Source organism: Dendrobates tinctorius, unplaced genomic scaffold, assembly GCF_039654945.1.
Source record: "Dendrobates tinctorius isolate UK_male_01 unplaced genomic scaffold, ASM3965494v1 ptg000035l, whole genome shotgun sequence".
Classification (NCBI taxonomy): Eukaryota; Metazoa; Chordata; class Amphibia; order Anura; family Dendrobatidae; genus Dendrobates; species Dendrobates tinctorius.
In genome coordinates this window covers 7,895,435-8,039,613 of record NW_027361703.1, presented here as the reverse complement: position 1 = coordinate 8,039,613, position 144,179 = coordinate 7,895,435, and the positions used below count along the sequence as shown (strand labels likewise).

General features: G+C 43.5%; 1 protein-coding gene across 2 annotated transcripts; it reads right to left on the bottom strand.

Annotated features, from left to right (window-relative positions):
* Positions 1 to 67,590: 67,590 nt before the first annotated feature.
* GXYLT1 (glucoside xylosyltransferase 1) lies at positions 67,591 to 129,090 on the bottom strand. 2 transcript variants are annotated; one of them, XM_073573257.1, is made up of 8 exons: positions 128,787 to 129,090; positions 110,912 to 111,004; positions 105,116 to 105,296; positions 100,744 to 100,869; positions 89,820 to 90,071; positions 86,511 to 86,634; positions 82,627 to 82,796; positions 67,591 to 69,562 (listed from the first exon to the last, which is right to left on the bottom strand). In XM_073573257.1, exons 1-8 carry the CDS (start codon positions 128,945 to 128,947, stop codon positions 69,401 to 69,403), a joined length of 1,269 nt encoding a protein of 422 aa, XP_073429358.1. In that variant the 5' UTR covers positions 128,948 to 129,090; the 3' UTR covers positions 67,591 to 69,400. The 2 variants fall into 2 exon arrangements, with proteins under 2 accessions (XP_073429358.1, XP_073429359.1); XM_073573258.1 differs by lacking the exon at positions 110,912 to 111,004 and having other exon boundaries at positions 128,787 to 129,083.
* Positions 129,091 to 144,179: the final 15,089 nt, after the last annotated feature.

Sequence of the window (144,179 nt, the reverse complement as noted above, 5' to 3'; positions counted from 1 at the left end):
AACTCATTGTCATGTTCAAGAAACCAATCTGAGATGATTCGAGCTTTATGACATGGCGCATTATCCTGCTGAAAGTAGTCATCAGATGTTGGGTACATTGTGGTCATAAAGGGATGGACATGGTCAGCAACAATACTCAGGTAGGCTGTGGCGTTGCAACGATGCTCAATTGGTACCAAGGGGCCCAAAGAGTGCCCAGAAAAAATTCCCAACACCATGACACCACCACCACCAGCCTGAACCGTTGATACAAGGCAGGATGGATCCATGCTTTCATGTTGTTTACGCCAAATTCTGACCCTACCATCCGAATGTCGCAGCAGAAATCGAGACTCATCAGACCAGGCAACGTTTTTCCAATCTTCTACTGTCCAATTTCGATGAGCTTGTGCAAATTGTAGCCTCAGTTTCCTGTTCTTAGCTGAGAGGAGTGGTACCCAGTGTGGTCTTCTGCTGCTGTAGCCCATCTGCCTCAAAGTTCGACGCACTGTGCGTTCAGAGATGCTCTTCTGCCTACCTTGGTTGTAACGGGTGGCAATTTGAGTCACTGTTGCCTTTCTATCAGCTCGAACCAGTCTGCCCATTCTCCTCTGACCTCTGGCATCAACATGGCATTTCCGGCCACAGAACTGCCGCTCACTGGATTTTTTTTCTTTTTCGGACCATTCTCTGTAAACCCTAGAGATGGTTGTGCGTGAAAATCCCAGTAGATCAGCAGTTTCTGAAATTCTCAGACCAGCCCTTCTGGCACCAACAATCATGCCACGTTCAAAGGCACTCAAATCACCTTTCTTCCCCATACTGATGCTCGGTTTGAACTGCAGGAGATTGTCTTGACCATGTCTACATGCCTAAATGCACTGAGTTGCCGCCATGTGATTGGCTGATTAGAAATTAAGTCTTAACACACAGTTGGACAGGTGTACCTAATAAAGTGGCCAGTGAGTGTATATATCAAGTCCCGAATACAATCAAATGTGCAAGTCACAATAACATTACTTACTTAGTGTACCCAAAGTAAGGTGTAAGGCTGTGGCAGTGACTGACGCTCGTTTCGCCCGCTAGCTTCTTCGCCATTGTTCCCCACACTGAATTGTGAAATCCCTGATTGATGATTTAAATGATTTTTTCCTAACCTAAAAACCAAAATTTATATGTCCAGCTATATATATATATATATATATATATATATATATATATATATATATATATTTTTTTTTTTTTTTTTTTGTGTCCCCATTTATTGATTAATATTATTGATTAACATTTTAAACATTGTATCAGTGGCTGGTGTCCCCTTTTTGGGGTATAATTTCTGTGATTATACTGATGTAGCATTTTATGGATTTTTTTTAAATGAAATAAATAAAAAATAAGTTTTACAGAATATGGTTCTCTTCTTCTGGTAATGGCATTTACGGCCATGCTATGTATTATATCATATGTACATAGCATAAGTATATAACATACCGAGCAGTTACACTTACACTATACATTAAACTCCTAGGCTACACAAAACACGGAAGCTGAAGGAAAAGCAAGTTAAACAATAAAGTGCGACAAACTGCGATAGGAGAAGGGTAAAGGGAAGGGGTATATAGGGAAGGGGGAAATCATAGGCCCAAAGCTTTATGGAAACATAACACACATTGAGTCGTGAAGGGGAGGAAAAGAAGGTTCCATCCTTATCATCGTCATCCAGACCGCCCAAGAGGGAATCGAGTGAAGAAAAAAAGATCTAGCTCCAGGAATTCCATAAAACGAATGTTTACTGAATATTCTTAAAATCCATTATAATAACAGCATAGTAGCCACTAACCCTATAGAGGGGAGCTCACACTGGCAGACACGTTTCAGACCCCAAGGTCTTTAGTCATTGCATCAAGAGGGCATAGTCACTGAGTAGGCTGTATGAACGTGCTGTCCCTGATCAAGATGAGCTGGTTTCTGGCAATCTAAATAGTGTTCTTCAAACAATTCATAAGCCTTCTGGATGGGTATGACAGTATGAACCCCAGAGAGGAGTAAGTAAAGTTCCGAATGGTTTGATAGGCTCGTTCTAGGGACAGAGTTCCACAGGTTGTCCTCCAGGGAAATCAACAGGTATTATACAAAATGGCAATCTAAAAAGACGTGCAGAGATGTATGTATATTTAACAAAGGGGCACCTTGGGCAGTACCGGGTCTTGCACATGTTCCAGGCATGCATGAATGACAGGACAGGCAGCCCACTTTGTATCGTCATTCACAAATCCTTGGTCAACCTGTTGGACGACACATTAGTCCAAAGTTTTCAACTTGTCAGCGTGCAGTTCTGGATTGTTCTCCTATTCGTACTTGGCTTGTGGATAGTATCTGGCTTCTACAAATTGGGCTTTAGTCCTTGCAGTTGGTGTTCCACCCACAAACCAAACAATATTTTTGTAGAACCAGAGCTTCATCCAGTTGTAGATGTAGAAGCTCTCCTACTTGTTCCAGTTGAGCGTCCTCCACAGAGGAAGCAGGAAGTAGCAAGCCATGGACCAGTACGTAGAGCCTCTCTTTACTCGTAGAGTCTGGTAAACTTAATCACAGAAGGAGGTGGTCCGCAGGATGATGGAGATATCTGGGATGCTCTTCCAGCCCTTGTGTAACTCCTTGTACATGATGGTCCACTTAACGCTGCTCATCTTGGAACCCCCAGACAAAGCAAAGCACTGTCCTGGTAATAGCCCTGCACATGGTGACATGAAGGGCCAGGCCTGAACTGTGTATTGCAGCATGGGCAGTACCTTGTTATGCAGGAACAGTGCTTTGCACTTACATCTGAAGCTTCACAGTCCAATTTGTTGGCTGATCTTGGTCAAGCATTCATTCCAAAACTTGAGGACCACTCCTTTCTTTTCGAACCAGACTCCAAGGACCTTGCTGAAATCCAGCTGGATGTTGCAGGGGGAGAGAAGGGAGGAGGCCAGATACCAGCTACTATGAAGAGTATCGTTTCCGAATTCTCGCAGTTGAATTTAGCCCCTGAAGCTTGTCTGAAGGTTTCACTTGTCTGGACGAGGGCGTTGGTTAAGCTGCGGTTCACACAAAAATAGGTGATGTCCATGTAGTGTAAAGGTACTGTCACACTTAGCGATGTACCAGCGATCCCGACCAGCGATATGACGCGGTCAGGATCGCTGGTACATCGCTAAGTGGTCGCTAGTGAGCTGCCACACAGGCAGATCTCACCAGCGACATCACTGGGGACGGGTGTCGCTACTTACCTGTCACACTAGGCGATCCCACGTCCTCCCGCCCGGCTCCATGCTCGTCGCTCGTCTCTCCACAGGAAGCGCCGCAGGAAGCTGACGACGAGAAACAATCCTGGACGTTCTCGCGCAATCAGCGATAACCAGCGGGGGAGCGGGTGGTAGGTAAGTATCAGACACAGCGATATCGCTAGCAATATCGCTATAACGTCACAAGTTATAGCGATATTTCTAGCGATATCGCTTAGTGTGACAGTACCTTAAGAGTGTGAAAGAAGCTGTTATGCACATCTCCCCCTAGTGTTCATGTGCACACAATTAACGTATGGTAATGTAAATGATGCTTACTTTTACCTTATGTATAATAATGTGGTTGTTATATTGTGTATGGATTTTATTTCTATTTTGTGTGCTTTGCTATTGTGACAACATTAGGGAAAGATGTAAAGGATAAAAGGGTAGCTATAAATTAGTATAGGATTGGGTTTAGTATAGTGGGGCACAATAGAGTCGGGAAAACTATAATGCAAGTATAGGAATAGTTAAGGAAATAAGGGGATTTCCAAGTTGGAAGGGGTAAGAGTGAGTGAGTGAGTGAGTTTGTCAGTGGAATACTTCCTGATTCTCATTCAGTGGGATAGTGTACAGTAGTGTATGATAGTTGCAGCGTTTAGAAAGTGCCGGAGAGTGATTCAGGAGAAGGCAGAACAGGCCAGAGGGCCACGCAGTACGGAAAGGCACAGAATGCTTGGGAAAAGCAGAATGCGGTCGGCCTCCACTTGATACGATGGAATCCCTTAGAGAATCCGGGGTTTATGGCTGAATCAGGACAGAGAAATCTTTTTCATCTTCCAGTGAAGGGGAGCCAGAGTGGGAACCAGTGCAGGAAAGTGGGCACAGGAATATGGGGACCCCAGACCCAGGACGAGCATCTCAGAAGATAGAGGAGCCAGCATTGAGAAGGAAAGCTCAGGCTGAAAATGGGACCAGAAAGCATGGAAGAGCATCTCAGAGACTAGAGGAGCCAGCATTGAGAGGGACAGCTCAGGCTGAATATGGGAACGCAGAGCCAGGATGAGCATCTCAGAGGTCAGAGGAGCCAGCATTGAGAGGGAAGCAAAGCCCCAGGTAAAAACATGAACTTGTGCTGTACTGAAACTGCCTTGGATTCTTTGTTATCAAGTAAAGCTACACTGTTATAGCAGAATACGGTGTCTGTTCCTGAGTGTGTGATATCGTCCGGAGATGGGACTATGGTATCAGCAGGATCTGGAAAGCAAACGGGAGTTTTGTGCTATATTTCCACATCACACAACAGACGGAACATTATATTTTCTTTGCGAGGTGCTAGGGTGTGCCAGAACAGCAACCCCTCACCATGACTACCACCCTGGGCACCTCAACAGTAGTGTGAGCACTTGACCTCAAAGCATTATGGTCCTGGTACAGAGATCCTTCTGTTCTCGCCATTCTGCCGGATAGCCTCTGCAAAGAGTTCTTGAAAGCAAACAAAAAGAAGAGGTGAAAGAAGGCTGCCTTGTCTGATCCCAGAGAGGACCAGGAAGGCGTCAGCCTTCCAGCCATTCACAAGCAACATACTGTGGATGTCAAAGTACATAAGTCAGACATAATAACAAAACATGTTACCCAAACCTAACTTATGCCATGCCTTAATCAGAGACATATCTGATACTTAACCCCTTGTATGTCACTACTAATGCAGATAGCGATAGGTGGTTACAGAGGGAGGGGGGTCACCATCTTTGCACATCTATTAGGCCTAGCCAAAGCCATGGCCTATTGAGAGGCTTGTCATTTCTATGTTGACAGGCACAATACACTGCAATACAGAAGTATTGATGGATACTCATGAATAGAAGTGACCAATCGATCACGTGTTCAAGGACCATAGTGGGACTAAAAATGCAATGACAAAATTTATTATAATAAAAAACCTAACTAATGCAAACCTCCACCTTCCCGCTAACGTATATGAAAAATAATTATGAAAAGAAAGCATATATTGATTATTACCATGTCCTTAACAACTCGTGCTCTAGTTAATATGCTAAGCCACACAGTGAATGGCGTAAGAAAACGAATTATAAAAAAACAATGACACAATTGCTCTTTTTGCTTATCCCATCCCCCCTAAAAAAAAAAGAACAGATTTAAAAAACATATGCAATCCAAAATAGAACTTGTAGAAAATTTACTTTGACCTTCAAAAACAAACTCTCGTACAGCTACATCAACATGAGATTAAAGGGGGACCTGTCACCTCGGAAATCGCTATTTACCTGCAGATTTAGGGTTTTTCTTCAGGTAAATAGTGTTACAATGCTACACAGTCGCCTTACTGAAAGTGTGGCTACCGGGAGAAAATTAACTCATTCTCTCCCAGGACTCACCGGCTTTCAGTCATACTTACGATGCACATAGCAGCTAGAGTCACCGATCAGAACACTGCTCCCTACAGTGTTAGCACACTCCAGCTCTTTGATTGACAACAAGATTGATTGATTTGATTGCGCAGAGTGAGCTGTCAATCATATTAGCCCTCTAGTTTGCAAAAACATAACTAGCAGACAGTTAAAAAAGCATTTGGCCATGATCCCACATGCAGAAATGCTGCTTTTTTCAATTGTGTTATTCCTGCAGGTGCACGCACCCAAAACTGGCAATAGCAATCTGCTCCGATTATTGCATTTTTAATGCATTTTCGATGCATTTCCTTTTTTTAGACTCATTTTGGTGCAAATTTGAATCCGTGCTTTTTAACTGCAATTGCATTTAATTATCTCCCCATAGACACTTGCAACGTAACAAAAAACACACCAAAAAGCGCACAATTGAACAGTGTCTTTAAATGCAGAGTGGGCATAGGTTTTCATGAAATCACATCCACTTTGTTTGAATTGTTAAATACAGCAAATTTTCTGAAAAAAAAAAAACAGCAGAAAAAAAGAATGCAGCATTTATGCCAAGTGGGAACAAAGCTCAAAGCACTTCAAACAGCAGGCAATTTTTGTCTGTGCCTGATCAATAAAGTAGAAGGTATTTGGGAATCCTGGATAATCGTCTCACATAATATCACCAGTCAGTTAGAATTTGTTGTGGTCGTTTAGTTTTACATATGTACAATATAAAATAATCACAAATATGTTATGTGTTCTTAAGATTTTTGGGACTATTAGGTTGTTTTTCCTTTTTCACTTCTTAGCACATACTTTTGGGATAAAAATAAAAGTTGCCTAAAATGTAAGTGAACTAATTCCCTTGCATTTGTGTATTGTAAGAACAGACATTGTAAAAAATAGAATAACAGCGCCACCTGCAGTTGATTTACTGTCAGCTCTATTTTGCGAGACTACAATATGATTGTTCATTCTGCATATTAAACACGTACAGCAAAACCTGAGAAACTCGCAAATATGGAATAAGACAGGAAACAGTCATGTGTCAGATACGCAGACAGCTCGAAGCTAAAACACCATCATTTAGGTTCAGGAGTTCAGCTTCTATGTGCTGTCAAATCTGATGAATTTTATTACAGGGTACATGGGTACATTTGCTGAGGGTTTAGTACATCTCATAATGGAAAAAATGATAAAACAGATGGAAAATATACCATATATATGTCCAGTTCAAATGGGTGAACTAAAGTTTCAGGCTTTGTACTGTAGAAGACAAAATACTTACATATATATATATATATACTGCTAAAAAAAAATAAAGGGAACACTTAAACAACAAAATTTAACTTCAAGTCAGTCACACTTTTGTGAAATCAACACTGATTGTGATTAAATTTCTCCTGCTGTTGTGCCAATGGAACAAACAACAGGTAGAAATGATATGGGCAGCATGGTGGCTCAGTGGATAGCACTGCAGCCTTGCAGCGCTGGAGTCCTGGGTTCGAATCCCACCAAGGACAACATCTGCAAGGAGTTTGTATGTTCTCCCCGTGTTTGCGTGGGTTTCCTCCGGGTACTCCGGTTTCCTGATAGGGAATTCAGATTGTGAGCCCCATCAGGGACAGTGATGATAATGTGTGCAAACTGTAAAGCGCTGCGGAATATGTTAGCGCTATATAAAAATAAAGATTATAAAAAATAAAGATTATAGGAAGGTCAATAACATCCATGTGTCTGCTCAGTAAGAGTGTCTAGTGTACATGTCTATACATCTCTGGCAAAAATTAAAACACTGCGCAGTTTTATAAAAATCCACTTCTCTACATATCTGCCAGCCACTTCATTCCAGTGTCAGTTAAATTCCAACCAGATTACACCTCATTCTACTTAATGTGCTTCTGATTAGGTGATCACCTGAACCAAATCTTATTTAACAAAGGAAAGTGTAAAAACCCTGTTGTGGTGTTCACAATCCTCTTGCAATAGGACAAGCTAGATGGCAAAACAAGTGCTAGTAATATCCCAAAAGTAATAGGAATGAAAAAATAACTTTTAACCATGCCAAAGGAGTTGAAAAGAAAAGTCTTGAGTGAGGAAAAGAAGGGCTCAATTCTGGCTTTACTAGTAGAGGGATACAGTGAGCATCATGTTGCCTAAATGTTGCTTAAAATTTCTAAGACGGCAGTCCATTACAACAAGGTAAAGCAGCAGACCAGACATTGGGACAACAAAGCTACAGGCCAGCAGAGGGTGAAAATGACTCTCCGCTGACCGGGATGACCATCATCTTATTCGAATGTCACTCAGCAACCGTAGGATGACATTAAGTGATCTACAAAAGTAATGGCAAATGGCTGCTGGGGTGAAGGGCACGGCAAGAAGAGTTCATAACAGGCTCCTAGAGGCAGGGCTCAAGTCATGTAAAGCTAGAAAAAAGCCTTTCATCAATGAGAAGCAAAGGAGAGTCAGGCTGAAGTTTGCTAAAGACCATAAGGATTGGGCCATAGAGGGCTGGAGTAAGGTAGTCTTTACTGATGAGTCTAAATTTCAGCTTTGCCCAACACCTGGTCGTCTAATGGTTAGACAGAGACCAGGAGAGGAGTACAAGCACCCACTGTGAAATTTGGCAGAGGATCGGTGATGATCTGGGGATGCTTCAGCAAGGCTGGAATTGAGCAGGTAAAATCCCTGTCATGGCCAGCCCAATCTCCAGACCTGAACCCCATTGTAATCCTCTGGAATGTAATCAAGAGGAAGATTGATAGTCACAAGCCATCAAACAAAGAAAAACTGCTTACATTTTTGTACCAGGAGTGGCATAAGGTTAACCAAAAGCAGTGTGAAAGACTGGTGGAATAGTCCAGTCAAAATACGGTTTGACCCGGAACAAATTCCAAGAAAGCGTTTTATGATTTTTTTTCATTACTATTATAGGTGGGGAACAACATATTAATTTAAAAGTTTTCCAAAAATTGATCACCACAAAGGTCCTAACTATGACGTCATAAGACGATGACAGCCATCGCACTAAAAATAACGAATATTTCCCTATTTCAAAGCTGTAGCTTTAGGTTACAGAAGAGTTTGCATTTTGTATACTATATATTTTCATATAACAATTTTTATACAAAGTTTTATACTAATTACATGGACAGGCGAGGTCATGACGTCATCAATGACGTCATGACATATATGTACATTTCTAGAAATTATAGAATTAATACACAGTGAATTTTAAGACTTACTTCATAACTGAATAAGCGTGTCAGGCCAATAGTCACTATTTTCATCATCAGACACTGCTTCCTCACTCATATTGTCACAATGCCCTTCTTGACATGGTTCACATACCCGTGAACAGGTAAGTCCGTGTCTTTTGCAAGTGCACCGAAGTGTACTACAACCACGAGAACAATTGCAGTTAATTATTTTCAGAAGTGTTTCTGGCGCGGGTGAAGTATCCATCATCACTGGAACTAGACTGTTGTTCTGCAATTCCCATCCCCATTCAGTAGTGTCCATGGCCTCACCATTGTCCATCCAAAGCATCACTTGGAGGTAACTCCGAAGGGCATGATACTTCGTTGCAGAGGAGGTCGGTGGCAGTCGTTCAGGTGTAACAAAGATTTTGGCTGAACCAACTTTTTGCAGAGAGTAGAATACCTCATTGCAGACAGATTGTCTCCAGGTTTGCCCCCGAACAATGCCACCATCGCTTTACACCCAGCGTCTTCAATCTCACCTCTCTTTTTGTTAGGTGTGGAAAAGATTTTAGCACAGCTATTTGAGACCTAGTCTCCCTTCAAAACCTTGTGTAGACCGAGTTTTTTTCCGATTCCAAAAACGGCGGAAGTGGTATAGCAACCCGTTAATGCATAAAGGAACAGAAGACTGCTGCAGACATGGTTTCCCAGGAACTTCTTCATAACCTTAATGTCGTATACTGTTGCAGGACTCCCTTTATCCGAGTAGAAATAAAGCTTGTTGCCATCGCTGGTTGACGCATGATGAAGTAACAGCACCAAAACATCTGTATCTTCGCCAATGAGACTAGTACTTTTGCTGGATGACATTGACACTGCTGCTTTAACAATCTCCACATCTGCATCCCCCTCTGATTGTATTACGTGGCAACCTCTATCATTCATGGGCTGTGAAACGAGATTGATAAGAGACTGTTTGTTCTCCACATTCGAAAGGAAGTCCTCCTTTTTCCCGACAAATTTCGTTCCTTCAGCAATGTTCACTTTGTTACTTGTTCGTTTTTTGCACCGTCGCTGATGGGTAATGTCCTTAGTGTTTGGTCCTCCAATGTAACCATCAAATACTATCGTAGCCTTACCATATTGCTTTAGTGTGAAAGATGCATAGTCTTCAGCGATTGAACAATATGTCTTTCCTTCTGACCACTTCAGTTGATGGAGAAGAAAAACTCCGTCAAGAACATAATTTTCCACTTCTGGTACATCCTTGAGTACTGCATCGTCTGAACTCTGTTCTTTTATAGCAGCCATCAGTTGTGCTTTGTTTGGTTTGCGTAAGAGATGTTTTGCCTCAAAGAGGGATGGTGGGTATGGTGAAAGTTCATAGGCCATCACCTCATCAAGGGAAAGATCAGCAGTTTGAGACACCACAAGAAACCTTTGGAACAAAAGAGCAGGGTCTATTGTTTTGTCCTTAGCAACGTCAATAGCCTCACTGGATGCCAGGGTCTTGGCTTTCATTGACCGCTTGTACGTAATTGAATACAATGATTGACCCTCCATTGTTGCCACTATTTCTCTGCCAATGGTGAACAGGTTATGGACATTCACATCCTTATTTGCATTGACACCGGTGATAACGTTGCGAAGAGACACTTCATCAGAGAAAGGTGAAAAGGTCTCGAGTTTATCTACAATTTTCTCCAGGTCTTCACAATCTCTTCTCGTCCTTGACGTTCTTGCCTCCTTGTGTTGTTCACTGGTGACAAAGCTCTGGCAAGTGAAACCCTGCATTGCATCACTGTAGGAAGAGGACACTGGCACAGACAGAGCCCACAAGGCCCTCTGATGTTCAGACATTCCACTTCCTCTGGTGAGTCCTCCTGCAGTTTTTAGGAAGCGCATCAGAGCTTGCTTGATGACTAGGTCGCAACCCAGGCCTGGCCAGTACTGATCAATCCGCCTTACAACATGCAAGCCATTCATAAATCTATGGAAGACTGATGGCATATCATCTTCCAGAGTGGTCATAAACTGGAGGTAAAGGTAGGCGGCCTTCACATAGTTCCCATGCCCAGCAGCTGCAAGAATGGGCAAACATTCGGCTACAGCATGAAGGTGCATCAGCCAGGATCCTGTACGATCGGCCTCGATAAGCTCCCTTGCAATTCCAACCATCTGTTGGTAATTCGGCCATAGTTTACTGGTGCGAGAGTGAGCGGATAGTCCGTTTCTTTTGGTGGACAAGAGGTGGACAATTTCACTAAGGCAGGTAGAAGTGATGACCGAATTCAAGTCACTCTCCCCTGTCAGTGTCCGAGCATACAACTGCTCAAGTTCTTGCAACAGGCCTGCAAAACCGGGATGGTCGCAAAGTACTTTGTCTGCAACTTGCTGAGTAAGACACTGATCAAGGAGGAGATGGCCATGAACTGCACGCTGAACTGCCTTTCCAGTCATGATGTGTTGCACAACATTGTCACCGTAAATTGTTCCCAAGATCTCTTTGATTCCACTCTCAGCCATCAACGTTTATATGGCACCCATAAGATTCATCAATATGTGGAAGCTCCCGAGCATCAGGACAACATCTCGAACCGGGCTGTCTTCAGGCACCTCGTGTTTGATTTCTGACGCTTTCCAGTAGAGTGGCTGATCGAATGTAACAATTGCAGCGGATTGGTGTTTATCAGCAAGGTTGCACAGATACTCAACAGTAGAGAAGATGCATGACTTGTCTCCGGAATACATGTCAATGATGGGCAGGAAGATAACCGAAGACGACCCCGGATGATCACAGTCTTTATCTAGCATGTGCATCATTCCATTCCAGCTCGGTGCAGGCTGTTTGAAGCGTAAAGACATCTCCCACAATACATCAACACGATAGTCAATGGTGTCGAGAAATGGCAAGGGCTTGAATTTTATGTTTCGGAGAGTGTGTTTTGCGAAACGGTACTCCCTTACATCAACTCAGCTTTGTTCAACTATCTCCAAGTCCGCAGTCTTCCGTCTGAGAACAGTGCGACTGACCTTCCTTCCTGGAGTCACAGTAGCTACCATCCCCATGCCGTGGAAAGTCCCCTTCCCATCTAATGTGATGATATTATGATCGACGTTGTCCGCAGCGAACAGCAGTGCTGTATCCAGTCTGTCTATGGTACCACCGAGTACATCCTGGCCAACAGAAGCGGCAGCATTTTCCTCGAATCGCTGAACTTCCGAATATGATGAACAATATCCCATGGCTGAGAGACTGTCTACAAGAAATCGAGACCTGAAATGATGATGGAGCTGGACTGCTAACCCAAGCTGCAATGGAGCTACTACAGTCCTGGGACATACAGCCTGAACATCAGATTGTCCAATGCTTGCGACCTTCCTGTGAATGTCCTTTTCAATGAAGAGGGTTTCAAGCAAGCAAAGCAAACTCACGGGGAGATAATCTAAGGCAGACTGACATTCAAGCGAAGAAGTCTTCGGATATTCATCGGTTGAAGATGGGATCTTAGACTTGATATCGCTCTTGATTAGTTGGGCCGCAGTCTCTATGATGGCTCTCTTCCGGGCTTCTTCATCCGTTTCCTGACTACGGAAATAGTCCCTCAGGATTATTCTGGTCTTTTCACTGAATGTTACAATGTTAGGCAACCCTTCACACTCTGCTATGAATAGCGAATCGCCATACCTCTCCTCCAGCCTATACCTCAGCCATTTATTACTATAGGCAGCACTGTCTCCTTCTACAAGATACTCCGTCATTTTCTTTGCAAGATCTGTGACAGTCAGTTGCTCTTCATCGTTGTCCTCGAGAAATGCACACATTCTCAAGAACGCTTGCTCTTGGTCCATGTTCATCGGCCTCCCTACCTTCCGCGGTTTCTTTGTAGTAGATCCACCACCATGACGCATAGGAATTCCGTAATTTGTCCGAAAGTTAATGTCACATGAACAATGATACAGACAGTCTGCAGCATGTAAGTCCTTCCCAAAGTACGCGATTCTCCCTTGAATGGTGATTGCCCAGTCATCATTGCGCTGTTTGCAATGTGACAAGATGGACTTTACAAAGCCATCCGTTTTAACAAAGCTATAGTCATCAAAATCACTGCTAGATCTTGTCTTCACCACTTCATGTCCACAGAACAAACACTGCGTCGTGCTATCATAGGATCCAGTAGACACCCATGTACCCAGGCCCGGATTGGCAATATAACCAACTGGGCATTTTCCCGCTGGGCCGCTGTCATGTGGGCCGCGGGCGGCAGCTCCCGATCATCGGGCGGCAGCTCCCGATCATCTGGCCGCTTGCCAGCTGCTGCGGCCACTGTTGCTCCTGCCGCCGGCCCTCTGCGGGCACGGCGGTGATAGTTTCCAAGTTCCTCCCGCACTGCAGGGAGATAAGCCACCATGCCTCCCCCACGCACCCCATCCTCGCCGCAGCATGAGACCCCCCGCCCCCGCAGCCACTCACAGTGTTGCTTGCCTTCTCCGTTCGCAGGACCTATGATGAGGTCACAGGAGGGGAGGAGTCAGGGGGTCACATGATCAGGAGCCTTTGTCCAGACCCCTGACTCCGCCCCTCCTGTGACCTCATCACAGGTCCTGTGTGCTCAGCCTTGCCTCTTGGTGTCTGCAAGACTGCTGTGCTGTTGTCATTTTGCTGGATGAGATAAGTATGTGTGGGGTCAGGAGGGGTTTACAGGGTAGATGTAGCAGAGCTGTATGTGTACGGGGTGTACTGAGCGGAGCCGTGTGTGTATGAGGTGTACGGAGAGGAGCCGTGTGTGTACGAGGTGTACGGAGAGGAGCCGTGAGTGTACGAGGTGTACGGAGAGGAGCCGTGTGTGTACGAGGTGTACGGAGCGGAGCCGTGTGTGTACGAGGTGTACGGAGCGGAGCCGTGTGTGTACGGAGAGGAGCCGTGTGTGTGCGAGGTGTACGGAGAGGAGCCATGTGTGCGCGAGGTGTACGGAGAGGAGCCGTGTGTGCGCGAGGTGTACGGAGAGGAGCCGTGTGTGCGCGAGGTGTACGGAGAGGAGCCGTGTGTGCGCGAGGTGTACGGAGAGGAGCCGTGTGTGCGCGAGGTGTACGGAGAGGAGCCGTGTGTGTGCGAGGTGTACGGAGAGGAGCCGTGTGTGTGCGAGGTGTACGGAGAGGAGCCGTGTGTGTACGGAGTGGAGCCATATGTGTACGGGATGTACGGAGCGGAGCCAAGTGTGTACAAAGCATACAAAGCGTGCTTTTCCCACGGACACAGGAATACACAGCGGAGCCCCGAGGAGCATTTTAAAACACACACATGATGTTCTACCTGAAGTGATGTGCTTGAAGCTGACCGGAAATGAGATAATTTCTTGAGGAGATTGTAACAGAACCAGGAATGCTTTAGATCCATCACCGTGTCCTCCTCCGACAGCGCAGACAGCAGGATCGCCTTGGAATCGGGGATGCCGGCCATGTGAGCGGATCATGATATGTCCTGCATCGGGAGGCTCAGGTGGGCATTACAATGGGAGCCGGGCTGCTATAGTATCTTTATAGAATCTTTCTTTATTTCTTTCTCTCTTTTTCTTTCTTTCTCTGTTCTTTCTTTCTCATTCTCTGTTCTGTCTTTCACTCATTTTCTTTCTCTCTCTCTGTTCTTTCTTTCTCTCTCTAATCTTTCTTTATTCTTTCTCTCTCTCTGTTCTTTCTTTCCCCTCTTTCTTTTTCTTTCCTCTCTTTCTCTCTGTTCTTTCTTTCTTTTCTTTACTTCTTTCTTTCTCTCTCTATTCTTTCTCTGTCTCTCTCTGTTCTTTCTTTCTTTCCCCTCTTTCTTTCTCTCTCTCTGTTCTTTCTTTCTTTCCCCTCTTTCTTTCTTTCTCTCTTTTTTCTTTTTTCTCTCTCTCTCTCTGTTTTCTCTCTTCCTTAGTGCCAGTCAGTGTGCCCATAATGCCAGCCACAGTGCCCTCAGTACAAGTCAGTGTGATCAGCAGTGCTAAATGGGTGCGATTAGGCGTGGACATGGGTGTGACTAGTTGCGGAATGGGTGTGGCCGGGCGTGGCCTAAAATTTGCAGCAGCGCGCTGAGCGCGCCGCAGTCTTTGTCCCTCTTTCCCTCCCTCAAAAGTTGGGAGGTATGATAGAGGCAGCTATGACCAGGAGGTCTGTTTGCCCAATGGATAGCAGTTCTGCCAGGAATTCTGTCACCGTGCGTACAAAAGGGGACAGAGCTTTGGGAGGAGTACTGTACCTAAAAGCAATACATAGGACTGAGCTGAAATACTGGGCACAGCTGTGACTACATGTTATATAGTCGTGTTAATCTCCTCTCACTGCTTGTAACCTACAACTGTACAAAAATATTATATAGTCACCATGTGACTAGTGGGCCTGTGTAACTTCAAATGCCAGGGCTGAATTTTAGTCCCAGTCCGGCCCTGCGTGTACCTCTCTTGGCAGGTGAACGATGAACGGAAGTAGCTTTCTTATGCAAGTATGCAAGTCTATTTGCTTCTTGTTTATGTAGTTCATACGACATCTCTTGTGCACCACTGCTCCAGCAGCTACCACAGTGCTAACGCCCCTCTCAATACTGGCTTTATTGATCCCTTCAGCTCCTTTCGCACCAATCACCACTCTTTCTCCGTCATCTTCTACTTCATGGCTGCATAAGGGGCAAGTTTCTTGATTTTCCATCATTCTCAGCTCTGCAAAAGAAGATAAATAAATCATTAAATAATAAATATAAATATAGTAGTAATTGTAAAAGAAATATGATAGACACTGAAAGGCGAGTCGCATTTAACATTTTACAGCTTTGGCAGCCATATTCTTTGACGTCACATTTGGACCCTTTGTGGTAACCCTATCTTGGTAAACTTTTAGTATGTTTTTCCCTACATGTAATACTACCAAAAAAATAATAAAACGCTTTCTTGGAATTTGTTCAGGGTAAAGGATTTTTTTTTCGTATTTTGACTGGGCGTGTGTCATTTTCAAATGGATTTTTTTAATACTATCGGGATAACCTGAGGCGCATTTATTATTAACACAGTAATCATGCGATTAGGCACCTGCCTGCAGAAGGGTTTATTTTCAGTATGTACAGATATTCATTATGTAAACTAGGGGGCAGGTCAGTGAGGGATCAGTGACCTGTCAGCAGGCTGCATTATGATTAGCTAATCAGAGCACCACATGAATAACCCTCTCCAGGTCCGCCTCGGAGCATGGGCATATAATTAACTCAAAAAAGAAAATAAAGATTAAACAACAACCACAAGACAGATTCCATCACTCCAGGTATCATTTAAATCAGTATAACGGCGCCGACCTGACAATGTCTGTAGATTACTGTACACAGTCCTGCTGACAGGTTCCCTTTATGTTCAATCTTTAAAATAATGGCATTAGATTGTGCTGAACATCTCAAAAGCGGATTTGATACAAGCTCCGTATATTATTATACAGATCTCTTAGACTTGTTGAGGCTAGAGTGCTTTCTATTAAGATGCATGTCTGATTGGCTGTACAATCCTTTATAAAAGTTTTACCGCCTGATATTATTGTTAGAATTTTAAAGTCAAGAAGATTATTCAGCCAGTCTAATCTGTTTTTTCAAAGTAAATTCACCAGTTGCATCAGGGTTAAGGCTGGTTTCACATTTGCGTTTTTTAGCGCTGGAAAAAAACGCTAACCTGCGCATGCGTTTTTTCCCCTATCTTTAACATGGGTGCGCATACTTGCGCGCTTGTAAGCGCATGTATGCGATTTTCATGCGCTGCGTTTTTTTGGGGTGTGCGATTGGATTTTCCAGACGCATCATGTTGCATTTTTTGGCCCTGCAAAAAAGCGCATGCGCACATATGCGCACGTTTTGCGCTAAAAAGGGCCATTATAGCCTATGGATGCGCATATGTGCGCACTGGCATGCTCATGTAAGCGTTTTTTTGCATATGCGTTTTTTTTTTTATCCATGGAATTTAGGGGTTTGAGTTAGAGTTAGGGTTAGTTAAGGGGGTTTAGGGTTAGGGTTAGGGTCAGGGTCAGGGTTAGGGTTGGGTTTTGGGTCAGGGTTAGGGTTTAGTATGGTTTGGTTAAGGGTTAGGGTCAGGGTTAGGGTCAGGATTAGGGTTAAGTATGGTTTTGTTAAGGGTTAGGGTCAGGGTTAGGGTTAGGGTTAGGGTTAGGGTCAGGGTTAGGGTTAGGGTTAGGGTCAGGGTTAGGGTTAGGGTCAGGGTTAGGGTTAAGTATGGTTTTGTTAAGGATTAGGGTCAGGGTTAGGGTCAGGATTAGGGTTAAGTATGGTTTTGTTAAGGGTTAGGGTCAGGGTTAGGGTTAGGGTTAGGGTTAGGGTCAGGGTTAGGGTTAGGGTTAGGGTCAGGGTTAGGGTCAGGGTTAGGGTTAAGTATGGTTTTGTTAAGGATTAGGGTCAGGGTTAGGGTCAGGATTAGGGTTAAGTATGGTTTTGTTAAGGGTTAGGGTCAGGGTTAGGGTTAGGGTTAGGGTTAGGGTCAGGGTTAGGGTTAGGGTTAGGGTCAGGGTTAGGGTTAGGGTTAGGGTCAGGGTTAGGGTTAGGGTTAGGGTCAGGGTTAGGGTTAGTAAAGTCATGGTTTGGGTAGTGTGAGGGGCCACCTAAAAATGTTGGAAAAAAACGCAAACGCGGTAAAAACGCGCTAAAAACGCATACAAACGCATAAAAACGCTGCGTTTTTTTCATGCATGCTCATAAAAATGCTTGAAAAAAACGCAGCAGTTGTATGCTTATGTATGCGTTTTTTCAATGCGTTTTTTTGCGGGAAAAACGCGCTGCAAAAAAAAGCAAGTGTGAAACTAGCCTTAGATCTGTTTAATAACGTATGCAGATTGCGTTATGAAATTTAGGGACAGATCTATTTTATTCCCTTTTCCCCATAACTACAGAGAAAAACATAAGTTCTTTTTACCTTTGAAGAATTGTACTGTATTGCATGCAAACATTGTTTTAACAGTTTGGGGACTTTGGAATAAATTAACACATTTCCATGACATTACGGGCTCAATTTACAATTATTTCCCTTTGCAACGGTGGCTCTGGGACAAATTAATATCCTACAGTGATTAAAACTGCAGCTCATATAAATGACTTCAAAATATCCAAGCCTTTGATAGTCGCAGCAGCCCAAATCACAGGTCCTTCAGAGACATCTGGTCTAGCCAAGTGAATGTCAATGTGCACTAAACAGCTAAATTCTATGTACGCTGATGCAACTAGTACCGCAAAAGGCAAATGTATTCTAAGGATGACGTCATCATTAATTGAGGAGCTGCTACATATTTACTGATGGCGTCCCCTTAGAATACATGCAATTTACCAATATGTAATACTGTACACATTTTCTTTTTATCGGTACTAGTTGTATCAGCGTACGTAAAATTTATGATTGATGTTGTGATCACGGTGTCAGGAGTAGGGCAGTAAATCCGCCCTGCGATCTGATCTTCTCCTATGTGACCGGTGCAGGTGAGCAAGGTCTTTCCAGCCGTTAAAGGGATGGCACGTTTCTTTCATTTTTTTTTTTCTTCGCATCAGAGAAATGTTTTTCCAATATATCAATGAAGACAGTTAGCTACAAGCAAAGCAATATTTTCAAGTCGGCGCTGATGTATTGTATTGATTTTTGCGGAATGTGCTGGTAACCGTAACTCTACTGTCATGATGAATGCAGAGCCTCTAGCAGAAGAGGACCTCTATTGTACACATTTTCCTGTGTTTCTCTGTTTTGGGACACTCATTTTATCAGCCTCTATCTGTTAATAGTTTATTCCTTTTATTTAGCGGATACCGGTGGTCTTGAGTTCCAAAAATACATTAACGTTGCCTGGAAACTTAGTGTTTAAAAGCGGGAGCTCTTCATATTCCCTGGTGAATCCTGAGTCTTGTTTGAAGTGCACTTTTGATAAAAATCAAAAAGCTCTCAAATTATTTCTGTATAACCTGCAGATATAGAAGTGTTTTCTCTCAATAGCCTTTAAAGTTTTTTTTTTTCCTACTCTAGTCACATTGGAAATGCAGTTTCATCCTTAGCTGTATGTATGCAGTCAAAACAACCAAAGCCTATTTTCTGTTTTTTTACCAATTTTATATTTATTGTATACATAATTCAATTATTTTTAAAACTATTCTACACTGGGTGCAGTAGATATATACAGTGAAATATCTCCAAAGGAAACGCTCTGTGAAAAGTTCAACCTTCATTCAGACCAGATATTCAGTTCCACCATGTAGAATGGACGCTGCCCATCTTTGAGAACATTAGTCATCTAGGAGACCTCTTTTTGAGTAGTCATCTTTTTTAGTTTTGCATTGTTATACCACATATCAATCTTTTGAAACAATCAAGTAGAAAGTCTTTATCTTTTTTAATGGTTAAGGATGCACATATTTTGGGTATCCTGATTTATATTTCAAGGGACTGTGGACTTATGGGTCTAATGAAATATGGTAAAAAAGTGTTCGTCTTTTTTCTAAACCATTCAATAGCTATAAAATTTAGAGACCTGCCAGGAGTATACTGAACTGATAAGACCATATAGAAACACAATTAGGTGTCAAAGTTTATGGATACCTTCAGATACATTTTTAATCAAAAGGAATCTGTAATCAGGTTTTTTCCACTTAATCTAAAAGCAATATAATGTAGAGACAGAGACCCTGTTTCCAGTGATGTGTCTCTTACTGGGCTGCTTGATGTGTGTTTGATAAAATCACTATTTTATCAGTAGGAGATTATCACTAGAGGACTATTAAACCTGCTGCCATGTAATCCTCCATATGCATGAGCTCTGTAACACCACATCACCACCACTGATTGCCAGCTTGACACTAGGCACCCTCGTGCTTTAAACTGTTTGAAATACTTACCGCTCCCTGTTCCTCCGCAGCTCTGTCTCTTCAAGGTCTTGTGACTCTCTGACATTTCATGATGCAATGATGTCAGTATACCGCATCCTCTGCGCTGAGCAGTGCAGCAAGTCAGAAGATGCTGATGAGACCATAGCAGGGTGGGAAGAAGGAGAAGTAAGTATTGGATCTTTTTTTTATGTATGGAGCATTAGTTGGAGCCCATTCTGCATGTAGCACTATATAGTGCCCTTTCTGTATGGAGCATTATATGGGGCCCATTATACTGTGTATAGCATATTATATGAAGCATTGGGACACATTATACTGTATAGAGTAATATATGGGGCCCATTATTCTGTATAGAGATTATATGGAAAACATTCTGTATGAAGCATTACATGTAGCATATTCTGTACGAAGTAATATATTAGGCACTGGGGTCCATTATTCTGTATGAATCTTTATATTGGGTCCATTATTATGCATGGGGCATTATATGGAGCATTATGTTGGGCAAAGCGTACTGGTGACTGCAACGTGCTGGTCATTACAATGTCAGTTAACAATTTTCAATGAGCAACATTCTTTGCTGCTTGCTTCTGGAAAATACCCATTGAGTCAAAATCGGCACTACACCTGTAGATTAATTCCCAAGGAAGTATAATTACCAAAATGGGGTCACTTGAGGGGGAATCTGTTCTTCTATCAATTAGGAGCTCTGTATATGGAGTTCAAAAACTGTTATAGGAAAATCTGTGCTCCGGGAGGCAAATAGCGGTCCGTTCCTCCCGCCCGAGTCTCTCCGTATGGCTAAGTAGCACTGTATAGCCACATAAGGGGTATTGCCACGTTCAGTAGAAATTGTGGGACAAATTATGATGCCATTTTTACCCATTTCCTGTGTGAAAATGTAAAATCTGGAGCTAAAACAAAATTTTGGTGCTAAAAATTTAGTTGTTTTTTTTTCACTGCCCAATGGTATAAAATTCTGTGACACACCCGTGGTGTCACTCCACCCCTAGATGAATTCATTGAGAGGTGTAGTTTGTAAAATGGCATCACTTATGGGGGGCTTCTGCTGTTCTGGAACCTCATGGGCTCTCCCAGTGGATCATGGCACCTGCAAACCATAAAAGCAAAATCTGGCACTCCTTGCCTTCTGAGCTTTGCACTGTGCCTGAAAAATATTTCCTGATCACATGTAGGGTATTGGCACACTTAGAAAAAATGGACCTCAGTTTGTTGTAAAAAAAATTCTATTATCCCTTAGAAAAATTAAAAAATTGGGGTTTAAACAGCATTTTAGTGGTAAAAATGTAATTTATTCTTCACCGTTCAATGGTATAAAATTCATATGTGGTATCAATATGGTAATTGCACCCCTAGATGAATTCATTGGGAAGTGTAGTTTATAAAATGAGTTCATATATAGGGGGTTTCTGTTGTTCTGCAACCTCAGGGGCTCTGCCAATGTGACATGGCACCCTCAAACCATTCCAGCAAAATCTGAACTACAATATGGCACCTCTTGCCTTCTGAGCTTTGTACTGTGCCTCAAAAGTAGTATTTCCCCACATATGGGGTCTCCGTATACTCAAGAGAAATTGTACAACAAATTGTATGGTGCAATTTCTCCTGTTACCCTTATGAAAATGCAGAAGGGTAACATTTTTGTGGGGAAAAGGTAATTTTTTTATTTTCACAGCGCAATGTTATAAAGTTCGGTGAAGCACCTGGGGGTTCAAGGTGCTCACCACAAATCTAAATACATTCCTTGAGGGGTCTAGTTTACAAAATGGGGTCACTTGTGGGAGGTTTCCACTGCTTAGTCACATCAGGGACTCTCCAAATGGGACATGACGTCCGCTAATGATTCCAGGAAATTATACATTCAAAAAGTCAAATGACGCTCCTTCCCTTCCAAGCCCTGCTGTGCTCCCAAATGGTAGTTTTCTCCCTCATATGGGGTATCCGAGTACTCAGGATAAAATGTACTACAAATTGTATGATGCAATTTCTCCTGTTACCCTAATGAAAATGCAACATTTTTGGCTAAAAACATATTTGGGGGAAAATGTGATTTCTTTTTTATTTGCACGGCTGAACATTATAAACTTCATTGAAGAACCTGAGCGTTCAATGTGCTCAACACACATCTAAATCAATTCCAGAAGAGGTCTAGTTTCCAAAATTGTGTCACTTGTGGGGTATTTTCACTGTTTAAGCACATCAGGGTCTCTCCAAACATGAATTGTTCCAGCAAATTTTGCATTCAAAAAGTCAAATGGTGCTTCTTCCCTTCCCTTCTTCCCTCTGCTATGCACCCAAACAGAGGTTTTAGCCCTCATATGAAATATCAGCATGCTCAGGAGAAATGACAACAAATTTTGGGGTCCCTTTTTTTCCTGTTACCGATGTCAAAGAAAAAAATGTGGATCTGAAGTACCGTACATTCTTTGTGAACAAAAGTTAAATGTTCATTTTTTTTCCACATTCCAAAAATTCCTGTGAAGCACCTGAAGGGTTAATAAACTTCTTTAATGTGGTTTTGCGCACCTTGAGGGGTGCAGTTTTTAGAATGGTGTCACTTTTGGGCATTTTCTATCATATAGAGTCCTCAAAGTGACTTCAAATGTGAGGTGGTCCCTAAAAAAATGGTTTAGGAAATTTTGTTGGAAAAATGAAAAGTCACACTGCAGTGCGCAGGCGCCAGACCTCTCCTGACACCTGCGCACTGGAGGACTCTGCTCTGCCCTCAACAGGGCAGAGCAGAGCACCTGCGTTGGAGCCACTACAGGAAGGGAAGACGAGGACGGCATCGTATGAAGATGGGAGGTGTCTGACCGGACCGCGACACCCATCGGACTGGACCACCCCCTCCGGTGAGTATAATCTAACGTGTTTTTCTTATCTTTCAGGTTACATCGGGGGCTTATCTACAGCATTACAGAATGCTGTAGATAAGCTCCTGATGTCAATGCCGGCAGCTGATAGTCCAAAAAAAGGGTGACAGATTCCCTTTAAAGGTAGTTTTCAAAGGAAATATAGATATAAATATGTGAGATATAAAATCAGTGCTCTGCATGTGTAGGTACCTTACCGTACATGTATTTTATAGCTAAATAAATTAATTTCCATAAAAAATTGTGTTGGGTCCCCCGATGTTTTATTAATCCCCAGGTGGTTTGCATGTTAATGACAAGGGCAATTTTTACAATTCTGACCACTGTCCCTTTATGAGGTAATAACTCTGGAACGCTCTTATGGATCCCGGTTATTCTGACAATCTTTTCTCGTGACATATTGTACTTCATGATAGTGGTAACATTTCTTTGATATGACTTGCATTTATTTGTGGAAAAAACAGAAATATGTCAAAAATTTTGAAAATTTTGCAATTTTCCAACTTTTAATGTTCATGCCCTTAAAACAGAGAAATTTTTTTCACAAAAATGATCTTTTCGCCCCCAATATTTTTTTTCCCAAGGGTAACAGGAGAAATTGGACCCCAAAAGTTGTTGTGTAATTTGTCCTGAGTATGCTGATACCCCATATGTAAGGGTAAACCACTGTTTGGGCGCATGGCAGAGCTCGGAAGGGAAGGAGCACATTTGACTTTTTCAACGCAGAATTGGCTGGAATTGAGATCACAGGCATGTTTGCGTTTGGAGAGCCCCTGATGTGCCTAAACAGTGGAAACCCCCCAATTCTAACTCCAGCCCTAACCCCAACACACCCCTAACCCTAATCCCAACTCTAACCATAACCATAACACACCCATAGCCCTAATCCCAACCCTAACCCTAACTTTAGCCCCCAACCCTAACTTTAGCCCCAACCCTAACCCTAATGGGAAAATGGAAATAAAAACATTTTTTTTTATTTTATTATTTTTCCTTAACTAAGGGGGTGATAAAGGGGGGTTTGATTTACTATTTATAGCGGGATTTTATGTTTGGCGGCTGTAACACACTAAAAGATGCTTTTTATTGCAAAAAATAGTTTTTGCATCACCACATTTTGAGAGCTATAATTTTTCCATATTTTGACCCACAGTGTCATGTGAGGTCTTGTTTTTTGCGGGATGAGTTGACGCTTTTATTGGTACCATTTTCAGGCACGTGACATTTTTTGATCGCTTTTATTCTGATTTTTGGTAGACAAAATTGGCAAAAATCAGCAATTCATGAATTTCTTTTTGAAGGGGAGTTTATACCGTTCCGCATGTGGTAAAATTGATAAAGCAGCTTTATTATTCATGTCCGTACAATTAGGGGGATACCTCATTTACTGTATATACTCGAGTATAAGCCGACCCGAGTATAAGCCGAGGCCACTAATTTGGCCACAAAAAACTGGGAAAACTTATTGATTCAAGTATAAGCCTAGGGTGGGAAATGCAGCAGCTACTGGTAAATTTCAAAAATAAAAATAGATGCCAATATAAGTAAAATTAATTGAGACATCAGTAGTTTAAATGTTTTTGAACATTCATATTGAATCAGGAGCCCCATACAATGCTCCATACAGTTCATGATGGGCCCTCTAAGATGCTCCATACAAAAAATATGCCCCATGTAATGCTGCACAAAGGTTAATAATGGCCCCATAAGATGCTCCATATTAAAATATGCCCCATATAATACTGAATAAAAGGTTAATGATGGACCCATAAGATGCTCCATAGAATAATATGCCCCATATGCCGCTCCATAAAGGTTGATGGCCCCATAAGATGCTCCATAGATATATATGCCCCATATGCTGCTCCATAAAGGTTGATAGCCCCATAAGATGCTTCATAGATATACAGTTGTGGCCAAAAGTATTGACACCCCTGCAATTCTGTCAGATAATACTCAGTTTCTTCCTGAAAATGATTGCAAACACATTCTTTGGTATTATTATCTTCATTTAATTTGTCTTAAATGAAAAAACACAAATGAGAATGAAGCAAAAAGCAAAACACTGATCATTTCACACAAAACTCCAAAAATGGGCCAGACAAAAGTATTGGCACCCTCAGCCTAATACTTGGTTGCACAACCTTTAGCCAAAATAACTGCGACCAACCGCTTCCGGTAACCATCAATGAGTTTCTTACAATGCTCTGCTGAAATTTTAGACCATTCTTCTTTGGCAAACTGCTCTAGGTCCCTGATATTTGAAGGGTGCCTTCTCCAAACTGCCATTTTTAGATCTCTCCACAGGTGTTCTATGGGATTCAGGTCTGGACTCAATGTTGGCCACCTTAGAAGTCTCCAGTGCTTTCTCTCAAACCATTTTCTAGTGCTTTTTAAAGTGTGTTTTGGGTCATTGTCCTGCTGGAAGACCCATGACCTCTGAGGGAGACCCAGCTTTCTCGCACTGGGCCCTACATTATGCTGCAAAATTTGTTGGTAGTCTTCTGAATTCACAATGCCATGCACACGGTCAAGCAGTCCAGTGCCAGAGGCAGCAAAGCAACCCCAAAACATCAGGGAACTTTCGCCATGTTTGACTGTAGGGACCGTGTTCTTTTCTTTGAATGCCTCTTTTTTCTCCTGTAAACTCTATGTTGATGCCTTTGCCCAAAAAGCTCTACTTTTGTCTCATCTGACCAGAGAACATTCATCCAAAACGTTTTAGGCTTTTTCAGGTAAGTTTTGGCAAACTCCAGCCTGGCTTTTTTATGTCTCGGGGTAAGAAGTGGGGTCTTCCTGGGTCTCCTACCATACAGTCCCTTTTCATTCAGACGCCGACGGATAGTACGGGTTGACACTGTTGTACCCTCGGACTGCAGGGCAGCTTGAACTTGTTTGGATGTTAGTTGAGGTTCTTTATCCTACATCCACACAATCTTGCGTTGAAATCTCTTGTCAATTTTTCTTTTCCGTCCACATCTAGGGAGGTTAGCCACAGTGCCATGGGCTTTAAACTTCTTGATGACACTGCGCACGGTAGACACAGGAACATTCTGGTCTTTGGAGATGGACTTGTAGCCTTGAGATTGCTCATGCTTCCTCACAATTTGGTTTCTCAAGTCCTCAGACAGTTCTTTGGTCTTCTTTCTTTTCTCCATGCTCAATGTGGTACACACAAGGATGCAGGACAGAGGTTGAGTCAACTTTAATCCATGTCAAGTGGCTACAAGTGTGATTTAGTTATTGCCAACACCTGTTAGGTGCCACAGGTAAGTTAAAGGTGCTGTTAATTACACAAATTAGAGAAGCATCACATGATTTTTCGAACAGTGCCAATACTTTTGTCCATCCTCTTTTTTATGTTTGGTGTGGAATTATCTCCAATTTGGCTTTAGGACAATTCTTTTTGTGTTTTTTCATTTAAGACAAATTAAATGAAGATAATAATACCAAAGAATTTGTTTTTACAATCGATTTCAGGAAGAAACTGAGTATTATCTGACAGAATTGCAGGGGTGTCAATACTTTTGGCCACAACTGTATATGCCCCATATGCTGCTCCATAAAGGTTGATGGCCCCATAAGATGCTCCATAGATATACAGGGGTTGGACAAAATAATGGAAACACCTGGAAGCATCAACAAAAGTTAGTTTAATATGGTGTAGGTCCACCTTTTGTGGTGATTACAGCCTCAATTCTCCGAGGTATGGATTCATACAAGGTGTGAATTGTTTCCAAAGGAATTGTGGCCCATTCTTCAGTTAAAACACCCTCCAGTTCTTTGAGCGACGATGGCAGTGGAAATCGTCATCTAACTTGAATCTCTAAAATCAACCATAAATGCTCAATAATGTTGAGGTCTGGGGATTGTGGGGGCCAGATGAGATGCTCAACTTCATTAGAATGTTCCTCATGCCATGCTTGAAGGATTCTAGCTGTATGAATTGGTACATTATCATCCTGAAAGATGGCGTTCCCCTCCGGGAACAGTGCTTAAACCATAGGATGCACTTGGTCACCCAAATTGCCTAAATAATCTCGGCTGTTAATTCTTCCATGAAGGGATATCATTGGCCCAGCAGATCTCCACGAGATAGCACCCCAGATCATCACAGAACCTCCACCATGTTTTACGGTTGGGAGAAGGCATTCTGGATGGAATTCTTCTTTCGGCTGTCTCAACCGTACACTCGGCCGGAGCTCGGAAATAGGGTAAACGATGATTCGTCTGAGAATATCACATGTTTCCACTGCTCGAGGGACCAATTCTGGAGGTTTCTACACCACTCTAAACGCTTGGAAACATTTCTCATTGAGAGCAGCGGTTTTCTAATTGCAGCTCTTCTGTGGAATCCAGATTTGTACAGCTCCCAATGAACAGTTTTCATGGAAACTGGGTTCTGTAGGTGTTCATTGAGCTCAGCAGTGATTTTCGGAGCCGTGGTCTTGCGATCCTCTCTCACAATTCGCTTTAGAGTCCGACGGTCTCTCAGTCAACTTTGAATTTTGGCCGGACCTGTGCTTTGCTGCGGACATTTTTCCTTCTCTTTCAAAGCAGTCACTGCTTTGGAGACAGTACCTTTTGACACGCCAAGCATTCGGGCACTTTCTGTTACACTAGCGCCTGCCATACGAGCACCAACAATTTGGCCTCTTTGAAAATCCGAGAGGTCTGCCATTGGTATTAGGATCTCATCAATGTTCTTACAATTCTGCAAAACAAACAGTTAATTTACATACACATTTCACATAGCACAAATAATCAACTACAAAGCATTACCATATGTCACGGTTTGCATGTTTATAACATGTTCAAAGATTATGATGCCAAAATGTTAGGTGTTTCCATTATTTTGTCCAACCCCTGTATATGCCCCGTATGCTGCTGCTGCTGCGATTTTAAAAAAATGACACTCACCTCTCGTCGCTGGGGACCAGGTGCCAGTGTCCTGAGTGGTGTCCTGAGGTGTTGCAGCGGGCTCAGGCCCCCAGCACTTGCAATAGTCACCTGTCCCCATTCCACCGCCGTGCGCTGTTGTGTCTTCGGGGTCTCTGCAGTGACTGTTCAGGCAGAGGGCGTGCACTAAACACATCATCACACCCTCTGACCTGAGCGTCACAGCCAGAGGATGCGGAAGACAGAGCGGCATGCGGTGGTGGAACGGGACAGGTGAATATCGCATGGCTCCCCCATCCTCCCCGTCATACTCACCCCCTCCTGGTGCGGTCTCTGCACTTCTTGCTTCTCTGATGGTCTCTGGCCCCGTCAGCTCCTTCCAGTGTTCAGCGGTCTCGTGGTACCGCTCGTTAAAGTAATGAATATGCCCTCCACGCCTATGGGAGTGGAATGGCGTGCATATTCATTACTTTAATGAGCGGTACCATGTGACCGCTGAACACAGGCAGAGCTGTGGCGCCGGAGACCATCCGAGAAGCAGGGACGTGCAGAGACCGGGCTAGGAGGGGGTGACTATGATCTGACCGGCTCCTGCGCTCCCGCTCCCCCACCCACCCCCTGGGACAATGACTCGAATATAAGCCTAGAGGGGCACCTTCAGCCTAAAAAAATGAAAATCTTGGATTATACTCGAGTATATACGGTATGTCATTTTTTTTGTGTTTTGGCGTTTTTATGCAATAAAAACTATTTTATATAAAAAATAATTATTTTTGCATCACTTTATTCTGAGCGCTATAACTTTTTTATTTTTTCGCTGATGATGCTGTATAGCGGCTCGTTTTCAGCGGTACTACGTTTATTTATATCCGTCATTTTAATTGTGTGTTATTCCACTTTTTGTTCGATGGTATGATGATAAAGCATTGTTTTTTGGCTTTTTTTTATGCTGTTGACTAAAGGGGTTATCTAGTGGACAGTTTTATAGGTCGGGTCGTTACAGACGAGAGGATACCAGATATGTGTACTTTTATTGTTTAGATATTTTTTTATTCAAATATTGATGTAATGATAGAATAAATATTGAATTTTTTATTATTTTTTATTTTGTTAAAATATTTTTACAATTATTTAAAAAAAATGTTTATTAATTCTTAGCTTTACACTTTGTCCCACTATGGGACACTCATTTTGTGCAGACTGATCACTTCTATAGCATGCAGATCTGCATGCTATAGAAGCTGTCAGTGCTGCAGCTTCTGTGCACTGACCTGACAGACTTCCTGACATGCACTGCGCATGACAGGAAGTCTCTCAGGCCATGAGACCCGAATGTCATCATGACAACATCGGTTCTCCATGGCAGCGATCGGGACCCAGTGACATGCCACAGGGTCTCAGATTCAAAGGCAGAGGGGCTGTCATAGCTGACAGCCACTCTGCCTGCTTCCGGAATGCTGCGATCATGTTTGATCGCAGTGTGCCAGGGGTTAAAGTGCCGGGAGCAGTCCGTGACCGCTCCTGGCACTTGGTGCTGGGTGTCAGCTGTGATAATAAGCTGACACACGGCTGTGATCAGCCACGCTCCCCCGTGAGTGCGGCTGATCGATGATGACGTACTGTCCCGTCCATGGGAATTAAGTACCAGGGAACATGGATGGGATAGTACGTCATCTGGCAGAAAGGGGTTAACCAGTAGAGGAAAAGAGGACAGCTGGGGACTGATATTTATGGCCTAGTAAGGGGGTAATACACATGGAACTTCCCAGGCTATTAATATCAGCTCATAGTTGCATACTTAGCCTTTTCTGGTTATTAAAATGGAGGATCCCCCAAAAAAATTACATGGGTCCCCCTATCCAAGAAGTATCATTTTTCCTTGTTGAGATTGACATGCTAAGCATGCCGAGATGAGGAGTCTTAAAGTCGCAATGCTCCTCTGGGAAATATGCAAATTGTCTCTTCAGAGAGGAAGAGGACTAGAACTCTAGTGCCACCTCTTGGAAGTAGCAATCCTAAAAGTCAATGACGACCCTTTAACGAGCCTTGTCACATGACTTAGGATAAAAGCCAAACCATAATCTCAATTTGCAGACACTGTGTTTCAGAGTATTGCCCCTCGTCAGTGCAAAGTGTGAGATCTGGTTTGGTAAGGAGAAAGGATACTTCTTGGATATCGGTCAGACGCCTCTCACACAGCCAAACCAGATCTCACACTTTGCGCTGACGAGGGGCAGTATCCCAAAACATGTGCATATTTCCCGTAGTGTCCCCCTATAATTAATGACCAATAAAGGCTTGCCATACAGCTGTGGGCTGATATGAAGAGCCTACGATGGGGCCCTGGATATTGGCCCCCACCCAAACATCAGTTCTCAGATGCCCCAGAAATGGTGCATCCTCTTTCCACTTGCCCTGGTGCAGGGCGTGATAGTATTGGGGTTGATGTCACTTTTGTATTGTCAGGTGACATCAAGCCCCGAGGTTAGTAATGGAAATGTGTCTATAAGACGCCCCATTACTAACCCCATAGTCAAATTGTTAAAACAAGTAACACCTAGAATAAAGTCCTTTATGTGAAATAATGACACCATCACCTGAAAAAGAATTAAAATAATAAACAACCATATTTCTCACCTTTCCACCGAAAAGATAATAATCCAATTGTCCGGTGACATGACTAGCTCTGCTACATCTATATGGTAGGTAGCATTGTTGCATGATGTGACTTTACAGCTGCTTGCGCTTGTTTATTTCAGTGCCTCGTGGTGATGTGATAAAGTTGAGCGCGGCTCATATCCAATTATCTCCTTTCACCTAACTGACGTGACCATGAGCGTGAGAAAGTTCTCACGCTTACGATGATGTCAGAAAGGTCATCAGAGTTCAGAGCCAATGAACACAAGTTGCCTCAAAGACGTCAGCGCGGGCACCATTACAACTATTGAAAAGTCGCTCGCGCTGACGTAATTGAGGTGAAAGGAGTTCATTAGCTTTGAACTCAGATTACCATTCTGACTTCATACTCGTGACATCAGTGAGGTGAAAGGAATTCACTGTGAGGCACTGAGCTGAGCAAACACACACAACTCAGTATCTGCTGAATGGCAGGCTGCATAGTCGCATCATGCAACAATGCAGCCTGCCATCTAGATGTATCAGAGCTAGACATGTCTCTGGCCAATTGTATTATCTTCTTTGCAGGCAGGTGAGAAATATCGTAGTTCATTGGCTTTGAACTCAGATTGCCTTTCTGATGGCACCATGAGCGTGAAAAATTTCTAGCTCTCATGATGACATCAGTGAGGTGAAAAGAGTTCACTGCGAGGCACTGAGCTGAGCAAGCATGCGCAGCTCAGTGTCTCTGCTAGATGGCAGGCTGTACAGTGGCATTATGCAACAATGCAGCCTGCCATTTAGATGTAGAGATCTAAATGTATCATTGGACAATTAGATTGTCTTCTCAACAGACAGGTGAGGAATATGATTGTTTATTAATTTAGTTCTTCTACAGGAGACATTGGCTTTAGTGGATTAGGTGTTGCAGTGAGTATATATGTTTTTGGCAAATTTATATTCATCAATGAAGTCTGTGTCATTATTTCAAATAAAGGACTTTATTCTGGGTGTTACTTTTTAACAATTTGACTTTGGGGTTAGTAATGGGGGCATATTATAGACATCTCTCCATTACTAACCTATGGGCTTGATGTTACCTGACAATACAAAGGTGACATCAGCCCCTCAAACTATCACCCCATTTGCCACCAGACCAAGGCAAGTGGGAAGAACAAGGCTAATTGCCAGTATTGGCGCATCTTATGGATGCGTCATTTTTGAGGCGGCTGAGAGCTGATGTTTTTAGTCTGGGAAGGGGTCAATATCCATGGCCCCTTCCTAGGCTATTAATATCAGCCCGCAGCTGTCTGCCTAGCCTTTGCTGGTTATTAGTTATAAATATATGTACAGTAAGCTGCACAATCGCTGTACTAATTATATATGTCACTGACATAGTTATGTAGGTAATGGAGAAGTGAATGGATTAAATCTGCATTGCCATGTGGAAAAGATGAAGGATGCCAAACGAGTGTAGGTGGTTTATTTGTCAATGTGTTTTGAAGTATGCACACTTCTTCAGGACAACCACTGACAACCACTGACTCAGATGTAGGACGGGTGGAATGGCAAGAGCAAATGTTGTAAAAAAAATTTATTGCATGTTGTTGGTATGTTAATAAAAAAAACTGTTTTGATACCTGTACTAAGTGCATTCTCTGTTTTTACACTCCCAATACCATTAGCAAGTAGCCAGGTGTATCAGTGAATTTATGATGCTGTGTTTTGTGCATCATGAATTCACTAATACTCCTGAGTAGGTAACTCTCTACATTTGTGTAATATTGCACAGACTGGATACAGCAAGGTTCCCCAATTTCAGTCCTCAAGGTCCACCAACAGATCATGTTGTAATGAAATAAAAAGAGGATTCCATACAACATGATCTGTTGGTGGCCCATGAGGACTGGAGTTGGGGAACCGTGCAATATTACAAGAATGTAGAGATTGCTGTGGAAAAGACAAGTCATGTAGATTTGTTGCGTTGACAACACATATCTCCAAGACTGACAGAAGAAACATGTCAGTAATGGAGATATCTGGTGGCAAAAATGCTAAGTGTACGGCGCAGTGTGTGTACGGCGCAGTGTGTGTAGTTGGCGATAGACACAGTAACCAATCCAGATTTTGTGAAAGCACAAGTGCACATTTATTTTGTAACAAAAAAAAATATTTTATTAGGAATGACGTTTGGGGGAAGTTTGGGATACTTTGGGTGTGTGGAGAGACGAGGAACGATTGGAGGTTGAGGAAGGGGTTCTAGGAGAAGGGGCGACGAAAGTACTAGGGGAAGGGAGCTCTGGAAAGGACAAGGAGGCATGTTGAGAGACATTAGGAGGAGAGGGTGGATGGACGAACAAAGTTTTTTTTTCTTTTTCTTTGGCGCAGGAATATCCTGCCCAGACCGACTGGCAGCCTGTGAACGCCTCACTTTTGTTGACCGCCTGGTGATGGTGGACTGTGGCGTTGCCCTGTAAAAAAGGGAATGCGGATCCCCACTTTGCTGCTCTGTGGTGGCGGTGGCGGTGCTGCTGCAAGTGGCAGTGGCGGTGCTCCTAGAAGGGGAGAAAGTTGGGTCGGTGCTCCGAGCAGGAGGCTGCCTGTCTGGGATCTCAGCCAAAGTTCTTTGGGGACTCCGAGGAGGAGAATTGGTGGCAGTTATCTTTCGATGAGGAGTGGTGGTGGTGCTCCTTTGATGCGGAGTGCTGCCGGTGCTCCTTAGATGAGGAGTGCTGGCGGTGCTCTTTTGCTGATGAGTGCTGGCATTGCTCTTTTGCTGATGAGTGCTGGCGGTGCTCTGTTGCTGAGGAGTGCTGGCGGTGCTCTGTTCCTGAAGAGTGCTGGTGGTGCTCCTTTGGTGTTGACTGGTGGTGTCAGTGGCCCAAGCAGGTTCTGTGGTGGTTTGGCTCCAAGCTGGTGGTGCTTTGGCGGTGGTGGTGCTCCATACAGGAGCAGCGCTTGACATAGTGGTGGTGGCGGAGGAGTGTCCAGCAGCACTCAGACTTGGGGTGGTGTAGTGGTGTCCGGCTTCGCTGGGAATGCAGGTGGCCGTGCAGTGGTATGCAGCAGAAGTCGGTTGTGTGGTAAAGCGAGTCAGCGGTGGAACTGTTGGAAATGACACCACTGACTGCTGAACATACCGATTCTGCTGCAAAGCCTGCAAGTAAGCAGTGTGGCAGGCCTGTAACACACTCAGCTGTTGCTCAGGACTAAGGTGTTCCGCCATGCCCTGTTCAATTGTACTGAAAAACTGGTGCGCCGGTCTGTTGAGGTCGGCCTCCAGACGGTCAAGGCGCTGGCCAACAGAGTGGAAGCGGTGTTCCATGTGGTCAAAACCATGTTCCATCAGGGAAAAACCACTTTCCATTCTGGCGGACAGCGCCTTGAGGCTGGCCTGAAAGGCCTCGCTCAAGTGCATGAACTCGGGCATGACAGGCCTGTCCGAGGTCCTCTGCCGCTGGCGGGTAGTGCCCGCGTAGCCAGTGACAGAGACCTGGGACAGGGGAACACCTGATGGACCAGCTTCCTGGTCACCAGCTATCTGTGTTGCTGACCTGCAAGATGCTTCCTGGCTGTCGGATGGCTGGGACGGGTCCAAGGTCGATCGATGAAGACCCGCTCCCTGGACAGGTTGCAGGGTGCCACTCCAAGTGCTGTGGAAAGAAAGGGAAAACATTAGTATCATGTATTTACAAGACGCATCACCTGTTGAATTGAAAAGCACATAGTAATAACAAAACAAAACAAAAAAAAAACCTTACGCTATGCTGGCAAGGCCGGTCTCAGGAAAGCCAACTCTCGATAGTAGCGGTACTTTCTTCTGCGCCTTGCCGCTGAACCACTCTGAACCTGTCCCTCAGCACGAACATCAGTGTTGAAGCGGTCCTTCATCGAGCGCCAACGTGTGTGTATTTTGTTCACTGTTGGGAAAAAAAAATAAAATTATAAAATGCACTTAAGGCAACTTAAATATCAGCACACACAACAGATTGAACTTTTCAATACAATATATCTTGTCCTAAAAGCACCAGCACCATGAGGACCATAAATCAATGCAGCAGTTGAAGACCAAAATCAATCACAGTGTGCCACATGGCATTGGTGTTTTTAATGCAAGAATATATCTTGCCAAAAAAACACCAGCACCATCAGGACCAAAAATCAATGCAGCAGTTGAAGACCAAAATCAATCAGTGTGCCAAATGGCATTGGTGTTTTTAATGCAAGAATATATCTTGCCCAAAATACACCAGCACCATCAGGACAAAAAAATCAATGCAGCAGTTGAAGACCAAAATCAATCACAGTGTGCCACATGGCATTGGTGTTTTTAATGCAAGAATATATCTTTCCAAAAAAACACCAGCACCATCAGGACCATAAATCAATGCAGCAGTTGAAGACCAAAATCAATCACAGTGTGCCACATGGCATTGGTGTTTTTAATGCAAGAATATATCTTGCAAAAAAAACACCAGCACCATCAGAACCATGAATCAATGCAGTAGTTGAAGACCAAAATCAATCACAGTGTGCCACATGGCACTGGTGTTTTTAATGCAAGAATATATCTTTCCAAAAAAACACCAGCACTATCAGGACCATAAATCAATGCAGCAGTTGAAGACCAAAATCAATCACAGTGTGCCACATGGCATTGGCGTTTTTAATGCAAGAATATATCTTGCCAAAAAAAACACCAGCACCATCAGGACCATAAATCAATGCAGCAATTGAAGACCAAAATCAATCACAGTGTGCCACATGGCATTGGTGTTTTTAATGCAAGAATATATCTTGACAAAAAAACACCAGCACCATCAGGACCATAAATCAATGCAGCAGTTGAAGACCAAAATCAATCACAGTGTGCCACATGGCATTGGTGTTTTTAAAGCAAGAATATATCTTGCCAGAAAAACACCAGCACCATCAGGACAAAAAAATCAATGCAGTATCACAGAGCATCTTTATACTTACTGAACGCCCTTTTTGAAGTTGCAGAGGCGCTGTCCCAGCCATCCATCATCGCTGCGGCCACCTCATACCAGAGCTGCCGGGTCACCACTGTGTCTTTGTACTGCTGGTCACAGCTGTCCCACAATGGGATACACTCCTCAACAAGGCGGATCAGGTGCTCGTTGCCGATGTAGACTTCTTCGTCATCCTGTTGTGGAACCTAGAAAAAAAGAAATATATTAGAATGTTTGTAATTTTGGAGAATGAAAAAGATAGAAAAAGAAACAGAGAAGAAGCAAGATAAAAGATGAAAATAAAGACAGAAAAAAAAGTCATATTATATACTCACATTGCATCTCCTCGCCACGACTTGATTACGTTGCTCCCGCTCTGAATCCTCCCGCTCAGACTGCTCCCGCTCAGAGCGCTCCCACTCAGACCGCTCCCGCACTCCATCTTCACTGCCTGTGTCCGATGTCTGTAAAGAAATCAAAAATTAAAACACATTTCTAGAGGCAGCTAAACTTACCCAAAGGCAGCAAGATTGTCACCTCACGATCAGCTTGGGCCAGTTCTTGCCGAGATGGCGAATAGACCGATCGAGAAGAAGACATGCTGAAATGAAAACAAAATAAACATTAGTACATTATAAAATTGTACATGACACACAGACATTATGTTGAAGAATACTCACATTTTGGCTCCTGAAGCTTGAATCCACATTTGGAAGGCTCTTCTGGGCTTTTGTCTGCTCTCTGCAAGGCTGTCTGTAGAGTAATTGTCTGACCCTGAAGACACCTTTTTTTATCTACACTCCTCCCAAACAATGTTGCTTGTTTAGGGGGAGTTTTAGACAAGTGTCTAGACATTGTTTACTCAAAGCGCGTGCGCGCACAAGGCGCTGACGTGCGCGGTGCCAAGCGCTCGTCAGCGATCACATAGACTGTAATGCTATTTTTGGGCGCACGTCGAGTGCACACGTGCGCGCGCGATTTTTTAAAGTATGTGGGCGGAACAAAAAATGCAACATGTAGCGTTTGGCGCATCTAGGCGCACATCTGTAAAATGCGCAGCGCACGCTAAACGCTGATGAGCACGTACATTCGAAAGACCCTGCGATCACCATGTTAAAGATAGGGGAACATTGCGCGTGCGCCCGATAGTGCACGATGTGCTTTGCGATCAAATGCTAGTGTGAAACCAGCCTTACCTCTTTATTTTGTAACAGCAAAGTTTACACAAATCTTTACTGTTACAGTCATGTGTGGATCACACACAATTTTAGTGTATTTCCACAGTGGAAAGTCACTAAAAATACACGTGTTTTTTACCTGTAAATTTTTCACTTTTAAAGCGAACCTGTCAGCAGGATTTTGCTAAGTAAACTACAGACATTGTTGATCATCTTGGTTATATAGATTCCTACAGCCAAGTGCAAAACAGTCAGGTCTGGGTCCTACTATGCCTGTCTATTTTGAGGTCTGCTGACACCTGGAGAGTTGAACTACAAGAATTAGGGACCATCCTGATTGGGTGCACCTTGTCGCGGTGGGATGGCTTTTACGCTTTTGATCAAAATTCTGTCAACTGAGCTGAGCACCCAATCTTATGTACATGACTATTTATGTATTTACTCACTTCAGGGTATTTGCTCATTTTGTTTTTATCCTAGGTTCTTAAATGGCCACAGTGTGAATGTGCACTTACACATTGCACTTATACCAATATGTGTTCCGGCTCATTTCTTTGTTTTAACTGTAACATGCTGAGCAGCAAAAATACAGTGTCAAAAATTCAGCAAAAACTCATTGTGAGAACTAAACATAATGTTACTATTACATGATCATTAGCGTCCAAATGTATCACATGCAATTTACTTCCATCGCCATTGTTTCAGTTCGTGCTTTTGTGACACATCCTTATTGGACTTCTCATGCACTTGGCTAACTATGCAGATAATCCTTACTACATGTTATTTAGGAAATGCCAAAAATGTGCTTTTACATAAGCTCAAAATAAGATGTCAAGAGGCTGTAAGGAGAAACACATACTTATTATTTGCAGAGTTTTTTTAATGTCACTATTCTTTTTAGTTTTGTGATATTCGTTGACTTTTTTGCACCAAATTCTTCAAAATGGCAAACCCATGGCCCAGTTTATAATTTGTGGCTCCTTTAAGTCACTTATAGTATGGCCTTATGGTATCCTTTGATGCCTCTTCAAAATGACACACGTGATTCACAAATTTTGCACAAAATAAAAAATGTACTTATTTTTCTATCTTTAACAATGTTTGTGAGCTTTTAAGAGCAAAAAGTTGTACATTTTGCACAATAATGTAAAAATTGCAGAAAAATTCTGGTGTACATAAAATCACTCCAGGGAGGGGGGGGGTGTACTGAAGTTCCTTTCCAAAAAATTTTTAAATTTAAGAAAAGTTCGAAATGATGAATGACTCAAAATCATCTACAAAACAAAAGTCACATCCACAATAGAGAACTAAAAAAAACAGACAAATGTATATAAAATAGACTTCAATAAAGGCTCAAATTGAAAGAAGAATATGATGAAAACAAAAATAAAAGGCGCCAAACACTTTAAACTTCCTTTTCTTTTTTTTTTGTTTTTTTGTTTCCGGGCTTGTACACCTAATTCTTCAGTATGGCGTATGTAGTTAATACATTTTGCGTAAAGTAAAAAATGGTCTTTATTTCTGTCTTTAGCCTTTTTTCGACTTTTTAGCAGAAAAAAAAGATATTTCACAAAAAGTAGCAAAAATTGCTCCAAAAATTTGAAAAGTCGCAAATGTTGAATCTGTCAAAAACATCTAGAAATCCCAAGCCCTGCCCTGAATAGCAAGCATTAAAAAAGGGGTGCAAATAAAAAGAATTAGGAGCAAATGAAAAACAGATGTAAAACACCAAAAACTACACAAAAAAGGCTTGGGGTCCATAGGCACCGCAGCTTTTAGAAGCACAGTATTCGAGGGATATTCCGCCAATGAAAACAAAGCTTCTAGTGGAGAATAAGGCTGGAATATGGCATCTTCTCTAGCATGTCATGAATATTCGTAACCTCCGTGGGCTTCAGAGTAAAGTCAGTGTATGTATACATAGGTACAGCAGAGCGCTATTGAGGTCTATAAGTGATTTATTCCAGCTCTGTACAACTTTGACATTTTGATACAGAACTATAACTATATTAATAAAAACTATGTAAATGATTAACCAATGAAAAGGAACACAGAATTAAGGTACATATAAAGTAGATGTAAATGCACATCTGTTGGCCGCCTTTCTGGCTTTGTAGACAATGTACGGCAAAATAAGTCTCTTCAGTCATAAACACACAAAGAAATCAAAGTTATTGCTCTCTATAGTCATTTACAATAATACTATATAGACAGGAAAGCCACATTATGAGGAGATATCGGCTCCAAAAGTTCCCTTACCTGCAGCAGTCATCCTAATAAATAATGACCTGTCCTCCGTAATGTGCTTTTTGCACCTTGGATGAAATTGAGGTATCTTTCGTGTCTTTGGAAGTCGATAGAGAAATGTTGGCGAGTCACCTGTGAGAGCCGTTCTCAAAGTAAGTAATCACTAGGTAGCCTGCAGTTCTAAATCGATGCTCTTAAATCAATATTTCCTACGCCTTGTTGCATTTTTCTCTTCACCTCACACAATATTCACTAAAAATCAATAAGATACTTCTCTGGAATTTGTGCGTTGATAGACAACAGTGTACAAACATATTTTTTTGGATTTGTGCTGCTTTTGTCATTGCCTTCTGAGAATTGTAAAGAAGAAAGTGTATAATATCCAGTAAGAGACGTTATCTGAAAAATTAAATGTTGGCTGATTATTTGCTTCTGCACTGAAAGGCTCAGCATGATACCTGTGGAATGGTAGTAGCAGTACACAGATACAGCGTCTCACTGTATTCATGCGTTGGGCTTCTTTGTCTGAGGCGGGAATGTAGCTACTGAGCCACAATTTAGAGTTTGACCGGGAAATTATTTGCATTGACTTTACATTTTCCTAAACTCCTTCTCAGGAAGTTTACACATGTAACTAACCCCCAAGCTTTAGCTATGCTTTGTGAAAAGTAGAGCATATGTTTAAGGAAACTAATTTTTTTTAAGCCACTTGCTAGTGTAGAGAGCAGCATTTGGAGAATGGAGACAGGGGACAGGGAAGAGAATGCTCGCAACCATTGTGTACGCACACACGCCGGCAGCATTAGACAGTGCTCCCTCTGGGAGTGGGGGGGAAGGGTCCCCATAAGCAAATAAGGAAACATAATGGTGTACCACTTCCTGGCCACCTGAAGGGTGCACCAAATATGTACATAGTTATTTTCTTAAGCAATGTACCAGGTACAAAGTATGGTTGTAATATGGGGCCAAGTCCCCTACAACACTGAATAGCCAATGTAAAGTGCATTTTGGGGGGTGACAGACTCCCTTTCTTAACATGAGAATACCATTTTAAGGATCAGCTGATTATTCATTTTTGCTCATTGGTTTATTTCTCACCTTCATCCAAGAGCCATAACATTTTTAATTTTGCATATACACGGCTTTACTAGAGCTTGTTTTTTGTGAGACAAGTTGTAGTTTTGAATGACAACATTCCCAGGAGAACCAAGATTATAGCCAATGGTACCCCATAATCACAATGTGATCATAGCTTGATTCTTCAGGTCTTTAAAGTACAGTTACCATGATACCAAGCCTGTGGCTATTTTTATGCCATTGTGAAAAAAAAGAAATTGAAATTTGTAAAATTAAAATTTGGTGTCGCCATTTTGTGATCATAATAATAATAATTTTATTTCTGTAGTGCCAACATATTCCGCAGCACTGTACATTATAGAGGGGACTTGTACAGACAATAGGTATTACAGCATAGCATACCAATAAACACATAGATCAAAACAGATACCAAGAGGAATGAGGGCCTTGCTCGCAAACTTACAATTTATAAGGGAAAAGGGGAGACATGAAAGGTGGATGGTAACAATTGCTTTTATTGTTTGGATCATCCTTAGGATAAGAATCGGGTGTTCCTGTTGCTGCATGAACCAGTTAACAGTCTAAATATGTAACAGTACAGACACAGAGGGCTATTAAATGCAAAAAGCATATGAGAACATGATGAGAGGAACGTGGATATGGTAAAAATTTTTGAAATGAGCCACACAGGAATATTTAGGTTAGTGCATTGAGGCGATAGGCCAGTCTGAACAATTGAGTTTTTAAGACACGCTTAAAATTGTGAGAATTGGGGATTAATCGTCTTAGCCTGGGTTGTGCATTCCAAAGAATTGGCGCAACACATGAAAAGTGTTAGCGTGGGTGGTCAGGAACCGGAATCTCCAGGAGTGGACCCTCTGGACCGTGGCACCGAGGGGCCCCGGGCGAGCTGCCAGGTGGAACCGACCCCCATACAGGGACCATTAGGAGCAGGCCCAGGGGTTCAAGTACCACGGTAGCCGGTACCAAGAGGGGTGGCTCATAATGGACTGGAGTAGGAGTGTGGGACTGGAGCGTAGACTATAAGGCTGGTATATGAAGAGATGGCTGGAGTGGAACACAGGAGACAGGACTGAAGTAGGACTGGAGTAGGATGGAACTGGAACACAGGAACAGGACTGGAGTAGGATGGAACTGGAACACAGGAACAGGACTGGAGTAGGATGGAACAGGAACACAGGAACAGGACTGGAGTAGGATGGAACAGAAACACAGGAACAGGACTGGAGTAGGATGGAACAGGAACGCTGGAACAGGACTGGAGTATAATGTAACAGGAACAGGACTGGAGTAGGATGGAACAGGAACGCTGGAACAAGACTGGAGTATAATGGAACTGGAACATGGGAGACAGGGCTGCGAGGCTGCTGCAGGAAACACCGCAGATGGAACCGAGAGGCTGCAGAGAGCACAGGAGGAAGCAGAGCCCAGTGTGCAAGGTAACACAACGATCAGGTGCCTCCCTCAGGGGGAAGCGGCCATATATAGCCCCGTCTGGTCTGCCATTTGTCCGAAGGTGCTTCTGAGTCAGGGCACAGCCGGAGAATAAGCAGCAGCAGGGAGGCGTGGCCAATGGCGCATGCGCATTGCATGCAGGGATGGCGTCGGCCGCATGCCCATCAGAGGTGACCGCCGTGGCCGTCGGGTGGAGAGAGGCTGCGGCGTGGGAGCGGAGGCCGGCTGCAGCGTGGGAGCTGAGGCCGGGTGAGTATGATGGAGCGGTGTAACAAAAAGTCTTGGAGATGGGAGTGGGAGGTTCTGATTAATGATGTTAACCTCAGGTCATTAGCAGAACGGAGGGCACGGGTAGGGTGCTAGGCTGAGACTAGGGAGGAGATGTAGCGTGGTGCTAAGCCATGGAGTGCTTTGTGGGCGAGGGTAATAAGTTTATACTGAATTCTAGAGTGGATGGGTAGCCAGTGTAAGGACTGGCACAAGGTAGAGGCATCAGTATAGCGATTTGATACTGGCTGCAGCATTCAGGATGGATGGCTAATTATTATAATTGTTTTTCCCACTAATTGAGCTATGCGGGGGCTGTTTTTTTGTAACTTTTATTGATACTATTTTGGAGTACATATGATATTTTGAATATTTTATTGTATTTTTTCTCAACAAACAAAAAACGACAGTGCTTGCATTTTGATTTTTACTGTCTGGGTTAAATAATTTAAAGGGACCCTGTCAGCAGGATTGTGCATAGTAACCTACAGACAGTGTAAGGGTGGCGCCTTTATACTGATTAAAATGATGCCTTGGTTGATTAAATCCATCTTGTGGTTGTTGTTTATTTTCAGTTTTGAGTTAATGTTACGCTTGTGCTCCAGGGTGGTCTGTGGGGAGTCTTCATGTGGTGCTCTGATTAGATATTCATAATGAAGACTGCTGACAGGTCACTGATTCCTTACTGACCTGCCCCTCTTTTACATAATGATTATATACTGTATCTACTGAAAAAAAAAATCACCTGCAGCAGGCAAGTGGGGGCGCCTGCACTGCAGCATGACTGCATCCATAATGTGCATTATTTTCTTTGATGGCACCTATGAATTAAAAGTTTTTAAAAAAGATCAGTTTGAAAATGGCGCCAACCGCACCTGTGAAGTAAAAGCTATCGGCGATCCGATAGCTGCTACTGCGCAGGCAGCACCATCATGCTAGAGAAAAAAATCTGCCTCCTCCAATAATGGCGCCACAGGCACCTGCGCAGTAGCATCTATCAGATCGTGATAGATGCTACTGTGCAGGCACCCGGAGCGCCATCTTGCAAGAGAAAAAAAAAATTGTCTCCATTAAGATGGAGCCAGCCGCGCCTGCACAGTAGCATCTATTGGCGATCAGATTGATGCTACTGCACAGGCGCTGGTGGTGCCATCTTGGAGGAGGCAATTTCTTTTGATTCTCTAGCAAGATGGCACCACCGGCGTCTGCACAGTAGCAGCTATTGGATCGCCGATAGTTGGTACTGCACCGGCGCGATTTTAAAACTGATTTTTTAATGTTTTTTTATGAATTTATGGATACCATCAAAGAAAAGAATTAGGCTACGTGCACATGGTGCATATTCCTGCTGATTCAGTGCTTTTCTTGTGCGGTTTTACTGCATGTTTTGTGCGGTTTTCCACCTGCGGATTTCTAGAATGGAGCAGGTGGAAAACTGCAGCAAAACCGCACAAAAGAAGTGACAGCGGATTTTGTTTTACATAGCCTTTAATGCTACTGTACATCACATGCAGTTCTGCTGCGAATCCGCAGGGCCAAATCCGCTGCGGATCCGCAGCAGAATCCGCACCGTGTGCACATAGCCTCAAATACACATTAGAGATGCTGCAGCACAGATGCCTGCCTGCTGCAGGTGATTTTTTTTATTATGTAAACTAGGGGGCAGATGAATGGCTAATCAGAGCACCAGATAAAAAGCCCCCCACCCCCCCAAAGACTGCCCCAGAGCAAGAGCATATCATTAACTCAAAACTAAAAATAAAGATTAAACAACGACAAGACGGATTTCATCACCCAGGTATCATTTTAATCAGTATAACGGCGCCGACCTGACAATGTCTGTAGGTTACTGTGCACAATCCTACTGACAGGTTCCCTTTAATAGTTTTGTTGACTGGACTTTTTATAGATGTGACAATACTTAATATGTTTATTTTTTTCATCTATATTTTAAAAAGGGAAAGTTTGGGGTTTTTTTTTACTCTTTTCTTTTTTTTTTAAACTTTTCTCGTTTAGTTTTTTTTAATCCCCTTAGGAGACTTGGTATATAACTATATTTTAGTATGTAGCTAAAATGACGGTCTCCTACAGAGGTATATGGCACTTGAATAGGCAGTCCCATGGTTGCTCTGGCAACCCATTGGCAGTCTGTGATCATATAGAGAAGGATGGGGCAAAGAGCTCCCATAATGGGCCGTGCACCTTAAATGCTGCTATCAGTGTTCAATGCAGCATTTAAGTGGTTAGCAGCAGCAATCAGATAGGATACAAGCATACTGCTGGATATAAAACAAGAAGAAAATTACAGCACGAACAATCAGCCTCCGCTAGTATAAATATGCCTCTATGTCCACCATAGGACCCATTGAAGCGCAGGTGGAGCAAAACGGCAGTCAGCCTTTCATCCAGTGTTCACATTGTCTCTCCGTCTCCGTGTTTTAAGGATATGAAATAAAGGATCTTTAAGGAACGGTGAGTGCCATCTATTATATTCTTATAGATACTGCCGGTTATAGTGCGGGCTCAGTTCCTAAGGCTGCTCAAAACATTCGCACTTAACATTCAAAGTACATGTAGAAAGCATGTTGGGAAGGGGTTTCACATCTCCTGTTCTCAAGAATGGAGGGGTTTTCAGCTTTATTGTTTACTACTTGTTGCCTAAGTTATCTAGTGTCCTTGGCAAGGAGAAACAAGCTCCTTCCAATAGAAAACTGTCACTATGCTGTGCCAGAGCCGCAAGGGAAAAGCTGCCACTGCTCACAATGCCAGAAAGAAAAACTGGAGGAAAGTAGTTCGGAATAGATATCAGCAATGCATGATGCGATCTGTAGTCTGCTGCCTGCATGGGCTGCTGCTAGAACCAAGCTGCCTTTTGCTGCACAGAGAACGAGCTCCTAGGGAGCAACATTGTAACAAAAAAGGTAATTATACACATTTAGGATGTAATATTGGTACTGTACTTTCCCTTTGTGTTTAATGACCCAGCAGCATTCTTTCAAGTTTCTCGACTGGACATCAGTCCCCATTGAAGATCAAGCACACCACAATATTAACGTAGTCGGGGCTGGGACAAGGTATTTTGGTGCCCTAGGCCAGGGTTCCCCAACTCCAGTCCTCAAGGCCCACCAACAGGTCATGTTTTTAGGATTTCCATTGTATTGTACAGGTGATGCAATTATCACCTCTGAGCAATACTAAGGAAATCCTGAAAACATGACCTGTTGGTGGGCCTTGAGGACTGAAGTTGGGGAACCCTGGCCTAGGCAGATGGGGCTGACAGCGCCCCCTGCCCCTCTCCTCAACCCCGATGAGCCCTCAGTACCCAAGTAATGGAATGGGTCAGAAACTAGGGTAAAGTGCTAAAATACCCCCCCTTTTCCACCCAAAAATACCAGCAAAAGTAAAAAAAAAAAAAAAAGAGTGCTATACTTTAGGGGTGAGGCTCAACAGGGAGTCCATTTTCAAAGCTAGATATGGAATCAGTCATTGTTTGTGGACCGCTTACACAATACACTAGATACAGTTGTGCTCAAAAGTTTACATATCCCAGCAGAATTTTTGTTTTCTTAGCCTTTTTTCAGAGAATATGAATGATAACACCAAAACTTTTTCTCCACTCGTGGTTAGTGGTTGGGTGAAGCCATTTATTGTCAAACACATAGCACAGATGGATGTCATCCATGTATAAGTGAGTAAAACCAGGCGCACTACTATAGTAGTAAGTAATCTAGGGAGGTGCAAAAACCAGTAGTAGGGATAATGATCAAGGCAAGGAAGAGAAAAGCACTACTGTAGGGTATGCACACTACACCAAAAGGGGTCAATTAAATAAAAATAATCTTTACTGGCACACAATTACAAAATGTGACATAAAACATACGGTAAGTAAAAACATGTAGGTACAACCACTTAAAGCCCCCTGCAAAATATGAAAATTCAACAAAGTGCTATTTGTATAAAACAAACCCTATAGCAGAAAAGCAATATGGCTCATGATGAATATTGCCCAGTGCACCCTGGGGTCTGTATGGCTTGTAAGCACAATAATATATAGGGATAAGCTAGGACAGTACCTAATATGACCCATAAGGCTGTGTGGCTACTGATTATTTTCTCACTAGCCCACGCCTTATCTATCCTCTGCTCACAGCGTTTCTCATCACAGCTTAGGTTTAGGTTTCCAGCACTGAGCTTTTAGATCCTCATTTGGATCTTATAGGTCATACTGATTTTTTTTTATTTTTACAGCTTGTTGTTATAAACTCTTGTGAATGTGCTCATAACACATCTAGATACATTCCTTAAGGGGTCTACTTTCTAAAATGGGGTCACTTGTGGGGGTTTCCACAGTTTAGGCACATCAGGGGCTCTCCAAACGGACATGGCGTCCACTAGTGACTCCAGCAAATTTTGCGCTCCTTCCCTTCCAAGCCCTGCCATATGCCCAAACAATAATTTTCCACCACATATGGGGTATCGTGTACTTAGGAGAAATTGCACAAACATTTTTATATGTTTTCCTGTTACGCTTGTGAAAATGCAAAATTTGGGGCTAAAACAACATCTTTATGGATATGACATTTATTTGTGAAAAAAGTCAGAAGTTTGTAAAATTTAGCAAATTTAACTCTGTTCTTATAGCATAAAAGTTATGTCACACAACATAGTTAATAAATAACATTACCCATGTTTACTTTACTTCAACATGATTTTTATAACAATTTTTGTTAGGAAGTTATAAGGGTTAAAAGTTGACCAGCGATTTCTCATTTTTCCAACAAAATTTACAAAACTTTATTTTTTTTAAGGGACCACATCACTTTAAGGGGCCTAGATGACAGAAAATACTGAAAACTGACACCATTCTAAAAACTGCACCCCTCAAGGTGCTCAAAACCACATTGAAGTTTATTAACGCTTTAGAGGCTTCACAGGAATTTTTGAATGCATAAGGAAAAATTAATATTTATCATTTTTTCATTAAAATTTTACTTTAAACCCAAGGGTAACAGGAGAAAGTGGACCAAAGGGCTTGGAAGGGAAGAAGCAACATTTGACCTTTTGAATGCAAAATTGTCTGGAATCACAAGCAGACATCATGTAGCGTTTGGAGAGCCCGATGTGCCTAAACAGCGGCAATCCCCCACAAGTGACCCCATTTTGGAAGCTATACCCCTCAAGTAACTTATCTAGATGTGTGGTGAGCACCTTGAACTCCCCAGATGATTCACAGAAATGTATAATGTCGAGCTGTGAACAAAAAAAAAAAAATCATATTTTTTCCATAAAGATATTGTTTTAGCCCCAAATTTTGCATTTTCACAAACATAACAGGAAAACATAGAAAAATGTTTGTGCAATTTCTCATGAGTACACAGAAACCCCATATGTGGGGGAAAACTACCACTTGGGTGCACAGTAGGGCTCAAAAAAGGAGTGATGTTTTGGAATGCAGACTTTGATACAATGGTCTGCGGATGTCATGTCACGCTTGGAGAACCCCTGGTGCCTAAAGAGTGAAACATGCCATAATTGACCCATTTTGGAAACTATTCCGCTCAAGGAATTTATATAGACTTGTGGTGAGCACCAGATGCTTCACAAAATTTTACGTTGATCTATGAAAATGAAAAAATATATATATTTCTCCCACAAAAATGTTGTTGTGGCTCACATATTTTTCATTTGAACAAGTAGGCTTGTCATTTTAGGCCGGAAAACCCATTTAAAGCACGTCAGTAGAACAACCATGCCCAGCTAATATCACCACAGTATCAAGTTCACTAAACTCTACTCACAGTGCTTATAAGAACATCTCTAGATTCTGTCTTTTACAACCTGTTTATTCCTGCAATACCTAAATCATGTTAATAGTGTGGTTCAGCAGGATGTGCTTTACCAGAATTCTGTTCCCCCTCCTCTTCCCTCCAGTGATTCAGAGCCAAGACCTCCAGATGTCTAGGCAAATTTACCATATTCTACCATACATATACAGGGAGAATTTATCACAACTGGTGTTTTTTTACTCCAGTCTTGAACCAACAGCCCACTGGAGTAATGTGTGCGAAATGTAATAATTTATTTATAAATTTAGAATGTTTTTTTGGACTGTCTGTGTGATAGATTAAATCTAATGGCAGACATAAGCTAGCCTAGATTTCTATACTATGTAGGCCAGCTTTCTGGCATACATTACAATAAGTCTGCTGCATGGTGCCAGGCCCTGCTGTTTAACCAAGCCACACTCACTTTTAGAAAAACCATGGGGCCAGGGCAAGTCATTGCAAAATTTGTGGCAATTACAATTTGCAACAAATTTTTAGACTTTGCATTTTCTGATGTATATGGGTATGTTCCCATGGTCAGTAAACGCTGCGGGTTGGACGCTGCGTGCATCCGCTGCGTCCATCCTGCAGCGGCCAGATATTACAGCATAGTGGATGGGATTTCAAGAAATCCCATGTCCACTATGCGTGCTCCGACACCTGCGGCTTTCCGGACTGCAGCATGTCTATTTATCTTGTGAGTCTCCGCAAAATAAATTTCACCAATTCAATGTATAGGACGCGGTGATTCCGCATGGTTCATTAAACACATGTGGAATCACCTGCGCTCAAAAGCCGGCAGCAGACATGTGCTGCATCCAAAGCGCTGCCGATTACTGACAGTGTGGATGTAGCCTATGGGATGATAAATTTATCTAATAATGTACTTGCATGCAAATTTGCTCTTGATGAACTTGGTTCTTGCTGCAGATGGTGTTACAAACTGTTATTACACAAAGAAAGTCCGGTTGGGAAATGGGTGTTTTCATATTGGAGGAGGTGAAGACTGCAGCTTCTTCTAAGCAGTAGCAGTGAAGATTGAGAAATGAGCCTGTTAATCAAGCTAGGTGGATGAACATAGTTTCCAACCTTAATAAACTTGGACTCATAAAAGCTGGGATTATATACTTTAGTTTGGTTCATAAAATGCTGAGCGTTCATCAGGGATAGGTAATCTATTCCAGGATGTATACAGGTTAAAATGTTTGATCTGGTGACAGCTCATCTCTGAAGAGAAGCTGCCATCACATTTCCCCCTTGTATATTGCTTCTAGATAGCTTTCTAGCAATGTCCACTACACTTCTACATATAACTGCTGCCAGCCTTCTAAGCAAGCCCCTCTACTTGAATGACTTCCCCCGTAATTCACATAGCACTACATGTCTTCTGCTCAATCGCGCAAGTACGAGATTTTTACCATAACATGGATGATATGGGGGATACTGTCTACATAAACAGCAAGTTTTCCTTTTGAACTGGAGGTGTGCTTTCATTAATTCTATAACATTATTAAAGAGGACTATTAAAATCCAGGCGACATGTGACCACTAGAATACAAATCACATACTTGAGGTCATGTGTCTGCCCACTCATGCTGGAAATAGAAAGGAATCCTGACAGTATACACATTACACATGGTCACAATTCGTCACCCTGCAGAAATTTAAGTATAAACCACTGCTACACTAAGCAGTTCTGACATCTTTGAAATACCACCTTTAAGAGCTACTTTATTATTCAGCCTAACTAATTGGATGGAAGGAGTAATGTAAAAACAGTATCAATGGCAGAATGGTAATGAATATGAAGGGGTTAACTCTCTTGCACATTAAACTCTTTTTATTCCATTAGTCAGAATCCAAGAAGACAAGTGGTTTATTGTTTCTAGACTGAAAGGCAACACAGAAAATAATTTAGAATAATTGACATACTAATCTTGACTGAAGTCAATCAGCAAATCCATTGGATTACAAAGCTAATTACACCCCGAACAGCTGCATATACTTCTGCGGGATGATTATAGCTAGTCGTGAGGTTTTATGGGTAACCACGGACATATAATTTACCAAGTGTACAAGTGATTATAAAGTCTTCAGGTGGTTGATTTCACAGCGCGGTATGTAGTACGCCGGCTGGAAGATCTCTCTAAGTTTCTTGTTATTCTTCAAAAAGTTAAGCATTGTAGTTCAGTGTCCAAAACTAGAACCAATTAACATGCCAGCGATTTAATAAAAATTATAATAAACAAGGTCCTCAAAATAAAACTTGTTTAAATATAAAATGGTAATTTCGGATTATAATTTAGGATACTTCACAGGAGTTCATACCTCAGTTAGATCCAAGTCAAATGCATAAAAGTGAATGAATAGAAGCATTCAGAAATATTTAACTAACCCTTTACCTTCACAGCTATTTTTCGATTTATACTTTTTCACCTCCTTTTTCCCAAGAGCCATAATTTCATTTTTTTTAGCTTATGAATTACAAATTGAGCCATCAGATGTTTGATAATCTGCATCATACTTGTGGTTTTTAAGACCATGAATGTACTTCTTTAACCCCTTCACCCCCAAGGGTGGTTTGCACGTTCATGACCGGGCCAATTTTTACAATTCTGACCACTGTCCTTTGATGAGGTCATAACTCTGGAACACTTCTATGGATCCCGGTGATTCTGACATTATTTTCTCGTGACATATTGTACTTCATGATAGTAGTAAAATTTAATTCAATTAACTTCCGTTTATTTGGGAAAAAAATTTAAATTTGGCGAAAATTTTGAAAATTTTGCAATTTTCCAACTTTGAATTTTTATGCCCTTAAATCACAGAGTTACAGCAGACAAAAAACTTGATAAGTAACATTTCCCACATGTTTACTTTACATCAGCACAATTTTGGAACCAAAATTTTTTTGTTAGGAAGTTATAAGGGTTAAAAATTGACCAGCGATTTCTCATTTTTGCAACACCATTTTATTTTTATGGACCACATCACATTTGAAGCCACTTTGAGGGGTCTATATGATAGAAAATACCCAAAAGTGACACCATTCTAAAAACTGCACCCCTTAAGGTGCTCAAAACCACACTCAAGAAGTTTATTAACCCTTTAGGTGCATCACAGGAATTTTTTGAATATTTAAAAAAAAAATGAATTTCTAACTTTTTTTCACAAAAAAAATACTTCAGGTTCAATTTTTTTTATTTTACCAAGGGTAACAGGACAAATTGGACTGCAAAAGTTATTGTGCAATTTGTCCTGAGTACGCTGATACCTGATATGTTGGGGGGAACCACTGTTTCAGCGCATGGCAGAGCTCAGAAGGGAAGGAGCGCCGTTTGACTTTTTCAATGCAAAATTGGCTGGAATTCAGATCGGACACCATGTCACGTTTGGAGAGCCCCTGATGTACCGAAACAGTGGAAACCCCCCACAAGTGACCCCATTTTGGAAACTAGACCCCCCAAGGAACTTATCTAGATATGTGGTGAGAACTTGGAACCCACAAGGGCTTCACAGAAGTTTATAACGTACAGCGGTACAATTAAAAAATCATATTTTTTCCACAAAAATGATCTTTTCACCCCCAATTTTTATTTTCCCAAGGGTAACAGGACCCTAAAAGTTATTGTGCAATTTGTCCTAAGTACGCTGATACCCCACATGTGGGGGTAAACCACTATTTGGGCGCATGGCAGAGCTCGGAAGGGAAGCAGTGCCATTTGACGTTTTTGGCTGGAATTGAGATCGGACACCATGTCGCGTTTGGAAAGCCCCTGATGTACCACAACAGTGGAAACCCCCCACAAATGACACCATTTTGGAAACTAGACCCCCAAGGAACTTATCTAGATGTGTGGTGAGCACTTTGACCCCTCCAGTGCTTCACAGAAGTTTATAATGCCCCGGCGTGAAAATAAAAAATTTGTATTTTTTCCACAAACATGATCTTTTAGTCACCAATTTTTTTATTTTCCCAAGGGTACCAGGAGAAATTGGACCCAAAAGTTGTCCAATTTGTCCTGAATACGCTGATACCCCATATGTGGGAGAAAACTACTGTACGGGCACATGTCGGGGCTTGGAAGTGAAGTAGTGACATTTTGGAATGCAGACTTTGATGGAATGGTCTGCGGGTGTCATGTTGTCTTTGGAGAGCCCCTAATGTACCTAAACAGTGGAAACCCCCCACAAATGACCCCATTTTGGAAACTAGACCCCCTAAGGAACTTATTTAGATGTGTGGTTAGCACTTTGAACCCCCAGGGGCTTCACAGAAGTTTATAGTGCTCGGGCATGAAAATAAAAAAATCGTATTTTTTCCACAAACATGATCAATTAGTCCCCAATTTTTTTATTTTACCAAGGGTAACAGGAGAAATTGGACCCCAAAAGTTGTTGTCCAATTTGTCCTGAGTACGCTGACACCCCATTTGTGGGAGAAAATTACTGTATGGGCACACGTCGGGGCTTGGAAGGGAAGTAGTGACGTTTTGGAATGCAGACTTTGATGGAATGGTCTGCGGGTGTCATGTGCGTTTGGAGAGCACATGATCTACCTAAACTATTGAAACTCCCCACAACTGACCCCATTTTGGACACTAGACCCCCCACGGAACTTATCTAGATGTATGGTGAGCATTTTGAACCCCCAAGTGCTTCACAGAAGTTTATAACGCCCGGGCGTGAAAATAAAAAAAAATCATTTTTTTTCCACAAAAATGATATTTTTGCCCCCAATTTTTTATTTTCCTAACGGTAACAGGAGAAGTTGGTCCCCAAAAGTTGTTTTGCAATTTGTCCTAAGTAGGCTGATACCCTACATGTGGGGGTAAAGCACTGTTTGGGCGCATGGCAGAGCTTGGAAGGGAAGGAGCACCATTTGACTTTTTCAACTCAGAATTGGCTGGAATTGAGATCAGACGCCATGTTGCATTTGGAGAGCACCTGATGTGCCCAAACAGTGGAAACCCCCAATTCTAACTCCAACCCTAACGCCAACACACCCCTAACCCTAATCCTAGCCCTAACCCTGGCCCTAACCCTAATGGGAAAATGGAAATAAATACATTTTCTTTTAATTTTATTATTTTTCCCTTACTAAGGGGGTGATAACGGGGGGTTTGATTTACTATTAATGGCGGTATTTATTTTTGGCGGCTGTCGCACGCTAAAAGATGCTTTTTATTGTAAAAATAGTTTTTGCATCACCACATATTGAGAGCTATAATTTTTCCGTATTTTGACCCACTGAGTCATGTGAGGTCTTATTTTTTGCGGGACGAGTTGACGTTTTTATTGGTACCATTTTCGGGCACGTGACATTTTTTGATCGCTTTTTATTCCGATTTTTGGGGCGCAAAAACCAGCGTTTCATGAATATCTTTTGGGGGGGTGCGTTTACACCGTTCCGCGTGCGGTAAAATTGATAAAGCGGTTTTATTCTTCGGGTCAGTACGGTTACAGCGATACCTCATTTCGGTCTTTTTTTATGTTTTGTAGGTTTTGTGCAATGAAAACTTATATAAAAAATAATTATTTTTGTATAGCTTTATTCTGCAAGCTATAACTTATTTTTTCGCTGACGATGCTGTATGGCGGCTCGTTTTTTCGGGACAAGATGACGTTTTCAGCGGTACCATGCCTATTTATATGCGTCTTTTTGATCGCGCATTATTGCACTTTTTGTTTGGCGGTATGATAATAAATCATTTTTTGCTTCGTTTTTTATTTTTATTTTTTAAGGGGTTCGCTAAAGGGGTTAACTAATGGGATAGTTTTATAGGGCAGGTCATTACGGACGCGGCGATACCTAATATGTGTACTTTTATTGTTTTGTTTTTTTTATTTAAAAAAAATGGATCTATTGGGGGAATATTTTTTTTTTTCTATTTGGCGATTTTTTTAAAATTATTTTAACACTTTTTTTTTTTTTAACTTTATTACATAGTCCCAGGTGGGACATCACTGTCCTGTGACAGATCGCTGATCTGTCACATCACAGATCACTGTGACAGATCAGCAATCTGTCACAGGCAGTTCTGCAGACTTCCTCATGCCTGCGCTTTGCAGGCACTGAGGAAGTCATCTCCCTACAGGCCCCCGTCGCCATCTTGGATTCGGGGGCCTGTAGGGAAAGAGACCCCCGCAGCAGCGCTGCACATTGCGCTGCCGTGGGGGGCTCAGGGAAGCACGGAGGGAGCCCCCTCCCTGCCGATGCTTCCCTTTAACCCCCAGTACACCGCGATCATGTTTGATCGCGGTGTGCAAGGGGTTAACGTGTCGGGGGCGGTCCGTGACCGCCCCTGACACATAGTGCTGGGTGTCAACTGTGATAATCAGCTGACACCCGGCCGCGATCAGCGGCGCTCACCACGTGGGTGCCGCTGATCGCGGTAGACGTACTATCCCGTCCATGGGCATAGGGGCCCGGGTCCCATGGACGGGATAGTACGTCTGATGTCAGGAAGGGGTTAAGAAAGATGGAGTAATATGTTTTTAGTACTTTGAAGCTTGGTGGCTTTTTTTTTATTATCCGAGAGGAGTTTTACAGAAATAAGCAAGCAGTGGGTGTTGCAAAGTGAAAATTGCAAACACATTGTGCCAGGTTTTTGATTCTGGAGATACACATCCCTTAACATGAACTTGTCATCAGGATTTTATCAAGTAAACTACAGACACTGTCAGGTTGGTAGTGTTAAACTAATTAAAATGATACCTGCTGTGCAGAAATCCATCTTGTAGTTCTTGTATAAATCAGTGTTAAAAGTTTTCAGTTAATGATATGCCTGTGCTCCAGGACTGTAAGCAGAGTCTCATCTTCCTGCTCTAAGCCAGAGAAATCAAGGAGAGACCTGCCCACAGGCTGGTCCGAAGCACAAGAGACAGAGAGAGACAGACTGTTTGTGCTTTGGGGCGGCCTATGGGCAGGTCTTTCCTTGGTTTCTCTGGATTAGAGCAGGAAGATAAGACTGCATACAGTCCCACCCCGGAGCACAGACATATCTTTAACTGAAAACTTCCAACACAGATTACACAAAAACCACAAGATGGCAAGATGGATTTCTTCACCCTAGGTATCATTGTAATCAGTATAATGGTGCCAACCTGACCATGTCTGTAGTTTACTTAGCAAAATCCATACATATAAATTGTTATTGAGAATCCAAAACAGACATAATAATAATAATAATAATAATTTTTTATTTATATAGCGCCAACATATTCCGCAGCACTTTACAATTAAGCGGGGACATGTACAGACAATAAATTCAATACAAGTTAAGACAATTCAAACAATGACATTAGGAGTGAGGTCCCTGCTCGCAAGCTTACAATCTACAAGGAAATGGGGGGACACAGTAGGTGAGAAATGCTTGTTAATTCAGGTCTGGCAATTATAATAGGGATTTTCATATAAAGCTGCATGATCCGGTCATCAGCCCGTGTGTTTAAGTGCAATAGACAAGTATCAAGTGCAGTTATGTGCATGAAGGGTGTGGAGACAGATGAATAGTAGGGTGCAGATTCAGAATAATATTTGGAAGTAGGGAACAGGGCAAAGTTAGCTTGCTGAGTAGTTGATGTGATAGGCTTCTTTGAAGAGATGGGTTTTCAAAGCGCGCTTGAATAGGTCAGGGCTAGGTATCAGTCTGATCGTCTGGGGAAGTGCATTCCAGAGAGCTGGAGCAGCACGAGAGAAGTCTTGGAGACGGAGGTGCGAGGTTCGGATTACGGGGGATGTTAGTCTTAGGTCATTTGTAGAACGGAGGGCACGTGTAGGGCGATAGACAGAGATGAGAGAGGAGATATAAGGCGGTGCAGAACAGTGGAGAGCTTTATGGGTGAGAGAGATGAGTTTATACTGGACCCTGTAGCGAATAGGTAGCCAGTGTAATGACTGGCATAAGATGGAGGCATCGGTGAAGCGGCTGGACAGAAATATGACCCTGGCTGCCGCATTCAAGATGGATTGGAGAGGAGAAAGTTTGGTAAGAGGGAGACCGATCAGAAGAGAGTTGCAGTAGTCCAGACGAGAATGAATAAGAGCGACAGTAAGAGTCTTAGCAGTTTCAAAGGTGAGAAAAGGTCGGATTCTGGAGATGTTTTTAAGATGCAGGTGACAAGAGCGACTGAGTGATCGGATGTACGGAGTAAAGGAAAGTTCAGTGTCGAATATGACCCCAAGACAGCGGGCATGCTGCTTGGGAGTTATGGTTGAACCCTCCAGGGTTATTTCGATGTTAGGTAGAGTGAGGTTAGTAGAGGGGAGAAACACAAGAAGTTCAGTTTTAGAGAGATTTAGTTTCAGATAGAGGGAGGACATGATGCTAGAGACAGCAGACAGACAATCCTGGGTATTTTGAATTAGGGTAGGGGTGATGTCAGGGGAAGAAGTGTATAATTGGGTGTCATCAGCATAGAGATGATACTGGAACCCAAATCTGCTGATTGTTTGTCCAATAGGGGCAGTGTATAAAGAGAAGAGGAGGGGGCCTAGTACTGAGCCCTGCGGGACCCCGATAGTAAGGGGACGAGAAGAGGAAGAGGAGCCGGAAAAAGATACAGTGAAGGAGCGGTCAGAGAGGTAGGAGGAGAACCAGGAGAGGGCTGTGTCCTTGAGGCCTATAGAGCGGAGCATAGTGAGGAGGAGCTGGTGATCCACAGTGTCAAATGCAGCAGAGAGATCCAGGAGAATCAGCAGGGAGCAATGACCTTTCGATTTAGCTGTTATTAAATCATTAGAGACTTTAGTGAGGGCAGTTTCAGTAGAGTGTAACGAGCGGAAACCAGATTGTAAGGGGTCAAGAAGAGAGTTATCTGAGAGATAGCGGATTAGACGGGAGTGGACCAGGCGTTCCAGGAGTTTAGAGATGAAGGGAAGGTTAGAGACAGGTCTGTAGTTAGCAGTGCAGTTCTGGTCCAGGGATGGCTTTTTAAGTAAAGGGGTTATGATGGCATGTTTAAATGAGGAGGGAAATATACCTGAAGAAAGAGAGAGGTTAAATATTTTAGTCAGGTGAGTGGTGACCACTGGTGAGAGAGACTGCAGGAGCTGTGAAGGAATAGGGTCACTGTTGCAGGTTGTAGGCCGAGCAGAAGCGAGGAGCTTGGAAACTTCTTCTTCTGAAACAGGCTCAAAGATGTCTAGTGAGCTTGAGGTGCGGCAGGGAAGGGGATCCAGGCACTGAGGAGATAGGGCTGAGATATCCTGATGGATGTGGTTGATTTTTTCTAGGAAATAAGTGGCCAGATCCTCACCGCTGAGGTTGGTGATGGGGGCCTGTACTTTAGGTTTCAGGAGGGAGTTTAAGGTTTCAAAAAGTCGTCTTGGGTTGTTGGATAGTGAGGTGATGAGGGTGGTGAAGTAGGATTGTTTGGCCAGATGAAGGGCAGAGTTATAGGTTTTGAGCATGAACTTATAGTGGATGAAGTCTTCTGCTAAGAGAGATTTTCTCCACTGCCGCTCTGCACACCTCGAGCATCGCTGAAGAGAGCGTGTTTGCGTTGTGTGCCAGGGCTGCCTTTGTCTGTGTCGGGTTTTTCTGCGTATAGAAGGTGCTGCTTCATCTAGGGCATTCTTCAGTGTATTATTGAAGTGTGACAATGCTATGTCTGGACAGGAGAGGGTGGAGATGGGGGCTAAAGATGTGTGGAGATTGTCCCTAAGCTGTTGGGTATTAATGGTACGTGTATTCCGATAAGTGTGGTAAGTGGGGGTGTCCCGGGTGAGGAGACAATTCTTGACAGAGAAGGAAAGAAGGTTGTGGTCCGAGAGCGGGAGGGGTGAATTAGTAAAGTCGTGCAGCGAGCCGGGACGGGAGAAAACCAGGTCCAGAGTATTCCCGTCCTCATGTGTAGGAGAATTAGTAAACTGTGAGAGGCCGAATGAAGAAGTTAGAGAAAGAAGATGAGAGGCAGACTGGGAGAGCGGATCATTGATGGGGATGTTAAAGTCTCCCATGATGAGGGTGGGGATGTCACAGGACAGAAAGTGAGTAAGCCAGGTGGTGAAGTGGTCTAGAAACTGGCGGGAGGAGCCTGGAGGGCGATAAACGACCGCCACTCGTAAGGAGAAGGGCTTAAAGAGTCTGACGGCGTGGACTTCAAAGGAAGGAAATGTAAGTGATGGAACCGGGGGGATGACCTGGAAAGCACATTGTGATGAAAGCAGCAAACCAACACCTCCACCCTGTCTGTTCTCAGGTCTGGGGGTATGTGAAAATTTCAGCCCACCAAACGAGAGAGAGGCAGCAGCGGTGGTGTCTGAATGCTGGATCCAGGTTTCTGTAATAGCCAGAAGGTTAAGGGAATTAGAGAGAAAAAGATCGTGAATGTAAGTCAGTTTGTTACACACAGACCGTGCATTCCAGAGAGCACATTGGAAAGTGAGAGGAGAAGGCATGCACTGAATGTTAATAAGATTAGCAGGGTTTCTATATGCAGCTGGAGGAGAGTAATGTATGCTGGTGGAGGGAGGCCCAGGGTTGGGGGAGATGTCACCTGCAACTATTAAAAGGATAAAAAACAGAAAAAGCAGGTGGTGGGATGATTTGTATGAACGTTTTGAGTGCTGCATGGAGGTTTTGGATGGTTTGGTGTGGGTAAGAAATGTCAATAGAGCCTCAGAGTTAAACATGGGAGAGGGGAAAAGGGAGGGGTGGATATGCAGAGAGTGCACAGAATGTGTAAAAGGGCAGGCGAGTTGTTAAAAAGCAGAAGTGAAGACAAATAAGCAGCAGGTTAATATGATCAATGCATACGTAGTACGACTGACCAAGAAGCAAGCGTGCATGAAAAACTTATGCACCTTACCTGTCTCCTGCCCTGTCCAACTGCATTGTCTAACTGCAAAACACTTGATCCTGTTGCACTTAATATCTGTTGCACGCGTAAGCCCGCACGCGTGCTATCCCAGCCAGAGCTAAATATATATGAAATGAAATGTCTGCTAACTTCAGCCACCAAAAGGCCACAATCAGTAATTAACCAATTAGCACAAGGCCAGAGCAGGCATTACTATGCAGGGTAAATAACTAACGCTGGACAAGGCCATCAAACTGAGAAAGGGAGAAAAAAAAACACCTTTCTACACTTCAAAGCAGAAACCAAATAGATAAAAAATAAAGACCCACCACAGGAGTGATGGAATGAAATACCATAAAAATATCTGGCACTATATGATGCAGTTCACACTTGTCAGACAGCATACATGGATGATGGAATGAAATACCATAAAAATATCTGGCACTATATGATGCAGTTCACACTTGTCAGACAGCATACATGGATGATGGAATGAAATACCATAAAAATATCTGGCACTATATGATGCAGTTCACACTTGTCAGACAGCATACATGGATGATGGAATGAAATACCATAAAAATATCTGGCACTATATGATGCAGTTCACACTTGTCAGACAGCATACATGGATGATGGAATGAAATACCATAAAAATATCTGGCACTATATGATGCAGTTCACACTTGTCAGACAGCATACATGGATGATGGAATGAAATACCATAAAAATATCTGGCACTATATGATGCAGTTCACACTTGTCAGACAGCATACATGGATGATGGAATGAAATACCATAAAAATATCTGGCACTATATGATGCAGTTCACACTTGTCAGACAGCATACATGGATGATGGAATGAAATACCATAAAAATATCTGGCACTATATGATGCAGTTCACACTTGTCAGACAGCATACATGGATGATGGAATGAAATACCATAAAAATATCTGGCACTATATGATGCAGTTCACACTTGTCAGACAGCATACATGGATGATGGAATGAAATACCATAAAAATATCTGGCACTATATGATGCAGTTCACACTTGTCAGACAGCATACATGGATGATGGAATGAAATACCATAAAAATATCTGGCACTATATGATGCAGTTCACACTTGTCAGACAGCATACATGGATGATGGAATGAAATACCTGTGTGAAGAAAACATCAGCTTCAATGCATTGTCTAACTGCAAAACACTTGATCCTGTTGCACTTAATATCTGTTGCACGCGTAAGCCTGCACGCGTGCTATCCCAGCCAGAGCTAAATATATACAGACAAGTTTAAAAACATCTACAACCAAAATACGACATGATTCACACACACCCTTAGTGGAAATTGTGTCTTCATGGGACAATAACTGTATGGCGCTCCATTAACATTAAATAGTAAGGTACAATCCTAATAATGCAGCAACAACAATTACCATCTAGTGCCAAAATCACTACTGGCTAATCATAATACCAAAACTCAAAGTTATACCTATATAGTCACTGAATTAAGAACCCAATAATAGATTGAAAGTTGCATGTGTTATGAATGGGAAACCGAGGAGGAAAAACAAGACAACAAGCTAAGTCTCAGAAAACCAGAGAAGTTGGTAACTATGCAGATTGCAGATCCCTGATCTTAACCGCACAACTAGAAGTAGTCGTGGAGCGTTCCTACGTTGGTCCTAGACGCCTCGTCACAACCAGAGAACTGTATAAGCCTAAAGCAGAAAAAAAGGAAAACTAACTGCCCCAGAGCAGACCCCAAAGGAAAGACAGTCCCCCACATGTATTGACGGTGAAACGAGATGAAAATACAAAGGCAGGAAAATAGGCTGAGCAAACGATGGGGCCCAGCTAACTAAAAAGGTCACAAAAGGATAGACACTGTCTGCAACCTGCCAAAAACAACCTACAAAAATATTGTCCAACACTTCTGATAGCAAAATTAACCCTGAAGTCACTAGACTTCTAAACCTATATCAGAACTCTGAAATATTCTGAGACAGAGCAAAAAAGAGGCCAATCTAATAAGGGACAAAAAGCAGATTGGCAAATACTGATTAATAGGAGTGGAATTTCAGCATAGCCCCAGCAGGGGCAGGCGGATTACACAACAAACTGAATTGACCAACAAGCGCAAGTATGACATTAGCAAAAAACAAACTTAACTTGAGAAGACTGGAAGAGAGCTGAAGTCCAGGACCTGAGAAGCAGACTGAATCACCAGCACCCGGATAGGGCGTCAGCTGTCTTATATCCAGTCTGATACTCCAGAGATCCAATCGTTATCTTCCTCATCAGGTGGCAGATCAATACCACTTAAACCAACCGCACTACCTCCTGTCACCACCAGAGGGAGAACAGAAGGGGAACTCTCAACTAGTGGAGCAGAAAATGAGTTCATGACATGCATGGTATAGATATAAAGAGAAGAAAGTGCCAGTGCCATACCATGCAACTTTCAATCTATTATTGGGTTCTTAATTCAGTGACTATATAGGTATAACTTTGAGTTTGGGTATTATGATTAGCCAGTAGCGATTTTGGCACTAGATGGTAATTGTTATTGCTGATTAGGATAATACCTTACTATTTAATGTTAATGTAGTGCCATACAATTATTGTCCCATATAGACGCAATTTCCACTAGGGTGTGCATGGATCATTCATGTCGTATTTTGGTTTTAGATGTTTTTAAACTTGTTGTCCGTTTTGGGTTCGCAATAAAACATTTTATGTATTGATTTGCATTAGGAGTGCACGCAATTTTTTGTTTGGTCTTTTCTCTTCTTGTTTTTGTACTATTTATATTCCAACAAGGTGTAGCACCCTATTACCAGAATTTATTTATGGAGATGCATCCTATTTTCTTTATATACTTAGCAAAATCCTGCTGGCATGTTTGCTTTAAACTACAGCATAGCCAAATATTTAGGTGCTAACTGCAGTTTTGACACACTGCAACAGTTAGAAAGGGGGGGGCAATATACAGCGTGAATTTCATAGAAATTGTGGTGCATGTTGCTTTTCCAAAACCTTTGTGCTACCAGTAATGTGGCAACTACCTATTTTTCAGTTTACAAATGATAGACCCCTGTGGGACTGGTAATGCAGGATGAGTTCATGTTATCATTGGTTCCATTTTGTGGTGCATAACATTTTTTTTAATTGCATTTAAAGGCTAGGTTCACATTCATCCTGTGCTCTACGCTGGGCTCTTTCAACTGGATTTCTATCTAAGGCTTTAATCAGATGAGCATATAGCATCTGATGCGATATGTCAATGACACTCGGATCCATTCCTGCTGAACTGTGCTCAGATCCTCTCGCCTCAGAGGATCGCAGCACAGGTGCGAAGGAGACAGAGAAAGCAATTTCTCCATCTCGTCCATTGCCTGTTATGCGCGCAGTCCAACGTTTTACATGCACCCACAGACTTGTATGGGTGTGTGTGAGCAGAGTCTCACTGCCAATTGTGGCATGCTATGATTATTTTCCCAAGCCGAATCGGCAAGAGAAAATAATCTCAGATCTGAGCTGCCCCATAGAATAATACTGGTCCAAGTGCCATCGATGTCTTATCGCATAGCATACGGCCGTGTTATACAATCATGCCTAAAGGCCCCGTTACATGCTTCAATGTCCCAGCGATCCCACCAACGATCCGACGTGGATGGGATCGCTGGGACATAGTTAGCTGATCGCTGGTGAGTTGTCACATAGGCAGACTCACCAGCAATCAGGACCAGCGAGCACGCTTGTATCCAGGGTAAACAGCGGGTAACTAAGCGCCACGCAGTGCTTAGTTGCCCGCTGTTTACCCTGGATACCAGCTCCCAGCGTCTGCTGTATGGCGTTAGGAGCTCGCGGATCGTTGGTCTCTCGCTGTCACACGCAGCGATGTGTGCTGCCCAGCGGGAGACCAATGATAGATTTATGGCCCAGACCGTTAGGCAACGATTAACGATCAGCCAATTGATCGTTGATACGTCACACGCAACAATGTCGTTTCGACATCGCTGCAACGTCAAACTTGTGACGTTGCAACGATATCGTTCACAATATCGTTGAGTGTAACGGGGCCTTAAATCTGAGAAAATCTTAATTCAGACAGCACCACAAACAAAACTATTCACTACTGTGCTAAACCAGTGTTCGTCAATTGCACTGCTCAAGGTCAGCCAACAGATCATGTTTTCAGCATTTTCTCGGTGTTACACAGGTGAATTATGCAATACTAAGGAAATGCTGAAAACACGATCTGCTGGCGGGCCTTGAGGACTGGAGTTGGGGAACACAGGGTTAAACAGCCAGAATCTGGTTGGCACCAGCCTTGGTTCTTACAAGCGCTTTGCTGTCATTACACCAAGCTACTGGTGGCGATTGAGCTGGCACTGTACCGTACATCAAATTGTACTGGTGGCGATTGAGCTGGCACTGTACCGTACATCAAATTGTACTGGTGGCGATTGAGCTGGTACTGTACCGTACATCAAATTGTACTGGTGGCGATTGAGCTGGTACTGTACCGTACATCAAATTGTGAGAACTCCCTTCAGATCATGAAGTTCATAATTCGCATTTTTTATGCAGCTCTTTTTCAAACTGAAATTTTCACACACCCCCATTCCAAAGAAATGTTTTTTAAATTTTCATATTTGCTTCCCTACGGAGAGATTTTAAATTTCATAGAATAAGGATAACCAACAGAGAGGTTTATATATTTATTGAATACTTTTATAAAAATGAGCAAACACTTTTTTCATTCCAGAAAGCCCAGGAAAAACAATTAAGTAAACCTGAGAGGCAGATACGGTGAAATTGCAATTCAGCTATGACAAGTTAACACAACAAGCAAAGAATTAAACCAAGGAACATATATATATATTTTTTTGCCAAGCAAAAAAAAAAACCCAGAAAATTGATTAATTTTCATTACTAATGATTGTCAAGACTCACGTACACACAAAATACAAACAGCAACATAAAGTAAGGCACGAAATTGCTAATAGTAACAGAAAATAATGTAAACTGATCTTTTCACATTTAATAAACGCATTAAAAGGGGATGCAGTATATCAGCACATAGAAGAAATTGTTGGAGAAATATTAGCAAATGGATTTTTCTGGGGGGGAATATAAACCCAGTCTGATGATCAGTCGAAAAATTTCAAATAAAACACACGTGTAACATACACTTACTCCCAACTTTGGTGAATTCTTTTTCTACTTTATATTTTACACGACTGCTGACGGAATACACTGAGGGGGATTTAGTATTACGGCTACACCAGTCTTTTGGTGTAAAAAGTTACAAGTTATGGTAAACACCATTGGTTTTTTTTAGATTTAAACTTAGTGCAATTTTATTAACTAAATGGTAACCACTAACATGTGAAAACAATTATCATATGAAAGGTGTCCTTAATCTTTATATCTAAGACTACATTCACACAACCGTATTTTTGGAAAAATGGACAGCACACGTACTGTTATTTCATTGGGCTTTTCAGATGACCTTTATTTTTGCATTAAAGAAAATTGCACCATGCTCTAGTCTCTTCTGTTTTTCTGATGAGACTCACCTATTCAGGTTTATAAATGCACAGAAAAAGAACAAAACGTATGGATCAACCTGGCATCTGATTTTTACAGACACGTTGCCATTACTAAAAGAGGAAATGGTTTTTGGTCTTGCAAATGTTATGTACTGCTAATGTAGAAAAATGAATGCCATGTGGATAACAATACAGATAAAAAATTATTTTTTTTCCTAGATGAAATATCAGACGATTTTTTATACGGTCATTTACATGCGAGAAACTCGGACAAATCTCACACGTCATTACCCACACTGCCACCAGCACTCGTATTGGAGCGTTCAACTGCATAGAAATACATGGAGCTGAACGCGCCAATCCATGTGTCGGCGGCAGTGCGGGTATTGACGTGTGAGACTCGTCCGAGTTTCTCGCAAGTGAGTATGAGCCCTAAAACTGAGATCAGCATGGACATCTTCTTGCTAAACTAAACCCAGCCATTTGGCTTCTGCTGCTCATGACATCCAGTTGATGAACGATGTTAATTACTCTAAAAAAGATTTTAGGCTCCCGTATTATACAGGAATACGATACTTGGATGTGTTCGCTTTGTTCGAACCCTTTTTAGGAGATTCTGTCACAGATTTTATTAAAAATGCTAAACAAAATAACACAGTGGGCCAAGCTATGCTGCCTCCTAAGAAAACAGTCATTACAGAAAACTGACGGACAGCATTATAGTTATTAGGATCAATGCTGAATGCTGTTGGGGTCTCATTTGCAGGTACCATCCCTGCTTTTATTTTCACAGTTCTCTTCTTGGAATAGACGTAAGAAATTCAGAGCGCAGATGTTAAAGTTGTCTTGTCAGTGTGAAAACTGGAGCCACTCCAGTGTCCTAGGTACTGATGCAGATTTACGATTTGCTGCAGAACCGAGTGCTACTTGTGAGACCAAATAATTCATCTATGGGAAGTTCTAAAGGTTTAAAATTATTCCAGAGGAATTTTACAAAACTACAGCTTGTAAAACATCTCAAAACAACCACAAGAGACCATGAAGAGTCAAAAACAAGTGCAATCCAGCTGAACCCAATACATTACTTTTAGCACAAGAGTGGTTGCTTGCCGGATCTCAATTGCCTGTGCACAGAAGGGGTAACCTAGTGATGAGCGAGTATACCCGTTGCTTGGGTTTTCCCGAGCATGCTCGGGTGTCCTCCGAGTATTTTGGCGTGCTCGGAGATTTAGTTTTCATCGTCTCAGCTGCATGATTTGCGACTTGTAGACAGGCTGAATACATGTGGGAATTCCCTAACAAACAGGCCTTCCACACATGTAATCAGCTTGTCTAGCAGTTGCAAATCATGCAGAAAAGACGAAGAAAACTAAATCTCCGAGGACACCAAAATACTCGGAGGACACCCAAGCATGCTCGGAAAAACCTGAGCAACGAGTATACTCGCTCATCACTAGTAACCATATCTTGTCATTTTTCCGCTGTTGCTGCAGCATTTGTTCTTTCTATAACTCCTTTAACTTTATAGATATAAAAAGCAAGTTAAACAATATGTCCAAACTGACAAATTAGCTTTACACCAATTGAAAGCTGAACTATACATATAAATTATGTGTAGACTTCGATGATCGATGCATCTATAAAATTGTACAAATAAAACCACTATTTATTACTAGGCATATTCAGTCAAGAATACAAGGAGGAATGGACACAGTTCGACAGGTTTAACACTGTTGGCCAGAAAGCTTGCTTTATGCATTATCGCGTCATAGCTACTGAAGGGGAACACTAAAGCTAACTAAAGACGATACAAATTCTGTAATCTCTACAAAGTGATAGAATTCAGAAACCTTCCTCAACTTATGGATATCCCCTCAATGATACCCTTTATAGCTTGAAGTAGGGTAAAAAGGAAGAGTAGTGTTATCCAAAGAGGCCCTAGTGCAACGAGTCTTCGTGCAACAGAATACAGGAGTCACTAACCTGTTAGTGGTGGGCAAGCAGAGGGGCTGAAGGAATACGCTGACTGCCAAAAAAAACAGTCTTTTCTTTAAATGTAACCTGCTACTGTTCCTCCTCCTTTTTTAAAGGGGTTGTTCAGGACTAAACTACTGGTAGTCCATAGTACACGTTATCATTATGAGATTGGTGGAGATCAGCTGCCACAGATGATTTATCCTTTGTATAGGTTATCAATAGCTCATCAATACTTGTTTTCTTTTGTGTTTCTAAAGTTATTTAAGTACTCGAGAACTCCTTTGCAAATCTTAAAATGGCCACGAAATACAAAACGATGATGAGCATGCATGCTTCGTTACGTAGTACAGAGGCCTGAAGCATTTCCGGACTTGTGTTCCATCGAGCACATCTTGGACGTAATCGGTTATGAATCATAGAGAAAACTGCCAGTGGATCTTGATCATTTGCATGCCTAAGTGTACTCAGCGTGGCAGAACACCTTAATAACCTCACTGATGGCATGGCAAGCGCATGAATTTCTGCACGTGACACTCAATAATGAAAAAACTGAACTGTTTTGAGAACTGTGTTTCAATTTTCTTACCATTTGCATATAATTAACATGTGCATCAAATACTATTGATCCTTTGATTATCATAATACCACTAATTTTCCTTCTTGGTGTTGCCAATTTAGCAGCAATACTATCATTTGATGAAAACCTTATCTAAGACTGACTGGTTGTTAAGGCCCCGTCTCACATAGCGAGACCGCTAGCGAGATCGCTAATGCGTCACCGATTTTGTGACGCAACAGCGATCTCGCTACATGTGACATGCAGCAGCAACCACCCCCCCCGCTGGATATCGCTGATCGTGCTCGAATGTCCTGAGTCATTTTTTCATTTCAGCGACCTCATTGGCAACGCAGATCTCCGGGACGCAGGCTGGAAACGTTCAGAATAGCTGCTGTGTGACAACGCAGCAGCGATCCTTACCAGGTCGTATCGTTGTCGGGATCGCTGGTGCGTCGTTGAAGAGATCTGCCTGTTTGACATCTTACTAGTGACCATTTAGCGTCACCCCAGCGATCCCTACCAGGTCATATCGCTGTCGGGGTCGCTATGTGAAACGGGACCCTTAGAAATGGAAAAGAAGTCGCTCTGTCCTATTGTCACCATTGGAGTATTGCCCACAGTATGTGATTTATATTGACTTTAAGGATAACTACAGGGTGGGATATTTACACCTAAATAAAATGGGAATGGTTGGTGATATCAACTTCCTGTTTGTGGCACATTAGTATATGGGAGGGGGGAAACCTTTCAAGATGGGTGGTGACTATGGTGGCCATTTTGGATACAACTTTATTTTTTCCAATGGGAAGGTCATGTGACACATCAAACTTAGAGAATTTCACAAGAAAACCAATGGTGTGCTTGGTTTTAACGTAACTTTATTCTTTAATGAGTTATTTACAAGTTTATGACCACTTATAAAATGTGTTCAAAGTGCTGCCCATGTGTTAGATTGTCAATGCAACCCTGTTCTCCCACTCTTGACACACTGAAATTCTCAATAAGTTTGATGTGTCACATGACCCTCTTCCCATTGGAAAAAATAAAGTTGGATCCAAAATGGCCGACTTCAAAATGGCCACCATGGTCACCACCCACCTTGAAAAGTTCCCCCCTCCCATATACTAATGTGCCACAAACAGGAAGTTGATATCACCAACCATTCCCATTTTATTTAGGTGTATCCATATAAATGGCCCACCCTGTACAATAAGTGGCACTAAATTTCCTGTCCTATGCCTCGAAGATTATTTGCATATTTAAATTGCCAAAATAGCATTGCATGGCCCAGAAGTCTCCATACGTTGACAAGGTACTCTCAACAAGCAGAAATTGTCAGAAGCCTTTCACCCAGGAAAATCAAATTTTCTGCATTGCACAAAAAAGTAGCAAACAAATCTATAGACTGCACTTGAAGTGCTTGGTTCGACTTCTTATCCAAAATCATGTGGCAAGGTTTGTTGAACGGTCGATATGGATTTTAAAGGGATAGTCCAAATTTCTTTTATTGAACAGCATGAAAATAAGCAATTTGCAGTAGAGTTGCTTTTTCTATCTCTTCTGTCATTATCCTGCAATGAGATTTTTTTTCTCGTTCTAGTGTACAGCTGGTTGCCAAGGAGCTTGGCCTTTAGAGCCTATCCGAGAGTGTATAGTAGTTACATTCCAGAAGAGGGTTCTATCTTGGAATCCCAGTCAGTTCTCGCCGGTCCTTCAATTTCTATACAGCAGTTATAGTCTCATTATCTTCTCACCTTCTGAAGAGATACAGTTATAAATCACCAGGACAGCAGCTTTCTCAGCGGATCTCCCAATCATGGCTCTCTGCTCTGGGTGGCTGGAGACATGCGCTTCTTCACATGTCTTGTTATCGCTATGTGCAAATATAGGGATAACAATGTAAACTCAGAACAAATCACTGATGCATTGGATCCCATACACATATACACACATTTAATGAAAAAAAAAAAATATTCATGGGAGTGTGTCTTTAAAAATTGCTACATTCAATAAGTGGCACTAGTGTTCACGTCCTCTTCCTCTCTGAATTTGCATATTTATACAAAAAAGTATATATATTGTAATCAGATACTGTAGGCAACACTCTAAAAAATGACAATAAGGTAAAGGGATTGCTTTTCCATATGCTCTTAGATAGCCTATCACAGTCAGGATCAGATATTGATCAAGAGGTAGTACTGTAAATTGAGGGTAGTAACGGATAGCAAATATTAGAGGGTCTGACAATAAAGGCCCCGTCACACACAGCGAGATCGCTGATTTTGTGATGAAACAGCGATCTCGCCAGCGATATCGCTGTGTGTGACATGCATCAGCGACCGACCCCCCCGCCGGGTATCGCTGATCATGCAGGAATGTCCCGGGCCATTTTTTGATCGTTGGTCTCCCGCTGGCCAGCACACATCACTGTGTGTGGCAGCGGGAGACCAATGATCAGCGAGCTCCCAGCGCTGTAAGCAGACGCTGGGAGCTGGTATCCAAGGTAAATATCAGGTAACTAAGCGCACGCGTCGCTTAGTTACCCTCTGTGTACCTTGGATACCTGCGTGCTCGCGCTGGGAGCTGGTTTCCAAGGTACACAGTGGGTAACTAAGTGACGCATGCGCTTAGTTACCCGATATTTACCTTGGATACCAGCTCCCAAAGCCAGCATGCAGGTATCCAAGGTACACAGCGAGTAACTAAGCGACACACTCGCTTAGTTATCTGATATTTACCTTGGATACCAGCGCCTCGCTGGTCCTGATCGCTGGTAAATCTGCCTGTTTGGCAGCTCACCAGCGATCATGAGCAAGGCACCAGTGATCCTGACAAGGTCGTATCGTTGTCGTGATCGCTGGTGCATCGTTTAGTGTAACGGGACCCTAAGTAGTTGTCTCATCAACCAATGGTACTGTTGATACATATAATGCTCTATGACTGGATTAAGTTCAGTCAACTGAACGGATCGGTCATACAGAATATGATACAATAATCCAACTGTTACTGCTCTGGAACATAGCAAGCATGTCTCCATTTGACTTGAATACACGCTACGCAACATTGTCTAAAAAAAAAGCATTTAAATTACAACAATCTCTGATCCTTGCGCGGTATTATGTAAGCACAGCAGGAGATTTTGAAAGCATTTGCTCATTTCTGACAAATGGCCACAAAGGTTTCCAGTAAAAGTACACAGCATGTAGTGCTTCCTATGAACAGACGCGTACGGTCAACTGTGGTTCTCTTCTTTGTACGTTGCCATTTAGCTCGCGTGTAATGCGGCTCAGCCGACAGCATCACCTTACATTTAATTGCCTTGTCGAAAAGTCATCAATGCTTTTAGTAAGCTGCTTTGTGAACAGTTTATGTATCCTGCCACAGTAGGTGTGTTCGGTTTTCTGCAATTCCAGTTCTAAAGGATGCAACAAAGAACGAATGAGGTCATCTCCAAATGAGAACTATGGGGATAAAAAAAGAAAAAAAAAGGATTACTCTTTTGAATCATGACAACATAAAAAACCTTAACTGCTTCCAGAAAAGACAGGTGAGCAGCTCATAATGACAAATATATACTGCTGGCGACTGGAAATGACATTTCTACCTTTTGACGCTCTCGCTCTTCAAAAGTAAAGATAATCCCCAATTTGATCTGTAGTTTATTATGGCGAGCAAATAACCAGTCTGATTCTAATGCGATCAAGCTTAAAGCGAACCTGTCAGCAGTTTTGGCCGCTACAAGGCCGGGATCACACTACTGTGTGTGATGTGAGAATCTCGCACGAGTCTCTCGCATCAACATCCGACGCAGCCGCCGGCACTCAGGACCGGAGCTGCGGCTGCATGTATTTCTATGCCGCCGGGTGTTGATGTGAGAGACTCGTGCGAGTTTCTCGCATCACACACGGAAGTGTGATCCCGGCCTAAGATGCGGTCATTGCCTTTCAGGGCTTATCCCGATGGGAGTTGCAGGTCCGGGTCCAGCGCTTCCCATCTTCTTGCGACGCAGCCCTCTTGCTTGTTTCATGGCTCACCGGCATCGCGCTCCTGCACAGGTGTACTTCTCTGCCCTGGTGAGGGCAGAGTAAAGTACTGCAGTGCGAAGGCCCTGGGCCTCTCTGACCTTTCCTGGTGCCTGCGCACTGCAGTACTTTGCTCTGCCCTCAACAGGACAGAGAAGTACGCCTTCTGCAGGAGCACGATGCCAAGGAACAATGAAGCAAGCAGGAGGGCGGCGCCGCAAGAAGATGGGAGGCATTGGACCTGGACCTGCGACACTCATCGGACCAGATCCCGAGTGAGTATAATAAAACGTATTTTTCATATCTTTCAGGTCGGACCGGGGGCTTATCTACAGCATTATAGAATGCTGTAGACAAGCCCTGCAAGGCAGTGGCCACATCTTATAGCGGCCAAAACAGGTGACAGGTTCCCTTTAATCCACATAAACGACGATACTGAGTGATTAGCAGTAGAATGCTTGGAGATTGTGTTAATGATCGTTTAGGTCAATGGAAACATTCACCAATTGTGAAAAGATCATGGATGGTAAACATGAATTGGTTGGTAAAAACAGATATGCGATATTACCTAAACATGCAAACAATTTCAAATGAATATTCAATCAGTATATAAATGCTGGTCTAGAAATGTTAGTAGGTCACTATTAGCACTCATTGTGGCTGAGTACATACATCTGCTTGTATAAATGCAGCTTTAAGCTCTTATCCTGAAACCAATTTTCTCATTAAGCACTTAAAAATAAAAAAAAAAACATAATTCTGGTACGTTCACATGGTGTTTATTCATTTCATTACATTGCTAAAATCCGTATAAAATTCCATTGTTTTTAATGAGATCCATGTTGCCATTAACAGGACAATGGAATTTTCCACCACAGACACAAAAACTGCTTTTAGGGGGTTTTCTTATTGTTGCCATTCAGGAGCACATCGCTCCCCGGCTTTCTTTTTGCCAGGTGATAGTGAGTTCTTCATGACTGACTGTTTAGTCCAGTGACAATGTTGGGCTGGTGCCACTCTGATGATGCCAGCAAATTCAGCTTTACCTAACCATTCACCCGTTCAGTATTGGGTCAGTGTTTACCTCAGTATCTGTAACCCAAAACCAGGAGTGGGTGATAAATACAGAAGTGGTGACGAGTTTCTATTATACTTTGCCTCTGACTGTTCATCTCCTAGTTTGGGCTTACAAATACTGAGGTAAAATCCTGAACGTGTGAACATGGCAATGCATCGGATTAGTGCAAGGACACTGACGTGGGCCAGATCCAGAGATCCAGCCATTTTCAGAGCAGCCTGGACAAACTCTAAAGCAAAGACAGGGCATCTCTGACAGACTACAGAGGTGGCCAGTAACCAAAGCAATAAGCAGCAAATTATAAATTTAAAATCCAACTGCTGTTGAGAAAAAGATTTTAAAGGGAATCTGTCAATAGAGTAAGCTCAACCCTCCTAATCCATATTTATGAGCATGTAGGTCATAGGAAGTGGATAAAATGATAATTTAATATCTGCGATCTGATGACTTATACCAGAGAAATCCACAATTGCCGGAATATGTAAAGAAGCTGATAAGATCTCCCCAACAATCTGCTTCCAGGGATTATATTAAACAAAAAGGGGCATTACCAGTGTGGGCCTTGTAGAGCAGAACATCAGACTATCAGTCGTTACAAGTCTCACAGTGGTAACGTCCCCCTTTCATTTATAATTAGCTCTGGAGGCAGATTCTCATGCAGATCAGTGTCCGGCCCATAGCCTGGAATAGCTCATTTATAAATAAGAAAATGTGTGGATTTCTCTGGAATAAAACATTGGATCACAGATTATAAAGTATCAGTTTATTCAGCGTCCTATGACCTGAGTGCCCTTGTAGACGGTTTAGGAGGGTTGATCTTACTGACCGATTCGCTTTAAATAAGGCGTAAATTGGAAAGTTGCTTATTTTTTTTACAAGAACTTTGCAATTTTATCCATTTATGATGATGAGAAAACACCTTAAATAAGTGACAGTTCACCACCATGGCAAACTTTATGTGGATTGTTTTGCTGTGGGCGGCTGAAATATTTAGGGTGGCTTCTACAGGTTTTCAACCAAAAACAACAGAATTTGTGTCAGGAAATACTCGTTTGAAACTGCTCATTAAACATACAGTTTATCACAACATGCAGGTAAATTGTTATTGCATTGGCTGAAAAATCACTAAGTATGCCAATATGAATCAGCATTAAAAATTCATTTTCTACAAGTCAACATCATGCTATATCAATTACGACGACCTTAACGCTTGCAAAATGTAAGTGTGTATCGACTACAATGCTACATTAACAAAAAGCCTTAATGACCGTATGGAAAAGCTGTAGCTGAAATAGAGAGGTCACGTTCCAAGAAGGAAAAAAAAAGGGCAGATTCCGCTAACCATTAAGAAAAGAATTTCATGGAAGCCGTTTTAGTGAAACCAGAACAACCTCACATCCCCAAAAGTACACTTTTTCATTTTTACTTCCACATGACAGAAGTTATATAGCACCATTAAAATATAGTATTGATTTTTGAAGGTTATATACAAGGCAGCCTCTTATACTACAATGAGTGCCAACCAATTTTACAACTCATCAGTGGGTTTACAAGTAATAAATTGTTTATTAGAAGGCTTATTGTGTAGCTTGAAAGAAAAGAAATTAGATCTGCTTGGCTGGAAACCATGCATACATTTAATGTAATAACCTCGGGAAAGTTGGCAAATAACCACGCCAAGGTTTAATGGTGTTCTTACACTGAAGCATTACATTAAATGACAGAGGTAGTTCTTCTTGAGGGCACGATTACACTAGACTCTCGCTAGTAGTCACACACCGGCTTTCCAACGACCAATCCTTTTGCTCTCCGAGACACAAGCCACCACCAGAACAGTCTAGTAGTGCCTCTCTCAGGACAACACAGAGGAATTCAGCTAAGCCATGCAATCTTTTGTATAGAGGAGTCGGGAGAAATCGATGTAAGCTAAACAATATTTTATCTAACACCTATCTGTAATGCGCATGAGGCCTTAAGAGGTATTTGAGAAGCACTAATCAGATTTTTGGGCATTTTTCTTTAATTCGTCATATCATAAGTTACTTGGTTGTATTGACTAATAGTTTCAGCATTGAATATATTACATTGTGTTCATAGAATCAGTTACACAGAGGCGTTCCTCATATCAGGACTTTGTGGCTTTATATTAATTTTAATTGTCTAATCGATAACCAGGGAGATTACATCCACTGTCATCATTACTCCCAGGGAGACTACATCCACTGTCATCAATACTCCCAGGGAGACTACATCCACTGTCATCAATACTCCCAGGGAGACTACATCCACTGTCATCAATACTCCCAGGGAGACTACATGCACTGTCATCATTACCCCCAGGGAGACTACATGCACTGTCATCATTACCCCCAGGGAGACTACATCCACTGTCATCATTACTCCCAGGGAGACTACATCCACTGTCTTCAATACTCCCAGGGAGACTACATCCACTGTCATCAATACTCCCAGGGAGACTACATCCACGGTCATCAATACTCCCAGGGAGAATACATCCACGGTCATCAATACTCCCTGGGAGACTACATGCACTGGCATCATTACCCCCAGGGAGACTACATCCATTGTCATCAATACTCCCAGAGAGACTACATCCCCTGTTATCATTACTCCCAGGGAGACTATATCCAATATCATCATTACTCTCAGGGAGACCACATCCACTGGCATCATTACTCCCAAGGAGACTACATCCACTGGCATTATTATTCCCAGGGAGACTACATCCACTGTCATCATTACACCCAGGGAGACTACATCCACTGGCATCATTACTCCCAGGGAGACTACATGCACTGGCATCAATACGCCCAGGGAGACTACATCCACTTCCATCAATACGCCCAGGGAGACTACATCCACTGTCATCATTAGTCCCAGGGAGACTACATACACTGTCATCATTAGTCCCAGGGAGACTACATCCACTGTCATCATTAGTCCCAGGGAGACTACATCCACTGTCATCATTAGTCCCAGGGAGACTACATCCACTGTCATCACCACTCTCAGGGAGACTACATCCACTGGCATCATGACTCCCAGGGAGACTACATGCACTGGCATCTATACGCCCAGGGAGACTACATCCACTGGCATCTATACGCCCAGGGAGACTACATCCACTGTCATCATTAGTCCCAGGGAGACTATATACACTGTCATCATTACTCCCAGGGAGACTACATCCACTGTCATCATTACTCCCAGGGAGACTACATCCACTGTCATCATTACACCCAGGGAGACTACATCCACTGGCATCATTACTCCCAGGGAGACTACATCCACTGGCATCATTACTCCCAGAGAGACTACATCCACTGGCATCATTACTCCCAGGGAGACTACATCCACTGTCATCATTACTCCCAGGGAGACTACATGCACTGGCATCATTACTCCCAAAGAGACTACATCCACTGTCATCATGACTCCCAGGGAGACTACATCCACTGGCATCATCACTCCCAGAGAGACTACATGCACTGGCATCATTACTCCCAGAGAGATTACATGCACTGTCATCATTACTCCCAGAGAGACTACATCCACTGGCATCATTGCTCCCAGAGAGACTACATGCACTGGCGTCATTACTCCCAGAGAGACTACATGCACTGGCATCATTACTCCCAGAGAGACTACATCCACTGTCATCATTACTCCCAGGGAGACTACATCCACTGTCATCATCACTCTCAGAGAGACTACATCCACTGGCATCATTACTCCCAGGGAGACTACATGCACTGGCATCAATAAGCCCAGGGAGACTACATCCACTGTCATCATTAGTCCCAGGGAGACTACATACACTGTCATCATTAGTCCCAGGGAGACTACATCCACTGTCATCACCACTCTCAGGGAGACTACATCCACTGGCATCATGACTCCCAGGGAGACTACATGCACTGGCATCTATACGCCCAGGGAAACTACATCCACTGTCATCATTAGTCCCAGGGAGACTATATACACTGTCATCATTACTCCCAGGGAGACTACATCCACTGTCATCATTACTCCCAGGGAGACTACATCCACTGTCATCATTACTCCCAGGGAGACTACATCCACTGTCATCATTACTCCCAGGGAGACTACATCCACTGGCATCATTACTCCCAGGGAGACTACATCCACTGGCATCATTACTCCCAGGGAGACTACATCCACTGGCATCATTACTACCAGGGAGACTACATCCACTGGCATCAATACTCTCAGGGAGACTACATGCACTGGCATCATTACTCCCAGAGAGACTACATGCACTGTCATCATTACTCCCAGGGAGACTACATCCACTGTCATCATTACTCCCAAGGAGACTACATCCACTGTCATCATTACTCCCAGGGAGACTACATGCACTGGCATCATTACTCCCAGGGAGACTACATCCAGGGCCGCCATCAGGGCATGACAGCCCTTACTGCTGTATGAGGCCCGGTGAACAGCAGTACAGAAGGGGGGCCCGCATGTCAGGGGCCCCACTCCTGTGCTTCTAGTCATCGGGCCCCAAGTATTGTGAGCTCCCAACGTCAGATGAGAGCTCTGCAGAAATGAAAGAGGGGAAGGACCTGTGGTGACGTCTTCAGCTCCGCCCCCTGATCACATGACGATGACGTCACCACGGGTCCTTCAGTTCACAGCAGCAGCTGCATCTTCACTGCAGGAGCGCGGCCAGGTAAGTAGAAAGTTGTTTTTTTTTTTTATTTAAATATTGAAAGCGTCCAATATGTTTCCCTGGCAGGATGGAAACACATGGACCATGTGTCTCCATCCTGCCAGGGCAGATTGAAGGCACACGGGCAGATTGGAGTGTGACACTGGGGGCAGGATGGAGACGGGGCAGGATTGGAGATACAGGGGGTAGAATGGAGATGCGGGGCATGAATGGAGACACGGGGCAGAATGGAGATGCGTGGCAGATTGGAGTGTGACACTGGGGGCAGGATGGGAGATACAGGGGGCAGAATGGAGACGCGGGGCATGATTGGAGACGCGGGGCAGAATGGAGATGCGGGGCATGATTGGAGACACGGGGTAGACTGGAGATGTGGGGCAGAATGGAGATGCGGGGCATAATTGGAGACACGGGGCAGAATGGAGATGCAGGGCATAATTGGAGACACGGGGCAGAATGGAGATGCAGGGCATAATTGGAGACACGGGGCAGAATGGAGACACGGGGCAGAATGGAGACGCGGGGCAGACTGAAGATGCGGGGCATGATTGGAGACACGGGGCAGACTGGAGATGCGGGGCATGATTGGAGACACGGGGCAGACTGGAGATGCGGGGCATGATTGGAGACACGGGCAGAATGGAGATACGGGGCAGAATGGAGATGCGGGGCATAATTGGAGACACTGGGCAGAATAGAGACGCGGGGCATGATTGGAGACACGGGGCAGAATGGAGACGCGGGGCATGATTGGAGACACGGGGCAGAATGGAGACGCGGGGCATGATTGGAGACACGGGGCAGAATGGATATGCGGGGCATGATTGGAGACACGGGGCAGAATGGATATGCGGGGCAGAATGGAGATGCAGGGCATGAATGGAGACACGGGCAGAATGGAGATGGGGGTTCATGATTGGAGACACGGGGCAGAATGGAGATGAGGGGCATGATTGGAGACACGGGGCAGAATGGAGACACGGGGCAGAATGGAGATGCGGGGCAGAATGGAGATGCGGGGCATGATTAGAGACATGGGGCAGAATGGAGATGAGGGGCATGATTGAGACACAGGGCAGAATGGAGATACGGGGCATGATTGGAGACACGGGGCAAAATGGAGACACGGGGCATGATTGGAGACACGGGGCAGAAGAATGGAGAAACGGGGCAGAAGAATGGAGAAACGGGGAGGATTGAATACACTGGGGGCAGTATTGAAGACAGATGGGGCAGGACTGGAGACAGATGGGGCAGGAGTGGAGACAGATGGGGCAGGATCATGGGGCAGGATGGATACGATGGAGACAGATGGGGCAAGATGGGGAGATCATATGGGGCAGAATGGATACTCATGAGGGCAGGATGAGAGAACATATGGCTGAAGCCAGGAATGAGACACACGGGGGTCAGGATGGGGGATATTATTACCATAGGGGCTAATTAAAGAATATTATTACTGCAGTGATGTATTTATTTTATTTTTTGAGTATACTGTTTTAAATGGGGGGCCTTCCTGTTACGGTGCAGAGTGATACTATGTCACCTTTTTTTCTTCATGTGGTGTAATGTAGAAGTTCGGAAAAAAATAAGTAATGTGTTCTGCAAGCGGAGCTCTAGATAACTGTTATTTCCTGCAGAGACGAGCCCTGGCTGGAAGACGTGATGGCGATCTGTGCTGGATTAAAGATGAAAAGCGAAGATGAAGGACTTCACCTAGAGGCGTCACTGGTGAGATAGTGTGTTACCTATATACTGTATACTATATACAGAGCTCCTGTGTATAATGTCATGGATCACTGCATTACCTGTATGCAAATTGCCTCTTCAGAGAAAAAGAGGACTTGAACTCTATAGCGCCACCTGTTGGTAGTAGCAATCCTACAAGTCACAATCAACCCTTTAACGAGTATTGTAATATGACTTAGGATAAGTCATATTACAAGACTCGTTAAAGGGTTAATTGTGACTTGTAGGATCGCTACCACCAACAGGTGGCGCTATAGAGTTCAAGTCCTCTTTTTTGCTGAAGAGGCAATTTGCATATTATTTTCCCCAGAGGAGCACTGCACGGTGAATAAGCCTCCTTACCTTGACAAGCCAGAGCTGGCATGTCACTCTCCACAAGGAGAAACCTTACCCCTTAGACCTGTATTACCTGTACACAGACACTGCATGATAAGTACAGGTCTCCTGTGTATAATGGCACTTAAGGTGAAAGTATTGTGTTATTTTATTACTGATCAGTATTGTAGTATTCAGTCACCATGTGGTGGTAATATGTGGTCTGGACATGGTGTGGCGGTATTTTTTCCTTGTATGTGGTATTATTCGGTCACTGTGGTGGTAAAATGTGGTCTGGTCATGGTGTGGTGGTATTTTTTCCTTGTATGTGATATTACTTTGTCACTGTGGTGGTAATATGTGGTCTGGACATGGTGCGGTGGTATTTGTCCCTTGTATGTGCTATTATTTGGTCACTTTGTGGTGGAAATATGTGGTCTGGACATGGTGTAGCGGTATTTGTTCCTTGTATGTGATATTATTGGTCATTTTAAATATTGAAAAATAAATAAAAATATATCTAAATTGTATTGCATATTTTAACAAATATTTAATACAGTAGAGTAGAGCTTGGCCAAAAGTGTCTACCCTGTTATGGTGGTGGCTTAAAAAAATCTTTTGGCCAAAACAAAAGCTGCCGGCTATGTGTGTGATCTGGTGATGGGAACTGTTAATGTGTGATAGGTGAGAAGTGGAGTTTTTCCAAGAGAGAGCACTGGGACTGTGGACAGTTCGAGGGGTGGAGGGCGGGGCTGGGGTGGAGCCTGGGCGGAGTCTCAAGGGGGCCTGAAAATTTTGCCAGTATGGGGCCCCAAAATTCCTAGTGGCAGCCCTGACTACATCCACTGTCATCAATACTCCCAGGGAGACTACATCCACTGGTATTACTACCAGAGAGCCTACATCCACTGGCATCATTACTCCAGGGAGACTACATGCACTGGCATCATTACTCCCAGAGAGACTAAATGCACTGGCATCATTACTCCCAGTGAGACTACATCCACTGTCATCATTACTCCTAGGGAGACTACATCCACTGTCATCAATACTCCTAGGGAGAATACATGCACTCGCATCATTACCCCCAGGGAGACTACATCCACTGTCATCATTACCTCCAGGGAGACTACATCCACTGTCATCAATACTCCCAGAGAGACTACATCCACTGTCATCATTACTCCCAGGGAGACTACATCCAATATCATCATTACTCACAGGGAGACAACATCCACTGGCATCATTACTCCCAGGGAGACTATATCCACTGGTATCATTACCCCCAGGGAGACTATATCCACTGGCATCATTACTCCCAGGGAGACTAATCCACTGTCATCAATTCGCTCAGGGAGACTACATGCACTGGCATCATTACTCCTAGAGAGACTACATCCACTGTCATCATTACTCCCAGGGAAACGACACCCACTGTCATCATTACTCTCAGGGAAATGACACCCACTGTCATCATTACTCTCAGGGAGACTACATCCACTGGCATCATTACTCCCAGGCAGACTACATCCACTGGCATCATTACTCCCAGGGAGACTACATGCACTGGCATCATTACTCCCAGGGAGACTACATGCACAGGCATCATTACTCCCAGGGAGACTACATGCACTGGCATCATTACTCCCAGGGATACTACATTCACTGGCATCATTAGCCCCAGGGATACTACATTCACTGGCATCATTAGCCCCAGGGAGACTACATCCACCGGCATCATTACTCCCAGGGAGACTACATCCACCGGCATCATTACTCCCAGGTAGACTACATCCACCAGTATCATTACTCCCAGGGAGACTACATCCACCGGTATCATTACTCCCAGGTAGACTACATCCACCGGCACCATTACTCCCAGGGAGACTACATCCACTGGCATCATTACTCCCAGGGAGACTACATCCACTGGCATCATTACTCCCAGGGAGACTACATCCACTGGCATCATTACTCCCAGGGAGACTACATCCACTGGCATCATTACTTCCAGGGAGACTACATCCACCGGTATCATTACCCCCAGGGAGAACACATCCACTGGTATCATTACCCCCAGGGAGACTACATCCACTGGCATCATTACTCCCAGGGAGACTACATGCATTGGCATCATTGCTCCCAGAGAGACTACATCCACTGGCATCATTACTACCAGGGAGACTACATCCACTGGCATCATTACTACCAGGGAGACTACATCCACCCATCATGTTATGCTGAAGCATTCTGCTCAATTTCATTGATGCAGTATTTGGGCCAGATGAATCAAAGCTTTTAAAGAAGAATTCTGGCTTTAAATGCTTTGAAAATAACTCGGAGCTGTGCCTGAATTTGGCAATTTCTGGCATCTTCCCATTAGATTCTCCCAGCTCTGCCTGAATTGGTGGAATGGAGGTGGGTTGGCGGCATGACAAGTGTTGGTGGTGGCATTCACTAAGGCTACTTTCAGACTTGCATTAGAAGGCGCAGCACAGGGCCGCCGCTAAGCTCCACTCCCAGCCACGCCTCCTCCAGTTAGCTCCTCCTATGGGCGCATGATGCTGCATGCGATCAGCGTACCCTATATTTAGTGTTGGGTACGCTGTCCATGCGCTGGTATGTTTTCGCCGGCGCATGCGCCTTTTTGCGGTGCACCGAGCGCACAAAAATGCAACACGGTGTGTTTTTCGTACGTTGGCGCAGCGCAAAAAGGGCACAATGTGCCGGCAAAAACATAGCAGCGCACGCCCAGCGTACTCCCCCAATGCCAAATATAGAGTACGCTGATCGCATGCAGCGTCATGCGCCCATAGGAGGAGCTGACCGGAGGAGGCGCGGCCGGGGGCGGAGCTTAGCGGCGGCCCTGCGCTGCGCCTCCTAACACAAGTCTGAAAGTAGCCTTAGCCACAAATCTTTCTCCAGCAGGAGCTAGAGTAGGATTTGTGGCGAGGCACAAACAAAGGTGCACACCACTCGTCTGGTGCTCCCAATTCTTGAAGAGCCATACAGCTATTCATGAATCAGGAGCATCTTACTCCTGTACACCTCCTCATCTTGATGTATAGGGCCCTTTGAGTTTACATGACAGTTCTGATGACATATGCACAATAAAATGTATTACTGTATTCAAGAGAATCTGTCAGCAGGTTTTTGGTATGTAATTTGAGAGTTTGATTACAGTGAGCTGTCACTTAATAAGCTGTGTGTTGCTGTTTCAATAAAATCTGTTTTATGAGCAGGAGATCATCACTACTGGACAAGGTGTCTCCTGCCTCGTCAACTGATCTGTGTAACCCACCCCCACCACTGATTAACAGCTTTTAATGTATGTTCACAGAAAGCTGCAGCTCAATGGTGTGGGTGGGTTTATACTCTGCAGCAGATCTAGCAGTTCTCTGAATGCTGCTAGATCTGCAGCAGAGGAAACAGTGACTGCGTCAAATCTGCAGCAGAGGAAACAGTGACTGCGTCAAAATGACAGCAAGCAGACATGTAAGTGATACACACTGAAATCAAGGACTCCTAAATAAGCTCCTAAATCACGCTTCTATCAGATTACAAACCTGCAAAATACCTGCTGACATATTCCCTTTAAATGACCCAATTACAAAAAATAGAATCTGATCCAGAATTATCTGTCATTTGTAAACCGGCAGCAAGCATCTGACTGGTCGGCACTTGCTGAGTCAATGTAAACTGTATGAAGATGATTTTATTGTAATAAAACTATTACAATTCACAGAAAGTCCAAGCCTTGCTACATCTGCGATCTTGGTCTTGTTCACACTTGCACCAGCCACCCAAACAGCAAGATTACACTGTGCATATGCTGGCTGGATCACCAGCAATAGAGGCTACACATTGCAGCCCTAGTGATTACTATCTTCACTGCTTTCAGACATGTAATGTAGTTGCTTTTCCGCTCCCATAACTCTCCCTTAGTTTCTGAGAGCGATGTTGCTCAAATAATGGTTCTCATATACTATAGTTTTAGGCGTTTATCATATGGGAGAAAAAAAATGCCCCTAATTAGCTGTTCTGAATGAGGCCCTAGTTACCGCATTCTATCAGCTTTAGTGATTTATGCTTTGTAATTAGCGTTACCATAGAGGTATACATGATCGCCTACCAATAAGACCCCTGCATGCTGCTGGAGCACACGCACAGTGGGATTTGGGAACGATTGTCAGCTGATCGTTTTTAGAAGAGTACATTTTCTTTACTAATCTCATTCATCCCCAGCCAATTTTCAGTTTTTGCTTTCGCTTTTTCCTCCCCTTCTTCCAAGAACCATAACTCTAGTTGTACTTTTGAATGATACCGTTAATTTCACCATATATTGTGCAGAGAACGGGAAAATAAAAATCAAAGTGTGGTGAAGTTAAAAAAAAGTACACTTTCTTTTTTTTTTTTTTTGGGGGGGGGGGGGTTTCTACTTACCATGTTCATTATATGGCATAACAGACCTGATATCAAGATGCCCCAGATCAGTACGAGTGTGCAGATACCAAACATGTTCACTCGTTACTAATCTTCATGGAAACGGACACGTTCCATACCTCGATAATGGATAACATGTACTTCGGTAATCTTGGCTTTGTATTGAAATGATCAAACACACAATAAAATGCTGAACCTTACATTGCGTAGGGCTTCGTATACAGCTCTAAACGCTGGCTGCTTATTGTCATGGTATACTCCTCTATTCCCATGTAGAATAGAAATTCCATCTTCAGCCTCGTTACAATTGCTTCCATAGATGCAGTGATCAGGACGATAATTCCACTGGCAAGGGAAGACATACAGACTTTCTGTTAAAAAAGGAGTTAAAAAAACAAACGTTATTTCTACATGGATACCGATGACATAAAACAAAACTGTATACATTTCTAAGATTTATAGAAAACTCCAATGAAGTGACATAGTGTGATCACTGGTAAGTCACTTCTATACACTGTAATAATCTACTGGTATCTATGTTAGCGCCCCCAGCTGGTGCAGTTCCTGGTCTGCGGCGGGGCATTTTAGATGGGACGGTTTTATATAGCCCACTGGACTCCTCTTCCAGAATTCAGCAGAGGTCAGTGCACTGTATTATATCTGCTTAGTTAATGGGTAGGAAAGGACGGGCCAAATATGGAATGATGGGCTGTATGACCGGCTGGAACTCAAATAGCTGAAGGTAACCAACATAACATGTGGGACACAAAGAGAAATAGAAAGCTGCCAAACCTACAAAGTGACTCACGGTGACCAAATAGACACTAGGTGGTACTTTATTCTGGGAGTGTAAATGTTCCCATTGGTGCTAGAAATTTGGTAGTCTGGGTCCTAGATTCCCACTTTTGGTTTACGAACACTGCTGCAAAAGAGTGACCAAAATATTGTTGTGTAAAAGTAGCCTTACAGGCATTGCCGAACAGCATACTTTGACATTTCGGCTATGGGTAGGGCTCACTTGTGAAGGAGGACTGCAGACTAGATTATACATATTGAGAGTACCTGCTATTTGACACATGCCTACTATCATTGGAACGGACATGAACCTTTAGCAGCCAAATTAGTCTTTTGCTATACATTTGGCAGCACATTTATTTGGCACTGCAGCCTGTATATGACTCTGCCTTGCACCATCAGTGGACATCACATCCTGTGCAGCAGATTAATGTATCTGGTGGCTATGTAGTAGTGCACATGAGACGGTTGGCTGCGGCGCTCCAAAATTTCTGACTTATGCTTCAAATATATGTATGTCCCTACACGAAACCTATTTTAAAACCCTTTCCAGATGGTACTTCACTCCAGTAAGACTTGCACACATTGATAGAAGCAATTCTCCCCTGTGTTGGAGGAATTGCGGCCTACACGGAAGCCTCTTACACCTGCTTTGGGAATGTCCTAAAATTCAAAAATTATGGAAGCAAATTTCAAAGTTAATTATCAAATTGAACAATAAACCTATAATCTTGTCACCACAAATGGCACTTTTGTCATTAGGGATGGAAGACATAGACCCTTCAATAAAACCTCTCATTATGCACGTCTTACTTGTGGTTAAAAACTCTATAGCATTTAATTGGCAGAAAACAGACCCTCCTCTTTACTCAGTAATAGAAGAATAAACTTACATAAATCATTCAAATTCCAATTCACAATTAATAATGACAGTCTATTTAAGTGTTCAAAAAAATGGAAATACCGCTCTACTCATTTCCCCTGACAATTTACTGATGTTTTGCATCCAGAATACTTCCTGTAACGGGGTCCACCAAGCTGGGGTACCTCTTTCAGCACCACCCCGTGTTTTCGGAGGTCCGCTCTGCGTTGGCTGGAGTCTGAATGAATGACGCTGGCTGGAATTCCTGGGTTACATGGGCGCATATAAAAGATCACTGCTTCTCCACGTATTTCCAGTCTGACAACACTTTACTCACAGGACACAGAATATATCACACAGATACAGAGGGCAGGCCAATAGAAAAGCGGCAGGCCAGACATACATTACAAAAAGCAGGTGGCCGGAGCCTGCCGATGTTTACTGTGGGAATTACAAAGGTGGGGGGAGGGCGGACAAAAGGAGAATATCGTGTCCCCTCTGCCCAGGGGCGCAGCCTGTGGGCTGATGCATTAGGGACATGCATCTCACATAGAACCTATTATACATACATATAACTGCACAACATATTCTGGGTGCTGAGTGGTTCTGTAACACGTAACACTTCCTATCACAAGTAATACGAGTAAACTAAATAACATTGGACTATTGTATTTAATAACTTTGTATATAGTTTCCCAAATTAGGGATTTTGCTGATAATTTGTGATTAATTTTAGGTTATCTTTGTAATTTTACCATGCCCAGAACTATTCTTTCCTGCCCTTACCCTTCATTTTCCCTTCCCCCTTTTCCCTATTGATATAATATATATACGTTTTCAATGTAATGATAAAAAGTTAATAAAAATATTGAAAAACAGAATAGGATTTCTCCGGAGCCCAAGATGGATGACGTACACCACATGCATTCTGAACTAGTCTCACGTCTTGCTGTAGATCTGGATGTCGCTCACAGTTATGACACAGCCTTCTGTAGGAGGGGATAGCCGCAGCTATTTCATTACAACCTGGCTATGGGAGGATGTACTGACTTATGAGGTTAATCGTCTGCATATACACTATGCAGGAGAAAGGGCAAAATTCTCAGTTGTCACTGGGTGCAACCGTAATCTGTAGGGCTTTAATTGTAAGGATAGAGTGCCCCAAAGGGACTGAACAAGGGCTCTTTAAATGACCAAATCAAAGTGGCAACATCTCCAATAATTCCAGTAGCATTCCAATGTGCACACACAGTCACAAAACAGAAAGAAAGACAAAGTGGGTTTTTCATGTGTGTGCAAAGAGGTGTACTCCTTCTTTACCTAGGAAAAATACACTGAAAACCTTCTGAAACAGAATCTGTCATCAGGTTTTTACCACGCAATCTGAGAGCATCATGTTAGTGTAGAGAGCCTGATTACAGCAATGTATCACTTACTAGGCTAAGCTTTGCCATTTCCATACAATGAGTATTTCATCAGCAGGTGATTATGACCAGAGAACTAGGCGCCCTATAGTCCAACCACGCACACACCACCAATAGGCAGCTTTCTGTGTACAATGGATATTGAAAGAAAGCTGATAATCAGGGGGGTGGGCAGATTATACACATCTTAAGATCATAGCTCTGCCATCCTGCAACAGAAAACTGTGATTGTACATAGCTGCTGCATCCAGTAAACTAAGTGATACATAGCTGGAATCAGGGTCTCTGTCTCTACCTCATGCTGCTGTCAGTTTACAAAGCAAAAGCCTGCTGACAGGTTAACTTATAAAAAAAAACAAAAAAAAAAACAAAAAACTGTCTTCAGATCAAAAGTGACGTTATTTAGCACTAGTCTTTATAAGGGGGCATGTCTCATAGATTCTTTGGGGGGCGTGTCTCAGATTCTTTGGGGGGCGTGTCTCAGATTCTTTGGGGGGCGTGTCTCAGATTCTTTGGGGGGCGTGTCTCAGATTCTTTGGGGGGCGTGTCTCAGATTCTTTGGGGGGCGTGTCTCAGATTCTTTGGGGGGCGTGTCTCAGATTCTTTGGGGGGCGTGTCTCAGATTCTTTGGGGGGCGTGTCTCAGTCTTTGGGGGGCGTGTCTCAGTCTTTGGGGGGCGTGTCTCAGTCTTTGGGGGGCGTGTCTCAGTCTTTGGGGGGCGTGTCTCAGTCTTTGGGGGGCGTGTCTCAGTCTTTGGGGGGCGTGTCTCAGTCTTTGGGGGCGTGTCTCAGTCTTTGGGGGCGTGTCTCAGAGTCTTTGGGGGCGTGTCTCAGAGTCTTTGGGGGCGTGTCTCAGAGTCTTTGGGGGGCGTGTCTCAGATGCTCTAAAATTATTTTAACTATTGAACCATAGGGCGGATTTAAAAGAAAATCTAACAAAAATAATAAAATAAGAGCAGAGACCGGCCATTTTTGCCCTGGTGACAGGTCCGCTTTAAGACTTACCTGGGTTGTGGGAAAATATAATATTCAATAGATCTTGGTCCCCCCAAGTTATGTTTAGCTTGTACTTTTTCAGCAATGGCATAAGGATTTCTCCCCAGTGCAGGCGCACAGTGGTCATGTCATTCTAGTTGAAAAACAAAACCATTTATATTATTCTCATATTCTAATTTTGATTGATATTCTAAATTACAATGCACGGAAATCTACAAGTACACATTGTCAAACCACCCTGATTATAGGGGACTGATTACTGATAGGGCAAGGACGCCACACAATGTCAGTGTAAAGACACACAGATATTTCTAAACAACAGGGAATGTAACAAGATGCCAGGCAGAAACTTGGGAAATTTGAAAATCTTATAGTGCCACCTTGTGGACATCTTCGTGATCTACTGGAAGAGCAGGAATATAACCTTACATATACAGAAGAGAATATGGTACATATGTCAGGGTCTTTGGTACAAACTATCAGTGTAAGGCTATGGTAACGCTATCAGTATTTGGTGAGTTTTTTACTTCAGTATTTCTAGGAGAAAACCAGGAGTGGGTGATAAATCCAGAAATGGTGACATGTTTCTATTACTTTTCCTCTGATTGCTCCACTCTCTGATTTTGGATTACAAATACTGAGGTAAAATACTGACCACATACTGATAGTGTGAGCGCAGCCTGAGGAATAGGATATAGTGATCATTAAAAGGAATGAATATGTCATTTTAAGCCTTTTCTATTCATTTTTGGTCTTTTTGACTTTATTTTCTACGTAATTGACTGTTTTCACACTGAGCACAGGCCCTCACGAGATACAGACTGCCCATGTTTTCTACAGGTCATAGTTCTCACATAACACACAAGAGTGCTCCTCTATTGGGGTGCCAGTCTATAGATTGTGGAGGGTAAGGAGACCTCACAGTGTTACTTCCAACTGCCATGGTTTTGACATGCGGCTTTCAGGTATGCAAAGATGCCTCGCCTATACAATCCATGCTACCAGAGACCATAACAGTAGGTTTGCCATGCAATATAAACTGCTATGTCCACCATTCTAAAGCGGGGGCCAATAACACAGCATTCACCATTACCAGCCGAAGATCACAGCTCACCTCCTCCCGTTCTCTGCACTATGATCTATGCAAAGGTCACAGCACATGAATATATGTTTGCAAAACCCATACATTCACAGATACATACACTAGAAGATGAAAACAAAGGAGATCCATGCGCTCTAAGGTCTAAGCAGGCTTACAGGTTATAGTAAAATGGTTCACCCACCCTAGATACAGCTGCACGCTGAGAACAGAATGGGGGTTCTGAGCCTCCCAGGTCCTGTTCACTGCACAACCATAGTTCACAAATGGCTCCTCACAAAAAAAGCAGTCGAGCATGTGCTCCATTGCTTCCATTAATGTCTTTGGACTGATTGACCCCTTCCCGTACTATTACATCATAATAATTCAAAAATAGGGTCCAAATAGCATATTTTGATGCTAGACACTCCAAAATCAGAACTCACACTTTCCAAACTAACGGTATTTTACTGCCTAAGGGTACAGAATGATTCCAGCTGTAATTTAAAATTATTAGTCTATTAATACATTATTAAAAGGTACACATAGAATGAAAAAGAAAAATACAAAATTAAAATAAAAAACGGGGTGGGGAATAAACCTCCAAAGTGGGGATGTGTATAGGCAAAGTAAAGCTGGGCCGCCTAGGCAATGTAAAGTAAGACACATAACCTAAAGCAGTAGTCTGATGTCAGTGGGTACAGTTCAATCCAAGAAAAAAATCCTTTCCTATCGTTCATATGATTTGTTGAAATCTTCAAAAAATGCATGAATTTCTTAATGCCAGAAAATGGAGTTCAAACATTTTGTGGACAGACTGTAACACCAGCATGCATGAGGATATATTGTTATACTACAGCTATAAGGCAGTCATTCATATAACATATCCATTAGTGCAAACAAAAGTAATTAGTAAAGCAGAAAGACCACATCACCTTAACGAGTTAGTAGTAGCATGCACCAGGAGACCAAGACAGCCACACGTCCCATACAGTTAAGGCCCCGTTACATTTAGCGATACAAAAGCGATCCCGACCACCATACGACCCGGTCAGGATCGCTGGTGCATCGCTAAATGGTCGCTAGTGAGCTGCCACACAGGCCGATCTCACCAGCGATCGGCGGTCGATACTTACCTGTCAGACGCGGCGATGATGACCGTCTTCCGCCCGCGTCCATGGCTCACTCGTCGGCGCCAGCAGCAAGCCGACAACAAGAAATGGACCAGCCCGATCTCGCGCGATCAGCGATAACCAGCGGGGGAGCCGGTCGGAGGCGAGTATCACATGTAGCGAGATCGCTAACGATATCGCTGCTGCGTCACAAAATCGGTGACGCTTTAGCGATATCGCTATGTGAAAAACCCCCTTTAGTGTGGAAAGTGAGAGTTACTATTGCATCATAAGTCAGCTCCACTTTTTTGACCAAAATATAACATTAATAAACCTAATTGCTAAATTCTGTAACTTAGAAAAAAAAATCAAACTGACAGAACTAAATTGTTTTTATTTTTTTGGTCGCTGCAACAGCACAAAAAATGGAATAAGAAAAGTATAAAGCATTGAATCTACCCCAAAATGATGTCAATAGATTATGTCACTAAAAATGTCAACTTCATCACAGCGCCATTGATGGTGAAATGAAAATGCTCCCAATCTCAGACAGTGGTGACAAGCTGATTTTTGATTTTTTTTTCCACAAGTTTTCCCCAAAATGTTTGCATCAGAAAAAAAAAAATACAATTTTGTTTTTTGATATAATCATAATTGCTCTGAACAGGAGAATCATATTTACCTCGCAATGAGCGCCATACAAACAGAATTGTAAAAAGATAACTGCAGAGTTGCTTTTTTTTTTTTGCACAAATTCACCACTTATATTTTTTCACTATGTTCTAGTACATTGTATGGTTTCAAAACTACAGTTCTTCCTGCAAAAAAACAAGCCTTCAAAAAAAATAAAGTTGGAAGCTGGCTTTTCGGAAAAGGGGAGGAAAAAATGGGAACGCAAAAAAAAAAATAAATAAAAATTGCCATGTTGGGAAGGGGTTAAAACAGACAAGCACAGCCAATTGTACAGCGTAGGATTCATTTCATTCAACATTGATAAAGCGGCTAAAGTTACCCGATGTATAAATTAGAACTAGACACGTAAGTGCAAGTTTTCGTGTATTAAAATGCTAGAATCGTGCAGGGAATCACTGGTTGCTGCTCTCTTTATATGAAGCAATCATTCCTTACCTTAAAGTGTTTTCTTCTTATACGGGTCATGTTCATTAACATTACTCCAGAATTAATGCCAGTCTTTCCATAAAAAGGGTGGCGTGCAAATCTGTTGTACCAGCCTATACGTGGCTCTTCATGCTCTGGAGCCATAGCAGCAATCTGAGTAGAATTAAACTCATGTAAAAAGGACCAAATGTCATCCACAGGTCGCAAGAAAAGAATGTCTGTGTCAACATACAGCAAGGAGTCCACATCTTTGAGTATTAGCTGGAAAGAAAAAAACAGACCGTTATGCTGCCACCAATTAAAGTAACAGCCATTTCATCTGCGTCACCCATTGTGAACATCTTCAGCTCCTACTAGTGCTGGGATAAGGTGTTATATGGGCATGCTTTCAAGTACATTTTTATTTGTTTTTAATGCTATTTGTTCTTCACTTTAGGGGGAGAAAACAGGATTTTTGGGTTGCTTACCGTAAAATCTGTTTCTCTGAGCCTTCATTGGGGGACACAGAGACCATGGGTGTATGCTGCTGCCACTAGGAGGCTGACACTATGAACAAAAAAAGGTTAGCTCCTCCTCCGCAGTGTACACCCCACCGACCGGCAGGAAATTCCTCAGTTAGTGAGAAAGCAGTAGGAGAAACAACAGAATAGATTGAAAACAGAACAAACAACTCAACTGTAACCAATCAACCAAAGGAAGAACAGGAGCTGAAGAACATGGGAGGGTGCTGTGTCCCCCAATGAAGGCTCCGAGAAACAGATTTTACGGTAAGCAACCCAAAAATCCTGTTTTCTCGTTCGCCTTATTGGGGGACACAGAGACCATGGGACGTCCCAAAGCAGTCCCTGGGGTGGGAAACAAACTTCCATCAGGTCAGCGGACTCACCACCGCAGCCTGCAAAATCCTTCTACCTAGGCTGGCGTCCACCGAAGCGTAGGTGTGGACTTTGTGAAATTCTACAAACGTGTGAACCAATGGCCAGGTTGCAGCCTTGCAAAGCTGCAGCGCGGAAGCACTGTGGCACACCGCCCAGGAGGCACCCACTGCCCGGGTAAAGTGAGCTCTAATTCCCGGAGGGCCAATCGACGTTTGACCCGGTAGGCCTCCAAAATTGCCGATCTGATCCAGCGAGCAATAGTAGCTTTGGAGGCCGGCTGACCTCTCCGCGCTCCATCTGGAATGATGAAGAGAGAGTCTGTCTTCTGCAAAGGAGTCGTCCTAGCCAGGTAGACCTTCTTCGCCCTGACCAAGTCCAGCTTATTCAAGGAGCTCTCCCGAGGATGAGTTGGACCCGGACAAAAGGACGGGAGAACAATATCCACATTCAGGTGGAAGGTGGACACAACTTTTGGAAGGAAGGAGGGCGGAGGCCGCAGAACTACCTTGTCCTGGTGGAGTACCAAGAAAGGAGAGCGGCAAGAGAGGGCCGCCAATTCCGACACGCGCCAGATGGAGGTGATGGCTACTAGGAAGGCTACTTTCCATGAAAGGAGAGATAGGGAAACTTCCCTGAGAGGTTCAAAGAGAGGACCTTGCAGAACCTCGAGAACCAGGTTAAGATCCCAAGGATCTATGGGCGCTCGGTGCAGAGGAGCCGTATGAGCCACTACTTGAAGGAAGGTTTTGACCTGAGGACGGGAGGCCAACGTCTTCTGAAATAAAATGGACAGCGCCGAAACTTAACCTTTTAAAGAGCTGAGGGCAAGGCCTGCCTCAAGCCCTGCCTGAAGAAACGCCAGGACAGAAGGGAGCGAAAAACGCATGGGCGGAATGTCGTTGGCCTCACACCAAGTGAAATAGGCCTTCCAAGTACGGTAATAAATTTTGGAAGACGATGGCTTTTTGGCCCGGATCATGGTATGAATAACTCGATCCGAAAAGCCTGATCGTTTCAAAACCTCGGTCTCAACAGCCACGCCGTTAAATTGAGCGGCCGAGAATTGGCAAACCAAGACCTTCTGGGCCAATTCGGGGCGATGAGGATGACTGGAATTCCTTCCGCCTTGATTTTTTTATTTATTTTTTTTTTTTCAACAGCCTGGGAAGAAGAGGCAGGGGAGGAAACAGGTAGGGGAGCTTGAACTGCGACCAAGGAATGGCCAGAGCTTCGGCGCCCACTGCGAGAGGATCTCGAGCCCTGGAGACAAACTGTGGGACTTTCCTGTTGAGGCGAGAAGCTAGCAGATCTACATCCGGGGTTCCCCAACGACAACAAAGCTGAAGAAATACCTCCGGATGTAGGGACCACTCTCCCGCCGCGAGACCCTCGTAGCTGAGAAAATTGGCGGCCCAGTTATCCACGCCGGGAATGTGCACCACGGAAATTGCCGGGACTGAAACCTCTGCCCAATAAAGAATCTTGGACACTTCTGCCAAGGCTGAGACACTCCGTGTCCCCCCCCTGGCGGTTGACATATGCCACCGCTGTGGCATTGTCTGTCTGAATCTGGATAGGCAGGCCCCTGAGAAGTCTCTCCCAGTGAACGAGAAATCGATAAATCGCTCGTATCTCGAGGACGTTCAACCTGCCTCCTGAGTCGACCATCGACCCTGAACAGTGTGATTGCGGAACACTGCCCCCCATCGGAGGAGGCTGGCATCCGTTGTCACAATCTGCCAGTGAATGGGAAGAAATGACAGTCCCAGGGAGATGAGAGGAGACGTCAGCCACCAATTGAGGGACTGCTTGACCCGGTATGAAAGACGAACTGGGCGATCTAGGGAAAGGACAGACCTGTTCCACCGAGACAGGATGGCGTGTTGGAGAGGTCTGGAGTGAAATTGGGCAAAGGGAACCGCCTCTGTCGCCGCTACCATCTTTCCCAGGATCTTCATGGTTGTCCGGAGAGATGGAAGTCGCATGATTTGCAGCGAGCCAATCTTCTCTTGAGGGAGAAAAACCCTCGATCGACGAGTGTCGAACAATAGACCCAGAAACACAAGACGTTGTGTCGGGACAAGACAGGATTTCGTTTTGTTGATGAGCCACCCGAAATTGGACAAGGTGTCTAGCACGATGGTAAGACTTTGGCGAGCTTGATGAAAGGATGGAGCTTTGATCAGAATGTCGTCGAAGAACGGAAAAAGAATGAGACCTCTGATTCTCAACAAGGCTATCAACGCCGCCATGATCTTTGTAAATACTCTGGGTGCGGTGGCGAGACCGAATGTCGGTGCAACGAACTGGTAATGTTCCTGGCGAATTGCGAAACACAGGAATTTCTGATGGCAGGAGAATATGGGAACATGTAGATAGGCATCTTGAATGTCTATTGAACACATGAACTCCTGCGTCTCCATGGAAGCGATGACCGATCGAAGAGACTCCATTCGGAAATGACGCAGTCGGACTCTCTTGTTGAGTAACTTGAGATCCAAGATGGGGCGAACTGTCCCACCTTTTTTCGGCACCAAAAACAGGTTTGAATAAAACCCTGTGAAACGTTCTGATTTGGGAACGGGCACAATCACTCCGGAACTGAGGAGAGAGGCGATGGACGCAAAGAACCCCGGAACCAAGGCAGGATCTTTTGGGGGTCGGGAATCGAAGAAACAATCTCGAGGACGAGAAACGAACTCTATCTTGTATCCTGATGATACAACTTCCCTGACCCAAGCGTCCTCTACTGAGGTAAGCCAGACGTCTCTGAAGAAAAGGAGTCGACCTCACAATTGGGAAGGGCCCTCGGGAGTTCGAGGATAGTCATGCTGATGTGGACCGTCCAGATCTGGACCTGGATGATCTGCCCTGTGAGGATTGAGATCGCCAGGAGGGAGTGGGTCTGAAGGACACCTTTTTCCTATCCTGGCATGCCTGCGGTCTCTGTTGGTTAGGGAAGTTCTCTGCCGTATTGAAGCGGCGGAAAGACCGAAAGGGCCGAAACTGACGTCTTAGCAGAGGTCTGCGAGGCTTGGACTGAGGGAGGAAGGAACTCGTGCCTCCAGTGGCGTCCTTAATAATCTGGTCCAGCTGGGATCCAAAAAGACGCGCTCAATGAAATGGCAGATTGGTAAGGGACTTTTTTGAAGACAAATCCGCCTGCCAAGCTTTGAGCCAAATTGTACGTCGGACTGCCACCACGTTGCTTGACGCATGAACTGTGCAGGACGCAGCATCCAAGGAGGCAGAGAACAGATAATCCCCTGCATGGGAGATCTGGTTGGCCAGTTCGGCCAAATGCTCTGGTTGGGCCTTATCTAGGATGCCCTTGCGGAGATCCTCTGCCCAAGTGGCTATGGCTTTCGCTACCCAAGATGAAGCGAAGGCTGGGCTTAGCACCGCTGCAGACGCTTCAAATGCTGACTTTGCTAAAGATTCTATAATTCTACCATTAGAATCCTTTAGTGACGCCACACCTGAAACTGGGAAGACCGTGTTGTTAGAAAGCCTGGACACGGGTGCGTGTACAGAGGGGGAAGCAGACCAGTTGTCGGTGAGCTCTTTGGCAAACGGGTACAACACGCCGAGGCGCTTGCCTCTTTGAAAGCGCCTGGTCGGGTTTTCTCATTCCCTGGTAAGAATCATGCCAAACTCAGAGTGAGAAGCGAAGACCCTGGAAGGTGCTTCTGCCCGCCTGAATGAAACCTCCTGATCTGTGGATTTCGCAGGGGAGTCTGAGATTTCGAAGGTGTGGTTAATCGCAGCAATGAGGTTCTGTACTGTAACTCTCATGTCCGCGTCCTGGTCCGAATCCAGCTCTACGAACCCTTCGGATGACACATCCGAAAACGCCTCACCTGACTCGGGTGAGGAGGCACGGGAGGGCGACTGCTGGGAAGGACTATGTAGGGATGTGAGGCCAGGAGAGGATTCCGGCCGGAGATCCTGCCTGGGTCTTTTGCGGCTTCTGCTGGCTGGTTCAGATGGAATATCTTGCGACCTGCTGGACCCTGCAGAAGTGTCCAGGGGCAACTTATCAAGAACGGCCACTAGGGACTGAGACACTCTGGTGAGGTCTGCCACAGGGGGGGGGAACAAGGCCCTGCAGCGCAGTCGGAGCCTAGATGAAAAACGGCGACTGTTTCTTTTGCTCGCAGTGATTTGCTCCGTGTCCTCCACTCCAATAAAGGTACCTTCTTTATCCAACGCCGTCTTCCCGTGTCCGCGCCTCTTCCGACCGACAGGCTCTGGTGGGCGAGTGGGTGGGAGGCGTTTGGCAAGGACCATCCGTCGCTGGCCCGAATCTGCGCCGAGCTTCTGGTCCGCACGGAGAGCTATGAGGATACGGGGTGGCAGTACACGCCGTACTCATAGTCTCTTTGTGGGAGTACAGTTGTGACTCTTCACATTGTATCCCTCCGGAAACCTGAAAAGGAACGACGCACATCGAGGTAGATATGGGTCTAATGAAAGACCCGTGTCCACCTCCTACTGACACTAAGCTAAACTGAGGAATTTCCTGCCGGTCAGTGGGGTGTACACTGCGGAGGAGGAGCTAACCTTTTTTTGTGCATAGTGTCAGCCTCCTAGTGGCAGCAGCATACACCCATGGTCATGGTGTCCCCCAATAAGGCGAACGAGAAACATTCGTTGAAATCTACATGTGGAGAAGTATGACATGAAGAATAAATCACTAAGGATCATATAGATCTAATTTGGAAAGAGATATATGGAAACTGAGGGACCCTTGTGCTTTCGCTGAAATTTATTCAGATACATTAATAAATATAAACCGACTGTATTTTTTGTGGTTTCTATGTCTCTCCATTATCTTGCTCTTACACCTTTTTCATCTAACTATGGGCTCGGCTGTAGGGGTTAAAAGGAATCAGTCAGCAGGCGAGAGCAGCCTGATGTAGTCCAAAAGAAGCCAAATCTAATCATGTATCACTTAATTTACTGGGTGCAGCTGTACTCAGAGTTTTTAGATTCAGCAATGCAGCAGAGCTGAGAAATCTAACCTCGCCCACACCAGACTCTATACGTACAATGTCCATAGACAGTGAGCTGTTTATTACAGGAGAGGGCGTGACGGACTAGCATGCAAGTGCTGCGGTGTCCCAGCAATGATAAGCTCCTGGTGCTAAAAAAAACCATTGCAAGCAAGCAAAACCAAGGCAGTTGATAAGGGAGGCATCACTGAAATATGCGTTTTAACCCCTACAGAATGCAGTATTCACATTACTTGGCAAAAACCTGCTGACAGATTTAACCCTTTTCCGACACTGGGCGTAATAGTACGCCGATGTTGGACTATCCCTGTTTGGTGCAGGCTCCGGTACTGAGCCTGCACTTTTCCGGGCACATGACAGCTGATATATACAGCTGACATGTGCCCACAACAGATGCGGGTGGAATTGCGATCTACCCTCGGCTGTTAACCTGTTAAATGCCGCTGTCAATCTCTGACAGCGGCATTTAACTCGTGCTTCCGGCAAGCTCGCTAGAAATATTGCCCATCGGTGACCCCGTCACATAATCGTGGGTCACCATTGGGTTGGCATGACAACCAGAGGTCTCCAACAGACCTCTATGGTTGTCATAGCCAGATTGCTATGAGCGTCGCACGGTGGTCGGCGCTCATAGCAAGTGAGCATTTCTGCTACAAACAGGCGATATGATTATAAAAGTTCAAATCATCCCCCTTTCGTCCAATTCAAAGTAAAACAATAGAAAAAAATTAAACAATTAGGTATTGCCGCGTTCAGAATCGGCAGTTCTATCAATTTAAAAAAGAATTAACCCAATCATTAAACGGCATAACGCGAAAAAAGTCAAAACTCCAGAATTACAGGGTTTTTTGGTCACCGCTACATTGCATTAAAATGCAATAACGAGCGATCAAAAGGTTTTACCTGCACCAAAACCATATAGTTAAAAACGTCAGCTCCCCGCGCAAAAAATAAGCACTCACCCAACCGGAGATCACAAAAAATGGAGACACTACAGGTATCGGAAAATGGCGCAATTATTTTTTTTTAACAAACTTTGGAATTGTTTTTCAATACTTAAATAATAAGAACCTAGACATGATTGGTGTCTAGGAACTCGTAATGACCTGGAGAATCATAATGGCAAGTCAGTTTTAGCATTTAGTGAACATGGAAAAAAAACAAAAAACTGTGGGATTGCACTTTTTTGCACCTCACTTGGAATTTATTTCCTGTTTTTCAGTGCATGATATGTTAAAATCAATGGTGTCATTCAAAAGTACAACTCGTCCCGTAAAAACAAGCCCTCACAAGGCCATTTTGACCAAAAAAAAAAAAGTTATGGCTCTGGGAAGAAGGGGAGCAAAAAATGAAAGTGTAAAAACAAAAATACCTCTAGTAAGGAGCAAAGTGTTTGGCCAAATATTTGGAGGCCTTTTTTGACCACTTTATGTATAACTGTAGACACCAATTCACATTATTTGCATCCAGATGGATATGGAGTGACAATGTTCGTGGTGAACCTACATCTGTTTTTATAGCCATAAGCGATATAGTGTGTCCATGACGGTTTATCCGAGAATTGACCATAATGTGTTTGTACGGAGGGGTGTCTCCTAGATCCGGTCTCTCATATAGGGATGGGTTGGGGGGACAGAAGTTGTAATATGCACTAGGATTTGCCTGTAATGTGCTCTTGGCATTTTGTGTAACTGGTGATTATTTTGATTATGTTGCAGTTAGATGTGCAGCCTGTATATTCGGTGCACTATAACTCTGCATGATCCGAGCCTGTGGTCGGGTGTAGCTGGATGAAGTTGTACATGTTGCATGAATACTTACCTCTGTACACAGGGAGGAACCAAGTCTGTTTTGCCGAATACCTGGCATATAGTGGGAGGCAGTGATCCTCTGACAAAACTGCAGATGCGGTGAAACGAGCATCAAGGTGCGGATACAATTTACCATTCTAATCATAGCCACAGGTAATAGATCTTAGGATCTATTGATAGTATGCTACTTTGATTTTGTGTGCTAGATTAGTGTGAATACTATGTCACTGCAATTATACATATTTTTGCACTCTTTGCTATTTGTATATGGCCTCTCATCTATATCAGTATTTCACATACGCTCTAGTTATCAATAAAATTCATAGCTTTTTCGTTGATTTATTATTACTTTATACTAACATTCATGTTCATATTGCTATTTCAGCAATTATTTCTTTAGGACACAATTGCCTGTTTTCTTGTTATTTCTGTCACTGTTATGTTAATTGTATGACAGAGTGCACTACTCCTGTCATTTTCTATTGTATACTGTTCACTAAATTTAATCAGGATTATTTCATATAATTGTTATATTTTACTATATCTGATCATGCTGCTCCTTTTATGTCGCTATAAGGATATGGGTGTATAGAAGTGTCTGTGTATGGGGTATTTTTTAACTTGAAAAAAGACCAGACAGGTCGCAACGTTGCTGCTGTAATTATATGGAGGCATAAAGAACTTATATATGAATCTCATTATCATCACAGGCATGATTACAAGGATACCTCTATGCCCGGCTAATAACAATGAACTTTGAACATGCTTACTAGAGGTTTTCAGTACAAACGATTGGGTGTGAACTGACTTATATGTGGATTTCCTAAAAGAACAAAAAAAAGAGTTAGATTATACTCACCGGGGGGTGGTCCGGTCCGGTCCGATGGTGTCGCGGTCCAGGGCCTCACATCTTCTAGCAGTGACGTCCTCTTTGCTTCGTTCGCGCCGGGAAAGGTCAGAGGTCTGGCGCCTGCGCACTGCAGTATTCTGCTCTGCCCTTAACAGGGCAGAGAAGTACGCCTGCGCCGGAGCCGCGAAGGGAAGCAAAGAAGAGGACGTTATTGCTAGAAGATGGGAGGCGCCGGACCCGGACCGCGACACCCATTGGACCCAGACCGGACCACCCGCCGGTAAGTATAACTCGTTTTTCTTATCTTTCAGGTTACATCGGGGGCTTATCTACAGCATTACAGAATGCTGTAGATAAGCCCCTGATGGCGGTGGCCGCATCTCATAAGCCAAAAATGAGGTGACAGATTCCCTTTAATACACATTGTAATGCAAAAAGTATAGAGAAATATTACCAATATTTTGTAAAAATATCTCCAACTTAAAAACTTGATTTGAACAGCAAGTCATTTTCTGACAATATATCCCCTTTCATCATTTAATTCAAAATGACTTACATGTATGTGATTGGGGGGGCCGGAGTGGAGAGCAGGGTTGAGGAGTCTGAGTTGTGGAGTTGGAGCCCATTTTGGTGGAGTTTGAGTCTGTGTCATGGAAACTGAGGAGTCAGAGGTTTGGCTGACTGCCTCCACAGCCATGGCAGGGCTGTGGAGTCAGAGTCTGAGCTCATTTTGGTGAAGTCGGAGTCAGTGTGATGGAAATTGAGGAGTTGGAGTTGGAAGTTTGGCCTACCGACTCCACAGCCCTGGTGGAGAGGGCTCAGGTGATGAGATCTCTCCAGACGTGGTAGATGCCAATTATGTTATAAAACCAGCATTTGGGTTTAATGGCGGCGGTCAGAGCTGAGCTCCAATCACTGTTGTTAGCCATTTAAGTACAGCTGTTTAATCTTTGTACTCCCGCCGATGCTCTCATGCACTGACTCCAAATGGCCCCCCTAAAAGGGCAGGGAATCAACAGGTTAATGGCAGCTAGGGGCCTGGTGAAATCCCCTATCGTTACCCATCTTGCGCAGGCTGAGCTCCCATAGGAGTCCAAGATTTTCATTATATATTGCAATTCAGTGGCATCATAAGTGTTTGGACGATTGCAGGTTCAAGTCACCTACATAAAAAAAATGTTATCACCTCCAATTTACCATACCAATGCTAAAACTACCTTATTTAGACAAAAAGAAAATTAGACATGTTTGGAAATGCATCCATAAACGTCTGGTCTATCGAAGTATAAAATTAAACGAATGGTAAATTTTGGAAAGAAGAAAACAAAAATGTAAAATTGCTGTCATTCAGTCACCAAGACTCTCTAAACAAAAAAATGTAATAAAGGATACAATCAAAACGTCATATTTATCCCAAACTGGTATCAATAAAGCAATCAGTTCGCCATGCAAAAATAAAAAACAAGCCTTCAGACAGGTGGAAAAATAAAAATGTTAAGGTCTTGGAAAATGGCAACAATTTTTTTTCTCTACCTAAATAGTAATTAAATTAAAAAAATCTACACAAATTTGGTATCGCCAAAATCATGCTAAAAAGGAGAACTGTGCCATTAGGTCATTTTTAGCACTGAATGACTGCTGTAAAAACAAAACAAAAAAAAAAAAAAAAAAAACAAGAATTGCACTTTTCCAACATTTCATCTTGCTTGGAATTTTTTCCCATGTTTCAGTACATTGGGCAAAATGTAGTCAATCAAAACTGAGCTTAATCCTGCAAAAAAACAAACCATCAGATGGCTATGGCTGCGAAAAATTAAAAAAAGTTATTGCTTTTGGATGGAGGGGTGGAAAAAAAGTTAAGTACAAAAAACAGACATTGCTTTTCTTTAAGGGGTTAAAAAGGGAAGGTCCAGGTCCACAACCGGTTTTAATGTTCACAGCTCTCATGCGATCTGTTTCTATGGCTACAGACTACACTGTACAGTCAAATTATGTTATATTCCATATACCTGCTCCCGACTCCTTACCGTACAGATGGAAGGGCATTGGCCGAGGACGACAAATGATTGGCCTTTTACTGTCATTTCCTCCCAGAAGACAAGGAGCAGTGTAGGCACATAAAGGGTGGGAGCACTGTACCTGTATGTGAGGGCACTGCACCTGTCATGGAGGTGGTGTGGTTGGTTCTGCTGAAATTCTGCCGGAACCATAACACATCATACACCTAATGCATATGAAGAATACAAGACCTTGTAGAGAACCATTTTCCCCAACTCCTCTGCTGGCTACCTATGCAGTTTGGCCTAAAAATGATATGGATAGAAGAAAAAGCATTTTATATAGAAAAACACAGTAGATCTATTACGTAACAAATCTTACCGGCAAGAACAATCGCTGAGATGCACACGGCTTAAAAAGCTTCCTCCATTCTGCTGCATTTTCTGACGGAAAGGATATGGGGTATACTGTATACTTAAACCTCTCCGGAAATCCCCAGCTGTTGAGCTGTAAAACATGGCGGCATTACTGTCTGTCCCCACAATTATTGCCCACACAGAAAGGCATCCTTTTATCATAACTGCCATGTGCTTTATTAATCCCTCTAATCTGGGAGTAAGGTGTGCCCGATGCCAAGCATTAATTCTTAAGACACAGACTCGTTCACTTAGATTTGACGGGATAGGACTTTGTACGAAATGACATTCCCTCAGGAAGAAACCACAACCAATGAGCCACGTCCCGTCTTGAAGCTGCCGCTGGAGAAATAGGATATTTATTCGTGGCTAATCAACTGGACGCTGATCATGCAAGGCTGCCAGAGTGGCTTTCATTCATTGAGAAGGGTCCAGTTGGGGTTAATCACCTCCTACTTTCACATGTCCCAAAATAAGCATATAAGAAAGCCAAAGGGTACAATAGCATCCTCCAGACTGGCTGACCATGGTCACATCTCTTTTGACCAGACAGGAAGACATGAGCCACCTCAGTGGGAAGACATTATTTTACCTGCTTACCATCATTGTATTCCACAGCGCTTTATGGACATCATCATGACTGTCCCTATTGGGGCTCACAATCTAAAATCCCTATCCGTATGTCTTTGCTTGTGTTTCCTCCAGTTTCTTCCCACACTCCAAACACTGGAAGAACATACAAACTGGTGTACTTTACTAGATGGCACAGTTCAAGAGATGTGTACCATCAATTATTCTAAATCCTGCTTTTGGCTTACAAAGTCCATTAACCCCTTTACCACCAAGGGTGGTTTGCACATTAATGACCAATACAATTCTGAACACTGTCCTTTTACAAGGTAATAACTCTGTAATACTTCCATGGATCCCGGTGATTCTGTCATTGTTTTCTCCTGACATATGGCACTTCATGATAGTGATAACATTTCTTTGATATATCTTGTGTTTATTTGTGAAAAACTGAAATTTGGTGAAAATTTCACAATTTTCCAACTATGAATTTTCATGCCCTTAAATCACAAGAGATACGGCGCACAAAATACTTAATAAGTAACATTTCCCACATGTTTACTTTACATCAGCACAATTTTGGAACCAAAAATTTTTTTTTGTCACTTAGAGGGGTCTATATGATAGAAAATACCCAAAAGTGACACCATTCTAAAAATGGCACCCCTCAAGGTGCTCAAAACCACATTCAAGTAGTTTATTCACCCTTCAGGTGCTTCACAGGAATTTTTGGAATGTTTAAAAAAAAAATGAACATTTAACTTTTTTTTTCACAAAAAAATTACTTCAGATCCAATGTTTTTTTATTTCACCAAGGGTAACAGAAGAAATTGGACCCCAAAATTTGTTGTGCAGTTTGTATTCAGTATGCCGATACCCCATACGTGGGGGGTAAAAAACTTTTTCGGCGCATGGCAGAGCTCGGAAGGGAAGGAGCGCCGTTTGACTTTTTCAACACAAAATTGGCCGGAAATAAGAATGGACGCCATGTCGTGTCTGGAGAGCCCCTGATGTGCCTAAACAGTGGAAACTCCCCACAAGTGACACCACTTTGGAAACTAGACCCCGTAAGGAACTTATCTAGATGTGTGCAGAGCACTTTAAACCCCCAAGTGCTTCACAGAAGTTTATAACGTAGAGCCGTAAAAATAAAAAAAATCATTTTTTCCACAAAAATGATCTTTTCACCCCCAATTTTTTATTTTCCCAAGAGTAACAGAAGAAATTGAACCCCAAAAGTATTTGTGCAATTTGTCCTGAGTACACTGATACCCCATATGTGGGGGTAAACCACTGTTAGGGCGCATGGCAGAGCTCAGAAGGAAGGAGCGCCAGATTTTACTGTTATGGTTTGCAGGTGCCATGACCCACTGGGAGAGCCCATGAGGTGCCAAAACAGCAGAACCCCCCCAAATGTGACCCCATTTTACGAATTACACCTCTCAATTAATTCATCTAGGGGTGCAGTGATCATATTGACATCATAGGTGTGTCACAGAATTTTATACCATTGGGCAGTGGGGGCAAAATAATTTTTACCAACAAAATTTTGTTTTAGCCAAAGATTTTACTTTTTCACACAAGAAGTGGGTAAAAATGGCAAAAAAAATTGTCCCACAACTTCTGCTGACCATGGCAATACCCCATATGTGGCTGTACAGTGCTACTTAGCCATAAGGAGAGACTCGGGAGGAACGGAGAGCTATTTGCCTATTCAAGTGAATGGGTCTGTGCACATGTCAGTGTGTTTCCACGGACCACGTGTCTGTGGGCAAAACACGCTGACACGTCCATTTTTAATGTCAGCATGGGCCACAAAACATCCAGCACACGTGCATACAGAACACACATTGATGACATCCATGTGACATGCATCGGCGCCGGGAAAGATCGCCGGCAGAGCAGGGGAGAATGATGAGAGCCGTGTTCAGCACCCGGGCCTGGGGAACAGCGCTTACTGTAACTCTTCTTCCACGTGTGCTGCAAGTATTACACACACGGACACCGACATCTCCAGTACCAGAAATATCACGATGTGTGAAAGAGGAGTAATAGCGGGTTTTTCTATTTGGCTGCTGTCATACACTAAAAGACGCTTTTTATTGTAAAAAATATTTTTTGCATCACCACATTTTGAGAGCCATAATTTTTCCATATTTCGGCCCACAGAGTCACATGACATTTTTTGATCGCTTTTTATTCTGATTTTTGGGAGGCAGAATGAGCAAAAACCAGCATTTCATGAATTCCTTTTGGGGGGTGTTTATACCGTTCCGCGTGTGGCTAAAATTGATTAAGCGGTTTTATTCTTTGGGTCAGTACGATTACAGCAATACCTCATTTATATTATTTTTTATTTATGTTTTGGCGCTTTTATATAGTAAAAGCTATTTTATATAAAAAAATTATTATTTTTGCATCGCTTTATTCTGAGAGCTATGACTTTTATTTTTTCGCTGATGATGCTGTATGGGGGCTTGTTTTTTTGCGGAACAACATGACGTTTTCAGCAGTACCATGTTTATTTATATCTGTCTTTTTGATCGCGTGTTATGTCACTTTTTGTTCGGCGGTACGATGATAAAGCATTGGTTTTTTTTTAATGGTGTTCACTAAAGGGGTTAACTAGTAGGACCGTTTTATAGGGCGGGTCGTTACAGACGCGTCAATACCAAATATGTGTACTTTTATTGTTTAAATTTTTTTTCTAATTCAAATATTTATTTAGCGATAAAAAAATCAATATGTATTCTATTTTTTTTTTCCAGTATTTTTACACATATTTAAAAACATTTTTTACTTTATTCTACCTTTTACACTTTGTCCCACTATGGGACACTCATTTTTTGCAGGCTGATCACTTCTATAGCATGCAGATGAAGCTGCATCTGCATGCTATAGAAGATGTCAGCACAGCACTCAGTGCACTGACCTGAGAGACTTCCTGATCATGCACTGCGCATGACCGGGAAGTTTCTCGGATCTGGTAACCTGGATGTCATCATGACGACATCGGGTTACCATGGCAGTGATCAGGAGCCCGTGTCACGCAACAGGGTCTGCGATACAAAGGCAGAGGGGTTATCAGCCCTCTGCCTGATCCCAAAATGCTGCGATCGTGTTCAATTGCAGCATTTCGGGGGCTAAAGTGCCGGGAGTGGTCTGTGACCACTCCTGGCACTTAGTTCCGGGTGTCAGCTGTGAGAATCAGCTGACACCCAGCCGCATACCACCCGTGTGCGCGGCCGATCGCCGAGACGTACTATCCCGTCCATGGTCAAATAAGCCCAGGGCACATGGATGGGATAGTACGTCTGATGTCAGAGAGGGGTTAAAGTAGCCTAAAGATTTGTGGTAGTTATCAAGCTGGCTTTCCTCCAATGGCAGTTGTTAATTAGTTCAAAATCAAACGTAGCCCTTTAAGACCATGTGCACAAGTTAAGTATTTGATGAGTTTTTTACGTGAGTATTTGTAAGCCAAAACCAGATGAACAATCATAGGAAAAGTAAAATAGAAACAGGTCACCACTGCTGTATTTTTCACCCATGCCTGGTTTTGGCTTACACATACTGATGTAAAATACTCACTGAATACTGAACGTGTGAACATGGCCCAAGACGGCATCGGCAAGATACACATACACAGCTGATCTTGCCCAGAGGCACACTGATGCCCTAAATGAGAGTTTATGCTAAAAACAACAAAAACACCGTCTTAGGAAATGCTAGATTGTCAAAGTTAATCCGGTGTCTAGAGAAGTACTCACAATTGTGCTGAAGTCATTGTGCAGCTGGTCTTCAGCAAAGATATGAAACTCTAGAGGCTTTATACTGAAAAGAACTGCAGACTTAAGCATGGTAACGGTCTCTTCCAGCCGATCCCCACAAGCCACGACTGCCAAGTGCATGGGACCCTGATCCAGTTTTTGTTTCTTAAAAAGGGTGTACCTGCAAGAAAAAAATAAGTAAATTGTGTAGAACTCATGCAACGTGTAAGCTGGAATGTTCTAATGGTTTTCAATACAATCCTTTCTAGAAAAAAAGAATAATTAGCCAGCAATTTGCTACAGATACAAATGGATAAAACAATATCAAGTGATAGATATGCCCCTGAAATGTTTATGACTAATATTGTACTCCCTATGTGCATGGATTCCCGACAGCTCCGTAAGCGCATGTAGCTCTGCTGAAGCCGAGCTTAGGAGGCTGGAATTTGTCTTAGAACACAGCGTATTGGGAGACTTAAGGCCCCAATACACAGATAGCCGTCAGTCCATCAGTTGTTTGGCCAACCAATAACTATCAAACTCCCCCATACACAGGGATGCTTGGCTTAGTCGAACACTCTGGTGTTCTCATTGAGAAAAGCTTTAAAGGGGTTTTCCCACAAACAAAATGTAATAGATCTTGGAATAATACTAATTTCCACAATTGGATACGTTAAAATGTTCCTGTGCTGAGATAATCTCATAAATGTGCCCCTGCTGTGTACTGTGTGATGGCTGTGTGTGATCGTACAGGGACATGGTCTGATCATACTACAGCTCCTGGGCAGGGGAGGAAGCAAAAGAATATACAGACAGGACAGCATGGGATCACAGCTGATTCTTTCTGTGAGGTAAACATTTCTCTGTCTGCTTTATCACATGAGCGAGCATTTCTGCTGCATCTCCACCGCTCTGAGCTCATCATAAATCGAGTCAGTGACACATGAGCTCAGAGGCAGCCAGAGCTTCTACCTCATAGACTTCATTTATGATGAGCTCAGGTGACTGGAGACACAGGACAAACACTCGCTCCTGTGATAAAACAGGCAGGGTAATGTTTTACGTCACAGAAAGCAGAAGCTGCAATCCATTGCTATGTTGTCTGTACAATCATTGATTCTTCCTCCCCTGGCCAGGAATTGTGGTAAATACAGACTATGTTCCTGCACTGTATACAGTACATTTATAGAATTATCTCAGGGTAGGACCTATTTCTTTTTCTTAAACATATCCTATTGTGGAACTTAAGCCCCCGTCACACATAGCGATCTTGCTAGCGAGATCGCTGCTGAGTCACAAGTTTTGTGACGCAACAGCGATCTCACCAGCGAGATCGCTGTGTGTGACACTGATCAGTGACCGGCCCCCCCTGCCGGGTATCGCTAATCATCCAGGAATAGCCAGGACATTTTTTTGATCGCTGGTCTCCCGCTGGCCAGCACGCATCGCTGCGTGTGGCAGGCGGGAGACCAGCGATCTGGAGCTGGTAACCAAGGTACACATCGGGTTTCTAAGCACCGCGCGGCACTTAGAAATCTGATGTGTACCTTGGTTACCAGCTCCCTGCACGAACGCGCTGGTAACTAAGGTACACAGTGGGTAACTAAGCGACGTGCGTCGCATGTTACCCGCGTGTCGCTGTCCTGATTGCTGGTGAAGCTGTCTGTTTGGCAGCTCACCAGCGATCATGTAGCGACACATCAGCGATCCTGATAAGGTCATATCGTTGTCGGGATCGCTGGTGAGTCGCTATGTGTGATGGGGCCCTTATTTTTATTCTACGATCTATTGACTTAAATGTTTTGTCCATAGGACAACTCCTTTAAGGTATGTGAAAATAAAGTCTTTAACAAGTGGCCAAAAGAAGTAATTCAAATGAAAGCAGCCTCAGGAAACTCTCCTTTTCTCTAAAGTTTTGTAAACCTGAAGCTTTTTTTTATATTTTAGCGTTTGAGTGCTTTTTCAATGTTTTTGGCATTCAGAGGTTTTTCAAGTGATTTGCTAGTATTTACAGACCTCTGCACAATGGTTTCCTGTCTGCCTGCTGCTCGCTCACACCTTCCCTCTCCATAGAAGATAATGGGCTTTTTCACAGTGGATGGTGATTTCAGAACACAGGGGGAGAGGAAGAAGTGGCTGGTTAAGTGGGGAAGGTAGCCGATTTCTCCGATGAGATACATTACAAAACTTCTACTAATCGCCTGTACCAAAGTTTGCTAAATGGACAATTTCATGAGTCTCCTAATTAAATTTCTTTATTTTTTTAATGCCTCTAGTCTTGCAGCACTAGTAGAAAAAAAAAGTGATTTACTCACCTGCTTCAGGTCCCGAGATGCTTTTCCACCAATGCTCACAGCCTTTGATAACAGGCCGCAGCGGTGGTGTCATGGCCATCAAGCGCACATGACCACTGCAGCCAACCACTAGAACCAGTGGTGAGGACTATGTAAAGCCTAGAGTCATTTAAAAAATAAAATAAAGACCCATATCATATGACAGTGACAATATAGCTAGACTGGTACCCATGACTTATCATTTACAACTCATATACTGCCTAAAGGAGATCCCCACAATTTACAATTATAGAGGTGATCAGGTCCTCCTTGTGAAATAAATATTTTCTTGGGGGAAAAAAAGTAACAAAAATTCTTAGAAAAAAATGTTTTACATAAAAAATTGATTTCAACTAACCAATCTTATAACTGATTTATATGTGGGGAACTTGAGTTATGTAATATTCAAAGCTACCACAAGATGGCAACATTTCCTAGCACAATGCAGCACACAATCAATACCCTGAATAGACAAGCTTCTCCCTAGATGTAAAATAACTGGTAAAATGTCACATTTATACAAAACATTCAATTTTAAAAAAAATATCATTTAGACATCAAAGTAAATTACACGAGCAAGAATTTGGGGTCTGGGCCCCTCTGTGATCGGCTCATATACACGTGGCCCGCATGTTGACGCCTTCTAATTCTTGGAACAAGCTGACGTTTATAGAGCACAATTCTAGATATTTTAGTTGAAATGCTGAGGATTCCAATTCCGCACGTCAGTCAGTAACGCTAAGGATATTCATGGGAGTCCGTGAGATTTATTAATATCTCAGGCATACAACGGATACTGTAAAATATAGAAGATTTATCATCTGGAAAATGTCCTGCGCCTTGTGGGAATACTACACACTACATCTCACCCACAGAAGCCATTAAGATCAAAGATCACGGTAACAGACAAGATCCTAGTAAAGGAAATCGTTCGCTAGGTTTCTGCTGCCCTATCTGTGAGTAAACCAGCACTGGAATCAGGAGCTCTGCTCCTACGTCATTATTTTGCTGCATATTTCTGGTGTTCCTGAGCGGCGGCCCCCAGATGTTCGCGGAGTCTTCCTACACTGTCCAACGGAGAAAGTCGTCAATCAGTGACACGTTGGTGGGGAAAGCCGCAGATCATGACCACCAAAGCCTCGGCGGCAAGAACACTTATGAACACTTCCATTTCTGTCTCCATAACTATTTTACGTGTCAGTGGAGCTGTGTGACTGTGGGATGAATGGAAGGTTTATATTGTCCATATTTTGGGCGTCCTGACATTTTGATCTTTTTTTTTTCTGGAGAGCTGTGGAGTTTGAGTCTGCACTAATAACAATTTTGGCCTGGTTTTTCATTCAATTTTATCCTTTAATATATTAAAATTAAATTACAAAAACAATACCAATTCTGCTTTTTATTTTTACATAAAGCATTTTTGGGTAGCATGGTGGCTCAGTGGTTAGCACTGGGGTCCTGGGTTCAAATCCCACCAAGGACAACATCTGCAAGGAGTTTGTATGTTCTCCCCGTGTTTGTGTGGGTTTCCTCCAGGTACTCCGGTTTCCGCCAACACCCCAAACACATACTGATAGGGAATGCAAATTGTGAGCCCCATCGGGGACAGTGGCAGTAATGTCTGTAAAGCGCTGTGGAATAAATGATGATATGTAATATAGATCAATAAAATAACGGGAAAAGATGTCTTTACACTTTCCAACATTTAGCATGGAATCACTCATACACTGCGCTACTTTGGCTCTGCAGGGTACTGAACCTGTCAGCGTGATGCCATGTCAACCACTCTGATGCCACAGTCTCGACATCGCCTTTGACATGTAAGGGGTAAGTGGCCAGGAAGCGACTCTCGCTGATACCTCCCGTGGCAAAGTAAGCCGACACATGTGTGCCACATTTTGGATTATAAGATGGCAAATAGTCAATTGTGTTGCATCCACTTGTGTGAAGAGGTTAAAAGGAACCGGTCATCCCGATTTAGTATATTAAAATAGAGCTATGGCCATAATGGAGCTGTTATACTCATTTAGATATATACGGTACCTGTAGGGAAGAAATCCGCATCCTGGTCATTTCTTAATTGGGGGGGGTCTGCAGGTAGGGTTTTCAGCCCTGCCACAGCCTTTCTAGGTTTGTACAAGCCTCCTTTAACCACTACACGACCTTAGGATTTTATGGTTATGCTCCCCTTATTCCCAGAGCCATAACTATTTTAATTTTCCCTCAATATAGTTATATGAGAGTTTGGTATTCGCGGGACGAGTTGTACTTTAGAACCACATCATTGATTTTACCATACAGTGTACTGGAAAACGGGGGAAAAAAAATCCAAGAGCGGTGAAATTGCAATAAAAAGGGCAATTCGACAAGAGTTTTTTATTTACCGTGTTTAGGGATGGGCAGACTGGTGAAAGTTCGCGTTCTAGTACCTGACTCAAAGTTTTTAAAAAGTTTGGGTACCAGAACAGTACCATTGGAAATAAAGGATTCCTGAACTGCGACAAAAAAAAATTTCTCTCTCTCTACCTATGTCATAGGTCGTGAAGGGGTTAAAGTTCTCGCTAGTGCTCCCCCTTGCCGCTGGTGGCGCTTGCACACAATAATTTCCCAGTGGTCGTCAGACAAATGGCGCCGGTTGCAACGCATGCACAGATTGACATCCGAGTGACTTCAGCAAAATGACGCTGGTGACGGTGCATGAGCAGAATCAAGACCATGGCTCAATGACGAGCCAACATCTCAATCTACGCCACCATTGTGCTGAAGACCACTGGGAGATGAATGTTCGCAGGTGCCGCCAGCGGCAAGGGAGGCGCCTCAAGCTTTAAAAAAAAATGTACAAACGCAGAAGGGCCACAGAAAACCCTACCCAGAGTCCTAGCCCAAAGACCTGCCCGATGCAAGAAGAGGATATTGCACCAAAACCGCTAACGTGAATTAGACAAGAATCAGGATGCGGATCTCATCCCTACAGGGGTCTATTAAATTGGTATATTTGTGCCATCGTGGCCAAACTTTTATTTCAACATACTAAATCATGAGGACTGGTTCCCTTTAAGGGTAACATGTGCATGAGGTGTAAAGGTGACTTATTGCACATTGATGAAATGGCTGCTAGCTTCTGATGACATAGGACCAAATTAGGGCTTCTTGAACCAAAATTGGACAGTTCCTGGGCAGGAATCTTTCTCTATACAATCTAGAGACTAGATACAAAAAGGTTACGCTCTGCTTCCAAATACTCATTCTTGGCAGCACCCAAGCTGATGAAGCTCTATCCCATAATCCAGAGATTGAAAAGATAGCTTCCAACCAAGACAACACCCTCAATTTAATTAATTCCTTTAATTAAAGATTACAGATATTGAAAAAGAAAACTGAGGTTAGACTGAAGTAAATTACTGAACAGAAACCCATAAGAAGGCATCGATTCCTTTAACAAATCCATAAAGACATGTCCTACCGAAGAGCAGCCTCCCAAAAGCAGTCTTTTCCACAAACACCAGTGGGCAGCATCCAATAGGGATTCCAGAAAGAGACAGAGAAATCCTTACACCTGACAGAATAAGATACAAAAGTGGCCAGCTATTAGAGAAAACAGTCAGAAATGTACAATTACACAGATACAGAACTTCTCCACAATTCAAAGACTCACTTATCCTTATATTGGAAGGGGCAGACACTGCACTAAACACCAAGGCTCGGGGCTACACGGAGAGACACAGGATTACAACATCTGACCTTATCCCAGCCTGTTTACTCCAGTTAATAGTCCCAATTCCACCCTCAGATCACTTTAATGAGGAGCGCATTTAAAAAAAAAAAAAAGACCCTGGTAAAGACTCCAGATTCGTCTGCAGACAGGTGAGGCAAAAGGCATGTACCAAAGAGGCAGCTTGATCCAAGCAATGGGTTTGCCAACCAACTTTTTTTTTTTCACTAAACTTACCTTTCCTTGGATTTTATTTATTTATTGTACACACCTACATAGCGCCATTAATTCCAAAGAGACATTAATATCCCTGTCCCCCCATTGGGGCTCACAGTATACAGTTGTGCTCAAAAGTTTACATACCCTGGCAGAATTTTTGCATTCCTGGCCTCTTTTCAGAGAATATGAATGATAACACCAAATCTTTTTCTCCACTCATGGTTAGTGGTTGGGTGAAGCCATTTCCTGTCAAACTACTGTGTTTTCTCTTTTTAAATTGTAATGACAATCCAAAACATCCAAATCATCAAAAGTTTACATACACTGGTGATTTTGGCCTGATAACATGCACAGAAGTTGACACAAATGGGTTTGAATGGCTACTAAAGGTAACATTCTCACTTCTGACCTGTTTGCTTGTAATCCATGATTGCATAAAAGCTGAGTGAGTTTCTGGGATCCAGATAGACTCTTGCATCGTTCATCCATCCACTGACGTTTCTGGATTGTGAGTCATGGGGAAAAGCAAAAGAATTGTGAACGGATCCATGGGAAAAGGTAGTTAAACTGTATAAAACAGGAAAGAGATACAAAAATTATTCAAGGAATTGCTAATGCCAGGCAGCAGTGTTCAAACTTTTATTAACAAATGGAAAATCAGGGGCTCTGTAAAAACAAAACCACGGTCAGGTAGACCAATAAAAATGTCATCCACAACTGCCAGGGAAATTGTTTTGGATGCACAGAAAAACTCAAAAATAACATCAGCTGAAATACTGGACTTTCTGAAAAATAGCGGTGTGGCTGTTTCAAGATGCACAATAAGGAGGCACTTGAAGAAAAATGGGCTGCATGGTCGAGTCACCAGAAGAAAGCCTTTACTACACAAAGTCCACAAAGTATCTCTCCTGCAATATGCAAAACAGCACAGAGACCATCCTCAAAACTTCTGGAACAAGGTAATTTGGAGTGACGAGACCAAAATTTAACTTTTTGACCATAACCGTTACATTTGGAGAGAGATCAACAAGGCCTATGGTGAAAGAAACACCATTCCTACTGTAAAGCACGGAGGTTGATCACTGATGTTTTGGGGATGTGTGAGCTACAAAGGCACAGCAAACTTGGTCAAAGTTTAAGGAAATATAAATGCAGCACGTAATCAGTAAATACTGGAGGCAAATTTGCGATCATCAACCTGGAAGCTGCGCATGGGACGTACGTGGATGTTCCAACATGACAACGATCCAAAACATAAGACCAAGCTGACCTGTCATTGGCTACAACATAAAGTGAAGATTCTGGAGTGGCCATCTCAGTCTCCTGACCTCAATATCATTGAGCCACTCTGGGGAGATCTCAAGCGCGCAGTTTATGCTAGACAGCCTAGGAATTTCCAGGAACTGGAGGCCTTTGCCAAGAAGAGTGGGCAGCTTTACCATCTGAGAAAATAAAGAACCTCATCCACAACTACCACAAAAGACTTCAATCTGTCATTGATGTTAGAGGGGGCAATACACGGTATTTAGAAATGGAGTATGTAAACTTTTGATCAGGGTCCTTTGGATATTTTGGGTTGTCATTGTGATTTAAAAAGAGAAAACAGCAGTTTGACAATAAATGGCTTCACTTAACCACTAACCATGAGTGGAAAAAAAGTTTTGATATTCTCATTCATATTCTCTGAAAAAAAGGCAAAGAAAGCAAAAATTCTGCCGGGGTATGTAAACTTTTGAGCACAACTGTAGATTCCGCATCAGTATGTCTTTGGACTGTGGGAGGAAATAGGAGTACCAGGAGGAAACCCACACAGACACGGGGAGAACATACAAACCCCATGCAGATGTTATCCTTGGTGTGATATGAACCCAGGACCGCAGTGCTGGAAGCTGCAGTGCTAACCACTGAGCCACCATGCTGTCAATTTCTTCATTTACATGCAGCAAGTTTTAGATTGGAGTCCTACATCTTCCTTTATCCCTGGAAGCTTGCGTTTATAACTTTTTGTTTGAGATCTCCTGTATACACCACGGCTAGTTACTTTATACTTGGGACTGCAGGGCTATATATACCGTTTTCATCATATCTTGGATAGAAAAATTAAAAACTTTTTTAGCTTCAGTCATATTCATTTGGGTCCTAGGCCTCAGGAGCAGAGTTATTTTGTGGGGTCTTGTAAAAATGAATTGGGCCTTACTGCAACACAAACAGAAAAAATAAAAAGGGAAGCACCACTATAATACAAGGGTCTGTTCACACTAGCACCATAGGTACAATTTTTAACTAATGCTATAAACAGACCAACATATGCCAATAAAATGGTTGGTCAGAGTTTCCTTGAGGTTTTTGTCATTTCAGTAGGCCAACATTTTGGATCTTAAAATTATTTTTCAAGCTGCTGTTATAAGCTAGTTCTAATCTACTGAGATAATGATTTTTGGGTTTTCATTGGATGTAAGCCATAATCATCAACATTAACAGAAATAAACACTTGAAATAGATCACTCTGTTTGTAATGACTCTATATAATATAGGAGTTTCACTTTTTGTATTGAAGAACTGTAAAAAAATTCACTTTTTGATGCCATTCTAATTTTGGGAGAAGCTCCTGTATGTGCACATGTCCTCAGTTGTCCTACTGAAGAGGCAGAACTTGGAGTAGAGAAGGCAGCGAGAGCCATGTGGTCACATGAATTAGGCCTCTTTCACACATCAGGTTTTCGCCGTCAGGCGCGATCCGGCTCTTTTGACAAAAACCGGATCCGGCGAAATGAAATGCCGGATCCGGTTTCCCCCCATTGACTTGCATTTGCGCCGGATCGCGCCAGATGGCCATGCGTTTCGTCCGGTTTTCGCCGGATCCGGCAATGTGTCGCAATCCGGCGTCTGGAAAAAACGGCAACTGTAACGTTTTTTGTCTCCGGCGAAAAAGCCGGACCCACCGGATCCGGCGCTTCCGGCTTTTTCACACAATGAAAGTCTATGAGCGCCGCAATGCGCCGGATCCGTTTTTTTTGGGTCTGAGCATGCTCAGTAGCTCTGCCCACAGCACACATATATAAAAGCATGACAGTGGGACCCTCAGCCACACCCAACATGCCACCCAAGACAGGAACCAGGCGCAGGAGAAGGCAGGAGACCACTGCAGCACCATCAGCACCACCACCACCCCAAATGGAGCAGCAAAGGGAACATGCTAAACAACGGGAGGGGAGTCCACCAGCAGATGAGAGACGGTAATTATCAAATCCCCCATTCCTCAAAACTAGGGCCATGGAATATCAAGATATTCATTGGCCCTTTGTTTCTCTTTATTCAACAGCCGCCCAAGAGATGCAGCAGCAGCAGCAGCACTGGCAGCAGCACCACCCACAGCCATGGAGTCTGGCCAGCAGGAGGACACCACATCTTCTTCTGGGAGCCCTCCCTCGCATCGTCAGCGTTTGATGGTAAGTTTTTATTTCCAAAATCCATCATCTCTGTAATATATGTCTAATCATTGCCTTTTATTTCATAACAGGAATCACAAGCTGAAGAGGAGCTCCCAGAAGAAGAAGGAAGGGGTGGACAGACACCTGGAGTGGGCTCACAATTGGTAAGATTTTTTCATCAAACGCAGAAACACAAGATCACACTACACATAGAAAACAATGTACCGCAGACATCACACAGCAAACAAATATGCCAACATCCAAATACATAAATTTTTTTCTTTTCTTCTCTAGTCTTCCCAATCTGGTGCTCGGCCAAGAGGTCCTCGCAGTGCCTCCCAGGGTCGTCGGCGACAGCAACGCGGCGGTCACCAGCGTGTAAGTATAATATTTAAGTTAAATTTTGGTACACTTTTTATTTCATGTCTTAAAGTGTGGTGCCTAATTTTGCTATTTTTCTCTTTTACTTTATCAGCCTTCACAGCGTGCTCCCGACTGACGGTGAGGATGGAGGAATAGATGTGGACCACCTCATCGATCTCGTCAGAGAAAGGGAGCCGCTATGGAATATGGCTGACCGCCGCCATGCTGACCTGATAGTTACCCGACGGCTCTGGGAGGAAATCTGTTCGCTCCTTGTGGACCGCTGGGAGGACCTCGATGCTCGGGCCCAGATTAAAGAGCATAAGTATATACAGTACCGGTTGCTTGATGTAAACCAGTGTTTCCCGAACTCCAGTCCTCGTGGTCCCCACGGATCATGTGTTCAGGATTTCTATTTACTATGGAAATCCTGAAAACATGACCCCTGGGGACCATGAGGACTGGAGTTTGGGAAACACTGATGTTGTATACTAACCACTTTGTCCTTTCTCGTTTCAGGGGAGAGAATTGTGAAGCGGTGGCGGTCTGTGAGGGATCGTTTCAAGAAGGAGTTCAATAAAGAGATGCGGGCCCCGAGTGGATCTGGAGGACGCAGGAGCAAGTACAAGTACGCACGAGCCCTGTCGTTCCTCCGGGATACAATGGTCACCAGAAGGTAAATATTACACACCACATGTAAAAAAAAAAATGTTTAGATGTAAAGAAAATTTTTCAGCCAGGGCCATGCCATGTCACTATTTTAATTGTTTTTTTTCTCTTTATTCCACAGCACGGTGAGCAGCACTCGGGAGCCTGCACGATTGGACCCTTCTGAGGCGATCCCTGAGGAGACCGGCACCGAGGGACACTTCGACCGCCCCGGTACATCTGCACCTTCCCACACATTACACCCATCTGTCCCATCCACCAGCGCAGGAGCATCGTGGCCGACAACATTACATGAAGCTGCTGGTGAGGAGATCGCTTTCCCTTTACCCCACCCTTCTGCCCCTGCCACCTCTAGTACACCTGCGGGTACTGGGCAGCAGCGGCAGAGGGGTCAGGAAAAGACTTATGCGCCAGAGTTCTTGCATCTGAATGCATCTTTCCAGAACTGTCTACCTCCCAACCTCCTCCTCCCACCCCAGTAGTTCCTCCACCTGCACCCCCTCCAGCCACTTTCCATCCTCCTCCTCCTATTACATACCAGCCACCTCCCCAGTACCAGCAACCTCCCCAGTACCAGCAACCTCCCCAGTACCAGACATCACCCCACTTCCAGCAACCTGCCCCGTACCAAACTCCTTCCCCATACAGCTTTCCATCAACATCATCTGCTCCTACAGTCCCTGCCCAACCCTCCACTCCACCACCAACCACCTCTTCTGCCTCTGACATGTCCACCCATTCTCTAGCTTTTTCCACACCTTCACCTCTAACTGTTCCTTCCCCACCACGATCCCAGTCCTCTCTCCACACTCCCAGTGTCGAAGTGTCCCGCATCCCCTCCAGCAGTATTTCCACCCCACATTACACAAATTTATAATATGTGTGTATTTTAATAAAAATGACCAGTTTTATGGTTTCAAAGCTTTATTAAAAAAGTTTATTTAAATTTAAAAACAGTTTACTAAAAAAAAAAAAATGTTAAGTAAAAGTTAAATTATTGTTTACACTGGTTGTCTGGCATTTCTTTCTGCAGCAAAATATGTTAAAAAAAAGGTTAAATACAGGGTATTTAAAAGGAAAAAAGGTATTCAAAACCAGGTATATAACTGTGGGTAAAAGGTAAATAAATTTTAGCTTTTTGCCACAGTTGTGTTCCTGGTTGTGTTTGAAGCAAAGTATTTCACCTAAAAAGTTGTGTTTATTGTTGGTGATTTCCTAACAATGTACACAACTTTTGTTAAAAGGTGAAATACTTTGCATAAAACACCACCAGGTACACACCTGTGGCCTAAAGGTAAAAATAGTAAGACCATGACAAGATAGCCAACTTTGGTTGGCAAAGGTATATACTGTTGGTACAGAAGGTACACAAGTTTGGTTGGGCACAAATCTTTCACACTGTCATCCTGCCAGTGTACTCTGCCTTGAGGTGACAAAGTATAGTGCAAAATTGTCCCTCATTACTGAAACCGTCACAGAACTTCTAGTGGTAATGTCATGGTAATCTTGCATGGTGGTTTCTTTAGAGGTTTCCTCAATGGAAATGGGTTCCTTGCAGATAACAAAATTGTGGAGTACCACGCACGCTTTGATCACCTCGTCCACAGTTTCTGTCTTGAGGTTGATCGCAGACAATAGGACCCGCCATTTGGCTGTCAGAATACCAAAGGTACATTCAACCATTCTACTTGCTCTTGTGAGGCGGTAATTAAAAATGTGTTTTGTTCTTGACAATCCTCTGCTACCGTACGGTTTCAAAAGGTGTTCTGACAGCTGGAAGGCTTCATCCCCTACACAGACAAATGGCATAGGTGGACCAGATGTTTGCGGCAGCGGTCTAGGGGATGGGAACTACAGAATTACAGTTTACGCCCCATGGCAGACAGTTTGAAAACTTGAGTCATTTGAGCGACCATAGGCCCCAATATCAACCGCAATAAATTTGTATTCCGCGTCAGCGATGGCCATGAGGACAATTGAAAAATATTTCTTGTAATTGAAATATTCCGATCCCGATCCGGCTGGCTTTACAATGCGGATATGTTTCCCGTCCACAGCGCCCAAGCAGTTCGGAAACTGATATATCTGTTGAAACTTTTCAGGAATTTCAATCCACCTCTCTGTTGTGGGCTCTGGTAAAAACTCTTCAGCTAAGGAGTCCCACAGTGCACGGCATGTGTGCTTCACTATTCCAGATATGGTGGAAATCCCGAGTCTGTACTGGAAATGGAGTGACGAAAGGGATTCTCCAGTTGCAAGAAATCTGTGGGGAATTAAAAAACAATCAATTAGTTTAAAATAACAGCATTACATACCAAAAGTCAGCTATAACACTTGGAGATACAAACTACCACCAACAAGATTGCAGTGAAAGTGTGCTCTGATGCGAGCATATCCAATAAATGTGGCTTACCTTAAAGTCACCATCAGACGCTCTGCGGGTGAAACAGAGAAGCGGAAATAGGTGTCCGCTTTTCTTATGAGGTGTGCAATGCGCTCCACCAAGTAATCAAAATTCTCCATTTTCATCCGAACATATCCAAAAAATTTCTCCGGGTTTCGTCTAAGGTCCATGCAGAGTGTAGAATAGACCCCACGCGTCATTCTCTGGGCTGTGATGGGGTGGATCCACAAACGTCGTCCACGATGCCTGATGCGCTGCTGTCTCGCTCTCTCCTTCTCCAGAACAATCACCCTCAAACGATTCGCCTCCGCTGTAAAATCCGCCAAATTCTTCAAAATATTTCCAATGACAACATCCATCTTTGCCAGTCACTTGCTCTTCTCTCCAACCTGCACTTTCTCCTCTACAACCTGTCAAAGAAGGGCTGTAGGAACACGCTATATATAGTTTTTCAGTAGCCAATCCCGTTCGGAAGGCCACAAGGGGCGTTTTTAAAAACCGGATCCGGCGTAATCCGTCAAAAAACGTATCGAAAACCGGATGAACCGGATGAGACGGATCCGGTTTTGGCTGTCATGCGCAAGACGGATCCGGCAGAAAACCGGATCCGTCACATCCGGTTTTACAAAACATTTGCCGGAACAGGCGCTCCAGCACGACGGCGAAAACCTGATGTGTGAAAGTAGCCTTACAGAGCTGCCATTGCCAAGAGCACAGGAGATGTGAACAATGCCGATCTTGAGGAATTCCACCAGGGCTGTGGAGTCGGTAAGCCACAGTTGCGACTCCGACTCCTGGATTTTATCAGGCTCCGACTCCGGCTCCGACTCCTTCATAAATGGCCAATTCATAACAACAAATTTACTGTTGTAAAAAATTAAACATCGTGCTTATTCAGTTTCTCACCATCATATAAGTAATCAGACCACTTAGAGCAAAAACTACATTTATTAGAATATAGCAAATAACTTTTATAAACTTTTCTAAACTGTAAGTAAATATGCAATAAACACTTTTATGCAGTTAATAAGAAGAAATCTATAAATTTGTCCTCAGAAAAAGTATTGCCTCTGTCAGATCCTCCTTCATGGATGCCCTCAAATCTGATCTAATTATTTTGAGAGCAGAGAACAACCTCTCTACACTAACTTGTGTTGGTGGCAAAGCAGTAACCACTCGGGCAACATCTCTGACAATGTCAGGATACAGAGGAATCGCTTGTTGCACTGTTATTTTTGATGAACGGTCAAATTTCTCAATTTCTTTTAGTGCACATGAAAAATTCTGCTGAAATGTACTGGCTGTGTTCCTTGATGGGGATGACTCTTCTCCTATGCGGGAATGCTTTGCACGGTCCTTGTGATCCAAATATTTTTCGAAATTAAATTCTTCATCAGTTGATGATGAGGGTGAAGATGTGGCAGGACGACCAAATTCTTCTTGTTCCTCCTGACTGTTCTGCAACCCTTTCATCCTCACTGCTATTTCAAACAGAGCTTCTTTTCCTTTACTTAGCTGTTGATCATCTAGAAGAATCCGATGCATTGGGTCTACATAAACAGCTGCCAAAAGAATGTTATTTTGTAATAGTAGCTCCTCTCTCCGTTTCATTGATGTAGCAATGCCACTTGCAATTAACCCTCCTCTTTGGGACAGGCGAAACATCAGGTTCTTCCACTCCTTTAAGAAAATACCTGGAGTTAAGTCCTCTGCTTGTAATTTTTTAGTCACTGTAAATGGGTGCTCTAGCAATTTTTCCAGCTCAGTCACCTGATTCCACTGACTTTCATTTAGCGTCACTTGAGGGTTAGCCATGTCTACAAGAAAGGTTTTCCGTTCAACCAAGCGCTGAATCATTAAGTAAGTACTGCCCCATCGTGTGGCTTGATCAATAATTGCCCCTTTTCCAGCACGTCTCTTCAAAATTGAGTCAACTTTAGGGGTTCTGGCAACAGTAGCCAATTTTCTCACCTTGCCAATCAGTGCAGCAGCATGTCCTTCTTGCAGACTGTCTCTTATAGCCAGCTGTAGCGTATGCACAACACAGCGCATGTGATGAATGAAAGAACATATTGACACAGTTTCAACAAGATCATCTAAACTATCATGTTGCTGTTCATCTGAAGCAACTTCAGTTTGCTCCTCAGTTACAACACTGTGTTCCTCTATTTCAAACATTTCTATGTCTGTGGACCCAGAATGTTCTTCTAGCTGCTGGTCACCATCATTACTCTCATTCATTAGCTTAATAGTACTTATCATATTTGAAGCATTGTCAGTTACGACAGAAAGAACTTGCTCTTTTTTAAGTTCATAGTCTTGCAGAACCTTTTCCACCAAGACCTGGAGAAACTCACTGGTGTGGTGAGCTTTGGTGTCTTTTACTGCCAATGTCTTGGTAACTATTTCATTTTTGTCACAAACAAATCGGACATTGATGGCAAAATAGTTCACTCTGTGACGTGTGCAGGCATCCATTTTAAGAAACAGAAAGCGTCCCTTGAGAGTTTTTTTAAGTTCTTCCTTTTGTTTAAAAGCTTCTTCGATTACTAATTTTCTAATACTCTCTCTCACCAGAGAAACACCAAGCTTGCGGGCCATTTCCCCATTCAGACACATAAAAGCTGGTCGTGAAAATAATGAAATAGGCACACTATCCTTTACAACAAGCTCTATGATCTGTTTTTTAAATGTATCTACTGTCATTGTCACAGTAACTTTGTCACTGACAAAATATCTTGCAACTGATGGCTGCAAAGTTCTCTGCTCCTTTGTTTGGCTGGAAGAGCTGGGCACTGGTTCATTGGTTTGGATGCAGTCTTTCTCATCCACTGCTTTCAGTACTTCTGGATGAAAGCGCTGTAAATGTCTCTTTAGATTAGAAGCTCTGGTAGGAGCATTTTTATCTTTGCCTGAATATGCACTCATCTTGGCTTCACAGCATTTGTTTTCGTCTGGATCATTTGTCATACACTGACAGACATAATGTTTTCTATCTTGAGTGATGGTGAAATGTTCAAATACAGCTGATTTAATGTGATGCTTCTTTGACACTCAGGTTTTTAATTCTGCATTCACAATCCAAATGACAATTGTTTTTCCTAAAAACAATTGTACAAAATTATTGCCAGGTCGTACAACTGATATAGTGGTCAGTAATACTGTTATTATTCCTCATGTACTCACAGTTAACTGATGCAGAGTTTGTTGAAAGGATAATACTTCTTACAGTCTTCCTCTTCTGAGTAGCAGGCAGCTGTGAGATGCTTGGAAGACGCACACCTAGTATGATCTAGTCTAGAGGAGGAGCTTTACTACTAAGAATTTGCAACACATTTTCAGTTTCATACATTGTAAGTAGAGGGGTTGGGGCAGCATGAGGTTAACCAAGTATAAGATTAGATAAGGGTAGTGGAGAACAGTGACACACAAGAAGTAAGAAATGTCTCTATCTCCAGCAGAACTGCTTATCACTGTTGTTCATAGTTTGATAGAACATATATATTTGAGTAACATTTATAAAATTAATATGAAAGTTCAATTATGAAATATTAATACATTTTTTTTTAAAGCTGGAGTCGGAACATTTCTACCGACTACCAAAACTAACTCAGACTCCACGACTCCGACTCCACAGCCCTGGTACATATAGCACACTGTATAGTGGTGTACTCTTCCTGCCACACTGTACATATAGCACACTGTATGGTGGTGTACTCTTCCTGCCACACTGTACATATAGCACACTGTGTGGTGGTGTACTCTTCCTGCCACACTGTACATATAGCACACGGTATGGTGGTGTACTCTTCCTGCCACACTGTACATATAGCACACGGTATGGTGGTGTACTCTTCCTGCCACACTGTACATATAGCACACTGTATGGTGGTGTACTCTTCCTGCCACACTGTACATATAGCACACTGTATGGTGGTGTATTCTTCCTGGCACACTGTACATATAGCACACGGTATGGTGGTGTACTCTTCCTGCCACACTGTATACCCAGCACACTGTATGGTGGTGTACTCTTCCTGCCACACTGTACATATAGCACACGGTATGGTGGTGTACTCTTCCTGCCACACTGTACATATAGCACACTGTATGGTGGTGTACTCTTCCTGCCACACTGTACATATAGCACACTGTATGGTGGTGTACTCTTCCTGCCACACTGTACATATAGCACACGGTATGGTGGTGTACTCTTCCTGCCACACTGTATACCCAGCACACTGTATGGTGGTGTACTCTTCCTGCCACACTGTACATATAGCACACGGTATGGTGGTGTACTCTTCCTGCCACACTGTACATATAGCACACGGTATGGTGGTGTACTTTTCCTGCCACACTGTACATATAGCACACTGTATGGTGGTGTACTCTTCCTGGCACATTGTGTGGTGGTGTACTATTCCTGGCACACTGTGTGGTGGTGTACTATTCCTGGCACAGTGTATGGTGGTGTACTATTCCTGGCACAGTGTATGGTGGTGTACTATTCCTGGCACAGTGTATGGTGGTGTACTTTTCCTGGCACACTGTATGGTGGTGTACTCTTCCTGCCACACTGTATACCCAGCACACGGTATGGTGGTGTACTCTTCCTGCCACACTGTACATATAGCACACGGTATGGTGGTGTACTCTTCCTGCCACACTGTATACCCAGCACACTGTATGGTGGTGTACTCTTCCTGCCACACTGTACATATAGCACACGGTATGGTGGTGTACTCTTCCTGCCACACTGTACATATAGCACACGGTATGGTGGTGTACTCTTCCTGCCACACTGTACATATAGCACACTGTATGGTGGTGTACTCTTCCTGCCACACTGTACATATAGCACACGGTATGGTGGTGTACTCTTCCTGCCACACTGTACATATAGCACACTGTATGGTGGTGTACTCTTCCTGCCACAATGTATACCCAGCACACGGTATGGTGGTGTACTCTTCCTGGCACACTGTACATATAGCACACGGTATGGTGGTGTACTCTTCCTGGCACACTGTACATATAGCACACGGTATGGTGGTGTATCTTCCTGCCACACTGTACATATAGCACACTGTATGGTGGTGTACTCTTCCTGCCACACTGTACATATAGCACATGGTATGGTGGTGTACTCTTCCTGCCACACTGTACATATAGCACATGGTATGGTGGTGTACTCTTCCTGCCACACTGTACATATAGCACACTGTATGGTGGTGTACTCTTCCTGCCACACTGTACATATAGCACACTGTTTGGTGGTGTACTCTTCCTGCCACACTGTACATATAGCACACTGTATGGTGGTGTACTCTTCCTGCCACACTGTACATATAGCACACGGTATGGTGGTGTACTCTTCCTGCCACACTGTATACCCAGCACACTGTATGGTGGTGTACTCTTCCTGCCACACTGTACATATAGCACACGGTATGGTGGTGTACTTTTCCTGCCACACTGTACATATAGCACACTGTATGGTAGTGTACTCTTCCTGGCACATTGTGTGGTGGTGTACTATTCCTGGCACACTGTGTGGTGGTGTACTATTCCTGGCACAGTGTATGGTGGTGTACTATTCCTGGCACAGTGTATGGTGGTGTACTATCCCTGGCACAGTGTATGGTGGTGTACTTTTCCTGGCACACTGTATGGTGGTGTACTCTTCCTGCCACACTGTATACCCAGCACACGGTATGGTGGTGTACTCTTCCTGCCACACTGTACATATAGCACACGGTATGGTGGTGTACTCTTCCTGGCACACTGTACATATAGCACACGGTATGGTGGTGTACTCTTCCTGCCACACTGTACATATAGCACACGGTATGGTGGTGTACTCTTCCTGCCACACTGTACATATAGCACCCTGTATGGTGGTGTACTCTTCCTGCCACACTGTACATATAGCACCCTGTATGGTGGTGTACTCTTCCTGCCACACTGTACATATAGCACACGGTATGGTGGTGTACTCTTCCTGCCACACTGTACATATAGCACACTGTGTGGTGGTGTACTCTTCCTGGCACACTGTACATATAGCACACGGTATGGTGGTGTACTCTTCCTGGCACACTGTACATATAGCACACGGTATGGTGGTGTACTCTTCCTGGCACACTGTACATATAGCACACTGTATGGTGGTGTACTCTTCCTGGCACACTGTACATATAGCACACTGTATGGTGGTGTACTCTTCCTGCCACACTGTACATATAGCACACTGTATGGTGGTGTACTCTTCCTGCCACACTGTACATATAGCACACGGTATGGTGGTGTACTCTTCCTGGCACACTGTACATATAGCACACGGTATGGTGGTGTACTCTTCCTGCCACACTGTACATATAACACACGGTATGGTGGTGTACTCTTCCTGGCACACTGTACATATAGCACACTGTGTGGTGGTGTACTCTTCCTGGCACACTGTACATATAGCACACTGTGTGGTGGTGTACTCTTCCTGCCACACTGTACATATAGCACACGGTATGGTGGTGTACTCTTCCTGCCACACTGTACATATAGCACACTGTGTGGTGGTGTACTCTTCCTGGCACACTGTACATATAGCACACTGTATGGTGGTGTACTCTTCCTGCCACACTGTACATATAGCACACTGTATGGTGGTGTACTCTTCCTGCCACACTGTACATATAGCACACTGTATGGTGGTGTACTCTTCCTGCCACACTGTACATATAGCACACTGTGTGGTGGTGTACTCTTCCTGGCACACTGTACATATAGCACACTGTGTGGTGGTGTACTCTTCCTGGCACACTGTACATATAGCACACTGTGTGGTGGTGTACTCTTCCTGGCACACTGTACATATAGCACACTGTGTGGTGGTGTACTCTTCCTGGCACACTGTACATATAGCACACTGTGTGGTGGTGTACTCTTCCTGGCACACTGTACATATAGCACACTGTATGGTGGTGTACTCTTCCTGGCACACTGTACATATAGCACACTGTATGGTGGTGTACTCTTCCTGGCACACTGTACATATAGCACACTGTGTGGTGGTGTACTCTTCCTGGCACACTGTACATATAGCACACTGTATGGTGGTGTACTCTTCCTGCCACACTGTACATATAGCACACTGTGTGGTGGTGTACTCTTCCTGGCACACTGTACATATAGCACACTGTGTGGTGGTGTACTCTTCCTGGCACACTGTACATATAGCACACTGTGTGGTGGTGTACTCTTCCTGGCACACTGTACATATAGCACACTGTGTGGTGGTGTACTCTTCCTGGCACACTGTACATATAGCACACTGTATGGTGGTGTACTCTTCCTGCCACACTGTACATATAGCACACTGTATGGTGGTGTACTCTTCCTGCCACACTGTACATATAGAACACTGTGTGGTGGTGTACTCTTCCTGCCACACTGTACATATAGCACACTGTATGGTGGTGTACTCTTCCTGGCACACTGTACATATAGCACACTGTGTGGTGGTGTATTCTTCCTGCCACACTGTACATATAGCACACTGTGTGGTGGTGTACTCTTCCTGCCACACTGTACATATAGCACACTGTGTGGTGGTGTACTCTTCCTGCCACACTGTACATATAGCACACTGTGTGGTGGTGTACTCTTCCTGCCACACTGTACATATAGCACACTGTATGGTGGTGTACTCTTCCTGCCACACTGTACATATAGAACACTGTGTGGTGGTGTACTCTTCCTGCCACACTGTACATATAGCACACTGTATGGTGGTGTACTCTTCCTGGCACACTGTACATATAGCACACTGTGTGGTGGTGTACTCTTCCTGGCACACTGTACATATAGCACACTGTATGGTGGTGTACTCTTCCTGCCACACTGTACATATAGCACACGGTATGGTGGTGTACTCTTCCTGCCACACTGTATACCTAGCACACTGTATGGTGGTGTACTCTTCCTGCCACACTGTACATATAGCACACGGTATGGTGGTGTACTCTTCCTGCCACACTGTACATATAGCACACTGTATGGTGGTGTACTCTTCCTGCCACACTGTACATATAGCACACTGTATGGTGGTGTACTCTTCCTGCCACACTGTACATATAGCACACTGTGTGGTGGTGTACTCTTCCTGCCACACTGTACACCCAGCACACGGTATGGTGGTGTACTCTTCCTGGCACACTGTATGGTGGTGTACTCTTCCTGCCACACTGTACATATAGCACACTGTATGGTGGTGTACTCTTCCTGCCACACTGTACATATAGCACACTGTGTGGTGGTGTACTCTTCCTGCCACACTGTACATATAGCACACGGTATGGTGGTGTACTCTTCCTGCCACACTGTACATATAGCACACTGTATGGTGGTGTACTCTTCCTGCCACACTGTACATATAGCACACTGTATGGTGGTGTACTCTTCCTGCCACACTGTACATATAGCACACTGTGTGGTGGTGTACTCTTCCTGCCACACTGTACACCCAGCACACGGTATGGTGGTGTACTCTTCCTGGCACACTGTATGGTGGTGTACTCTTCCTGCCACACTGTACATATAGCACACTGTATGGTGGTGTACTCTTCCTGCCACACTGTACATATAGCACACTGTGTGGTGGTGTACTCTTCCTGCCACACTGTACATATAGCACACTGTATGGTGGTGTACTCTTCCTGCCACACTGTACATATAGCACACTGTATGGTGGTGTACTCTTCCTGCCACACTGTACATATAGCACACTGTGTGGTGGTGTACTCTTCCTGCCACACTGTACATATAGCACACTGTATGGTGGTGTACTCTTCCTGCCACACTGTACATATAGCACACTGTATGGTGGTGTACTCTTCCTGCCACACTGTACATATAGCACACGGTATGGTGGTGTACTCTTCCTGCCACACTGTACATATAGCACACTGTATGGTGGTGTACTCTTCCTGCCACACTGTACATATAGCACACTGTATGGTGGTGTACTCTTCCTGCCACACTGTACATATAGCACACTGTATGGTGGTGTACTCTTCCTGCCACACTGTACATATAGCACACTGTGTGGTGGTGTACTCTTCCTGCCACACTGTACATATAGCACACTGTATGGTGGTGTACTCTTCCTGCCACACTGTACATATAGCACACTGTATGGTGGTGTACTCTTCCTGCCACACTGTACATATAGCACACTGTATGGTGGTGTACTCTTCCTGCCACACTGTACATATAGCACACTGTATGGTGGTGTACTCTTCCTGCCACACTGTACACCCAGGACACGGTATGGTGGTGTACTCTTCCTGGCACACTGTACATATAGCACACTGTATGGTGGTGTACTCTTCCTGCCACACTGTACATATAGCACACTGTATGGTGGTGTACTCTTCCTGCCACACTGTACATATAGCACACTGTATGGTGGTGTACTCTTCCTGCCACACTGTACATATAGCACACTGTATGGTGGTGTACTCTTCCTGCCACACTGTACATATAGCACACTGTATGGTGGTGTACTCTTCCTGCCACACTGTACATATAGCACACTGTATGGTGGTGTACTCTTCCTGCCACACTGTACATATAGCACACTGTATGGTGGTGTACTCTTCCTGCCACACTGTACATATAGCACACTGTGTGGTGGTGTACTCTTCCTGGCACACTGTACATATAGCACACTGTATGGTGGTGTACTCTTCCTGCCACACTGTACATATAGCACACGGTATGGTGGTGTACTCTTCCTGCCACACTGTACATATAGCACACTGTATGGTGGTGTACTCTTCCTGGCACACTGTACATATAGCACACGGTATGGTGGTGTACTCTTCCTGCCACACTGTACATATAGCACACTGTATGGTGGTGTACTCTTCCTGCCACACTGTACATATAGCACACTGTGTGGTGGTGTACTCTTCCTGGCACACTGTACATATAGCACACTGTATGGTGGTGTACTCTTCCTGCCACACTGTACATATAGCACACGGTATGGTGGTGTACTCTTCCTGCCACACTGTACATATAGCACACGGTGTGGTGGTGTACTCTTCCTGCCACACTGTACATATAGCACACTGTATGGTGGTGTACTCTTCCTGCCACACTGTACATATAGCACACTGTATGGTGGTGTACTCTTCCTGCCACACTGTACATATAGCACACTGTATGGTGGTGTACTCTTCCTGGCACACTGTACATATAGCACACTGTGTGGTGGTGTACTCTTCCTGCCACACTGTACATATAGCACACTGTGTGGTGGTGTACTCTTCCTGCCACACTGTACATATAGCACACTGTATGGTGGTGTACTCTTCCTGGCACACTGTACATATAGCACACTGTGTGGTGGTGTACTCTTCCTGCCACACTGTACACCCAGGACACGGTATGGTGGCTCATCGTACCCGGGCTGTGACTACACGATCACCACTGCCCCGCCCATACCTTGTCATGTGACTCCCGCTGCACGTACCTGTGCTGCTCGTCCGCCGCCCCCCGCCGCCACACTGAGGAGGTGGCTGCCGGCCCCTGCATCTCTGCGCTCCCGCTGCCTCTCTGGGATACGGCGTACAGCAGAGAGCAGAAGCCACAGGCCAGGCACAGCAGCACCAGCCGCCATGGCGGCCGCCTCATCACACTGTCCCCCGGCCAGAGCCAGCTCGTCGGCCGCTGCTACAGAGCCGCTTCCTTCCGGGACCTCAGTCCGATCTCTGGATCCGGGGGCGTGGTTGGAAACCGGTGGGCGGAAGCGTAAGGAAGAGCTATGATAGCATTGTACTGCGGGGTGGCACAATGCTGCAATGTCCTGCGGGGACACCCACACCGAGACCCGGGACTACAACCCACGGATGTCACTGGGAAATGCTATATACTTATTCTCCCCGAAGCCTGTCTTCACCTTCATGACCGGGCCATTTTTTACAATTCTGAGGTCATAACTCTGGAACCAGGGCCGGACTGGGAGTATGGCTGCGTTCACACATTTTTTTCGCGGCGGTTTTGCCGTGACAATGCAACAAACCAGCATCCCATGCAATCCTATGGGATTCCGCAATGCTGCCGATTTTCCCACGGCGGAATCGCATCGTGGAAAAATCCGCAGCATGCTCATTAATTTTGCGGAATCGCGGGGATTCCAACCACATAGGAATGCATTGTTCCGCTTACTTTCTGCATGTGGCTGTGCCCACCATGTGAAAAGTTATCAGAAGATTTGCGCATGGTACCCACGGTCCGGAGGAGAGGAGACTGTCCTCCGGGCTCTGGGCACCATATCCCTGTGAAATATAGAATAAAAAATCGGGTTATATTCACCTTCTGGCATCCCGCGCAGCCTTCTTGAGCTTCAGCGATGCTCCAGTTCCCAGTAATGCCTTGTGAGACCTTTGATGACGTCACGGTCTCGCGATACTGTAGCGGTCCCTATTCCTTGCGAGACCGCGACGTCATCAAAGGTCTCGCAAGGCATTACTGGGAACTGGAGCATCGCTGAGGCTCAGGAAGGCTGCGCGGGACGCCAGAAGGTGATTATAACCCGATTTTTTAAAATTATTTTTAACATTAGATCTTTTTACTACTGATGCTGCATAGGCGGCCTCAATAGTAAAAAGTTGGTCACACTTGTCAAACACTGTTTGACGAGTGTGACCAACCTGTCAATCAGTTCTCCAAGCGATGCTACAGATCGCTTGGAAAACGCTAGCATTCTGCAAGCTGATTACACTTGCAAATCGCTAGTTTTTCCGCGGGAAAATCGCAGGATTTGTCTGCTTTTCTGCTGAACGGTCTACCGTAAAGTACCGTACTGTAAAAGAAATACCGGTAACTCATCGGGGAGCTCCGCGCAGCAGGTTAAAATTGTCATCTCTTTGCTGCGCGGCGATCCCCAGGATTGGGCGTTTTCTTTGAAACCTGATGATCCTATTCTGAATAATGTGAACGCATTTTTTCAGGCCTTGGGGTTGTTGTATGATGAATCTAATGCTAATGATCAGGCTGAAAATACCCTGTTGGCATTGAGCCAGGGTCAGGATTCTGCAGAGTTGTACTGTCAAAAATTCCAAAAGTGGGCAGTCCTTACTACCTGGAATGATGGTGCCTTGGCAGCTCTCTTTTGGAAGGGTTTGTCAGAAACCGTAAAAGATACTATGGTGGGATTTCCTGTTCCCTCTGGTCTTGACGATTCTTGTCATTAGCCATTCAGGTTGATCGGCGTTTGCGTGAACGCAAAACTGCACGAGAGGTGTTGCCACCTGTTGAACAAATGTCTGAACCTATGCAATGGGATAGAGTTTTGTCTAGGGCGCAACGTCAGCAGTTCAGAAGGCGTAATAAGCTGTGTTTTTTCTGTGGAGATGCCTCTCATATTATTTCTGTCTGCCCTAAACGAGAGAAACGTTTTGCACACACATTTGTTGTGGGTGGTGTTCAACCTAAGTTTCTTCTGGCAATTACTCTGATCTGCTCCCTGTCCACATTTTCCGCTAAGGCTTTTCTGGATTCGGGAGCAGCTCTGAACCTGATGGACTTGGATTTTGCTAAACGTTGTGGGTTTCCTATGACACCTCTGCGGACGCCTATCCCTTTGAGGGGTATTGATGCTACTCCTTTGGCGAAGAATAAACCTAAGTTTTGGACCCAGGTGGTAATGCGGGTCGCCCGAGACCATCAAAAAAATTGCAGATTTTTGGTGTTGCATTATTTGCATGATACTATCGTTCTGGGGTTTCCCTGGTTGCAAATCCATAATCCAGTTTTGGATTGGAAATCTTTGTCTGTGGTGAGTTGGGGTTGTTGGTGTGCCCTTAGTGACGCTCCTTTTTTCTCCACCTTTCCCCAGTCGCATAATGTTCCTGACTATTTGGCTGATTTTTATGATGCATTTAGTGAGAATGAGTCTGCGTCTTTGCCTCCTCATAGGAGTTATGACTGTGCAATTGAGCTGAGCCCTGGGTGTAAATTTCCCAAGGGTTGACTTTTCAATTTATCTGTACCGGAGCACGAGGCTATGCGATCCTATATTAACCCCTTCCTGACATGAGACGTACTATCCCGTCCACGGTACCCGGGCCCGTATGACCGGGGACGGGATAGTACGTCTACCGCGATCAGCGGCGCCCACGTGGTGAGCGCCGCTGATCGCGGCCGGGTGTCAGCTGATTATCACAGCTGACACCCGGCACAATGTGTCAGGGGCGGTCACGGACCGCCCCCGACACGTTAACCCCTTGCACACCGCGATCAAACGCGATCGCGGTGTACCAGGAGTTAAAGGGAAGCATCGGCAGGGAGGGGGCTCCCTCCGTGCTTCCCTGAGCCCCCCACGGCAGCGCAATGTGCAGCGCTGCTGCGGGGGGCTCCTTTCCTCCAGGCCCCCGAATCCAAGATGGCGACGGGGGCCTGGGGAAGCTGGCTTCCTCAGTGCCTGCAAAGCGCAGGCATGAGGAAGCCTTGTGCACTGCCTGTGACAGATTGCTGATCTGTCACAGTGATCTGTGATGTGACAGATCAGCGATCTGTCACAGGACAGTGATGTCCCACCTGGGACTATGTAATAAAGTAAAAAAAAATTAAAAACAAGTGTAAAAATAAATTTAAAAAAATCGCCAAATAAATTAGTAAAAAAAAAAAAAAATATTCCCCAATAAATTCATTTTTTTAAAATAATTAAAAAAAAAACAATAAATGTACACATATTAGGTATCGCCGCGTCCGTAACGACCTGCCCTATAAAACTGTCCCATTAGTTAACCCCTTTAGCGAACCCCTTAAAAAATAAAAATAAAAAACGAAGCAAAAAATAATGATTTATTATCATACCGCCAAACAAAAAGTGCAATAACGCGCGATCAAAAAGACGCATATAAATATCCATGGTACCGCTGAAAACGTCATCTTGTCCCGCAAAAAACAAGCCGCCACACAGCATCATCAGCGAAAAAATAAAAAAGTTATAGCTCGCAGAATAAAGCGATGCAAAAATAATTATTTTTTATATAAAATAGTTTTCATTGCATAAAACCGACAAAAACATAAAAAAACGACCTAAATGAGGTATCGCTGTAACCGTACTGACCCGAAGAATAAAACCGCTTTATCAATTTTACCGCACGCGGAACGGTGTAAACGCACCCCCCCCAAAAGAAATTCATGAAACGCTGGTTTTTGTTCATTCTGCGTCCCAAAAATCGCAATAAAAAGCGATCAAAAAATTTCACGTGCCCGAAAATGGTACCAATAAAAACGTCAACTTGTCCCGCAAAAAATAAGACCTCACATGACTCGGTGGGTCAAAATACGGAAAAATTATAGCTCTCAATATGTGGTGATGCAAAAACTATTTTTACAATAAAAAGCGTCTTTTAGCGTGCGACAGCCGCCAAACATAAAAACCGCCATAAATAGTAAATCAAACCCCCCGTTATCACCCCTTTAGTTAGGGAAAAATAATAAAATAAAAAAAATTGATTTATTTCTATTTTTCCATTAGGGTTAGGGTTAGGGCTAGGGGTGTGTTGGGGTAGGGTTAGGGTTAGGGCTAGGGTTAGGGCTAGGGTTAGGGCTAGGGTTAGGGGCGTGTTGGGGTTCGGGTTGGAGTTAGAATTGGGGGTTTCCACTGTTTGGGCACATCAGGGGCTCTCCAAATGCAACATGGCGTCTGATCTCAATTCCAGCCAATTCTGAGTTGAAAAAGTCAAATGGTGCTCCTTCCCTTCCAAGCTCTGCTATGCGCCCAAACAGTGTTTTACCCCCTCATGTAGGGTATCAGCCTACTCAGGACAAATTGCAAAACAATTTTTGGGGTCCAATTTCTCCTGTTACCCTTAGGAAAATAAAAAATTGGGGGCAAAAATATCATTTTTGTGGAAAAAAATGATTTTTTTATTTTCATGTCCGAGTGTTATAAACTTCTGTGAAGCACTTGGGGGTTCAAAGTGCTCACCACACATCTAGATAAGTTCCGTGGGGGGTCTAGTGTCCAAAATGGGGTCAATTGTGGGGAGTTTCAATAGTTTAGGTACATCAGGGGCTCTCCAAACGCACATGACACCCGCAGACCATTCCATCAAAGTCTGCATTCCAAAACGTCACTGCTTCCCTTCCGAGCCCCGACGTGTGTCCATACAGTAGTTTTCTCCCACATATGGGGTGTCAGCGTACTCAGGACAAATTGGACAACAACTTTTGGGGTCCAATTTCTCCTGGTACCCTTGGGAAAATAAAAAAAATGGTGACTAAAAGATCATGTTTGTGGAAAAAATACGAATTTTTTATTTTCACGCCCGGGCGTTGTAAACTTCTGTGAAGCACTGGGGGGGTCAAAGTGCTCACCACACATCTAGATAAGTTCCTTGGGGGGTCTAGTTTACAAAATGGTGTCATTTGTGGGGGGTTTCCACTGTTTAGGTACATTAGGGGCTCTCCAAAGGCAACATGACACCCGCAGACCATTCCATCAAAGTCTGCATTCCAAAACGTCACTACTTCCCTTCCGAGCCCCGACGTGTGCCCATACAGTAGTTTTCTCCCACATATGGGGTAGCAGCGTACTCAGGACAAATTGGAAAACAACTTTTGGGGTCCAATTTATCCTGGTACCCTTGGGAAAATAAAAAAATGGTGACTAAAAGATCATGTTTGTGGAAAAAATACGAATTTTTTATTTTCACGCCCGGGCGTTGTAAACTTCTGTGAAGCACTGGGGGGGTCAAAGTGCTCACCACACATCTAGATAAGTTCCTTGGGGGGTCTAGTTTACAAAATGGTGTCATTTGTGGGGGGTTTCCACTGTTTAGGTACATTAGGGGCTCTCCAAAGGCAATATGACACCCGCAGACCATTCCATCAAAGTCTGCATTCCAAAACGTCACTACTTCCCTTCCGAGCCCCGACGTGTGCCCATACAGTAGTTTTCTCCCACATATGGGGTAGCAGCATACTCAGGACAAATTGGACAACAACTTTTGGGGTCCAATTTCTCCTGGTACCCTTGGGAAAATAAAAAAATGGTGACTAAAAGATCATGTTTGTGGAAAAAATACGAATTTTTTATTTTCACACCCGGGCGTTGTAAACTTCTGTGAAGCACTGGGGGGGTCAAAGTGCTCACCACACAGATGTGTGGTTCCATTTTGTAAACTAGACCCCCCAAGGAACTTATCTAGATAGATAAGTTCCTTGGGGGGTCTAGTTTACAAAATGGTGTCATTTGTGGGGGGTTTCCACTGTTTAGGTACATTAGGGGCTCTCCAAAGGCAACATGACACCCGCAGACCATTCCATCAAAGTCTGCATTCCAAAACGTCACTACTTCCCTTCCGAGCCCCGACGTGTGCCCATACAGTAGTTTTCTCCCACATATGGGGTATCAGCATACTCAGGACAAATTGGACAACAACTTTTGGGGTCCAATTTCTCCTGGTACCCTTGGGAAAATAAAAAAATGGTGACTAAAAGATCATGTTTGTGGAAAAAATACGAATTTTTTATTTTCACGCCCGGGCGTTGTAAACTTCTGTGAAGCACTGGGGGGGGTCAAAGTGCTCACCACACATCTAGATAAGTTCCTTAGGGGGTCTAGTTTCCAAAATGGTGTCATTTGTGGGGGGTTCCACTGTTTTGGTACATCAGGAGTTTTCCAAACGCGACATGGTGTCCGATCTCAATTCCAGCCAAAAACGTCAAATGGCGCTGCTTCCCTGCCGAGCTCTGCCTTGCGCCCAAATAGTGGTCTACCCCCACATATGGGGTATCATCATACTCAGGACAAATTGCACAATAACTTTTAGGGTCCTGTTACCCTTGGAAAAATAAGAATTGAGGGTGAAAAGATCATTTTTGTTGAAAAAATATGATTTTTTAATTGTATGGCTTTATGTTATAAACTTCTGTGAAGCCCATGGGGGTTCAAAGTTCTCACCACACATCTAGATAAGTTCCTTAGGGTGTCTAGTTTCCAAAATGGTGTCATTTGTGGGGGGTTTCCACTGTTTTGGTACATCAGGGGTTTTCCAAACGCGACATGGTGTCCGATCTCAATTCCAGCCAAAAACGTCAAATGGCGCTGCTTCCCTTCCGAGCTCTGCCATGTGCCCAAATAGTGGTTTACCCCCACATGTGGGGTATCAGCGTACTCAGGACAAATTGCACAATAACTTTTAGGGTCCTGTTACCCTTGGAAAAATAAGAATTGAGGGTGAAAAGATCATTTTTGTTGAAAAAATATGATTTTTTAATTGTATGGCTTTATGTTATAAACTTCTGTGAAGCCCATGGGGGTTCAAAGTTCTCACCACACATCTAGATAAGTTCCTTAGGGGGTCTAGTTTCCAAAATGGTGTCATTTGTGGGGGGTTTCCACTGTTTTGGTACATCAGGGGTTTTCCAAACGCGACATGGTGTCCGATCTCAATTCCAGCCAAAAACGTCAAATGGCGCTGCTTCCCTTCCGAGCTCTGCCATGCGCCCAAATAGTGGTTTTCCCCCACATGTGGGGTATCAGCGTACTCAGGACAAATTGCACAATAACTTTTAGGGTCCTGTTACCCTTGGGAAAATAAAAATTGGGGTGAAAAGATCATTTTTGTGGAAAAAATATGATTTTTTAATTGTACCGCTGTACGTTATAAACTTCTGTAAAGCCCTTGTGGGTTCAAAGTTCTCACCACATATCTAGATAAGTTCCTTGGGGGGTCTAGTTTCCAAAATGGGGTCACTTGTAGGGGGTTTCCACTGTTTAGGTACATCAGGGACTCTCCAAACGTGACATGGCGTCCAATCTGAATTCCAGCCAATTTTGCATTGAAAAAGTCAAACGGCGCTCCTTCCATTCTGAGCTCTGCCATGCGCCGAAACAGTCGTTCCCCCCCACATATCAGGTATCTGCGTACTCAGGACAAATTGCACAATAACTTTTGCAGTTCAATTTCTCCTGTTACCCTTGGTAAAATAAAAAAAATTGAACCTGAAGTATTTTTTTTATGAAAAAAAGTTAGATGTTCATTTTTTTTTAAATATTCAAAAAAATTCCTGTGACGCACCTAAAGGGTTAATAAACTTCTTGAATGTGGTTTTGAGCACCTTAAGGGGTGCAGTTTTTAGAATGGTGTCACTTTTGGGTATTTTCTATCATATAGACCCCTCAAAGTGGCTTCAAATGTGATGTGGTCCTAAAAATAAAATGGTGTTGTAAAAATGAGAAATCGCTGGTCAACTTTTAACCCTTATAACTTCCTAACAAAAAAAAATTTTGGTTCCAAAATTGTGCTGATGTAAAGTAAACATGTGGGAAATGTTAGTTATCAAGTTTTTTGTGTGCCGTATCTCTGTGATTTAAGGGCATAAAAATTCAAAGTTGGAAAATTGCGAAATTTTCGCCAAATTTCCGTTTTTCTCACAAATAAACGCAAGTTATTTGAATGAAATTTTACCACTAACATGAAGTACAATATGTCACGAGAAAACAATGTCAGAATCACCGGGATCCATGGAAGCGTTCGAGAGTTATGACCTCATAAAGGTACAGTGGTCAGAATTGTAAAAATTGGCCCGGTCATGAACGTGCAAACCACCCTTGGGGGTGAAGGGGTTAAGGAGTCGTTGGAGAAGGGTCATATTAGACCATCCTCTTCACCCTTAGGTGCTGGTGTTTTTTTTTGTGGCCAAGAAAGATGGTTCATTAAGCCCTTGTATTGACTATCGTTCCCTCAACAAAATTACTGTTAAATATCAGTATCCGTTACCCCTGATTTCTGATCTATTCTCCAGAGTTAAAGGTGCTTGCTGGTTTACCAAGCTTGACCTCAGGGGGGCGTATATTCTTATTCGCATTAAGCAGGGGGATGAATGGAAGACGGTGTTTAATACTCCGGAGGGACATTTTGAGTACCTGGTGATGCCTTTTGAGCTAATGCCCCTTCTGTCTTCCAGTGCTTCATGAATGATATTTTCCGAGACTTTGTGGATAAATTTTTGATCATCTATCTGGATGATATTTTGATCTTTTCCAAGGATTGGGACTCTCATGTGGAACATGTTCGGACTGTGTTTCGGATTTTGAGGGAGAATTCCCTGTATGTCAAGGGATCGAAATGCCTTTTTGGTGTACAGAGGATTTCATTTTTGGGATTTATTTTGTCTCCGTCAACTATTGAAATGGACCCGGCCAAGGTTCAGGCCATTTATGATTGGGTTGATTTATGTCTGAGGTTCATTGCTCCGCATTGGCTGGTCATCCAGGTATTTTTGGTACTAGAGATTTGGTGAGTCGGTCTTTTTGATGGCCCGCCTTGTCTCGTGATGTCAGGAATTTTGTGCAGTCCTGTGGGACTTGCTCCCTGTCTAAACCTTGTTCTCGCTCTAGTGGGTTGTTGATGCCTTTGCCGGTTCCCCGGAGGCCATGGACCCATATTTCAATGGATTTTATCTCTGATATGCCTGTCTCTCAGAGAATGACTGTTATTTGGGTGATTTGTGATAGATTCTCTCAGATGGTCCATCTTGTACCACTCCCTAAGTTGCCATCCTCCTCAGAGTTGGTGCCCTTGTTTTTGGTGGTTCGCTTGAACGGGATTCCTGAGAACATTGTATCTGACAGAGGAGTTCAGTTTGTTTCTAGATTTTGGAGGACTTTCTGTTCCAAGCTGGGAATTCAGTTGTCCTTCTCCTCTGCGTTTCACCCTCAGACCAATGGGCAGATGGAGAGAACAAACCTGACTTTGGAGTCGTATTTGAGATGTTTTATTTCTGCTGATCAGGATGATTGGGTTTCATTTTTGCCCTTGGCTGAATTTGCTTTAATAGAGCTAGTTCTGCCACTTTGAGTCACCTTTTTTTGTAACTTTGGGTTTCATCCTCGATTCTCTTCAGGGCAGGTGGAGTCTTCTGCCTGCCCAGGTGTTGACACTGTGGTGGAGAGAATGCACCAGATCTGGGACCAAGTGGTGGATAAGTTGTCTCTCTCCCAGGAAAAGGCCCAGCGGTTTTACAACCGGCATAGGACCATTGGTCCCCGGTTTAAGGTGGGTGATATGGTTTGGTTGTCATCAAAGAATATCTCTATGAAGGTGGCATCTCCAAAATTTAAACCTAGATTTATTGGACCTTACAAGATTTTGGAGATTCTTAATCCGGTCTCTTTTCGATTGGCTCTTCCTGTTACATTCAAGATCCATAACGTGTTTCATAAGTCTCTGTTAAAGAGGTTTGTTGAGCCAGTAGTTCCTGTGGTGGCACCTCCTGACCCTGTATTGGTTGAAGGTAATGTGGAATATGAGGTTGAGAAGATTCTGGATTCTCGTCTGGCTAGACGGAGACTCCAGTATTTGGTTAAATGGAAGGGTTATGGCCAGGAGGATAATTCTTGGGTCCCTGCATCCGATATTCATGCCAGAAGATTGGTTCGTGCTTTTCATCGGGCCCATCCTGATCGCCCTGGTGGCGTGGATGAGGGTTCGGTGACCCCTCCTCAAGGGGGAGGTACTGTTGTGAGTTCATTCTCCCCTTCACCTTTGATGTCTGATGAACTCCCTCTGCTGGTGAAGAGAGGTAGTGAAATTGATTGGGATGGGAAGAACCTGTGATTGGACATCTGGAATTTCTGAGTGGATATAAGGCAGCCGACGCCCCGCATGGCTGCTGGTGATCCTTTCTGCTCTGAACTCTTGCATCCAGTTTAGTTCCTGTCTACTAAAAGCTAAGTTTTTGCCCTGCTATTAATCCATGAGATTTTGTCTGGTTTTCCTTAGTTTTTGTATTCAGCCAGTCCTGGTTGGGACTGGCTGAATTCCATTTTTGTCTCTGATCAGTTGATCTCTTTGCTCTGTTTTCAGAATATACCTGAGTGCTGATATAGTGATTTTGAAGTCTAGCGACTTCAGGGCCTTTTTCCGTATCAGACGGTTGGGACATTTTTGGTAGGGTTTTTTGCGGATTGCAGTCAGCATCTTTTCTGTCCTGTCCTATCTAATTAGTTGGGCCCCATCGTTTGCTCAGCCTGTCTTTCTGTCTGTGTTTGTGTTTTCATCTGTATTTCACCGACATTACATGTTGGGGGCTGTCTATTGTTTTGGGGTCTGCTCTGGGGCAGTTTAGATTTCCCCTTTCCTTCTTTAGGCTTATGTAGTTCTCCGGCTGTGACGAGGGGTCTAGGGCACCGTAGGAACCCCCCACGGCTACTGTTAGTTGTGGTGTATAGGATCAGGGGTCTGCAATCCGATAGCTACCAACCTCTCCGGTTTTCTGGACTTAGCTTGTATTTTTGTTTTCTCCTCCGGTGACTCATTCATAACAGAGATCGCTGTTGTGTCACAAAACTTGTGACTCGCTAGCGAGATCGCTATACGGGGCCCTAAGAGCATGCAAGTGTGTGGTAGTCCACGCTTTTGAAATTCTATTACATGCACATAGACAACTACACGGCCAAAAATGTGTTTTTTCAAAATCTCGTTAAGCACGGCTTGGAGTTTGATTTTAAATACTCATGCAACCAAATCTGGTCTGAACCCTTTGCCATGGTTCTAAGTTTTCAGTAATTTCTTTCCACTTTCGGCTACAGGTCATTGTAACAAAAAGATCTGGCTTTCCGAATTTTCGAACGTCATGGCGTCTTGGTAATTTTGTTGCATATCTCTTGGGCTTCCAATGAAAGTGGACGGTAAAATTACTGGTGTCCCAGCTTTTAGCCCTTGGTGTAACGCAGCATTATGGATGTGATCCTTAACGCCAGCATAACTGTCGACGCGTAATGCAATGCCTTTTGATTTTGTTTTATATATTCTATCCTATCGGATTCAATTTTGACATAACTGTCAACGATAAATTGTTGCCTCAAATTCCCATCATTTAAAAGGGGATTGAACTTGTCACGTATGGAAAGCCTGTATGCATAGTACTGCAACAGGGTGTTTTTTTTTGTCAATCTTGATCCACTGGTATGGATGGTAGATGAATGTCACCAATTCCTTGATGTTGCACACTTAAGGCAATTGGAGTTGTAAAATTTATTGTCCATCCACTGTCCCCATATGGGAATAGAAGTGGATATGTCATTGCATCACACTTTCTGTGAAGAAAGCTGATTTGAACTGGTTTTCACTTTTCAGGTGAACTCTGATGTCCCTATTAAATGGGGGTTCACCCATTGCATTTTGATAAATTATAGCTACTTCATTGCACCTTGGTGCATTGTAGCGCCTCTGGTCATCATTGTAGTCATTTATAACTGACATTGTTATTTCCAGCGGATCGCGATTTTCCAATTCAGCAATCCTCTCTTCCTCTCTTTCAAATTCCCTCATCATTGTGAAGGCTCTTGCGAGTGGGTTAATTGCTTTCATTTTCTCTCCAAGAGATGACAGCGGGGCTGGAGGCACTTTTTATTTGCTTGACTTCTTGTACTTAATGCTTCTTCACTGTCCAAGATATAAATCTGGGCATACTTGGGAGTACTACCCACAGTGGGATGCAATGGGGCATTTCTGTGGTAAATTTGTCCTTGAATTCGAAAACAGTGTGGACCATGCCCAGGAGGTGGCGCTACTTGTGCTCCCATTGATGCCAAAGCAAGCGAGCTATTGTATTGCCTTATATTAGCCATAAAGGTATTGGAGTGCTGATGCTCTCCTTTCATCAACTTGACTAATTGATCATCCATATGAATGGGACATAATTGGATGCGCCCTCTCTTGCAGCTGGAAGGGAATGTTTTGTACTGCGCCATTTCGTCTTTGAAATTTTTAGCATAGTGCTCTTCAATACGTGTCTCATCGATTTGATTGGGAAGTCCTCTAGCGGCAAATGTAACTTGCCGTCGTCGAGTGGATCTTGCATTTTGGACACGTCTTCTATCTTGTTTTCTTTTTTGTGAAATTTGTGTATCACTTTGTGCATTGCTTGTTGCTCGTTGTTGTGCAGCATTAGATGCTGTACCTGATTCAGTTACTTCATTCGTTTCTCTTGCTCTGGCTGCCCTCTGGCGGGCTGCATCAGCAGTTCTTCGACAATTCCGTTCGTCTTCTGTTTCATTAAGACACGGGATACGCATCCGTATGCGATTCGCTTCTCTACGTGCAGCATCGCGCTCAATTTGATCCATCTTTGCAATATTGCCTCACAGTGTTGCCTCTCAGGCTAACGTTCAAAAAAGGCTTATGCCTTAACTCGTCACCAGAGAGAGCTCCTCTCCTTAGGTATCCATGGTTATGCCCACGCAGTTAGCTGCTGGTGGTAGTAACTTTGGATACCTAAGTTACTGTTCAGCTATTGATGACTTATTGCGCACAGACATACGGTTGAGCTGTGGATGACTCATTGTGCACAGACACACGGACACGTCCAAATTAGGTATATTGATGGTTACTTACTGCTCTATGCAATAAAAGGAAACACAGGACTCCATACTGCCATTCCTGACCACAGTATACTACAACTCCAATGATACCACCTAATTCAACAGGAAAAAGCTGACAACAGAGAATGATAGCATTTGTAACTAGATTTCTATTACAAAATGCTATAATTTGTCCATGTAAAAGGCAAAACTACCCAAAAATGGAGAGACATAAAGATGTCCTAAATTGACACCCACTATCTGCATGCCTTACTGGAGGATAGGGATGGCATAGAGGGCGAGCTCCTTTGAAGACTTCCATAGTGGGGAGCCAGTGCAAAGAGCTGAAACACCCCAATAAACATGTATTATTACATTGTCATCCTCCTACTGTGTCCTGTAGGGGTCACTAAATCCCCAGCAGCTAATTGCTAGGTATTTTAGCTGCCATACCCGTTAATATTAACTGATTGTCAGCGACTCCTCATTTAGGGAAGGGGTTGTCCTGAAAATGTCTTATTACAGGGTTCCTGGCAATCCATCATATGCTAATACCAAAACCTTAAAAGTAAAGAGCTACCGACCTGAACTTGTCCTCTTCCAACTGTCAGGTCCTAGTGACACAAGATGGCTCCAGTGCAGAACTTCATACATTCCACTCTAATTGTGATTTCATGTGAGTTCTATGATGTCATATGTTTTGTGATGTCATCATAGCTGTCACTGTTATTTCAAATTTACGACCGCAATAAAAAGTTGGTTTAAAATAAAAAAAAGAACCAAGGAGGGTAATTGCAGTCTGTGATTATTTTACATACTGTTATTAACATTTGGGGGTCTTAGTCATGGCCTTTGCTGCTACTGCTTCCTGCACCGCACTTTATACAGTTTAATATAATAATGGACAATTCACAAGCCCTGCTTGTAGAATATATAGTTAATAGCCTAGTAGAGCAATAAGATATACTTTGCCAACACCATCTCTATTTCTGGAATTACTGGGTTGAGCCTAATACTAATACATCATTTACCTGTTGCAGACTAATGCTACGTTGAAAATGGGGAACGTGTCCTATAAAATAGATTTCTCATTGTGTTGCATTATGAAGGTGCTTTTAATTGAAGTTTCTTTAAAGGGGTGGTCCGGTAAAAATAAGTTACCTATTCAAAGGAGGTCTGACCACTGGAACCTGCTCTGAAAGGGGATTTTTTTTGAATGCCCTTAACAATGGATCACCAGTGTGCATGCTCGACCAGTTCATTCGGCCCCATAGTTAAAAGTGGCATTCTGGGGATAAAAAATACCCTGAGCTGCTGATTGGTGTGGGAGACTCATCTGTAATTTTCACCTTTCCTGTTAGTTGATGACTTACAGTGCTGTACAAATTAATAGGGACAAAGCATTTTTTTTAAGTAAAATCGCAACTTGGTTACCATTCAGTGATTCAAGCCAGTTTTAACTGCACTCACACCTGTTCAAATTAATTTGCACAGCACTGTAGGTTCACTGGTCAATCATTGTGGCATTGATTAGAAAGACTCTAGACTATTGGAAGCTCATGTGTACATTTTACTTGGCCACAGCATCTAGGCGAAGTATGGAAAGCGGGCCAATTAATATTGTGCTACTGTATTTAATAATAATAATAAATTTTATTTCTATAGCGCCGACATATTCCGCAGCACTTTACATTTCAGAGGGGATTTGTACAGACAATAGACATTACAGCATAACAATAATCACATAGATTATAACAAATACCAAGAGGAAAGAGGGCCCTGCTCGCAAGCTTACAGTCTATGAGGACAGAGGTAGACACGAAAGGTGGGTGGTAACAGTTGCCCTGATTGTATGGACCAGCCATAATGTTAAGTGTGTAACAGTACAAACACAGAGGGCTAATGGATGCATAAAGCATGTGGGAACATGATGCAGGGAATCTGGTTATGGTAAAACTTTTGGCTGTGCCACACAGGGATAGATTAGGTTAATGTGTTGAGGCGATAGGCCAGTCTGAATAAATGCATTTTCAGGGCACGCTTAAAATTGTGGGGATTGGGGACTAATCGTATTGACCTGGGAAGTGCATTCCAAAGAATTGGCGCAGCACGTGTAAAGTCTTGGAGACGGGAGTGGGAGGTTCTGACTATTGAGGATGCTAACCTCAGGTCATTAGCAGAATGGAGGGTGCGGGTAGGGTAGTATACTGAAACAAGGGAGGAGATGTAGGGTGGTGCTGAGCCATGGAGGGCTTTGTGTGTGAGGGTAATAAGTTTATACTAAATTCTGGAGTGGATGAGTAGCCAGTGTAATGACTGGCACAAGGTAGAGGCATCGGTGTAACGATTAGTGAGGAATATGATCCTGGCTGCAGCATTCAAGACGGATTGGAGAGGGGAGAGTTTGGTAAGAGGGAGACCGATTAGAAGAGAGTTACAATAGTCGAGACGAGAATGAATAAGAGAAACAGTAAGAGTTTTAATGACCTTACTAGAGCCATGGAAGAATACAAATAAACCACTGCCACAGGGAGCTGA

What these genes read in the sequence shown, in the direction of transcription:
- GXYLT1 (XM_073573257.1), bottom strand. Translation starts at nt 128,947, where the DNA reads ATGAGGCGGCCGCCATGGCGGCTGGTGCTGCTGTGCCTGGCCTGTGGC. An exon ending in CTCAGCGATTGTTCTTGCCG is followed by an intron (nt 90,072 to 100,743) that starts GTAAGATTTGTT and finishes TTTTCTTTCCAG; the next exon opens with CTAATACTCAAAGATGTGGA. An exon ending in TAAGAAGAAAACACTTTAAG is followed by an intron (nt 86,635 to 89,819) that starts GTAAGGAATGAT and finishes TTTTTCAACTAG; the next exon opens with AATGACATGACCACTGTGCG.